This window comes from Pleurodeles waltl, chromosome 8, assembly GCF_031143425.1.
Source record: "Pleurodeles waltl isolate 20211129_DDA chromosome 8, aPleWal1.hap1.20221129, whole genome shotgun sequence".
In the NCBI taxonomy this organism is placed as follows: Eukaryota; Metazoa; Chordata; class Amphibia; order Caudata; family Salamandridae; genus Pleurodeles; species Pleurodeles waltl.
In genome coordinates, this window is record NC_090447.1 from 723652205 (window position 1) to 723796383 (window position 144179).

Below are 144179 nucleotides of genomic sequence, written 5' to 3' on the forward strand. Positions count from 1 at the left end.
ATCATATGTGGCAGAAATGCAAAATGGCCACCATCCAATGTGTCGCAGCGGGATTTGGTGCTGCTAGCGTATGTTGTGCGTTTTTTAAATGTATCTGTTATCAAAATAAAGGCACGGGTCCCAATTCGTACATTTCTTTTTTTATTTGTCGAAAAGGAAATATCTACTGCCAAGGTCCATGCTGTGCTCTGCTTTTAAGTAACAGAAGGGTTTAACTCTGGCTCTGGTGATGCGATTGGGCATTATCGTATTATTATTGTAAACCTCGGAGTAAACATTGTTCTATTTCAGAGAATTTCTTTCTATGATCAACATTTAGCAATTTCAGGTTCCTAAAGATCAGAATGAAGAATATAATCCATACATAGCTGATGTGTGTCAATGTCAGCGAAGGGTACTTTACACATGCAGCAAATTTGGCTTTGGCTCAGGGGCCATACGTTTCCTGATCGGCTTTGCTGGTACAGAGCCCAGCGCCTGTTCTATGTACCTGCAGTGCCTGCATTGACTTCACATAAACCTTATATTTCTCTGAGTTCAGCTTTATTTTCAGGCAACACAGCTCAGACACAGAAAGAAGAAACCTTGCTCACTATTTGCGAGCTGTACTACTGAGAGAGCCTATTTGATATTACATATTATAGACGTGAAATGCTTATGATTAACAATGCTGCATTAAATAAAATATTAATTGAAACATATACATTAACATAAATGATTTTATGTGTGTAAACTAATGTCAACTATAAGAGATAATCGTTCAAACTGTGCCTATTAAAACGTATAAAACTGCATTCATTAGAACTCGTATATCTTAAGTTAGCATGAGCCAAGCAAAGCTGTGTAGCTCTCATATTAAAGCATATTTTTCTGTCTCTTCAGTGTGCGGACTTGCAAACGACCATGACCCAGCTATTGTTCTTTCTGTATTTCGTTAGTAACATGAAGGAATTTTCTCATCCGCATGCTAGCATCTTTTAGTATAAAATGATGTGCTTCGAAACATTTATGGACACTTCCAAGGACAATGAGACGAGGGAAAGAGAACTTTTAACCTGAGACGTGTGCCAAGATGGTGAAGTAACCCCGGATATGCCACCTACGAAATGCCGATTATGAAGACCAATCAAAAGACAAGTTAATATCCAGAAATGACAAATGCATTACTTAATGTATAATTTGATAGGTTAACAATGGTGGGGTGTATTGACTGACCAATAGAATTTTGTTGGAACGAATCAAGAGAAAGGGATAAAAACCCATGACACAGGGAACAGACGGCCCATTAGGTAGGGAATGATATCGATTGCATCCCGAAACTCTGTCACACTATTTTGTGACTTGAGACTTAGACAAACCATCCTTGCCCATAGACTGCCCCTTACACTTTTCTCCTTATGAGGAGAGTGTCTTGCCTTTAACTTAGATAGACTGATGGCGATCTAACTGATGGCCTGAAGACGAAGACTGATCCTGAATGCTGACTTAGTCAGAAGAGGGTAATTATAAAATTGCTAATGAAAATTCATTTATTTGCCTTTTCTTTCTAGGTACCAACTGCTGTATGTTTTTATTAGAGACCTTAGTTAGATGTTTTCCAAATTGGTGTTCAAAATTGTTTTGCATGACACCCAACATGCTAATGCTAATTAGAGGTTAGACGAGGTATTCATTCTGACTGACAAACTGACGTGACTGACGTGGTGCTATGCTGAACTAGTATCTTAGAAAGTTCGATGTGTTACAATCTGCTTATATCTATCTGATTGTCTATGCTACTGATCTTTGCATTATTGAAAGCTTATTATGGTTGTCATCTTGTGACTGTGCTTATATGCTTCCTGGCTTTGAGATTGATGCATTTGCTACTAGATTGTAATCAATAGGGAATAAAACTCATAAAACTTCATTAAAGTGTGGTTATTCGTGACTGAAAGGTCATGGTTGCGCCGAATGTTTATTAATGTCTAAAGTAAGACATATTTTGGTGTTAACTATTGACAATGTTATTGACGTATTGATTGATATTTTGATCAGTTATCTCGTCCTACGGTGTCTCACCACTGGGCCCAAAGATTCATCGTCCTAAAACGAGTCCTGATGTGTATAAATTGACATAGACGGACGCGTTAACAGTTCTGGTAGCAGAGTACGGTTTGGCCCTTGGGGGCCCTAGGACGGAGTTTTCATTGTTTAATTGTTTTCTTGTGATAATGCAATCTGGAAAGATGATGAGTTGCTAGATTTGCCATGGGCTTTCCCGGGATCTCGGAGCCTGCCTAAATGAGTTGGGAATGTTCTCGGCGCCATAGTATGTGTGGTTAGGGTCTCTTGCGCTTATTAAATCTTATGCACTTTGCAGGTGATTGTGAATATTTGAGTGCGATTAGGCCAAATTAAGTGTTGTTTAGAAGGAGTGGGCGTACTCCACAGCATGAGAGTAGGGAAGTCGGCGTACTTCATGTGAATGCAGCGCTTGTTGCTCAAAAATTATCCACGTGGTTGGTTGTTGTATACGGGCCTATTGAGGTCTAAGACTCCGGAGTATGATGTTAAAATGGTTCATGTTGTAATCTGTGTGGTTTAGTAGGTCAATCGGGCGTGGTTGACAAGTCAAGTTTCGAGTTATGATGCATGTGTGAAAACCTTCGATGGAGATTTGACAAGTTCTAAAGTGCACTAGAAGGAGTCATTAATAAGTCGAGAGTAGAATTTGCAGGTCGAATTCTGCTTGCGTATGAGGGAACTGAGAAGGAGAGAGTAGCGGCCGAGGCTTCAAGTGAAATCTCTGTAAAGTTCTGAAGCAAATGTGTTACCCTTCCTGTAGTAAACCGGCAGATTTGTGTTGTCATTGAAGTGCTAGCAATAATTCGCATTAGTTTGTATGAGTTGTGAGGAGTTAGCAAGGTGTGGACAAGCCGCAAGACTTTGTCAGCTGCAGTGTGTGTGAGTGTGACGTCAGTGGTGCCGCGCTGGGATAGGTCAGATGTCGAGAGGGGTCGCGCACGGATTGGTTACTGTTCGTGAGAGACAATAGGTTGAGCAAAGGGTAGGTGAAGAGTGTCCTGGGAACTAAGCCGTTTTCTGAGTAAATATAAAATAAAATGAATTTTGTTAAGGCATTCAAAAGCGCTTTGAAGGGAGATGTGTATATCGTTGCAACTGATGGGGAACCTACACCACCTGAAGGTACACCAGCTTACACGGTTATGGAGGAAAAGGGTGTTGCACCGTGTTTATGGATAAAACAATGGCGCAAACTAACAGAGAAAGAAGGGTGTCTAGCGTTTCCAGAACATGGAACATTTAATCAAAAGGTGTTAGAAAATTTGAGGTGGATGTTAAGTACGCAGAAACCACCTCCTCGACCGGCACAATATGAGGCTTTGGCAATTTGGGACCTGATGGCTCTTAAACATAGACAAGAAAGATTTCACAGAAGATTGACAAGGGCAGAAAAATCCTATGCAGAGGCTAGGTGGGATAATGAGAACAAAATGTGGAGACGAGGAATAGTGGATGGGTTAAAGCTGTTTCCGGCAATAACCCAGGGAGAGGAAACACAGGGAAAGAAAGCTTCTTGCAAAACTGACAAAGTACCAGGCAAACCCAAAGAGAATAAAAGATCTTGGGAAGAAGAGGACGATTCTGATGATGAGGCGTTTATGGATAGATTGTTACATGATCGTCCGCCACCATATGCGGTGAATGACAGTGCACCAAGTACTAGCTTGGATCCTGGGAACCAGACGAAAGAGAAGGGTGTTACTGATACAGTGCAGACTAGCGATACAGCTTTGATACAGAATGGTGTCAGTGTACCCACTGCACCAGACTCGCCGATACAGTTACAGCCTCCACCACAGATAAAAATAATTTATCCCGATGTTCCAGTACTCGAGACTACTACGAACTTGGTGGTACAACCAGACCCGATATATACAAAGCCAAGGTTAATGCAGATTGAGTCAACTCCACAGTTAGTGTCACAACCGCCACAACTGATACCTGGGTATAACCCAGTAGCGGGTCCTTTAAAAGAACCTGCACCAGGATTATTAGAGCAGACTTATGGTGTTGAAGCTCCAAGAAGCTTGGGAGCAGGCCAGACACCTGCCGCTATATCACTACCCATTACGGTTGGTCCCCCGGTGCCGTTATATGCACAGGAGAAAACAAGGACGTGTGAACAGGGAGTCATAACTCATGAAACGATAAGAGGAGGGCCTATTATAACTCCACAAATAATGGCCCAGAGAGGACAGGTTTGTGAACAATCAAGACCCTTAATGGACCTTAGTCCAATAGGGGCACCTCTTGAGGCAATGCGACAAGCAGGATTGGGAGTCCTGACTCCCCAAACTATGAGTACAAATACCTCATACACTCCAATGATACATGCAGGGAACATTTCACTGCAGGGTTTCACAGTACAACAGTTAAATGAGTGGTTAGAGAAAACTTGCACATCACAAAAGACTACAGAGACTACAATCGAACCTGAGAAAGAAAAACACAATGAATACCTAAATATAGTACGACTAGGAGCAGAAGCTGCTGAATTGGTGGATGGAACAATGGGAGTAAATAGGTTAGAGTCTTACACTGAGGCAGAATTAAGGTACTTATGCCCTAAAATCAGAGGTAGGTAGGCAAAGAACACCAGAAATTAACGAATTTGGCAGACAAATACAATATCGACATTGGAAACACGAAACATTTGAAACGGAGTTACAGATTAGATTTTGACACAAAGGATTTTGAACACATGAGATCTGCAGGCATGAAGACACATTTGAAAGAGTTGCTGCAAAGCGCACAAATTTGGGGTGCACTAGAGAAATGGGAAGGCCGATGGGTAAAGAAGAGAGATAAGGGAACAAGAGATAGTCCAGGATCTAATGAAACAACAGTCCCACCAAATTTAGAGACGGTGAAAATCCTACCTATGAGAGAAACAGCTGGTGGTGTTTTGGTGCATGTGCCTTGGTCCAGGGGAGACATTTTGTCCTTTACGAATGATTATCCTAGGTTAAGAGAAAAACCGATTGAGTGGTATCAACAGACAGATAGATTCGTGAAGCTTGCGAAATGTCTCTGGGAAGACTTAAATACCTTGTTTGAGATTATTGTTCCGCCAGACTTGTGGCTCGAGTGTAAGAGAGGGGTAGATTGGCCCACAAAGGAACCAGCAAGGGATAAAGTGACTGGAGCACCTTCTGAAGAAGTGATGAAATATTATCATAAAGTAATTGAGTTTTTGAAACAAAAGGTGTCGCCGAAGGTGACCGATTGGCAGAAAATCGACTGGACCTCTCAAGAGGTTAAAGAGTCAATACATGCATATTATGAAAGGTTGTTAAAGGCATTCAAACATTACAGTGGTACTGAAACAATTGAGCCGAAGGACATGAATCATCCTGTGTTCAGATTCGTCGAAGGGCTGAGACCGGAGGTCAGCCAAATGATTAAAAATCATTTGATTTGTTGGCAAGCTAAACCGATTGATGAAGTATTACAGTACGCAAAATACTGTAGTGACAAAATTGAGTTAAAGCAGAAAAAGTTGAAGGAGAAGGTGATGGTGATGCAGATAAGGGCTGCACAAGCTGGAATACAGGGAAATGGTGTTCAGCAAATGATACAGCAACAACCGCATTTGAATGGTGTGTTTCAGGCACAGCCAAGAGGTAGAGGTCGAGGGTTTGTGAACCGTGGTTCGGACATGAATAATGTTGTTGTTCAAGGTGATGGTCAAGGAGTGAAAAAGATGTCACCATGCCATGCGTGCGGGGGCGTGGGACATTGGAAACGGGATTGTCCAAATATAATGCAGGATGGTACAGTTCAGCAGAGTATTAATGCCGGTACACTGCAAAATTCACGAGGTCCAAGAATGAGACACCAGAATCAAAACTCTCAAAATAATTTGGTGCAAATGTCAGGGCTGCAACCTATGCAGCAAATGCAAATGCCGCGTTTCCAAACAGTGTCAGTACAACCAATACAACAGCAGATCCCTATGGTGCCTAGACAGCAAATGCAGTTACCCCTGGCTCCGATGGGACAGCAACAGGTGACGTTTCCTCAACAGGTCACAGGTCAGGTAACAAATCAAAACAACACTGTACAACAATTCCCATTACGAGGTGAAAATGAGATGAATGAGGATTGGTCAGATGATAGCTCAGACAGTGAAGAGTGCAGACTCGCTGCATCCTTAGAGGTAGACCAGAGAGGCCCATATGTAGAGGGAAAAGTAATGGGCTACAAAGTCTCATTTTTAGTCGACACAGGAGCTACACGCTCTACGGTTCGCAGTGCAGAGGTACCAAGATTACCTCTCTCGGGGCGCACCATACGAGTGGTTGGTGTGGCTAACCAGTACCTGACTAATCCAATCACTGACCCAGTGCAGGTTGAAATCGGAAATTTCCAGGGCCTGCATAGATTTGTTGTATGCGACTCAAGCCCAGTATCCTTATTAGGAAGAGACTTATTATGCAAAACCAAATGTTCGATTACCTGTTTCAATGGTGGAATAGAAGTACAGACAAACAGTGATGATGAGGGAGATGAGGGTCAACTCATAGAAGAAGGAGGAGAGATGAATGAAGATTACCCTCTAATTACCCTTTTCCCAGTGTTTACCTTGATCGATCTACCTGCTGATCTGCAAGGATCGGTAACAGAGAAGGTGTGGGATTTGACTGGAAAGGAGGTTGGATTAATAAAGGGAGTAGGTCCAGTCAAGGTGCAGATAAAGCCGAATGCAGTGTTCCCACAAGTGTCACAATATCACATGACTCAGGATGTCCTTATTGAAGTGACACAGATAATTGCAGATTTTCTCAGACAGGGAGTTTTGAAAGAGGTCCTGAGCAGTCTGTGTAACTCTCCAATTATGGGTTTGAGAAAGCCCTGTGGGAAAGTTCGAATTGTGCAGGATTTGAGAAAAATAAACGAAATTGTGATAAAATGCTGCCCTGTGGTTCCCAACCCAGCGGTAATAATGTACCAGGTTCCTTGTGATGCTGAATGGTTTACCGTAGTAGACCTATCACAAGCGTTTTTCTCGATACCACTTCACGAAGACAGCCAGTTTTTGTTCAGTTTCAAATTCCTGTATAAGGTATACAGTTGGTGCAAAATTCCTCAGGGGTTTTCTGAGTCACCATCCATCTTCAATCAGATATTGAAGAAGGATTTGGAACCTCTTGTGCTGCCTTACAATTCGACTCTTGTACAGTACATTGATGATTTGTTGATTGCATCCAAAACCAAAGACAGCTGCAAATATGATACCATTGCCTTATTGAATCATTTAGGGAAAAACGGACATAAGGTGTCACCTAAAAAGTTGCAGTACTGTCAAAAAGAAGTGAAGTATTTGGGGCATCTGATTGAAAAAGGGTCCCGAAGAATATCAAAAGAGAGAATAACAGTTGTTTTACAAATGAATCCCCCAACAACAAAGAGAGATGGCAGGATGTTCTTGGGAATGGTGGGCTACTGTCGCCAGTGGATACCCAACTTCTCGATCATTTCAAAACCATTAACAAAACTGACAGGAAAGGAAGTTAAGGATGAACCATACACAATCACATTGACAAAAGAAGAGCTTGAGTCATTTCTAGAGCTGAAAGAATGCATGTGCAGGGCTCCAGCATTAGGAATGCCTGATTATGAGAAACCATTTTTGTTGTTCTGTCATGAACGTGATGCTTGTTCTTTGTCTGTTTTAACACAGGTCCATGGAGATGCAAATCACCCTGTAGCATATTTTTCAGCTATTTTGGACCCTGTCGCAGCAGCCTTACCGGGTTGTTTGCGAGCAGTCGCAGCAGTTGGTCAAAGCCTTTCACAATGTGAGGGCATAGTCATGGGATACCCTTTGACAGTATTGGTTCCACATTCTGTTGAAATTCTGCTGACACGAACTAAGACACAACACATGACAAATGCACGACTTACCAAATATGAGACAATTATTCTGGGGTCACCTAATGTCACATTGAAAAGATGCACTGTGCTGAACCCGGCAACTCTACTTCCCATTGAGAATACAGAAATAAAGGATGGGGAAGAGTTTGAGCATGATTGTCTGGAGGTGACTGAGCTCAGTACCAAACCTCGCTCAGATATAAAAGATACCCAGTTAGAGGAAAACGATTACATTATGTTCGTTGATGGATCCTGTCTAAGAGATTCAACAGGAACCTTGAGAGCTGGTTATGCAGTATGTACCATATCTGGTATAGTCGAGGCCTCCTGGCTCGAGAAAGTGTTTTCTGCACAAGTGGCAGAATTGATAGCTCTCACAAAAGCCTGCCATGCTGCTGTAAATCTGAAAGTCACAATCTATACAGACAGCAGATACGGATTTGGAATTGTACATGATTTTGGTCAACTCTGGTCACAGAGAGGGTTCATGACATCCTCTGGTTCACCAGTGAAAAATGGAAAACAAATAAGAGATTTGTTAATGCGATTCAGTTGCCTCTCGAAATTGCCGTGGTGAAGTGCAGTGCTCACACCAGATCACAAGATTTTGTGTCAATGGGGAATGGTTATGCAGACCAAGTTGCCAGATTTTGTGCATTGAACTGTATATCTTTTAAAGAGCAGTGGGAACTGTTACCACAACCTGAGAATGACACAACCTTAAGTCTAGCATTACGAGTGGTTGGTACTTTAGACGAATTAAAGACATTACAAAGCCACGTTGGTAGGGAAGAAAAACGTTCCTGGCAGAAAATGCAGTGTGTACAAAGAGCAGACGATATTTGGGTATCAGGAGAGGGAAAACTAGTTTTGCCAAACAGTCTTCTGTCACAATTTGCCCGATTGTATCATGGGCAGGCACATTTAGGAAGAGATGCCATGATCAGATCATTTAAGATTGATTGGTTCAATCCAAAATTCAAACATGCCGCAGAAATTACTTGTCACAGGTGCGTCATTTGTCAACAGATGAACGCTGGAAAAGGAACTGTGGTAACTTTGAGCCACATTGGGAGAGCTGGTGGTCCATTTAATAAGATACAAATGGATTTCATTGAAATGCCTGTTTGCGGAGGTTTGAGATACGTGTTGGTGATTGTGTGTATTTTTAGCCATTGGATTGAGGCATATACCACACGTAGGAATGACAGTCTTACAGTTGCAAAACTACTACTCAGAGAATTAATACCCAGGTTCGGGTTTCCAGTTTCTATAGAATCAGATAGGGGAAGACACTTCAACAATGAGGTGATTAAACTTCTGTGTGCCGCACTCAACATTGAACAAAAGCTGCATTGTAGCTTTCGCCCTGAAGCCTCAGGACTAGTCGAGCAGATGAATGGTACTTTGAAATCAAGAATAGCAAAAATGTGTGCAGCAACAAACATGAAGTGGCCAGATGCATTACCTCTAGTGCTGATGTCTATGAGAAACACGCCAGATAAGAAAACAGGATTGTCCCCACATGAAATCCTCATGGGCAGAGCAATGAGGTTACCGGCGGTACCTGCAAATGCACTAGTGAATATTACAGATGATATGGTGTTGGATTACTGCAAAAGTTTGGCTGACGTGATTCGCTCTTTCTCTCACCAGGTGGAAGCTAACACGTTACCACCAATCGGCGAACCAGGACACTCTCTGCAAGCTGGAGATTGGGTGGTTGTCAAGAAGCACGTAAGAAAATCGTGTCTTGAGCCGTGTTGGAAAGGGCCATATCAAGTGATATTGACGACCACTACTGTTGTGAAGTGTGCCGGGGTTCCCAACTGGATACATGCCAGCCATACAAAAAGGGTAGCGTGTCCTGTTGAAGAGGAACTTGAAAATTCCAGTACAGCAACTTCAAGAGGAGAAGTCTCAGAGTCAGAGATCAGTCAAGAAAGATCTGAGACTACAGGAGAGCCTGCTGAGAACAGCCGTGTCCCTCAAACTATCAGTGAGTTCAAGAGAGGTGACGAAGTGCCAATCTCAGTGGAGGCAGCAGGAGAATAAAGGCAAGGAGAGGTTCTCCCAGAAGCAAACAAATACAATTCAGAATCTGAATACAGTATTGAACAAGGAGAGAGAGACGAAGAAGTGGCAAATTTAAATCAGAATGAATCAGAATCTCCTGAACAAGTTTCAAGCCTATCAGGAGAAAACACCATATTACAAGAGGAGGGTGCTGTCCAAGGTACTGAAGGGAAACGCCGAAGTAAGACGAACAGAGGTGACAATTGGCCAGACAAATCACACTTTAGAATAAGAGAAATAGCAAACGAAACAATAATAGAGATAAGCGATACCTCACGAGCACACGATCTGAGTGAAGGAGAACAGCAAGGAGAACGAAAATTAAAAAGAAAAAGAATAGCAAACAGAAGATATACTGGTCCTGAATGGGCATATGCTACAACCTCTGAATGGCAACAAGAATTCTTAACATTCTGTTTTGATCGAGAAATACCAGGCCAGTACTACAGTACCTGAAGAATATACAACAAGAAAACTGAAGATAAAAGATCGAAATTGTGAAAGCTGAAAAATAATAATCAAGAATCTTAGAGAAAAAAAAACTACCGGAAAGTGACATTAAACCTGGATTTGACTTATAGAAACCTGATTACGACAAGCTGCTAACCTGAATTGACGAAAAGGGTCCTGGAGTGAGTGAAGACGCTGTAAATTACGCAGAAAGAGTTTGCTGCCCAGAGTTGATTGTGGTTCTGCTATTCTGATTCTATACAACATGGCTTATAGTAACAAAGGAAGTAAAGTGTGTGGTTGGTTAGGATTTATGATAGGTGTTGTATGCGCAATAATGATTGTGGGAGTGATTGTGGGAATGCCATGGAGAGAGAGTGAAACTATTAATGCAACTTCAAAACCTGAGACTACTACTACAACTAATAAACTATCACCATGGGAGAAATTTGAGCAAGACACAAGACATCTGCATGAGGGAACTAATGCAAAAGGGGAGCTTTCTACTAATGTTTTCTATCGCTTACTAAATGAGTATGTGGAAACTATGAATGTGAAAGACTGTTATGTATGCACTAAAATTCCTTCATCTGTGCAGGAGGGAGTTACTTATCATAGCCTCCCTCTTACGTATGGGATCAGCTGTAGCTTGCTACTAACAAGATTTTATGATCAAGAGCATGTGCAATATTTTTATTCAAATTTAGACGTTGTGTTTTCTTTTGTGCCTGTTATTGAATTCTTAAATAAGCTAGCTAAAGAGCATGATATAAAATTAGTTAGAGGATTCTTTGAACCAACACTAACATTTGGAACAGCTTATGCACATCGCAATAACTTAACATGCTTACTGTCTCCTGTAGAGAAAAGCTTTTTAGATCATACAGATGATAGACGCAAAGCATTAAAAGAAAGATTAGAAAAAGGTTTAGAAAAACGCACTTATGCAAATGATTATGCTTATACTGAAATTAAAACACAAGGCAAGTTAGCTATAGATGCATTACACATAGGTAGACTCTGCATATATAGACCAAAATCTGATCAAGATAATTTGTTTGTGGGAACGAGTGAATGTAGGCATGTGTTTTTGTTTCAGAGCAAATGGACCTTTATGTTAAATGGACAAGACCCAATCGATTCCCGGAATCTTTTACATCTGTGGGTTAAATGCATATTACCGTCTCCCTAAGGGATGGTATGGGACATGTTATTTGGGAATAATATTCCCAAAGATTTACCAGATTGATGACTTAAAACAACTACCTAAAACGTCTGAATTACAACATGCCAGACAAAAACGAGAATCAGTGGCGGCTGTCATTGGTGACATATTTGGAGCTATAATCCCTTCAGTGGGGGTTATCCTAAATTCTATGAAAATTCAAAAGTTGTCTACTATTGTGGATAACATGCTGACAAACTTTGCAGGAGCTATACTTCTGATGGATACTGAACTTGCTGCGGAAAGAGCTATGACTCTTCAAAACTGGCTTGCTTCAGACATTCTTTTAGCAAAGAGTGGAGGTGTGTGCAAAATGCTTAATGAACGTCATTGCTGCTCATATATACCTGATAACAGTAAGAAAATTAGAAGCATGCTTACTAACCTGACTAGAGATAGTACAGATTTAAAGGGTCTAAAAGAACTTGGTGTTTGGGAGAAATTTGGAAAAGGAATTGCCCGAGTGGGAAGCTGGTTTACCAACATTTGGAATGGGGTACTTGCAAAAATCATGATGGGACTACTAATTGTTCTGATTTGTTTATTGGGATTTTGGGGAATATGCAAAATTAATGATAAAGTGAAAAGAAATTGGACTAAAAGAACAAAAAGAAACGAAGAAAGTGAAAGAGAGAAAATGTTTAATGAAATATGGGAAAGCTCACATAAATGGCAGGATTTTGAAATGCGTATTATGCGCAAAGTGAAAAATTAAGACCAAAAAGATTTGTGATGACGAGCGTCATCAGAGGAGGGACTGAGAGAGCGTATTTGATATTACATATTATAGACGTGAAATGCTTATGATTAACAATGCTGCATTAAATAAAATATTCATTGAAACATATACATTAACATAAATGATTTTATGTGTGTAAACTAATGTCAACTATAAGAGATAATCGTTCAAACTGTGCCTATTAAAACGTATAAAACTGCATTCATTAGAACTCGTATATCTTAAGTTAGCATGAGCCAAGCAAAGCTGTGTAGCTCTCATATTAAAGCGTATTTTTCTGTCTCTTCAGTGTGCGGACTTGCAAATGACCATGACCCAGCTATTGTTCTTTCTGTATTTCGTTAGTAACATGAAGGAATTTTCTCATCCGCATGCTAGCATCTTTTAGTATAAAATGATGTGCTTCGAAACATTTATGGACACTTTCAAGGACAATGAGATGAGGGAAAGAGAACTTTTAACCTGAGACATGTGCCAAGATGGTGAAGTAACCCCGGATATGCCACCTACCAAATGCCGATTATGAAGACCAATCAAAAGACAAGTTAATATCAAGAAATGACAAATGCATTACTTAATGTATAATTTGATAGGTTAACAATGGTGGGGTGTATTGACTGACCAATAGAATTTTGTTGGAACGAATCAAGAGAAAGGGATAAAAACCCATGACACAGGGAACAGACGGCCCATTAGGTAGGGAATGATATCGATTGCATCCCGAAACTCTGTCACACTATTTTGTGACTTGAGACTTAGACAAACCATCCTTGCCCATAGACTGCCCCTTACACTTTTCTCCTTATGAGGAGAGTGTCTTGCCTTTAACTTAGATAGACTGACGGCGATCTAACTGATGTCCTGAAGACGAAGACTGATCCTGAATGCTGACTTAGTCAGAGGAGGGTAATTATAAAATTGCTAATGAAAATTCATTTATTTGCCTTTTCTTTCTAGGTACCAACTGCTGTATGTTTTTATTAGAGACCTTAGTTAGATGTTTTCCAAATTGGTGTTCAAAATTGTTTTGCATGACAGCCAACATGCTAATGCTAATTAGAGGTTAGACGAGGTATTCATTCTGACTGACAAACTGACGTGACTGACGTGGTGCTATGCTGAACTAGTATCTTAGAAAGTTCGATGTGTTACAATCTGCTTATATCTATCTGATTGTCTATGCTACTGATCTTTGCATTATTGAAAGCTTATTATGGTTGTCATCTTGTGACTGTGCTTATATGCTTCCTGGCTTTGAGATTGATGCATTTGCTACTAGATTGTAATCAATAGGGAATAAAACTCATAAAACTTCATTAAGGTGTGGTTATTCGTGACTGAAAGGTCATGGTTGCGCCGAATGTTTATTAATGTCTAAAGTAAGACATATTTTGGCGTTAACTATTGACAATGTTATTGACGTATTGATTGATATTTTGATCAGTTATCTCGTCCTATGGTGTCTCACCACTGGGCCCAAAGATTCATCGTCCTAAAACGAGTCCTGATGTGTATAAATTGACATAGACGGACGCGTTAACACTACTATTTGTCCTCTCGAGAAATGGCACGCTATGAAATGATTTATTGCTATAAACTGCGCAAATGCTCAGGGGAGCCTCGGCGCTTAACAACTGTGTGGAAAGGGATCCACACTGACCCACTATTGATTGGAAAGCAGGCAAGTTTTAGTGCCTTCCTGAAGTGTAGCAGGATAGACAAAGATTTTATTTGTAAAGGAAGGCTATTCCATAGCTTGGCAGTGGGGCAGATAAAACTTCTGCCGCCCCAGGATGTTGGTGAAGGTAGAAAGAATCTTCCTGATGGGAGTGTACCACTTGAAGCTACACTTCAGGTGCTCAATCAATCAATCAGTGATTTTTTATATGATGGCTAATCACCCATAGGGTCTCATGGCACTGTTTGTGGGCGTGCTGCTCAAACGAAGAGCCAGGCCTTGTAGTTCTTCCTGAACTGCTAAAGTGATGAGATCTGCCTGAGCTGAGAGGCAGCGTGTTCCATGGCCACGCTGCGAGGTAGAAGGATCTTCCTCCTGCTGTGCTTTGCTGGATCTTGGGAACGGCTGCAAGGAAAAGCTGGGAAGAACGGAAATGTCTGTTGGGTACGTAGAAGGCTAGGCGGTGGTTGAGGTATGTCAGTCTTATGTCAGTCTTATGTTGTGTAGTGCCACAAAGCTCGGCTGACACTCGGACTGTTATTAAAGATTTGCAAGTCTTTATCAGTACATATGCAGTTGCGGCTTTCCACGAGGACCAGGGCCCGGCTCTCTCCTCACAGGCATTCACGGATGCCATGGCTTTATTAGGGGTCCAACTCCATTACTCACCTCGATTTCATCCTGAGGGAAATAGTGTTGTGGAGTGACAAAACCATTATTTAAAGCAGCCCTTAATAGCCAGAGGGCCTGATTACAACTTTGGAGGAGGTGTTAATCCGTCCCAAAAGTGACGGTAAAGTGAGGGATATACCACCAGCCGTATTACGAATCCATTATATCCTATGGAACTCGTAATACGGCTGGTGGTATATCCGTCACATTTGGGACGGATTAACACCTCCTCCAAAGTTGTAATCAGGCCCAGAGTCTTAGGTACGGGTCGTAGTTGGCTTAACCACCTGTATGGAATCCAGAGAGCACTTAACAATCTGCCTAGAAGGTCCCTGGGTGGTCATACTTAAAATGAGTGCCTATTCAGACCTCGAGTTTATGTTCCAGATCTTGATGGTCCTGGCTTGGAGGTGGCAGAAACACCCCTTGACATAAATGAATATGTCACTGTTTTGCAGGAATTACAACAGTTCAGTGACGACAACGCTTCTGCCAGTGCTGCCTCCACTGGAATTAAGGATGTACCAATAACACCTACCTGCTCGATCCCTAAAGTTGGGGACCTAGTAAGTGAAAAAGTTGTTGTGAAAAAGGAGTTTGGGCCTTCTTTTCTAGCACCGGTCCCAGCCTTGGGAATACATGGTACCGGAACTGTCATTGTACCACCGTTGGCTGGTGCTAAAGAAAATCATTTTGTATCTATCGACAATGTCAAGTTACACCATGTGGCCGATCCTGCACAGCAGACCATGAGGAGCAGCCAGTAGTTACTGAATCCCTCACCACTACTGGTCAAGAAGTCCCTCTACAAGTTTTGAGCAGCAACGCTGACACCTCTCCGAGCCAGGGGAGGGTGGAAAATGATCTTGCATTAGTTCCACTACCATCTGTTGCAACAAACAATATTGAAAGTACTGATCGATTTGACACAACTTCAACACAGACAGATTGCGTCATTTACTATGAACCACCGTAGGAGATCCCTACCAGTTCATCTCCCACAAATGCAGCTCCAGCTTTTGCATGAACTGCTTCTGGGTACTTTGCCAATGTCAACAACACTTTCTCTGAATCATTGGCCTCTTCTACATCTGAACTGGCAAAAACACGTAAGCTGAAAATTGGCTTAAAACAAATTACTTTGTTTTCCCATGGAACTATCTGTGGCTTTCTTTGACTGCATTAGCTTTCCTCCTATGGATTGGCTTTGTCATAACATTCTTTTTATTAATACATGGTCATTTTCTTTCCTGAAAGATCAACAGTTGAACTGGTGGATGAGGACCTACAACCCCATTTTTCTTTTCACGTGGTCCGCAGAGACTTGTCTTTCGTGAACATTTCTGCTATACTAATTCCTGATGGGATTGTTTGGGATAAAGTCACATTCAATATATACGGCCTTCGGAGGTCATTCAAATACCATATGTGTTTAAACTTTCAATGAACGATCTAATAATACCCGGAGTTGTTCCTGATGACTGGGATTTGAAAACTGTTGACTCTATGATGACTGAATTGCAGTATTTTACTGTATTTGAAAGTGAAGATGTTCATCAATCTAAAGAGAATTATGGTTATATGTTTTGCTATAATTATTATGGGCACCATTTCATTCACAGAGCAAGTACCCCAAAGACTATTTTTAATTATTCACAATGGGAACTTTGCCCAACTCCATCACAAGGGAGTTCTAAAAGGTAGTCTAAAATGTTTGCATATTTTTCTGGGCACGATGTTATAAAATGCTCAGTCATATTATTTTAAATTGCCATCAATGGAAAATGTACATATATTACTGACAGATACGAAATTCATTTATTCAGATTCCTTTGTTTCCCGTTTGGCTATAGAAGGCTGTGAATATTGGCTGAAGTCGATTGACTTAAAAAGTGTTTGGGGAACTAGAAATTGGCAAATAAGGGGGAAGGAAGCTTTATTTATAGCATGTCTGGTACCTGTTCAGATGATATTCTTAAATTAAACTGTACAACAAACAAGTTACTTAGGCTTAGCAAAAATTAAGGATTTGAATGTGCCCAGTATTCCTGCCCCAGTAAAATGTTACAAATAGCAAAAATATATAAATGCAACTGAAGATCAGCTCGATGAATGGGTCCAGAATGGCATGTTTAATGCTTCACTGTCACGTCCTGGTGGGTGGTTATTGTGGCCAGTAGATACCAATGGGTGTCATAAATGTTTTATAAACTCCAGAGGGTTTTTTAGAGCTAGTAGGCCGGACCCTCGCTGTGTCATCCGAACATGCGGTTATAGTAACAACACACAGTGCAGGGAAACTATGCCAGCAATTTTTGAGGGGTTCGGCACTAGATGCTGCTAGAGAACACCTTAGTCTCCTGTCTCATAACCCTGATTTACAGGACTTCCTGTTAGGCCCCAGAAAACAACGCAGAAAATGCTTCTTATACGCAGTAGATAATGAAATTTGGAAGCTTTCCAAACAAGAAGCTGCTGCCCGGTTAAGGCAAATAGACCAGGAAAGCCTACAGAAGGCATTAGCTGCTGTAGATAATGAGATTAATACCCTCTCTGATCGGATGTACACCTTAAACAACAACATCTCTTCTGCAATAGACATAATAGAAAGTGATATGTCTTTGTTACACCATGGACAGAGTCAACTAATAACCAATACTACTGGAATCACACATTTCTTTAAGGCTTTTGGTTCTGGTTTTATTTACACCTCCTCATCTATATTCGGTTTAATACCATCAGCCATCCACTCAATATTCTCCAGTTTTTTTGGGCGATTTGTGATAACTTTGGCTATAATAGGTGGCATTCTGCTATTGCTACTTTTTCTGCACAATGGCTGTCCTGCCGCAACAAGGAGGACTGAAACCGCAGCTGTGTCATGAACGCATGATGCAGTACTTTGGAGCAACACTCTTGGAGCAATTGAAGTGTGACTGGTCTCTGTCATTCAAACCGGTTTTGCATTGTGTGCAGCCTGTGTTTCGGTGCCTCTGGTGCTCGTTCAAACATGCACTGAAAGTTTGTCTTTCTACGCAGCACTTGCTTTCATTGGACACTGATTTGTTGATGTTCTCGCTGAGGGCTCATTACCAGACATGCTCGTTGAGGGTGCATTTGAAACATAAAGCTGCTTATGAGTTGCCCTTCATGGAGGATGCAGCTCTGAACTCATTATTGGGCACGCCAGGGAATGCTGCTGCCTTGGCTGACATTCATGCTTTGGAACACGAATGCTCCTTGGTTTTCCTTGGAAATGAGTTTATCACTTTCCCACCTGCAGAAGTGGAAGATTTCCTCTCTTCAATTATCCCAGATTCGATTGGCAACTCCCAAAATGACTCTGACTCTTGAGAGTTTTAAATTGTCCTTTTATATGAGCTCAAGTGTCTTTTTAACATGTTATTATTGACATTGTAATATATATCTTAGGTTGAATTTTAGTAGCTTTATATGTAATTAGGCTTTGAACCACCTTTGAACCGGCAAGGGGAGAGTTTTGTGTAGCCATTTTAGTTATAGCTCCATGCACTTTATTTTAGCACACTATGCCTGCCGCTGTGCACTTTAACCTAGATATCTTTTATTCAGCTTTGTTTATTATTTTAGCAATGACCACATTTGCAGTCTTGTTTTATTTCTCTCTATCTAGCTGTTCTTTGCCTAGGCCAGCACTGCATTCTTGAACAAGACATTTTTTCTCAAGTCTGCAGTAAGATAGGTTGCCGGTAAATGTGGTAACCCTTTATCTCTGGTATTCATTGAAACATACACATCCTTAAGTAGGGACATTTTCTTAGAACATCAGCTGTTTTATTATAAAACACTTCACTGTCCCATATACATTAGAGGGAGATTCCAGCCAGATGACCACGACTATATGCTGATTGCTGAATGCTTTGCTACAGCTGCTTGTACAGACTTCAGGCCTCTTGCCAAGGTATGAGGGATGATGTCTTCCCGGGGGAACCTGAAGGGCAGAACTGGAGCTCAACATGCTGTGCTCTAATATAGCCTAGGAGGGAATTAGTCCAATGATTCTCGTGACAAGTTATTTTTATGCTTTACTCTCCTTGTCACAATTTTAATTCTGTCATGCTTCATCGTCCTGGTTATTGCAGTACCTGCTTTATTATCTAAGAGGCAGTTACTTCATTAATACCTTATTGAAACATATACTGCCTCTGATTGTCTTTGAATATGTGAGACTAATGTAACTGAGAGAAACGGATGCGATCTGAGTGACCACGATTTCCATGAGGAGTCATTTGTGTCAAGCGCTTGGCTGCCCAATCATCCCTACTCTAAGGTGGAGATGAGGCAATGCTAGTTAGCCAGAGCAAAACCCAGATTAGGCTCGCAGATGTAACCTGTAGTAGGTTAGACTCAGTCTCCCACCCTGCAGGCAATTCTGCCGCTCAAATCCAGTAGTCTCATTAGAATAATGAGAGCCTACGTGACAATGCCTTCCATCCAGGCAGTGACTGCTCTCATCCCCTTGTGGAAAGTTCTCTTGGCTTTTGCAGAGTCATTGGACAGGGAGAGGATCTGCTGGGTATGTTTGGCGTAGGAGACTATGTTTAGCCCATATTGTTTGAAGATCTTGGCTAGCGGGGCCATGAAGGTACTGAAAAGCGCTGGGCTGAGTGATGATCCTTGGGGCACTCCGTAGCGTGTGTCTTTGGGTTCAAACGTGAACAGCAGTAATCTGACACTCTGTGTTCTTTCGCTGAGGAAGGACCTGATCCAATCCAGTACCTTATCCCAGATGCTGGCATCGTTTAGTCTGTCCCCTAAGTTGGAGTGGGAGATGGTGTCAAATCAGCAAAGAGGTCGAGGAGTATTAGTGCAGCAGCGCCTCTGTGGTCTAATATGATTCTAATATTGTGGGTGGCTGCTAGGAGTGCTGTTTCAGTGCTGTGGTTGCTTCTGAATCTGGATTGGGATGGGTCTACTATTTGGTGTGACTTGAGGAATTTGGTGAGTTGCTGGTTGACAGCCTTTTCTGTTACTTTGGCTGGGAAAGGCAGCAGAAAGATAGGTCTGTAGTTTTTCAGCTCCCTTGGGTCGGCGGTGTGTTTCTTGAGCAGCAAGTTGATTTTGGTGTGCTTCCAGTCTGATGGGAAGGTGGCGGTCTCAAATGATCAGTTGATAGTTCGACAGAGCTCAGGTGCTATGGTGGCGTTGGCCCGGTTGAAGATGTGATGAGGACCCTGATCAGGGGGTGCTCATGAGTGGATGGAGCTAATGAGTCTTTGGGTGTCCTCTTTGGTGATGGGGGTCCAGGACTTCAGGATCTGGTGTTGTGCTGGGTCCATGGTGGTGTTAGTGGATGGTGCGGGAGGGTTTTAGTTCCTGAAGCCTTTGTAAATGTCCTGGATTTTTTGGTGAAAAAAGATGGCAAGGTTGCTGCAGAGGTCTTGGGAGGGAGGGATGAATGAGGTGTCTGTCCCGGGATTCGTGAACTCTTTGATGATGGCAAAGATCTCTTTGCTGTTGTGAGCACTGGCGCTGAGGTGTTCTTAAATGGTGGATTTTTGGTGGCTCAGATGTCCTCGTGGTGCATGGTGACTGCATTCTTGTAGGCTGTGTGATCTTCGGTTGATTTCCTGTTCCTCCATTTCTGTTCAAGTCATCTTCAGGAGAGTTTGGATTCTTGTAGGTCTGCCCTAAACTATTGAGTTGTTTTGCTATGTTGGCTTCCTGAAGGTTTCTTTAAGGGGGCTACGTTGTTGGCGCATTCCGATAACCAGTGGTGTAGATTGTATGCAGCTTCATTAGCGTCTGCTGCGTCCGGTAGGGGGAGTGGTGGACAACGTTGGTGAGTTATGCTTCTGTAACATTTCCCCAGCGTCTGCCGAGGGGGTGGGGAGCATAGTGGTGTGTAGTGTTCTTTGTGAAGATAAAGTACACACACTTGTGGTTGGTACAATGGTGTTCAGAGGTGCTGAGATGAGGGGTTTGAGAATATGTCTGGCTCTGTGGGTGGGGACATTGACAAGTTGTTTGAGGCCGAGTGTTGTGAAGTTGTCCAGGAGGTTTGTGTGTTGGGGTCATTTTGGGTATCAAGGTGGAAGTTGAGGTCGCTGAGTAGGATGTAGTCGGAGGACATGAGTGCCGGGGGGGTGACAAAGTCAGCAATGTTTTAGCAGAATTGGGGTCGGGCTCCAGGTGGCCTGTAGATGAGTGAGCCATGGAGGGAGGAGTTGGGGTTGGTCTGAATCTAGAAGTGTAGGTGTTCATGGGTTGGCTTAGACTATGACTTATCGGTGGTTGTCAGGTGGAGTGTGTTCTTGCAGACTTTGGCAATAGTTCCCCCAGGCAGGTGTGCTCTGTCCTTGTGGATGATTTTGTAGTTGTCCGGAATGGCCATGTCAATGCCAGAGGTGGTGGTGATCCACATCTCCGTGAAGAAGGCGACATCCGGGGCGCTCGTGTCGAGGAGGTCCCAGAGTTCTACTGCATGCTTGACGAGGGAGTGTGTGTTTAGGAGTATGCACTTGATGGTGGTTGTCTGTGGTTGGTAAGGGATCATGAGGTGGTCATTGGAGGGTACAGGAGCATGCATGGCATGAAAAAGGTCCATGAGTGTTCCTGAGGGTGGGCTAGGTGGCAGGCTGAGGATCTTCCCAGGTTGAGGGAGCATAGAGTGTTGGCATCGAACTGGTGGATGAAGCGAGGACCAAGGTCTGTGGCGCTGGGCGCAGACCAGACATGGATGGGTGCAGATGAGCTTGCCTTTGGCATGTCTTGGGTCTGCCACCAGTTGCACAGCGGCCACCATTAAGAAGGGGGAGAGGTGTGTGGCCAGGTCAGCTAGGAGGCGGAAGGGTGGTAAAAGCGCTTCACATGGGGAAGGGGTACAGGGTCGCAGGGGCAGCAGTGGCACGGGGAAAAAGCGGGGAGAGTAAAAGGGGAGAAAAGGAGACAAGAGGGAAAAAGATGGAATAAAAGACAGAAAATAAAAACAGAAATTAAAAACAGAAGTAAAGAGAAACAGAAGATGCTTGCAGATGGCCACTATGAATGACGTGCAGACGGGAGCCTACGGGTCGAGGTGGGCCTCGAACTGAAAGTCAGGCAGACTCTCAGTTCTTTCAAGGCAGAGGCACCAGCAACAGGTGGAGCTGCACAGGGGAGGGCTAATGACACTGACCAGGAGGTCAGAGGATTAGCTCCCCTGGGTCAGCCTTGTTAAGTGAAAAGGGAACACACATTTAAAAAAAAACAAGTTTCTTCCAGCATTACTTGAGCATTTTTTTAGACTTTTTGCACATTACACAGGCACAATCCTAAGGCCCTCCTCACAAGATTGCCGCCTGCCAAACTCGTACGGCCACAAGGCCACCTGTGCGGCCACATCACCGCCAGCCCTATTAGGAGTTCCCGCAGGGCCGGCGGGCAGAAACAGCGTTTCTGCCCGCCGGCCCTGCAGTGAGCAAGGCCTTAACATTGATGCTGGCTTGTAATAAAGCCAATGTGGGGTGTGGCGGGTGCAGCAGCACCCGTCGTCATGCTTTCCACTGCCCAAAATTTGGGCAGTGGAAAGCGTGACAGGGCTGTCCATGGGGGTCCCTGCACCTACCATGCCAAGTGCAACTAAAGTAATGCACAGGCTGGTGGAAAGGGGACTCATGAACCCAAGGGCAGAGCTGCAAACAGCGCTGCCCTGGTGAATTACAACCGCAGAGACCTCCAGGCTGTCGGCTGGTGGCAACCTGGCAGTGCTAGCGGTCCGACCATGGCGAAAGCACCATGATCGTAATGTCGCAGTCGACCTGCCACCTTGGCGGTGATCGGACTGAGACCCTGGCGGTTTGGTGACCGTCAGGGTCATAATGAGGCCCAAAATGTCTATATGAAGTGTATTCCAAAAAAAACTGAAATCTCAAAAGATCTTAGTTGTACATCTGTGCCCACAAAGATGCCCATTATTTACGTGAACCGCTCTCAAAGTAGGTGCTTGAAACATCAATCTGTGGAAGTCAAAAAGAGCAAGCCATAAGACCCTGATTTTCAGGTCTGTGATAAATCTTAAGTGGCAAAGCAGAACTGTTCAATTCTTCTGCCACATGAAGACATTCATACTGGATATACTGTATCAAAAAAGTACACTGTTGCACAAAAAAGGACCATGTGTCCAAACAGCACTTCTATAAATAGAAGCTAGAGCCCTCACACATCCACTGGATGTAATGCTTCATCATAGGGCCTGCTTCACGTGGGGTTGGCGCTGCAATGTCCGACGGGCACCACGCAGGGGGCTCTTTGCCAGAGATCTTTGGAAGTGCGTGCTGTAGTGACGTGTAGGAATAGATTCAAGCCTACAAAAATAGGAGCTGGAGAAGAAGAGTTAAAATTGGCTCGAGAACCTCACAGCAGTATTTTTATTATACGTGAAGTGTCTTGGTCAAGGTTAAAAACAGTGGGGAGTGGAACACAAATAATGTTCCTCCACTCTACCAAAAGGAAGGTGGGGCAAAGGAAAAAATCTTCCTTCAGCCCTAGATTTAGGTCAACGTGTTTCACACCTTAGTTGTCACCACTTTGTGCCACTTTTCATTGCTAAACCCCGCCGCCATTTATATGCCTTTATTTCTCCTTTAAAGATATGATGGTAGGGGTTTCGACTTCCTTAAAGCCCCTAGGCATTATATATATGTTAAAGAAGTAGCCCTCTATGAAACTCAAAGGCATTTGTATGTTCAACACACCCTGATTCTAGGACCTAGTTCCACACAAAAATCCAAAGCATAATTTTTTTTTTACCATAAACCCCAATAGTCACACAAATCGAATACAGTAATCATCTGCATGAACTGTTTGCAACATATGTAACCTGTGCTATCATTTTCAAATAATTGCTCTACAACTATTCTAAAAAGTGATTTGTTTTAGAGTATGGCAAATCAACATATATGCTTAGTAACATCGATATACCTTGAAATTGGACATACAAAAATTGATATAGGAGAGTAAATAAGTAATTGAAGTTATAAAACCACACAGACATAGAAAAAGCCCCCCAAAATTATAAAACTTCAATGCAAACTCATCTATCAAGCAATCAGAGGATTACAGCATTCGATCGATTTGAAAAACATTTTTAGTAGTCCTTTGATGATCTGTCTTCCTCCCAATAAATGGTGTCTCAGATAAGAGTGTGTTGATGTGTCTAGGTTCCCCAAAGTTCTGTAATTATGTTGTCCTTTTTGTTAGGCAGTGGGAGAATTCCCTAAGATACTGTGCCACTCTTCGACTCTCAGTAGATATCATTGACGCATCTGAAACTCCAGTGTGATGTACTTTATAGGTGAGATCATCCTAAGGATGCTAAACTTACTATGATGATAGGACAAAAATGCAGTTTCTTTATCTCATGAAGAGATAATGTAAAATCATGTGGTGTTTGTTCTGGTGGTAAGTGATGTTCCTTGCTTTCCAGATACGAGATAGTTCGAGCCATGAAAATGTATCCAGGGGAGAGAAGGAATTCATCTAGAAGTTCCACAGCAGTGGCAGCATGAGGGATCGGGCTTCATCTGCTTGCTGCGCTGTGTAACGGGTAGGGTAAATGAATTAGGACCTGATTTAGATCTTGGCGGTCACACCACCAAGCCATGCTGGCAGTGGACTCGAGAAGACCGTCAAGTCGATGGTAATCTGCCCATCCTATTTAGATGTTAGAGTCCTGCAGGTAGTGTACTAGAGGCGGTTCGCTGATGGAGGGAAGACATCGCAGGACACAATGGACAGTGCACAATGGCGGTGGCAATTGAAAAGAGGTAAGTCTCACACACACACACTCTGCACTTTTGTCATAACTGTCGCCCTGCATTACAACACGCCACAGACACACCCAAAGCCATTGCCATTCCACTGCAACACAAAACGCACATGCTGCAAATACACATTGCCATTCATCCATGAAACAATATACACACCATTGACACTGCACCCACACACAACACAACCACAACAACCAGCACAACTACACACTCATCCAAACAAACACACTCACAAACCAGCACAACTACTCACATTGCAACAATGACTTCCAAACAACACTACTCACCTGACTGTTGCACACAGCAACAAAACATACAATACAACATACACAACAACATCCATTCCATATGCAAGTGGCACACGTACTGACTTTACCACAGCACTCACTCCAGCTCCCTCACCCAGCCAGTCACATCGCATACACACATAAACATACTGACTCACACACAACTCGAACCACAACATGACAAGTACAGGTCCGCCGGCAATGTGCACACATACACACAGTTGACAGATGTGAACGTACCATAATTGTGGTCCCAGCATTCATTTGCCAATGAATGCTGGTACCATAATGACAGTTGTGTAAGTGTTTGATATGTGTTGTGTAGCAGCGTCTCCCCACCCATGTCTGATCCACTCATGCCTCTGACATATACCTGTCACAGTAGGTTCAAAAATTACTGTGACATGCATATGCCTGCAGTGGTCATGTGCTCATGTGCAGTGACCCCCAATGTACACAGCCAATGTGGGTTGCCTACGTTTGTGTCCAGCGACAGGTAGGGGGGTCATGTTTTCTCTGTGGTCACGTGGCAATAGCAAGGGAGGGTCCTGTCCAGTCATATCCAGCTGGAAACAGAAGTTGAATCAGGAAAAAATGCAAGTTTTCACCTCTTTCCCTCCCCTAATCAGCCAGTTCAGACTTGGAGGTCGGACCTTCACTTTTTGCTTGGTGGTAGGGCACATCCAAATCTGCATGACAGTAAGGGTGACTGGGGTCCCACCATCAGCCACTCTTTCCTATTGTGCCATGGCGGCAGATGAGAATCCTTTACGGAGTAGGCAGGTGTTGGGTGGTCTCTCTCCTATGGGACCATCAACATCTAAATTTGGGGGTGGACTGGAAAGACGGCAGGCAGATTTCCATTTAGAAAACCGATGTTACCCCCAACATCTAAATCAGGCCATTATTGTCTTAGGAGCAATAAAATCGCAATCTGCAGTTTGGGAATTATTTATGAGAGGCTTGCATTGGCGCAGCGTCACTTTTTGTGATGCTCCGGTGGCACAAACCTCTCAACCATATATGTGAGGCCATGCAAAGCCACTTTGTGTGGCTTTGAAGGGCATCATAGATGTTGAGTACGGCAAAGCAACCCAAGTAACTACTTTGCTTGACTCTGCACCAGGGAGGCGTTCCATGGGCTTTGCGGTATGTTTTCCCATGCAACACCCATGGATTTTGATGCTGCCCTAGATTTTCCTAATCACGTAAACCTGGGGAAGTGCCCAAAATTTACACCTCCTGAGATGAGGCGTAACAAGGAGAAATATTTTAAATTCTTCTTGTTTTTCCCATGTCTCAGGATTGTTTTTGTGGAGGACGGTGCCCCTTCCTGCACAAAAACAGTCCTGCATGCAATGCAGGCACCCTTTCCCCATGGTGCAAGGGTGCCTGCATTGGCGCTCGGCTTCACAAATGGCGCCAGCTCAGGGGGAAAGGACAGGAATGCACCTCATTGCAAATTCCTGCCCTTTCACTTTGGCTTAGATGACTTGCGGCGCTGCCCTACACAAAAGCCCATAAATAAGGGCTTTACTTTGGTTTTGGGCATGCACTGATGAACCTCCTATCTCTGTATATCTATGTTATTAAGAATATATGCTGATCTACAGTGCTCTAACATAAATCAACTTTTGGAACAATTATAGAGCAAATATTTGCACAATTAATTGTATCTTTGTGTTTTTAATCAAAATGATGATACATCAGTGGTTTATTAGGGGTCTTCAATTTTCAGGTTTGTCATTGATCTTTCCTCCTAGAGCCTTACCAGGACTACACCCCCTTCTTTGTTCACAATATATAATATGTACAGCATCATAACTTTCCAAGCAGTTGTGATGTCTTCGGGAAACATTTATAGGGTTTTTCTACTTGGCTGCTGTGAAAAGGCAATTACATCACTCTTTTCTTATAATAATTTATTAAAGCATTTGACTCAGTGGATTAGGTCTATTTGGGATGTGAACTACAGCAGGCTGGGTTTAGGCATCATTTTTGTGGGCTCCTCCAGGCACTATACACTAATCCCACAGCGCATGTCCAGGTGAAAGGAGTGCTCTCTGATGCATTTCCTATTAGGAGGGGGACTTGACAGGGTTGACCCCTGTCTCCTCTCCTCTGTGCACTGGTGATCAAACTGCTGCTGCGTCCTATCCAATGAGACGCTCAAATGCATGGCTGGAGCTGTAGTGAGGGGCATGAAGACCGCATAGTATTATATGCAGACAATGTCCTCCTTTACCTCATGGATCACATGGTGAGTGGACCCACCTTTTTGGAGTGGTTTTGGGTCTTTAAGTGAATCCAACAAGTCTGTCTTGATGCCGATGGCTCCGGGGCGAGACTGCTTCGACTGGCAAGATGTTATCCCGATACACCATCTTAGCTTTTGATATTTGGGTATCTGAGTGGTGCTTCACCAGGAGCTCACTAGGTATGTCAACCTGGGGCCCGTGACACAGAGAGCCAAAGATGTTCTCGATAAATGGCAGTCTCGTCTGCTAGATGTGATGGGCCGAATAGCCCTGTAAAAAATAGTGATTTGGCTAAGATTCCCTTGCATTTTTCAGAACTCTCTTGATGCCCATACAGCAAACTTGGTTCCGTGCTCTGGAAAGAGTTGGGGTTTCCTTCCTCGGGCATAAGTTCAGGCCTCGCCTGGCCTTGGTTTATTGTCAGCATGCCTCATTTGATGGAAGCCTGAAAATGGCCAACCTTTATGTATATTATCTTGCCTCTCAACTGCTGGTGGTTAATGAATGGTTTAATGGGGGATAGTCAGAACCAGCCTATGGGCTGGGTGTGATGGCCCTGGGGTTTTCTTAGATCAAGGCGGTACTTTATGGTGCTATGATCCCAACACTCACTCCACTAGTGACCAGAGTGGTCTTCCTTGCCTGGAGGGCTGCCCTCAGCCACACTCACTGGGAAAAAAAGTCACACAGCAAACTCCCCTTCGGCATGGCACCTAGCTACAGGAGGTGGCAGCATTAAGTGGGATTTCATAGGTACTGCGTTAAAAGGTGATGTATGACTCGGACCCACTAGACCTTCAAACTACATACACTCTGGTGTACACACAATGTAATAAATACCTACAGCTATGAAATACACATCACACCCATGTACCCCAGGATGCCCCTCCCCCTGAATTCAGTCCTTTGGAGGCCAATATGCTCATGGGGCCATTTAGTAGGGAGGTATCTCTCAAATATATCACACACTAATAATCAACTCTCCCGGCACACTAGAACACCTTTGGTCCTGCTGGAATGGTTGGCTTGGTCCTCTTGAGAATACTGACTGGTGGGGCGCACTGATGGCGCCCTGGGGTTATCGCCATTTCCTCTAGGCTATGCCTGATTTAGACATATTGGGGGTTATTCTAACTTTGGAGGAGGTGTTAATCCGTCCCAAAAGTGACGGAAAAGTGACGGATTTACCGCCAGCCGTATTACGAGTCCATTATATCCTATGGAACTCGTAATACGGCTGGTGGTATATCCGTCACTTTACCGTCACTTTTGGGACGGATTAACACTCCTCCAAAGTTAGAATAACCCCCATTATCTTTACTGTGTCTATCTCACTCGGGCCCAGTTGCACCGGGATGGCCACATTTTTGCACCATTCTGCCCTTGTTGCACTTATGCCCTGTTTCACATGGTGTGGTTGTGCCCTACGATCCAAGAATTCTGGACAACCCTTGTAGCAGAACTGACTGACGTGTTGAGATGGAAGGTGGACCTTTCACCTGTTATGTTCCTCCTCGGGGTCGTGGAGGGCTCTGCAGGCTCAAGGGTAGACCGGGCATTTCTGAGTACCTCTCTCATGGTAGCCAAGAGAGACATAGCTGCCTACTGGAAAAATACTGCCTCTCCCACCCTATTGAAGTAGAGACGGGGTCGACTGGTGTGCACATCATGAATGGCCACTGTTCGAAACCAGGGGTTGTCCCTTCAAACATAGCCGGGTGTGGGGGCAATGGCTGTGACAGCTGGACTGAGTCTGAACGCCATTGTATTTTCACTATTGTCTGACCACTGGATAAACATTCCATTATATTCATTTGGCCTGTATTCCGCCTACCTGCTGTGACTACTGTTGTTGTACTATTTGAATGCCATGAAGTGCACTTTTGTGTGACAAATTCAATAAAAAGTGTTTACCAAAAAATAATTTATTAAAATCAGCTACTGAGGCTATCCTACCCTATCCTTCAAAGGGGGGCAGAGCCAATGACCATCTTCGCTCATACACTTTGAGATGAAATGGGACAAAACAACCCAAATACACAGTGAGTTGAAGAAGGAAGGAAAAATTAGAAACTCCACCGTTTTCTGCCACTTACAAATACGTTCAGATGTTAACACCCAGTCTCACTCACATAGTTTTATGGAAGTGAGGAGATCATCTGCTGCCTTGGTACTAGGAAGTGCCTTTGCTTGTGAGACCGCCCTGCCTTTGCTTGTGAGACCGCCCATCCAATGAAGACTCCTGCCTCACATGAACAACATAAAGCAGATGCACACAGAGGAGAAGGAAGCAATGAGATTGTTTTGAACATATTAAAAAAATTGAAAGAGTCACTTTTAAAAGGCAGGAATCCCTTCCCAAATTTGTTATTTCTATTTTATAAAATGGTGGGTTGGGTTGATGAAAAAAGCTGTTCTTTAAATCCACCCAATTACTATTTTGAAAATAAACCTACTTTGTACTCTGGCCAAGGTAAAATAAGTCTGCTTGGGAACTTTAGTTCTATTTCTGAAGAAAGGTTCCATGTCAAAAGTAAGCGGTCTTGGTGTTTAGCTAGAAAACGTTTTGGGTATGGAAGTTTGGATTTAGCATTTTAAATCTGGGCTAAATAATATCAGAAGGCAAAACACCTATTCTCTCATTGGCCACATCAAACAAGGGCAAGCCTTTGTTTTTAATCAACATTTAGAATACATTGGCCCTCATTATGACATTGATGGTAAATCCCGCTTACCACCACGCTGACGGCCACCAACTCACCACCGCGCTGGGGAATATCCGTTCACCATATTATGACACACACACACCAATCCGACAGAATACAGCCACATACACAAATCCGCCAGACCAAAGGTCAGTGCTAAAGTGGCGGTCCAAAAACCCATACTGTTACGCTAACCGAACAACCCCCATCACATTGTTACCCACGAGTCACCACGCGGACATTCAATGGTGGTAAACCATTGGTGGTACACACCGCCACGCTCAGAATGGACACCCAAATACAAAACAATACTACATTGGACGATACCAACTACACACACCTGACACCCATACACACACCACACCCACACCACTATAAAACACACACCCACATTACCCACAACCCCTTACATACAATTGCCACAAGGAGACTGAGAAGAAGAGCACAGAGACAACTAGACACACACACCACTTACACCCGCACGCCACATCACACACCCCACCACATTACCACATTACCCAACACACCTTCACCAATACACATCACAAAACACCCATGGCACCACAAAGGCACCCCTGTTTCACTGAGGAGGAGTTAAGGGTCATGGTTGAGGAAATCGTCAGGGTAGAGCCACAGCTCTTTGGACCACAGGTGCAGCAAATGTCTATGGCAAGGAAGATGGAGCTATGGTGGAGAATCATGGATAGGGTCAACGCCACGGGACAGCACCCAAGAACAAGGGACGACATCAGGAGGAGGTGGAACGACCTACGGGTGAAGGTACGTTCCATTGCAGCAAGACAACAGCTCGCCATAGAGAGGACTGGCGGTGGACCTCCACCTCCTCCCCTGCAGCTGACAGCATGGGAGGAGTAGGTACTAGCAATACTGCATCCTGAGGGACTCGCTAGAGTTGGCGGAGGGCTGGACACGGGTAAGTCAACATTTAACAATTATCACCCCCATACCTGCATGCCATCACACACCCACACCCTCACTCCCATCACTCCACAACATCCCACACACCCACCAACACATCTCACTAATCCCAATGCCAGGCCCTGCATGATGTACCAATGCATGGACATCCCTCTCAGCCCTGCATGGATACTCATCACTAAAGCATACACAGCATAGGGAAACTAACAATCCCAAAATACACCAACATACACAAGCAAATGCAGGCAGGGTAACACCAACCATAGAGGGGAAGCACTTGAAGCATAATACATCATTTACATCCCCACAGGTACCCCAGCCAATGTCAGTGGAGAGGAGGTGCCAGCACTATCCAGTCCCCCAACAGAAGAGACCCTGAGTAATGACAGTCACTCTGGACATCTGGATGACCTACCTGGCCCATCAGGGATCACTGCACAGCCGGTCACCCAAGGCCACTCACAGACTACCACAGAGCCTCCCTCATCAGGAACCAACACCACAGCACCCACCCAGCATACCCACACCTCTGTCCCCAGGTCACGTCAATCATCAGTGTGCCCACCTGTACAGGGACCCCAGGGCACACCTCGTCCCCAAGACAATCAGAGACCTGGGGTCAGTGGCATTGGACAAACTGTCCAGGGGACAGAGGCACAGTCCAACAGGGACACTGGGAGGACTGCTGAGTACCAGGGGTAGGACAGACCCAGGGAACCAACTCTCCAGGAGGCACTCTCCAAGATCCTGGGAGCCTAACAACATTCTCAGGACACGATGAGCCAGATCGTTGACAACGTGCAGGAGAACAGACGGCTGCAGGAGGGACAGTATCAGGGGATCAGGGAGGACTTGCAGGCCATCAACACCACCCTGATCTCCATAGCAGGGGTCCTGGCAGACATGGCCAACATCATGAGGGAGGCAACAGCATACCAGCGGGCCCCTATCACTAGCCAGTCATCTGAACAGCCCTCCACTTCTGCTGCCGCTAGTGGCCAGGAGGTCCCACACAGGACCCACGGGCCACCAGCATCACTCCCTCTGCAGAAGGTGAGACACCCTGCAAATGTTCTCTGTGAAACAGTCAGAAGCCAGAGACACTTGCCAAGACCACCACCAGGAAATGAGACTCTCCTGACTGTCTCCCTTGTGTCCCACTCAGTCACCTTGTCCACCTTGAACTACAATTGTTCCCCTTCCTATGTCCCCATGGACACTGCACCTGTGCTACAAACAGACTGGAACAATACCCAGGAATTTCCTCCATCATCATCCCATTCCATTGCACTGTTCCATTTATATTTTAGCACAACAATAAACACCCTTGGATAAAACTTGACTACTAGTATTTCAGGTATTGCTAATTTGTATTGATTGAAACAGCTACAACCATTGCAAATAAACTGTGCATAGTATGGACATAGAATTAATGACCTGCTGCTGGCTGTTGTGATCATATCAGGACATTTTGGTCATATCACCAACATCTGTAAAATGAATATCCTTAGGTAATATTAAGTAGGGGGAAGAAGTGGGTAATGTCAGCATGCCAATGCCACACAGACTACACCAATAGTCACAGAAATGTCTCACCTGTGTGTCATTGGAAGTACTGACGTATCACCAATGTTCTGTTGTCTGCATCCTCATCCTCTGCCTCCTCATCCTCACTGTCATCAGGGTCCACTGCTGCACAGAGGCATCTCCAGTCTCCTCCTCCTGCTGAAAGGGTACATGGCGTCTGAGGGCCAGATTGTGCAATATGCAGCATGCCACTACTATCTGGCAGACCTTCTTGGGTGAGTAGCACAGGGATCCACCTGTCAGATGGAGGCACCTGAACCTGACCTTCAGGAGGCCGGAGGTCCTCTCAATGATCCTTCTGGTTCACCCATGTGCCTCATTATAACATTCTTCTGCCCTTGTCCTGACATTCCTTACAGGGTTCAGCAGCCACAATAAGTTTGGGTAACCAGAGTCACCTGAAAATATTGAGGGACAAAATTTAGCCACACACAATCCTATATGGCCAACAGCATAGGCATACACCAACATATACTAAATGGGGACCAAGGCGCTCCTATTAGCCATACCCTGTGTCTCCGTAGTTGGAACATCACATTTGGGATGCTACTATTCATTAGGACAAAGGCATCATGCACCAACCAAGGATACTTAGCATTGACGTGGGAGATGTACTGGTCCGCCGGGCACATCTTCTGCACATTCATGGAGTGGAAGCTCTTACGATTCCTGTGCACCTGTTCATTTTGCCGGGGGGGGAACAAACGCATTATCTGTTCTGTCAATCGCCCCAATTATATTGGGGATATGTCCCATTGCATAAAACCCGGCCTTCACAGTGGCCAAATCATCCACCTGGGGGAAAGCAATGTAGGTGCACATGTGTTTTATCAGGGTAGACAAGACTCTTGCCAGCACTGTTGAGAACATTGGCTGTGACATTCCTTCTGCCAAGCCCACTGTCACTTGGAAAGAACCAGTTGCCAGGAAATGGAGCACTGATAGAACTTTCACAAGAGGGGGGATCCCAGTCGGATGATGGATGACTGAGATCAGGTCAGGTTCCAACTGGACACACAGCTCTGTGATTTTGCCTTGTCCAGTCTGTAGGTGAGTATCATGTGCCTGTCCTCCAGTGTAGCCAAGTCCACCAGGGGTCTGTACATGGGTGTATGTCTCCATCTCCTATTCATCCTCAGCGGTAGGCATCTAAGGGACACAAGAGTGAGTAGGCTGTCTCAATTTGAACAACTATACCACAGCAGCAGTCCACATTGTGCAATCATGTTTTGGGACAGTGTAATTTAAAAGTATGTGGCTATATATCCTGTGACGCACAAATAATCGATAGGCCTGTTCACCCCCCCTGAAATGGTGACCGCCTGTCCTGTGTGGAGGGACAGGTGGAAGTAGGTAATGCCGCCAACTTTGTTTGCCGTGGCAGTAGGCGGTCGTGAACCGCCGTGCAATTCCTCACTGGTTTATATTGGGCAACTATGGGGTACATTGGCCATAGGGGATCTACACCGGTGGTGACGGTATGCACTGTCGGGGATGTGACTGTCATTTTATTTCACATTCCTCACTTGTTTCCTGACCTTCCATAGGCGAGGACCTACACTGCATGTGCTGCTGTGACCTGTGCCTGGAACCTACCATGGCCCGTTTGACCGGGGAAAAGGCCCCAGCCTTCAATTCGGAGGAGTTGGAGCGACTGGTAAATGGGGATCTACCCCAGTATGGACTGCTGTATGGGCCTCCAGGTGAGTACACTCTGGGCACAATGCATGTGGCATCGTGTAAAGGCGGGATGGATTTCCTCTTGGTGGTGTACATGGTGTGCGCTGGGCTATGTGTGTGCCAATGGTAATGCAAATGGGTATGGTGGGTCATTTGTGTGACAGGCTGGACTGTGTGTCTAATATTGTTCTCCTGTCTCCTGTCTGTATTGCCTCTGCAGGTCAGCACCCATCAAAAGAAGGAAATATGTTGTGCCATCACCAAGGACGTGCGGACCCTGGGGGTCTATGGCAGGCGAAGCACCCACTTTCGGAAACGGTGGGAGGACCTGAGATGCTGGGCACAGAAGACCGCGGAGGCCCAGCTGGAGATTGCCTCCCAACGAGGAAGGGGTGCCCATCGGACCCTGACCCCCCTGATGGCCCACATACTGGTTGGTGGCCTACCCTGAGCTGGATTGGCACATGAGGGCATCACAGCAGCCACAAGGGGGTGAGTACAGTGGCTATCATTACAACTTATGGCTGTTGGGGTGGTATCCAGGTGGTGGTTGTGTGTTAGTGGGTGCCCCTAGGCCAGGCCTGACATAGCAACATAGGTCCTCTGGTGGCTAAGGGTTGAATGGAAAATACTGGTTATCTAGCTTGTTAGTATTCACTTCTAGGCAGGGCTGCGTAGGTCCCAGGTGTGCTGCAGTTGGTGGTAAGTGCCCCTCCTCATGCCTTGGTGACTAGCCATTTCACTGGTAGTGCAATGCATAGTGTGTAGGTCTGTTCCCTGTGTGGGAGGATGTTGTGTACGCCAACAGTGGTGTTGGTGCAGTCACTGACCCAGTGTATCCTTTGTCTCTTTCCCACCCTTTCTTGTTTTGTCATCCTGTCCTTATGTGCATTAGCATCATCTGGCGGAGAAGCAGAGGCACCGGCGACAGAGGGAGCTGCATCCCACAGGACCCTGGCGGCAGAGTCCACCAACACCGAGGGAACCAAGGGGACAGAGGGCGAGGAGAGCACCACAGCGGAGACTGGAGTGGACAACACAGACTCTGATACCTCCTCCCATGGGAGCTCCCTGGTGGTGGCGGACACCTCTGTGACCACCCCAGCTGCAGGTACAGCCGCCACTCCGTACCAGCACTGCCCTCCCAGTAGCCCCTCAGCGAGTTGCCCATGCCCACTCACCTAGGAGGGTGGGCATCTACTTCGCCCCAGGCACCTCAGGCCTTGCCCCAGTGAGCCCTGCTGCCCTGATTGAGGAGGCTATTGACCTCCTGACATCAATCTCTGTAGGGCAATCAACCATTGTGAATGCCATCCAGAGGCTGGCATCCCAGATGTAGCAATGCATTCCTGGAGGGCATTCACAGTGGATTGGTTTTCCAACAGAGATCAATTCAGGCTCTGGCCTCCTCTCTGATGGCTGCCATTGTCCTTGTTTCAACCATCTCCCCTCCAGCTACCACATCCCAGTCCCATTTTCCTCAACCCCAGCCCATCCCAAGCACACAGGCAGACAAGCATGCACACAAGACAACACCCAAGAGTGACACATGCAAACACAAGCACCACACTTCATCCCACAGGCACTCACACAAACACCACACAGTTGCAGACACGATAACATCCACTGACTCCACTGTCTCCCCCTCCTTCTCCACCTCCCACCCAGTTACGTCCACACTTGCATGCACTACATCACTATCCACTACCAGCATCATCACCACACCAAGCAGAGCACACATCTCACTGGCAGACACTTCTACAACATCTATGCACGTGTCCCCTGTGTCCTCTCCCACCGTGTCTGTCCCCCCTCCTAATGGACACAAACACAAGCACTCAGACACCCAACAGCCGTCCACCTCACAACAGCATACAGCGCATGCACCTGCACCCAAATCAAGTAGACATACACCTCTGACAAACACTCCCTCATCCTCCACTCCCATTACTCCTCCCTCCTCCCACCCCAACATCCCTAAAAAGCTTCTCCCTTCCCAGGTTGACCTCTTCCTTCCCCTCCACCCCATCCTGCACATATGGGCAGGATACCATGAACACAGCCCAGCACGGGGACAATGGTAGCTCCACCTAATCGCGGTGGTAGGGATACTAGACCAGCAACACTGAAGGGTAAGGAGCCAGCACAACCTGGGTGAAAGGGAAGAGTCCGGCACCAGCTGTGAGGAAGGGGAAGGATCCTGCACCACCTGGGATGAAAGGGAAGAGTCCGGCACCAGCTGAGAGGAAGGGAAAGTAGCCTGCATCACCTGGGATGAAAGGGAAGAGTCCGGCACCAGCTGTGAGGAAGGGGAAGGAGCCTGCACCAGCTGTGAAGAAGGGGAAAGAGCCTGCACAAGCTGTTAGGAAGGGGAAGGAGCCTGCACCCCTGCCAGGAAGGGTAAAGGAACCCCAACCCATGACCAGGAGGAGAAGAGGCACTTTACACCAGCTGAAGCTGTCAGGCAAACACCGCCACCACCAGCAACTGTCATGGGCACCCACCACCAGCCGTGGATGTACAGCCATCAGTGAGTGCAGGGGCTGCCCAGGAGCCTCCCCCAACCACCACCAACATGCAGCCATCAGTGAGTGCAGGGGCTGCCCAGGAGCCTCCCCCAACCACCACCAACAGGAAGCCATCAGTGAGTGAATGGGCTGCCCAGGAGCCCCCCATCCACCACCAGCATGCAGCCATCACCGCCAGCGGACGCCATGTAGTCCACCCTCCAGGGGCTACTGTGCAGGCTTCCCCCTCCAGAACCAGTGGGCAAGTTGCCCACTCGAGAGACTGTGGCCTTGCACTCCCCAGGACAGAGCAATGGGTATGTTGTCCCTTCCAGAACAAGTGGAAAGACACCCACTCCAGAGACTTTGGCCTTGCACTCCCCAGGACAGAGCAAAGGGCAGGTTGCCCCCTCCAGAACCAGTGTGGAAGACGCCCACTCCAGAGACTGTGGCCTTGCACTCCCCAGGACAGAGCAATGGGCATGTTGCCCCCTCCAGAACAAGTGGGGTATTCACCCACCTGAGAGACTGTGGCCTTGCACTCCCCAGGACCAATAGCAATGGGCATGTTGACCCCTCCAGAACCAATGGGGTATTCACCCACCTGAAAGACTGTGGCCTTGCACTCCCCAGGTCAATGAGCAATGGGCGTGTTGCTCCCTCCAGAACCAGTAGGCTTGTTCCCGCATCCAGCTGAGGTGCCCTCCTCCCCCTGAGGTTCCTGCCTATTTGCAAACTGCAGTGTTCTATCCAGATGTGGTCAGGATTCGAGTTAGGCATTCGACTGTGCCTTGTGGCCATGTGGGCCCCTTGAACTTTGGACTGGGCAGTGTCCCTTTTTTATACAAGTGTATATATCTGTTTCATTGCCAAATCGGATTACAATCACTTTAGTCAATTCCTGTTGTCCTTGCGTATTTCTGCCGAATTTTGGGGTCAAATTGTTTTTGTACTGCAGCTGTTTGTGTGTATGGTGTATGTGTGAATGTTGTGTGTGGTGCGTGTGTGTGTCACCCTCGTTTTCCTCCCAACCTCCCTTGTGTGAAAGGCGTCTGTACTCACCATCGTCGTCTTCGTCAGTGTTGGTGTTCGTAGTGGAGCATGACGTGGAAGATGATCGGGGAAACTTGTAGTTCGGATTCCATAGCGGCGTTGTTCTTCCCTGTGTCTCTAATGGTGAGTCTTTTCACTTCTGTACTCTGTTTCTGCCAGGCTTTTGTTGTTGTTGGTACTGCCCAAAAAAAGGTAGTGGTTTGTAGGGTCTTAATATGGTGGGCAGATCTTTGACTTCCGCCTGGCTGTTGCCGGCTACCGCCATGGTGGCTGTTGTTTCCACTCTGGCAGTTGGTGTGGTACATTGGCTGTCTATCAGAGATATCACCGCCATGGCCATAGTTTGGCGGTACTTACCACCAACCTGTTGGTGGTATTACCGCCACATTATCACCCACCGCCAGGGTCGTAATGAGGGCCATTGTCTCCTAAAATGTATGGTTCAATTAAATTTGACAAAGCCTTTCTCCATCAGCCTTTGGGACTAGCTTTTTTTCCATCTACTAGTTTTTGGCAATTTCAATATTGTTGAATTTATTTTGAAATGACAATGCTTTTCTTCTTGTTTCTTGTTCAGGTTGTAGTTTCATCAAGACAAGCGTCTGCCTTCTGTGTACTTCATAATCAGTTCCCGAATAATTGTGTGACTTTCAGTATTGTAATTATTAAATCAGAACCACCTGTTTCTCATCTATGTTTTAATCATAGTAGAGGCATATGTTTTTATAAAAACAAATTCAGTGCTCATACCACTTTGCAGCCATTTTAAAGTGCTGCACAAGGGTAGAGATAGTGTGCTTGTATTCTGTAAACCACTATGAAGATTGAATGCCCCAGTTACTTACTGGTAATCTTCATTACTCGAGTCGAAGTCTTGCTCGCCACTGTCATTACTATGAGAGATTTAGCTCCTAAGTACAGAACATTTTTAAAGCTAAAATGGTGTTCTACATACTCCCATCCCTATCTTTCTTTTTCCATTAAAAAACATGTACAAAGAAGTCCCACCTCCTCATCCTGTAACTACAAAAGCCTCAAAATTAAGACACCCGCTGAAAAGGATGGCAACAATGGGAAACCTCGAATGTGACGAAGAAGACTTGGACCCTTGTTTTGCTTTCATTAAATGACCGAGCTGAAAACAATCTCTAAAATGCACTTCTTAGTTAAAGAAGACATTTATTATTATTACTTCACAGGGAGGTTCCTGAGAGAAGAGATTAGTTGGTTGGAGGCACACGTTTAAAAGTAGTCACAGCAATGAAAGGAAAATATATCAAAGTACTTCTCAATTTCAATGTACACAGCAAATATATGTGATTATATTATAGCATAACTTCAAAGTAAAGAATAAAAGTCAAAATTCATCACCGTAGGGCCTATCACTGCTCTTCATCTTTCTTATGCCTGCAAGTTGATGACTCCTGTTCAACTGCGAGAAAGAGATTTTCCACCCATACGGGAGGTCAAGCAGCTGACGTCCACTCCTGACTGAAGTCTTGGACTATTCTCCCTCGCTGCTGCCCAGGGACACCGTTTATAATGAAAAAGCCTGCTAATAGGCTTTTTCCTCTAATAGTCAAAACATGCTGGCCACTGTACATCAGAGTTGGAAAAGAACAAGCTGGAGGTTGTCCAAGTCTCCTAAAGCCTGTTCCTTCCCAAGGCTGGGTAGAGAGGAAAAAAACAAAATACACGCTCCCTTATCAAGCTAGGGTTCGGTGAGAAAAAAAAATGAAAAACACAGCTTGGTCTACCATGTGGAAAACACAGCTCATCTGCAAAGTCTGAACTGCAATGTCTAACTCCATGACAAAGCCAATAGGCAGCTAAACTGAATACAAAATGTGATGTCTAATGCCACGTTAAAGCCAATAGGCAGCTAAACTGAATACAGAATGTAATGTCTAATGCCACTTTAAAGCCAAAAGGCAGCTAAACTGAATACAAAAGGTAATGTGCTACTGGTGAACATTGAACAACTAATATGTGCAGTGGTGAAACACAAAGTCAGTGGTCAAACACAATTAATGGCATAACAACCCTGAGTAATGACGATTACTTGTAAATAACCAGACACTACCTCCTCATTCATCTTCCTCGCCACAGCCATTACTATGTGAGTTAATACCAAAGCATAAATTGGCTTCATGATACCTCTATTGATTATCAGAAGCCATGATATTCATAAGGAATGATAAAAAAAACTTTTAATCAAACAACAGTGAAGAACATATATAGTTCTTATGTTAAAGTCACATATTACAGCATAAGAAAAATTATTTGACTGTTTTAGCCATATTTTACAAACGTTATTTTAGCAAACTAGGCCTGCTGTTATGCACTTTAGTTTAGATACATTTTATTCAGCATTGTTTTATTTTTCTAGCATCAGCCACATTTGCAATGTTGTTTTATTTTGTCTATCTTTTTGTTCCTTTGCATAGGAATTCATGACGTTCTTAGCATTTCACTTTGTGCCTTTCTAAAGGCTGTAGTCAGATAGGGTTGCCGGCAAAAGTGGTACATTGTGTCTCCAACATTCACAGATACATACATATCCTACGTGGGGACCTTTTCTTAGAATATCAACTGTTTTATTACAAAGTTTAAACACGTTAGAAGGAGATTCCATCCAGATGACCACAACTGCATGCTGATTGTTGATTACCTTTGCTACAGCTGCTTACTTAGACTACTGAATCCCTGGCCTACATGGTGACGGTGTCTCTTTAGACAACAGGCTTCCTTGCTCAGGTATGGAGGAATATGTCTTCCTAGGGGGGAAACTGGAGGGGTGGATTAGGCTTATTATGCTGTGCTCTAACATAGTTTAGGTAGGAAAGATATATATCACTTCTAGTGACGGTATTGTGGGACTGTTTTTGTGTTTCACACTCCTTGTCACCCTTTGCTTTTAGTGTGTTTTATCATCCTTGCTATTGTAATACATGCCATTTTATCTAAGATGCAGTGACTTCAATAAACTCTTATTGAATTATATTCTGCCTCTGTTTGTCTTTGCCTTTGTTAGACTAATGTAACTGAGAGAAAGGAGTGAGATCTGATTGACCACAATTCCCCATAGGAGTCTTTCTTGTCATGCGCCCTGTGCCACAATCATCCCTGTTCTTGGGCAGAGATGAGGTGCTGCTAGTTAGCCGGAAAACCCGTATTAAGCTGACAGGTGACACATGCTGTGGAACTGTACTCAGTACACCACAATTCAGGTGATTCTGCTGCCCAAATCTAGTAGCCTCTTTGGATAATGAGAAGCTACACAACACTACATTGGCTATTTCCTCAATTGAAACTCTATTAAACACTGCCCATGAGTTAGAAACCCCCTTGTGGATCTTCCTTGAACCCTGTTACTCAATTGTTCAGCCTGAGATTCATAAGCTAGTACAATTGCATGCTTTATCCACCTACTCAGGGTATTATTAGATGGTCATAATCCATTGCCTATTAGTTCAGAGGTTACAAATAGATTCTCAGCCATCCTGAATGCCTCAATTTTATTGAGATAGACCAGAACTGGTCTTCTCACATTTAGAAGATGTAACAAAACATCCTCCTGGGACTGAGGCTCCAGAAAAAAAATCATGGAGAATTATCTCACTTGGGGCCAGATGTATAATTATTCCTAATAGCGATTATCTAATTGCAATCTTCTGCTAATCGCAATTAGGTAATTGTTATTTGAATGTATGAAACTCTAGGAGTTTCATTTAGCGATTCCCAATGGCTCGCAACTCAACCTACCTCATTAATATTCATGATGTAGGTTGATATTTGCGACCGATTGTGAATGGCTACAATCATAGGAATGGTGGCCTGCTGGGCTCAGCAGATCACCATGTTTGTGACTGTGTTTAAATAAAGCATTTTTTTTTAAAAAAGAAAATGGGTTGCGTTTAAAAAAGAAAAATGAAAAGTTTTCTTTTCATTTTTTAAGAGTAGGCAGTGGTCTGTGGGACCACTGCCTGCTATTAAAAATTGTTTTCACATGCATTCACAAAGGGAATGGGGTCCCTTGTCAACCCCTTCCAGTTTGCGAATAGGTTACCACCAACTTGAAGTAGGTGGCAAAATGCGAATGTTTTGCAACCGCATTTTGGTCACAAAACATTCCTACATACCGCTGAGATTCGGTATTAGGAAGGGACGCCTTTGACAAGCCCCTTCCTAATACCGAATCAGTATAGTCACAATTCCAATTTGCGATTCGGTAACATGATACCGAATCGCAAATTGGGATTAATACAAAGCAAAATGCATTTTTGCGATCGATCTCTTTCTAATAAATGGAATCTTAGGTAAAAACTTTGGGTTTGGCTGTAACACAATCTTGTCCGGGGATATTCTTAAGAAGAGCTTTGATATTAACTAAACCAAATGTAATATGAAAAACTGGGGTTTTGGCTCCACTACTTATACCTCTTTGTTCCTTTGAAGTTGGCAAACTTCTAAGGAAAGTCCCTGTTATTCACAAGATCTTGCCTTGCCCAGGCCTGGCCCCAGACACACACCAGGGGGTTGGAGACTGCATTGTGTGAGGGCAGGCACAACCCTTTCAGGTGTAAGTGACCACTCCCCCCTAAACCCCAACTCCCTTTGTGTCACTGTCTAGTGGAGATTCACAAGCGGCCCAACTGTCAGTCTGACCCAGACAGGGAATATACATGCAGGAAGAGTCACAGAATGGTTTAAGCAAGAAAATGCTCACTTTCTAAAAGTGGCATTTTCAAATTGACAATAGCTCTTTCTGCTCCCAAGGGGAAACAGCACTTAAAAGATATTTAAAGGCAGCCCCCATGTTAACCTATGAGAGAGATAGGCCTTGCAACAGTGAAAAACAAATTTTGCAGTATTTCACGGTCAGGACATGTAAAACACATCAGTACGTGTCCTACCTTTAACATACACTGCACCCTGCCCATTGGGCTCACTAGGGCCTGCCTTAGAGGTGCCATACATGGATGAAAAGGGAAGGTTTGGGCCTGGCAATTGGATACACTTGGCAGGTCGAACTGGCAGTTTAAAATTGCACAAACACACACTACAGTAGCAGATCTGAGCCATTTTTACAGGGCTACTCATGTGGGTGACACAATCAGTGATGCAGGCTCACTAGTGGCATCTGATTTACAGGCCCATGGCACCTTTAGTGCACTTAATTAGGGACTTACTAGTAAACCAAAATATGGCAATCATGGAAAAGCCAATTATCAATTCAATTACACAGAGAGCATATGCACTTTAGCACTGGTTTGCAGTGGTAAAGTGCCCAGAGTCCTAAAGCCAACACAAACTGGTGAGACAAAGTAGGAGGAAGGAGGCAAAACGTTTGGGGATGACCCTGCACTTTAAAAAGGGCCAGGTCCAACAGAAGGTTAAAAGGGATGATGAGTGAAAAGATTCATTGATGGGTGAAATGATGGATGAAGGGTGAATTAGTGAGTGGGTGAAATGATGTGTGTGGGGAGAAAGAATGGGAGAAAAGGAATGGTGAAAGGATGCATTTGTGGGTGAAAGCATAGGTGAAATGGTGGATGGGTGAAAGGAAGCATGAATGGGTAAAAGGATGCATGGGTGGGTGAAAGGGTTCATTGGTGAGTGAAAGAATGCTAAGGTGAGTGAAAGGATGGATACGAGAGTGAATGGGTGAAAGGATGGGTGACAGGGTGAATGGGTAAAAGGATGTATGGGTGGGTGAAATGATGGGTGGATGAAAGGATGAATGGGTGGATGCAGGATTGGGGAAAGGGTGGATGGGTGAAAGGATGAATGAGTGAGTGAAAGGATGGGTGAAAGGGTGATTGGGTGAAAGGATGCATGTGTGAAATGATGGGCAAAAGGGTAGATCGGTGAAAGGGTAGATGCATGAAAGGATGTGTGGGTGGGTGAATGAGTGAAAGGGTGAGTGGGTAAGAGGGTTAGTGTAATGATGGATGGGTGAAAAGATGCATGGGTGGATGAAAGAATGAAAGGGTGCATGGGAAGTGGGTGGATGTATGAATGGATGAGTGAAAGAATGGATGGGTGAGAGTGTAGATGGATGATTGGATGGAATGGTGAAAGACTGAATGACGGATGAAAGAATGAAGGGATTTCAGAATGTAAAGGAGAAATAGTGGATATCTGCAGGTAGATGGAAGGGTGAAAGGATGCATGGATAGATATTTAGATGGAAGAGTAAGGAAGCTCTTCTAGGGATGTTTGAACTTGTCAGAGTAGGGAACTTCAATAGCTAGAGGATTAATGTAACCAGAAACATGAAGTTTCCACACTCTACTGGGCTCAAGAAGTGGGACCTTAGAAGTGAGAAGATTGGTTAGAACTGCAATTCAATCAACAGGCTGTCAACATTTTTTAATTATCATTCAGTTTGGTAGGAGTAAGCAATGAGATTTTTGGTATAGTTTCAAACTTTTAATTTACATTTCTTTAGTACTTACATCCTTTCTTAGCATATCATACGTTTTAATTTCAATTACAGAACAACGAATGAAACACATCCCATCTAATTATCCTTATTCTAAGCTGGATAAAAAGAAATAGAATATCAGCAGAACTCATAAAGATTTCACTGTTGAGTGTTGGAAGCAAAGAAGCTATAATAGAACTTTCCATGAAGAAAGGTTCAAGAAACTCAGTAGAGTCCCAGAACACTATAAATTTAAAAGTAAAATCAAAAGTATGTCCTAGAATGAATCTGAAAGAAATCAATAAAGAGTCTGTGTAAGTCAAAGTGCTCTCAAGAAAGTCTGCAAAGGGGACTCTTAAGCGGTCTAGGAAAAGCCTTCTCTCGCTAGTCTGGGAAAAGGCATTTAAACAAGAAAACGCATCAGGAAAATGCAACATTCTGTAAAGTTTTATGAAGGTAGTGGTGCATCTGGACTGAAATGTTGAAAATGTCTTCATGGGAACAGGACAGCTTCTCTCAATTAGCAAGTTTAACAAAGAACATTTTAAACACAAAATACATTTAACTATATCTTGTAACACAATTACCAATTTGGTTTCATGCTTTGAGCACTTCCTTCTATAAAACAAAACAAGTCAAGGTAAGTACAGCACATATGAGATCACTACTGTTTTTATACACTTTTATTGACAAACCCTATTCATAAAGAAACAACTTTTAAGATTAAACAAATCATTTCAATACAATATTATTTTTTACATAGGTCAAATGGGAAAGTAGGCTAAATCTCAACACAATCCCCATTCATAATGCTGTTTCAAGAAAGCATTTGCATTCTGAAAAGATTGTCTTGTGTCCTAGAACATAGCAGGATATCAATCCAAACTTGATGATGAGGGTTGGTTTAATTTCATCTTGGGCTTTGATATAGTGATATATCAGGAAACATTGTCACGGGGACATAACATGGGATGGTTTTGTTAGTTTCTCCAACCTTGCTGTGGAGGTTGATTGGCAGAGAGCTAGGGGAGGCCTAGTGGCTTTAATTGCCAAAGCCATACAAGTGGAGTGAAGGCAGCAGGGGATCCTAATTGTATGGGTAGTTTGAGACTTCTTTGTAATTCATTTTTATAATGCGGTCTGTGATTCAGGTTGCCAGATTGGGGCACTAATCTCTATTATTGAAATTCTTAAAAAAAGATCTTGTGGCATACTCAATTATTTTCAAGCTCTAGTAGGTGGGGACGTTAATGCTAAATTAGGTCCTCGTTCAACTCTTTTTTACAGAGGGATAACTAATCTTCTGTTTTAATGGGGGACAGTGGTGGGGGAGACTGTGTGAAGGGGTTATCAGTCTGGGATTGTTTAACATAACGGAAAAGGTTATCATCTTACTCACCTAGAATCACACGTTTGGAGGTTGGGGAAAAGGGACTGTGATTGACTACATTTTCATTATTAAGGATCAGCGTCAGCTTGCTTTGTTTGGGGACGTACTAGAGAATGCACATAGTGATCACAACCCCTCACTGTTGGCCTTGGATATTCCAGTCCATATACATTGAAGCAGGCTGACTGACCCAAAGGGTTTAGCTGTGAAAAACTAAGGGCTAAGGTAAGCTGGGTGCAGGGTAAATACTCTTTCCCTCTTGTTCTTGTTAATAAGATTTAATCATGGACCATTCAGGGATACCTTAGTGGCAGATTGTGCCTCAGCTTTAAACATTCTACCTGCATTTGACACTCTTAATAAATCGGTAAAGGACCTGATTACTCACTCAGGGAAACTCGCAAATTGCTCATACCCAGGGAGGTTTGACAGTACCTGCTTGGCTCAGAAAAATAAACTTTGTGCATCTCAGAGGCAGGAGCCTAGAGGTAAACAGCTAGTGATAGCAGCCAGGCAAACCTATACATGAGCTATTAAAATGAGGAAGCGGGAGGTTAAGAGAGAGACCTGGGAGTACTTGTTACAGGACTGTAAGCGCAAAGATGCCTCATGTTTTAGGAGCATCATAAACAGAACAAGTCTACTTGTAGCACCCACTGAAGACGTGGTGTCAAATATTCCCCTGTTTTGATGGCTCAATCACTTCAAGAACATTTAGGCCCTCATTCTGACCCTGGCGGATTGAATCCGCCAGGGCCGAGGGCAGCGAATGCACCGCCAACAGGCTGGCGGTGCATTCATGGGCATTCTGACCGCGGCGGTAACGCCGCGGTCAGAAACGGGAAACCAGCGGTCTCCCGCCGGTTTCCCGCTGCCCATGGGAATCCTCCATGGCACCCCCTTCCCGCCAGCCTGGTTCTGGTGGTTTACACCGCCAGAACCTGGCTGGCGGGAACGGGTGTCGTGGGGCCCCTGGGGGCCCCTGCAGTGCCCATGCCAATGGCATGGGCACTGCAGGGGCCCCCTAACAGGGCCCCACATTGCTTTTCAGTGTCTGCTTAGCAGACACTGAAAAGCGCGACGGGTGCCACAGCACCCGTCGCACACCTTCCACTCCGCCGGCTCCATTCGGAGCCGGCATCCTCGTGGAAGGCGCTTTCCCGCTGGGCCGGCGGGCGATCTTTTGCAGATCGCCCGCCGGCCCAGCGGGAAAGTTGAAATGCCCCCCGCGGTCTTCTGACCGCGGGGCGGTGTTTGGGCGGTTTCCGCCCGGCGGGCGGCATCCGCCGCCCGTCCGGGTCGGAATGAGGCCCTTAGTCCTACAATAACAGCTTAATGGGTGGGGGGTGATTATAACTCTAGCTTACTGCTGGAAATTATTTTTTCCCTAGAAGTAGAGACAGCCATTGTAGAAAGTCCTACGAGGGAGGACCCAGGTCCAGATGGGGTGCTGATGCATTAGTTTAAAGAGAATATCCATCTGTGGGACCCTATGATCACCAATGTCCTTAATGCTGCTGCCAGAGAGGGCATAGCTGCCTCCTGGCAATCGACTTGTATTGTCCCTGTTTTCAGAAAAGGCAACAAAAAGGATCCCAGATGCTATAGGCCGATATCCTTATTGGATTCGTTTACGATTCTAGGTTGAGTTTTACTTTACAGAATCAAACAAATTGGGCCCTAGATAATGATATACTTAGCTTTACACAATATGGTTTCTGGGGGGGGGGGGCATGGGAACCCAAGAGCAATGCTTACATTTAAATCTTATTATTGGGAAACATACTACTGCTTAGCAGGGAACATTTTACTTGGCATTTATGGACCTTATCAGGGCCTTTGATCAGGTGAAATGTTCTCCACATTTACATATACTTTCATCTCTGGGGTAGCTGACTGCCTTGCATCTTTAGGAGATGCCAATGTTTTAATGCTTAAGTGGAAGAGGTTTTTAGAACTAGCCTCTAGACTGGGAAACAAACCAATGAAGTCCTCACTGAAAGTTTTCAAACTCAAACACCTCCCTGTCTTTATCTTTGAGCTCCCATCTGGGGTTTCTGAGATTATCAGAACTTGCAGAAGTCTGTTTGGGTTGGGACCAGGTGGCCCTAGTTTTTTCTCCGTTAAGAATTTGGCCTAGGTTATGTGAGTGATGGCATTAAGCTAGCACCTCAATTATTGTGGCTGGTTGTATGGGAGAGCATGCATACTAAATTGAACAGGGATGTGATCTCTGACTGTCTGTCTTGTGACTTTGGCCATAAGATTCCCTGGCTCAGTTATATTAAGGCAACTGCAGAGTGGTTAGGTAGGCCATAGTTGATTACCTGAACACATAGGCTGCAGAAGGAGGAGACCAGATGGGCTAAAAAATAATTGTTGAGGTTAATGTCTGGAGCCAGAGAGGCGAGGGAATTAAGCAGGCCCACTGTGAGACACTACATTATGTACAAGACCTGTTCTGGCATTGAACCATATCTCCAGCAGGATGACAATGTTTTGGAGAGAAGTCTTTTAACTAAGTTTAGATTGGGTTCTATTAGGTCTAACCTCTGTTTCCATCTAGGACAGTTTGATATGAGTGGCATTTGGTATACTCAATGGATGATTCCTCTCTACAAACCTTAGTAAACTTTGCACTTTTCTGCAAATATTATGCACTCTTCAGATGTTGATACCTCCTACCTCTTCTTAAAACTTTTGGGCTCCGGCAATGTAGGCCTGCTTTATATTATTTGTGTATCATTGCTGGGACTGATGTGTGGTTTGCTGTTGAGGTTTTTTAAAAGATGCTCTACGTTGGTGGGAAATGTAGAATTTGAAATTTATGTATTGTATATATTGTTTTTACTTAATGTATATTGTGTTTGATCTTTTATGATTATTTTCAATAATCGAATAACGATTTGTTATGGTATGAAAAGATATACACTTCTGACACAGGTCAGAGCTAAGTAAGGTAGATAGGAAAGAAAGAGAAAAAATGCATTTGTCAGTGTTTTAAGCTGAATAAATGTTTTCATGCAAAAAGACACATTTTACAAAGCAGTTGACATACAGTAAAAATGCTTTTACAATCTCCCCATCTGATGATTTGTATGCATCACAAATTTTCATTTGTGGATGCATTCAGAGTTCACTCTCATCTTCAGTTGAGCTTTTTCTCTTTCTTTTCAAGTTTTCCCTTTCTTTTAGTCTATGATATTCCATATTAATGTGGTCACTTAATTATTGATCTTTCTTCATTCTTTTATTCATGTCTCTGTTTGTCGCCTTCATAGCTTTAGAGACTGCTAATGTAGACAGGAACAAACTACTGCTATTAATACAAGTACTAATATGGCTTTGAGGATTCCTCCTTCTGCTGTTTTAATCCAGTTGCCTATTACAGAAGCTCCTTTAGCGAAATGTTGAGCTATACTAGTGATTTCTTAAGGTTCTAGATCAAGTTTTAAATCAGAAATATTCTTTGCATACTCTATGATCTTCTTACTCCCACCAGGGATGTAAGTAGAACAATTCTATATTTGAAGCATTTTGCTGACTGTGCCCTTTTCTGTGAGGAAAATGCCTACATCATATCTATTCTGCAAAACCATTGATCTAATTGCTATTACCTCTGTGTGGTCGGCTAATAAGGCTCCAGATGAACTGCTTGCCAGCGTATCCACTACTATCGAAAGCTTTCTAATCATTTCATCATTTAGTATCACTCCTACTGCCGGTATGATACCACCAAATACGTCTCCCACTAATTGTGCTCCTTCATTTACATAGCATAAGTATATGTGTGCAGTTGTTACTTTCAGTGCACCTAAACTTTGGATATAGTATATTTTCAGAAAAAGTAAACCTAAATAGCAGATTCTCTCCCAGTCAGCAGGTAGCCTGAAATAAGCATTCTCTCCACAGATAAACTAGACTCCAGGTGCAGCAAGGTCATCTTCTTGCAAAATTTTCAATGTTCCCCCTGATAATTCAAAAGGGAAAAGCATTAACAATGTTATCTTTACCACTCAATACCTTTACCATGCATCCATCACAAGACATGTCTTTACCATGCAAATATTTACCAAACACATACCATTCCCACACATGACTTTACAACGAAAAGGTTGCCAGTAGATAGTTATATTAGGATCTAGTTTCCATTGAAAAAGTGTTTTAGACTCAGCTATATCTTTGGCGCAGTCTTCACGAAACCTTCCAAAGAAAGTGTGCCCAAGGGTTTCTCATGCATGGAAAGTTTCGGGGTAATCCATCAAGCAGGGGCCAAGAAAAAGGGGGGTGGTCAATAAAAGTGTGTTTCCCATGTTAATTCCTATGAACTCTATAGACATGATTGTAGCTAGAGCCACTAGATGGAATTACACCAAATTTGTCAAAAAAGGCAGCTTTTGGTCCACTGATCACCCTTTGTAAATCCGTTCAATAGTTTAAGAGAAATTAAAGGAAATCCAAATTTGTATATCTGGGGTCACATCAAATTTGCAAATACTGCCGATCTTGTGCAGAGATCAGATTGGCTGCCATAACTTCAACCAGGAAATGCTGCCAGCCATTTTGAGACTATGCTTTAGCAAAGTCTCAAAAACAACTGAAAAAAAGAACAGGGGTCGGGGTACATTTACCCTAACCCCCTAGCCTTGGTGCAGGGGTACCCCTGGTACCACACCAGGACAAAAAAACATTTTTTTAAAATTCACAGCAAAGGGTGAGAATAGAACACAATATGATACTAAATGCAAGTGCAACATGAAGATAAAAGAGAGCATAACCTGCAACAAAGAACAGGGGGTAGGGTACATTTACCCTAACCCCCTAGCCTTGGTGCAGGGGTACCTCGGGTACCTTGCCAGGACAAAAAAGCATTTATTTTGTAATTTACAGCAAAGGGTCAGAGTAGAACACAGTATGATACTAAATGCAAGCGTAACATAAATATGAAAGAGAGCATAACCTGCAAAATCTGTTTTGTCGTGTATATGCTAATATGTCCCTGCGAAAAGAAATATATGGAGCACAAGTCTACTTTTGCATAAAAGGATATACCAAGAGTTATGTGCAATCAAAAAATGTTGAATCCTTATAACCAGTAGCCAAACATCCAAAATACATGGTGGCGATGATAGCCTGCTAAAATTTAATGGTTTAATTTACATACCAAAATCCACCAGAGGTGGAGATAGAGAAGAAATACTGTGTAGATCAGAAGCCAAAATAAGTTTGGAGATGGATGGCATAGAACCGTATCCATTGAATACGAATGAGGAATTACATGTCTCTTTATAGATTCTAGGTCCTTTTACAATGCTGGATTTGATATTAAGCTCTTTTATTCCCTCACTGTGTAGTTATGTTTTCAAATTTAAGGTTTTTAACTTCACTAAATATTTTTTTTTAGATTGGGTATGGGAAAAGGGCATGGAGCATCACCCACTTGGGACATATGAAATAGAAATTATGATTGAAGATGATATGAACCTTGAGAACCTGGATATGTGTGTTTTGGAGAGGAATTTAAATTATTTAGAACTGATTGACGGTATAATGTATGTTATCCCACTAAGAGGCTGGACATTATTGACAATGATTAGATGATGTAATATGATAAGGGAAATGTATTTGGTACTGAGAAATATGAATTACACTTAACATTCTGCTATTTCAACAAGTTGATGAATATTGGAATGGATTGGTTAAATTCTGATTGAATTAATAATGTCTGTACTATTTGTAAAAATTAGTCAGATTGAATAATATAGATATTGAGGTATTTAAAGATTGCTAGTTATTCTAGATGCTACTTTGGTGGTCACTACAGCCCTGGCGGACGGTGTTAAAGCGGCGGTAAGACCGCCTACAGGCCGGCGGTAATAAAATTGCAATTACGACTGTGGCGGAAACCGCCAACAAAGACAGCCACTTTAACACTCAGAGAGCCACGGCGGTACAAACAAACAGCGCAGCGGTCACTGCCAACAGACAGGCGGGAGACAATGTACCGCCCACAGTATCACAACCTACCAATCCGCCACCTTTTTCCGGGGCGGATTCACCGTGGATAAAAACACGGCGGAAACAGGAATTTCGAAGGGAAAACGCTCACCTCTACACACTCCACGAGGAACGAGGACACCATGGAACCGGAACTCCAAATTCTCCCTGCAATAGTCTTCCTGCTCCTCTACCAGGAGCACGAACGCCGGCTGCGAAGACCACTGTGAGTACAGCACCTACGACACAGGGGAGGGGGGAGGCAAAAAACAGGGACACACACACGCAACACCCCAACCCTCATCCACCACAACACACACACTAATGCATATCAATACATCACAGTTACACCCCCCAAGCTCCTCCCCCGGAAGAATGAAAAGACCAAAGAAAATGAGTGTAACCATCGGAATATATTAAAAACAAGTAGGCAGAAATATATATATATATACACAATGCACAAAATAAATACCAGGCATAGTAGTCCAGGTACTGCACAAAGTAAGTCCGTGGAACACTGGGACCACACGGTATGAATGAGGCCCACACAAGATCCCCGACCATGATGGAGAGAACACTGCAGGGGCATCAGAGAGCAAGAAAACAGGCACCTCAGGGGGAGGGAAAGGGGGGCACCTTAGCCGGTTGAGTGCACAACGCCAAATCCACGAGGGGGCCACATGCCCACTGTTCAATCCTGGGGAGTGCAAAGCCACAGTCTCTCAAGTCTCTAGCGTGGGTGGGTTGCCCACTGTTCAATCCTGGGGAGTGCAAAGCCACAGTCTCTCAAGTCTCTACAGTGGTTGGGTTGCCCACTGTTCAATCCTGGGGAGTGCAAATCCACAGTCTCAAGTCTCTATAGTGGATGGGTTGCCCACTGTTCAATCCTGGGGAGTGCAAAGCCACAGTCTCTCAAGTGGATGACAGTCTCCACTGGTTCTGGAGGGGGACTGGTGCCCAGAGTGCTTCATCCTGTTAAGGACAGAGGTAGTGGATGGATCTCTCCACTGGCTCTGGAGGGGGACTGGTGCCCAGAGTGCATCATTCACCCCGTGACGGACCCAGTTGCGTCAGTGCCCCTGACGCTCATGGGCTGGCGGTGCTTGAGATGGCGGTGCCCTGTGCAGCGGTGCTTGAGATGGCGGTGCCCTGTTCAGCGGCGCTTGAGATGGCGGTGCCCTGTTCAGCGGTGCTTCAGATGGCAGTGCCCTGTTCAGCGAAGCTTCAGATGGTGGTCTACATTACAGGGTCTCAGCTGCTGGCGGTCCTTCATGGCCCGATGGGCCTTTTGCTGGCGGTCCTTCATGGCCCAGCTGGGCTGGTACTGGCGGTGGACTCCTGGGCAGCAGGGCTGGGGCTGGCGGTGGCCTCCTGGGCAGCTGGGCTGGTGGTGGCCTCCTGGGCAGCTGGGCTGGGGCTGGCGGTGGCCTCCTGGGCAGCGGGGATGATGGCGGTCTTCTCCGCCGTGCTGCTCTTCCCAGACTTGCCGGGTTTCTTGTGGCCCTTCCCCACCTTGGAACGTGTCACAGGTGACTCCACACTCCCAACGGGACCCCTGGGAGCAGCTTTGGTGGCTGGAGTCTTCACCCTCTCCCGCCGGGCACTGGCCAACTTCTGATGCTTCACAGGTGGGGGACTGTCTGTGCTGTGGCTCCGTGCCACACTGGCTGTCCTGGTGGCCGTGCACTCCACATTCCGGTGACTACAGGCACCACTGGTCCCGGAGATGTTGTGGCTGAGGTGCTACTTCGGGACCTATGAGATGGATGGGGTGGGGGAGGTGTGGGAAAGTGGTCAAGGGTGGACAGGAAAAGTTTTTTGGACTCACTGGGATGGGTAGCTGGAGGGGGTTTGGGAGTGGAGGAAGAGGCGGTGGCTGTAGGAGGTGTACGTTTGGTGACTTTGGGTGAAGGTGCATGCGCTGGAGGCTGTCGTGAGGTGGATGGCTGTTGGGTGGGTGTGTGCCTGCGTTTGTGTATCTTGGGAGGGGACGTCACAGACACACTGGGAGAGGACACAGGGGACGTGTGAATGGTAGTGGGAGTGGTGACTACACGTGAGCGGGGTGTGGTGGTGGGTGTGCTGGAGAGGGACGTAGTGGCTGTAGAGGTAGTGCATGCAGGTGTGAGTGTAGACGAGACTGGGAGGGAGGAGGGAGACGAGGAGGAGGGGGACACAGTGGAGGCAGTGGATGTTGGTGTGTCTGCATGTGTGTGTTGCTTGTGTGAGTGCCTGTGGGATGTGTGGTGCTTATGTTTGCCTGAGCTTCCCTTGTGTGTTGACGTGTGTGCAGGCTGGTCTGATGGTGTGCTTGGGATAGGCAGAGGTACAGGGGATTGGGTCGGGGTTAAGGAAGTTGGATGGGGGAGGCTAGAGACGGGGACACTGGCTGCCATCAGTGCTGAGGCCAGAGTCTGAAAAGCTCGGTGAAGGGCTGCCTGACTAGAATGAATGCCCTCCAGGAATGCTTTGGTTTGTTGCAACTGCCTCTCTACACCCTGGATGGCATTCAAAATGGTAGACTGCCCAACAGTGAGGGACCTGAGGAGGTCAATGGCCTCCTCACTGAGGGCAGCAGGGGTGACAGGGGCAGGGCCTGAGGTGCCTGGGGCGAAGGTGATTCCCACCCTCCTGGGTGAGCGGGCACGGGGCAAAGGCTGAGGGGCTGCTGGGAGTGCGCTGCTGGTAGGGGGGGTGGCGGCTGTACCTGTAGATGCGGGGGCACAGATGTTGCCACCACCACAAGGGAGCTCCCATCTGAGGACGAGTCTGTGTCGGTGGTCTCAGCTCCTGTCCCCGCCGTGGAGCTCCCCTCGCCCTCCGTCCCACTGGTGAATTCAGACTCCGTAGTGTCGCCCTCCAGGGCCATGTGAGATGCAGCTCCCTCGTGCTCCGGTGCCACTGCTCCTCCGCCTGATGATGCTAATGCACACAAGAACAGGGAGACCACAAAAAGGGGGGGGGAAACAGAAGAAAGACATGTTGAGTGCATGCATTACTGCTACCGTTGGCGGACACGACAGACACAGAAGCCCCCTGCACTACGCCGTGTTCCTGGGCTCCACTGTTCAATTCCTGGGAAATGGCCTACAAGGCTATGGACGACATCTGCACACATAGATGACACAGGGGCATGAATAGCTGTACTTGGCACTCTACAGAGGTGGGGTGGGGTGCCACATGGCCTGCCTTACAGAGGGGCCTTGCCTACAGAACTCTCCCTGGCCTAGGGAAACCCACAGCCCACATCCCCCACCCAGACACCTCGTAATGCATGCAAAGTCAGCTGAATGAGAGTGTACTCACCCCCTTGAGTCTGTTGTGGTGCCCTCAAGCGCCCATCCAACTCCAGGTAGGCTACCGCCAGGAACCTGAACATCAGGGGGGTCATGGTGCGACAGGCACCCCTCCCACGTTGGGAGGCCATCCCCAGCTGAGCCTCCGCCGTCTTCTTGCTCCAGCGGCGAATGTCCTCCAATCTTTTACGGCAGTGGGTGCTCCATCTGTGGCAGACCCCCAGGGTCTGGACTTCCTTGGCGATGGCACGCCAAATATGTTTCTTCTGGTGGGTGCTGACCTACATGAAATGTACAGGTGAAAAAGAGAAGTCATTACCAACTGCACCATCAGAGTGATTGGCCCCCATCCCTACCCTTGCCATGTGTGGCACATGCATTCAATGTCTTTCATGCACGCAGCACTCTGCCCCATTCCTTCTTACATCCAGCCCTCTCCACACAGGCATAGCCCATACAACATGCTCCCTGTGTACTTACCTGTTTGTCTGGAGGACCGTAGAGTAGCTTGTAATGGGGGAGGACCCCATCAACGAGTTTCTCCAAGTCCTCCGATGTGAAGGCAGGGGTCCTTTCCCCAGACACTCAAGCCATTCTCTCTTCCAGACCGAGGTCACAGCAGCACTTGTAGTGTAGGTCCTCTCCTGTCGAAAATCAGGTATAGAGTGATTGAACAGATAGAAAATGGCAGTCACGTCCACTGCGGTGCGTACAGTCACCACCGGCGTACATCGTCATTGGCTCCTGGGACCCATAGGATCCAATGTTAACCAATGCAGCATTGCAGCATTGCGCCGCGGTCTTCGGCTGCCTACCGCGACGGTGTACAACGCCAGCGCAGTTACCTCACATCCCATTGTCCCACTTTAGAGGTCAGGCAGCCGTCATTTCAGGGGCCCACATGGCTTCATTTTCAACTGCGTCACACAGACCTAGGCCTAGACTCAACACACATACAGGCCACCTTTTGTGTATGAATGGTGTTCTGTGTAAACTGTGGGTACGTACCTCTGAGTTGGTTGACTCTGTGCTCGCTGTTGTCCTTCATAGGCACCGTCCGCTGGGACATTTGAGGAGATGGCGACATCCTCCGGTGTACCGACCGTTGGTGGACCTGTCGACAATGGACGAGCGACATTTGATTATCACCTACAGGCTTGACCGTGCCACAATCCAGGAACTGTGTAACCAGTTGGAGCCAGACCTGATGTCAGCAATCCGCCATCCCACAGGAATCCCCCCTCAAGTGCAGGTGCCGTCAGTGCTCCATTTCCTTGTAAGTGGCTCATTTCAAACAACTGTGGCCATGGCATCAGGGATATCCCAGCCTATGTTTTCCAACGTATTGTCCAGAGCTTTGTCTTCCCTTCTGAAACACATGTGGAGCTACATCGTTTTCCCTCAGGTGGAGGATTTGCCTACAGTGAAAGGTGACTTCTATGCCCTGGGACATATCCCCAACATCATAGGTGCCATTGATGGGACACATGTGGCTTTGGTCCCCCCCCCACAGGAGTGAACAGGTGTACAGAAACCGGAAGAGTTATCATTCGATGAATGTACAGATGGTATGTTTGGCAGACCAGTACATCTCCCATGTGAATGCCATGTTCCCTGGCTCAGTGCATGACGCCTACATCCTGCGGAATAGCAGCATCCCTTATGTGATGGGTCAACTCCAGAGGCACCGTGTGTTGCTATTAGGTGAGCACATGGAAGAAAGTCATTGGGAATGGTTGTCTGGGTCTGGGGTTATCCCTACAGGTTAGTGTTGTCCCTCGCCATTTGCAGGTGACTCTGGTTACCCCAACCTGTCATGGCTACTGACTCCAGTGAGGAATCCCAGGACAAGGGCAGAGGAACGCTACAATGAGGCCCATGGGTGAACTAGGAGGTTTATCGAGCGGACCTTCGGGCTCCTGAGGGCCAGGTTCAGGTGCCTCCATATGACAGGTGGATCCCTATTCTACTCACCAAAGAAGGTGTGCCAGATCATCGTGGCCTGCTGTATGCTTCACAACTTGGCTTTGCGACGACAGGTGCCTTTTCTGCAGGAGGATGGTCCAGATGGTGGTGTTGTGGCAGCTGTGGAGCCTGTGGACAGTGAAGAGGAGGAAGCAGAGGAAGAAGACATGCACAACAGGGACTCAGTGATCATGCAATATTTCCAGAGACACAGATAAGAATACAAACCTGTCTACTACATGTACTTTAACACTACTACCTCTCTACTGCCTGTCATTTTCACCCAGTGTATGGTCACTGAGTTGTCACTTTCCCTTACGATTTCACAGATGTGGGTCCCACTGTGTGACATCTGCTTAGATTCCTCATGGACTAGAGCTGTGTGACATAGGTATGTTGACATTACTATTTAAAAAGCATGTTGTCACTGTAATTGCTAATACACTATTTCAAAATCACAGACAGACTCCAGATCGTTTTGTGCTTTAGGTGTGTTTATTTAAGTGCTCAATATTGGAGGGGGTAGTGAAATGGTGAGGGGTGATGGTGAAGGAGTGTCCATGGCAGAGTCCAGTCTATTAGTCTCACAGGTGCATTGCCCATATGGGCATAGGAAGTGGAGCTGTGTCAGTTTAAGTATGGACAGGGTGACAAAGTGGGACAGTAGGATGACAATCACCGTGGTCTCATTTCTTGGCGGGGGTCTTGGCATCGTGCTCTGTCTTTGTCCTGGATCTCAGGGACCATTTGCGGAGTGGTTCTCCCTCTGCAGGGGGTGGGGTGCTGGTGTGGTGGTCCTGTGGCAGGGCGTCCTGTCCACTAGCGCCGGCGGAGGTGGTGGGCAGTTCATCGTCGATGCTCGTATCAGGGGCCCCTTGTAGTGCCACAGTGTCCCTCCTGGTGTTAAGTATTTCCTTCAGCACCCCTACGATGGTGCCCAGGGCGGAGCTGATGGTTCTGAGTTCCTCCCTGAACCCCAAATACTGTTCCTCCTGCATGCGTTGGGTCTCCTGAAACTTGGCCTGTACCGTTGCCATCGTCTCCTGGGAGTGGTGGTATGCTCCCATGATGGAGGAGAGGGCCTCGTGGAGAGTGGGTTCCCTAGGCCTGTCCACCCCCTGTCGCACAGCAGCCCTCCCAGTTCCCCTGTGTTCCTGGGCCTCCGACCCCTGGACCGTGTGCCCACTACCACTGCCCCCAGGTCCCTGTTGTTGTTGGGGTGGTGGGTTATCCTGGGTTCCCTGTAGTGGTGGGCACACAGCTGATTGACGTGTCCTGGGGACGGAGGTATGGGCCCGCTGGGTGGGTGCTGTGCTGGTGTTACCAGAGGGTGGAAGTTCTGTGGTGGCCTGTGACTGGGTGTGGGGAACCGACTGTCCCGAGGCCCACGATGGTCCGGGCTGGTCATCTGGATCCAGTTGGAAAGAGGTGCTGTCATCACTGTGGGCCTCTTTATTGGGTGGGGTGGAGATGTCTGGACCCTTCTGTCTGGTGACGTTGGGTAGTGGTCCTGCAGGGGTGTAAAAGCATGATTATTGCATCTGTGTGTGTCATGGTGTGCAATGGGTGGGTGACCGTGTACCCCAGTGCTAGCATTCCTGTGTGGTGGCTTGTGTGATGATGGTTGAGGGGGTTGTTATGGGTATGCGCAGTGGCCATGCTTTGGTGATGGGAGTCCATGCGTTGTTGTTGCATGCAGTGCTTGGTGTTAGGATGTGTGGTTTGTGATGTTGGGACATTAGTGAGGAGTTGGAGGGATGGGGGTGAGGGTGAGGGTGGGGGTATGTGATAGCATGCAAGTAGGGTGGGGGATATAATAGTTAAGAATTGACTTACCAGAGTCCATTTCTCCACCGACTCCTGCGAGGCCCTCAGGATGCAGAATCTCCAAGACCTTCTCCTCCCATGTTGTTAGTTGTGGGGGAGGAGGTGGGGTTCCGCCGCCAGTCCGCTGTACCGCGATGTGGTGTCTTAAGACCACGGAACGCACCTTCCCACGTAGGTCGTTCCACCTCTTCCTGATGTCATCCCGATTTCTTGGGTGCTGTCCCACTGCGTTGACCCTGTCCACGACTCTTCTCCATAGCTCCATCTTCCTTGCAGTTGAGGTGTGCTGCACCTGTACTCCAAATAGCTGTGGCTCTACCCAGACGATTTCCTCCACCATGACCCTGAGCTCCTCCTCAGAGAACCTGGGGTGTCTTTGCCGTGCCATGGGGTGGTGTAGGTGATGTGTGGGGTGGTGTATGTGGTGATAAGTGTGGTGATGTGTAGTGGTGTGTGGTGTTTTGTGCGTGGAAGTAGTGTGGGTGATGGTGTTGAGTGCCTGTGGCTGCTAGTTTGTGGATGGTGGTGTCTCTCTCTGGCCTTCTGTCTGTAATGGTGGTCGTAGGAGTTTGTGGGTGATGTGGGTGTGTGTTTTATATTGTAACAGGTGTGTGGGAATGGTGTGTGTATGTGTATCAGGTGTGTGTATTTTGAATTGTCCAATGTGGCTGTGTTTTGGAAATGTGTGTGTATTTTGAGCGCAGCGGTGTGTACCTCCAATGGAACACCGCAGTTGAAAGACCGCCAAGTGGATTCGTGTGTCGTGACAGTGTGGGCGTATTTCTGTTGGCGTGATGGTGTCGGTTTTGTTTTCGCCAGTTTATCACTGACCTTTGGTGTGGCGGACTTGTGTTGGTGTCTGAATTTCGGTGGATTCCGAAATGTGGGTCATAATAGCTGTGGCGGAATTCTGCGGCTGCGGCTGTGTGTTGGGGGTCTTCTGCACGCGGTAAGCGGCTTTTACCGCCAGTGTTGTAATGACCGCCTTTGTCTGTTTTCCATGTTAGTCACTTGTTGATTGGAGTGTTGCACATAGCGTGGGGTGGAGCACATTTAAAAATGAAATTGCCAATATGGTGATACTAATGTTATCAAGGCTCACACCAAAGCTCGTTGTTAGCTTCTCTGCAATAAAACACTTTTTATATAACTGCCGCTGGAAAGCCATTTCCTTCCTTAATGGAGAAGGTTGTTGGAATGTGACGTGTGTTGGCGGACATGCTTGCAAACAACGCCAATGTTCATGTGTGCACGGGAACTGCAGAGAAAGGATATATATATGTATATACACACACACATATATATATATATATATATATATATATATATATACTGCTTACTAGAATGTTTTCAGGGTGATCTGCCAAACAGGGGCTGAGAACAAAAAAGGGGGAGGGGGTCCTAAAACACTTTTCATCCATTCCATGTCAATGGGATTTTTCAAAATTTTGAACATAACTACAGCCGGAACCAATTAATGGAACTATACTAAGGGGCATATTTAAGAGCCCCTAGCTTTTCTAACACCACGTTAGCATCATTTGTTTTACACTAATGTGGGGTTAGAAGGCCAAAAACGCAGCGCCGTATTTACAAAGTGGTGCAATGTATGAATTGTGCCACTTTGTAATACTTTGCGCTACATTATGCCTGCACCAGGCATAATGTATGCAAAGGGGGCATTCCCCCATGGGGGGGGGGGGCAAAAGAATGGTGCAAAGTAATCTAAGAGATTTTTTTCAGCACTTTTAACGCCTGCTCAGATTAGGTGTTAAAAGGAGGCTTCCATTGGTTACAAAAGGCCTCTGGGTGCTTTGCAGGATTTTTGATGCAAATCCTGCAAAGCGTTGGACTTGCATAAAAAATTGTGATGCTAGTCCTCTTACTACCACCATGGTGTGGTGTATTTTCAATATGGCGCACACATGGTGGCATTAAGGGGTCACTAAGGAGTGCAAGAAAAGTGGTGCTGCAGTGTGTAAAGCTCCACATTTCTTAAATATGCCCCTAAAGTCGATCTACTGTAATATGTGAAGTCATAACCAGTAAATTACAGGGGCAAGTTATAGTTAACCAAGGTAACTATACCTGCTGAATTTCACTAGTCTTGTACGTGTGAAATGTGAGCCTAACTATAACGTCTATATATATATATATATATATATATATATATATATAAAAAAAAAACAATAGATACAGGAAAATTATAGTTAGGTTCAGATTTTGCATGGACAAGGCCATATATGTTAAGCTGTTATAGTTAAAGTTTTTTCAAGTAACTACAACTGATGCCCTAAGGTAACTGTAACTCGGGACCTCGCGATCAATCAGTCTTTTACTGCAAATGTTACAGTTATATTAGCAATGATGTCATAGAAGATGTCAAGAGTGATGCAAAATCTGGGATAATTAGCAGTATATGGCGAGGGCCCGTGTTGTAGTTACCTCAGGGCATGAATTATAGTTACTTGAAATAACTCTAACAGCTGGATTTCTATGGTCTTATGTCTGTAAAACCTGAACCTAACTATAACTTCCCTGTAACCTTGGTTTTTTAAGTATTTTTTTTACTCTACTTGCTAATTTTACTATGCCTGTAACCTTTGAATTTTCAGTGAAATTCTAGGTTTTTTAAAAAGTTAAATAAAAGCCCATTGCACTGCATGGTGGGGTTGGACTAAGGGCCTGTCCTGGCATTGTGATGCCCAATCTTGCTTCTCCTGCCCCCCTCCTTGCCATCCATTGTCCCAGTCCAGGACCCTGCTTCCTCATTACAGCCCTGTGTGGCTGCTGTTCTGCACTGCCCTTCCAGCCTGCCTTGATTTAGCTTGCTGTCCCATCCACCTACTCCCTACCCTCTGTTGTCTGAATCCATGCACCAGCACCCCCTCCTGCTCTTCATGGTCTGATATGCTGACTCTGCCCCCTCCCTCCTGCCCTTCATGGTCCGTTATGCTGCATCTCTCCCTCCTGTCTGTCCAGTATGGTCAGCTTGCTGCTCTTGCCTTCTTCCTCCCTGCTCTGTGTTGTTCATATGCATGGCCCTGTCTCCTCCTGATTGCTTTCCATGGTCTCTTGTGCTGCACTGCTGTCTCACTTACCCTGAATGGTGTATTGTGCTTCGGCAACCCCTGATACTTGCCCTGTATGGTCAGTTTGGTGCCTCACAGCTAAAATAAAGCCCTTTTGAGCCTAAAAACATTGTGAGTCTCCTGCCTGAATAGGGTCTGTTGGTATGCATGGTTGTATTGCCACAACCCCTTTTTTTCTGCCCTAAATGGTCTGTTATATTGCCACGGCTTCTCTTGCCTGCCCTGCATGGTTGGTTTGTTGCCCTCTGTTTCCCCTGCCCCAGTGGTGTAGCAAAGGCCCCCAAATCCCCTGCGGTGCAGGGCGGCCTCCAAGCTCCCGGAGGCCCCCTCAGCACAGTACACTATGCAGGTGCAGAAGGCCCCTGACTGGGTCCAGAGGGGATGGGCCCCCCTACAGGGACTTTGCAGAAAGGGCCACCTCAAGTTTCATTATGCCACTGCCCTGTCCTCCATGGTTCATTATACTGCCACTACCTGTCCTGCCCAGCCAGAGTGGTCAACTTGTTACCTCTAAAAACTCCTCTCTACCATAAATTATCTGAAACTGTGCCCCTGACCTCTGCATTCCTAGAGTATTCTAATGAACAACTAGATTGCTATCATTATATATTTATTACAAAACTGCAGCATGCCTGACTTCATATCGATGTAATCAAAACTGTACTGTAATACCTAAAGCATTTCCTTTAGAAAATATTAAAAAGAGAGGGTATTATTCCCACAAACCTTATGGTTAGTGCTCTAAAAGCTAAAGCGAAGACATATTTTCTGAGTTCTCAAATAGCAACAAATCACTTTTAAATGATTTGCTATCTTTATGTACCAAAATGAATGTGTCCTTGTGTAATGTAACTGATGCTCATGTAAAGTGCACCAATACATTAGGGCCAAGTCTGTGTTATATAAAACTGCAGAACAACTAAAAAATGAAGTGTTTCATGCACTTCTGCCACTGGGCTACACTTGGGTTACATTTGGGTGATATGTGTACTACATTTGGGCACTTTTTCCCTCTGGTGGCCATCTTGGGAGACTTGTTTGTTATGAAGCTCCCTAATTTCCTTATTTACTGCAGTATTCTCAGTTTTCCATTTCAATTCCATCAAGTTGGCGTACAGAGGTTCTAAATTTTTTGCATTAATTCAGAATGTTAGCACTCTAGCTCCTCTTTAGAACACTGTAAGGCGCTGATAACCAGGGAGTTAACTGACAGTCTGCTGCTGGTGTTAAAAGTGCATGTTTCAATCTGAATTTCAGAATGTTTTAATGAAATAGAAGAGAAAGATATCTGAGAACTCACTTAAAACATGTCCTAATTTTTCTTTCTACAACACTAACCACAATTTGTAAGACAAAATGAATTTCCTCATTTTGTTCCTTAAATTAAATGCTTTACGTTTTATCAGTTTGATTCAATCAAGATGGCTTTATGTGTGCCACACCTTTGTCATGAGTAAGACTGTTTACTCTCTATTTGTTCTATAGAGTGCTCTAGGAGGCTGTTGTAGAACAAAAAGGAATGAACTGACAAGCTGCTCCTGTTGGAAGTACATGTTTTACTGAGAGTATTAGACTTAATTTTCATATGGCTGAGAAAGATAGTGTGAATTTACAGAAAATATGCTCTCATTTTAGCTTCTGGAGCACCTTCCATCACCCATATGGGAAAACATGAGAAAACTGTTTTCTCTCAAACATGATTCATGAAATCCCAGTAGGGTAAAATCACCTTAGAAAGCTCTACAATTCCTGAAATTAGCATGGTATCATATACAAGTGATTTAAATTGCAACTCATTTTCGTTATCACATTTTATAGATTCTCCTTTTTGTGACCCTCAAAACCTGCCATTCACTACAATGCATTTCAATGAGGTGCTATCATGTATATTGGTCCCAACAATGAGACCTGTACTTAGGCTCCGCCCAGATGTACACATTTGGGTTCCCTTTATTTTTTCTGAAACTACTAAACAGATTTACACCAAATCCTGTGATCTCCTGCCAAAAGCTATTTTTAGGCCAAATTTAGTGTAATTCTGTCCAGCGGTTCGGGCTGCAGGTGTGTCTAAAGACTCTACGGGGATTAACATGGGAAATGCACTTTTTTGACCTCCCCCTTTTTCTCTCCCCCGCTGGACGCATCACCCCAAAACTTTCCATGCACAACAATATCCAACTAGACACTTTGGCCCTCATTACAACCCTGCCGGTCGGTGATAAAGCGGCGGTAATACCGGCAACAGGCTGGCGGTAAAAAAATTTGAATCATGACCACAGCGGAAATCGCCAACTCAAACAGACACTTTACCACTCCGACCGCCACGGCGGTAGCAACAAACACCGCAGCGGTAACCGCCAACAGCCAGGCGGAAGACAATGTACTGCCCACTGCAATACAACACGCCTATCCGCCAGATTTTCAGGGGCCGTACCAATGCCATCAAAAGCACAGTGGAAATAGAACACAGAAGGGAAATGACTCACCTCTCAACACTCAATGAAGAACAAGGACGCCATGGAGCACGAACTGCAGGTGTTCCCCATGCTGGTGTACCTTCTCATACAGCAGGAACATGAACACCGGTGAGACGACCACGGTGAGTACTGCACCTAGCACACAGGGGGGGGGGAGAGTGACACACACAAGCAAAACACGCAACACCCTCACCCCCAACACCATACACACAAGCACATGCAACATTACATATACATCCCGTAACCCTCTTGAATAACGCAAGGAAAAAAGGAATAGAGTAAAATGAGTGTAATATTCGTAATTTTGAGAAATACGTTCTTAAAGCAGAAACAGTATGTACAATATATACAATATATACAAAAGGAGGGACAATGCCCACTCCAAAATGTCTGTGGCCCACTGGGCCAAAGCACAAAGGCCAAGGCCACACTTGACTCCTGCCTCAATATGGAAAGAACACTCCAGGGGCATCAGGTCGAAAACACACAGGCACCTCAGTGGGACAGGGAATGGGGGGGCACCTCAGCCGGAAGATGGTATAACGCCACTGGCCTGGAGGGGGCTCCATGACCACTGCTTGGTCCTGAGAAGTGCAAGGCCACAGTCTCTCAAGTGGGTGGTTTGCCCACTGCTTGGTCCTGGGGAGTGCAAGGCCACAGTCTCTCAAGTGGGTGGTTTACCCACATGCTCTGGAGGGGGCAACATGCCCTGTGCTTGGTCTTGGGGAGTGCAAGGCCCCAGTCTCTCAAGTGGGTGGTTTGCCCACTGCTTAGTCCTGGGGAGTGCAAGGCCACAGTCTCTCAAGTGGGTGGTTAACCCACATGCTCTGGAGGGAGCAATATGCCCTGTGCTTGGTCCTGGGGAGTGCAAGGCCACAGTCTCTCAAGTGGATGGCTTCTTCCACTGGTTCTGGAGGGGGCCTTGTGTCCAGTGTGCTTCATCCTGGCAAGGTGGGGGTGAGTGGATGGCTTCTTCCACTGGTTCTGGAGAGGGCCTTGTGCCCAATGTGCTTCATCCTGGCAAGGAGGGGCTGAGTGCATGCCTTCTTCCACTGGTTCTGGAGGGTGCCTTGTGCCCAGTGTGCTTCATCCTGGCAAGGAGGGGGTGAGTGGATGCCTTCTTCCACTGGTTCTGGAGGGGGCCTTGTGCCCAGTGTGCTTCATCCTGGATGGGGCAAGGTAACAGTCTCTCACCTGTGTGTCACACTGACAGGTGTTGCAGGGTCCAGGATGCACTGCAGCCCATGTAGTCACCATGACACACTCTCCGGTGGTGACAGCTGCTCAGTGGATGCCAGTTGCGCTGCAGGTGGCGGTGCAGGCAGTGGTGGTGGTAGCCTCCAGGCCTTCAGCCTCGGATGGCTGCCCACTGGGGCTGCTGCTGCTGGCAGTGGTGCTGCTGGTGGTGGGGCAGGTTGCGGTGCTGGCTGCGGTGCAGGTGGCAGTGCTGGCCACGGTACAGGTGGTGGTGCTGGCCGCGGTGCAGGTGGCGGTGCAGGCAGTGGTGGTGGTAGCCTCCAGGCCATCACCTGTAGCCTCGGACGGCTGCCCACTGGGGCGGCTGCTGCTGCTGGCAGTGCTGCTGCTGGCGGCAGGGCAGGTGGTGGTGCTGGCCGCGGTGCAGGTGGCGATGTTGGCAGTGGTGATGGTAGCCTCCAGACCTTCACCTGCAGCCCTGGATGGCTGAAATGCCATGGCTGGTGTTCTGTGTCCCTTCCTGCCCTTGGCAGATGGTGGTGCCTTCTTGCTTCTGCCAGCTGCACTCTTTGTCTTGCCCTTGCTGCCTGGTTGTGCCTCCTTCCCCTTGCTGGTTGATGACCCCTTCTTGCCCTTGCTAGGTGGCGGACCCTTCTTGGCAGGTGTTGCTGGCACACTGGCTGGGCTGATGGGGGCTTCCTTGGAACCTCTCACATCTGCAGTATCTGCAGAAACCACAGTGGCCATGGACTGGGTGACTGAGGTGCTGGGCTGGGTTCTGGCCACCCTGGCCCGAGGTGAAGGGCGGGGGAGGGGTAGGGAATAGGTCAGTTTTGGCAAGGAAAAGCTTCTTAGGGACACTGGGGAGGGAAGAGGGTGAAGGTTTGGGAGTGGAGGAAGAGGGAGTGGTTGTAGGAGGTGTCAGTCTGCTGTGTTTGGTTGCAGGTGCATGGGCTGGATGCTGTTGTGAAGTGGATGGTTGTTGGGTGTGGGTGTGCTTGCGTTTGTGTACGTTGGGAGGAGGGGTCACAGACACAGTGGGAGAGGACACAGCGGACATGTCCATGGATGTGGGGGTGGTGACTGCCAGTGAGGGGCGTGTAGTGATAGGCGTGATGGTGATGGAGGTAGTGAATGAGGATGTAGTGCATGCAGGTGTTAGTGGAGACGCTACTGGGAGGGAGGTGGACGAGGAGGAGGAGAGGGACACAGTGGAGGCAGGGGATGTTGGTGTGTCTGTATGTGGATGGTGTTTATGTGAGTGCCTGTGGAATGAAGTGTGGTCCTTGTGTTTGCCTGAACCACTTCTGTGTGTTGATTTGGGTGAGGGCTGGTCTGAAGGTGTGCTTGGGATAGGCTGGGGTTGAGGGGATTGGGACTGGGTAGAGGAAGTTGGAGGGGGAAGGCTGGAGACAGAGACAATGGTTGCCATCAGTGAGTTGGCCAAAGCCTGGAATGCTCTCTGTTGGGCCGCCACGCCAGAGTGAATGCCCTCCAGGTATGCATTTGTTTGTTGCAAATGCCCTGCTGCACCCTGGATGGCATTCAGTATGGTTGACTGCCCAACAGAGAGGGATCTCAGGAGGTCAATAGCTTCCTCACTGAGGGCAGCAGGGCTGACTGCGGTAGGGCCTGAGGTGCCTTGGGCAAAGGAGATGCCCACCATCCTGGGTGTATGGGCACAGGAAACATGCTGAGGGGCTACTGGTAGGGCAGTGCTGATATGGGGGTGGCGCTGTACCTGTTGTTGGGGTGGGCACAGAGGTGTCTGCCACTGCCAGGGAGCTTCCATCGGAGGAGGAGTCGCTGTGGTAGTGTCCCCTCCTGTCTCTGTCATGGTGCTCCCCTCGCCCTCCGTCCCACTGGTGCCCTCACCGTTGGCGAATTCGGCCTCCAGGCCCATGTGGGATGCAGCTCCCTCCGTCGCTGGTGCTTCTGCTCCTCGGCCAAATGATGCTAATGCACACAAGGACAGGGTGACAAAACAAAAAGGGGGTGAGAGACAGAGGATACACTTGGTCAATGCTAGCAACAACACTGCTGTTGGCATACACAACACACAGGGAACGGCCCTATGCACTAGGCCATGCACTACCAGTTACCGCTCTAGTCACCAGCCCATGGGGTACAATGCCTAATGCCAATAGCTGCACACCTGAAACCCACAGGACCCTGCCCAGTAGTAGATGCCCACTAACACTATTGGGGTTGGAGTGCATCTGATCTTGCCCATCATTGAACATACCCTGCCATGCTCGCCCTGGCCTAGGGGCACCCACAGCCCACATCCCCCACCCTGGTAATAACTTAATGCGTGCAAAGTCATGATTCTGAATCTGTACTCACCCCTTTGTGGCTGCTGTGATGCCTTCAATCTCCCATCCAACTACAGATAGGCCACCACCAGGATGCAGAACATAAGGGGGTTAGGGTACTACAGGCACCCCTTCCTCATTGGAAGGCCAGCCCCCAGCTGGGCCTCCACCGTCTTCCTTTCCCAGGGGTGCAGGTCCTTCCACTGTTTGTGGCAATGGGTGCTCCGCCTGTCAAAGACCCCCAGGGTCCACACCCCCTTGGCGATGGCACACCAAATCCCCTTTTTCTGATGGGTGCTGATCTGCAGAAAAAATACAGCAGAAAAGGGATTAGTCATACCATTTGAACTGTCATACTCATGGCCCACCAAATCCCCCATCCACTTACGCACATACATTGCCCACCATATATGCAGCACTCTGCCCAGGACCCCTCAGACCCCCCCCTACATGGGGCTTACACACACAGCAATCCCTACATTCATGGCCCAAGCATCATGCTCATGGTGTACTCACCTGTTTGTCTGGAGGACCATAGAGTAATGTGTACTGGGGTAGGACCCCATCCACTAGTCTCTCCAACTCCTCAAAAGTGAAGGCAGGGGCCCTTTCCCCAGACACTCAAGCCATTGTCACTTCCAGACACAGGTCACAGCAGCACCTGCATTGTAGCTCCTCTCCTGTTGAAGGTCAGGTAGCAAGTGAGTGCACAGATAGAAAATGTCAGTCACGTCCACGGCAGTGCGTACCGTCACCGCCGGCGTACATCGCCATTGGCTCCTGGAACCCATAGGGCCCAATGATAACCAATGCGATGTTGCACGGCGGTCATCTACTGCCTACCGCAATGGGGCACAACGTCAGTGGAATTACCTCATTTCCACTTGTCTCTCCTCACAGGTCAGGCAGCCTCCATTTCAGGGGGGCATAGGCCATGGCACCTAGAGTTCAACCGCTTAGGATGAATAGGAGATGGAGACATTCCCAGGTGTACAGACCCCTGGTGGACCTGGCGACAATGGAGGACAGGCACATTATCCTGACCAACAGACTTGATAGGGCCACAATCCAAGAACTGTGTGCCCAATTGGAGTCAGACCTGATTTCAGATAGCTGCCACCCCACAATTATCCCCCCTCTAGTGCAGGTCTTGTCAGTGATCCATTTCCTGGCAAGTCGTTCTTTTCAAGCGTCTGTGGCCATGGCATCAGGGATGTCACAGCCTATTTTCTCAAATGTGCTGACCAGAGTGTTGTCTGCCCTGCTGAAACACATGTGCAGCTACATCGTATTCCCCCAGGTGGAGGATTTGGCCATAGTGAAGGCTGACTTCTATTTAATGGGACATACCCCCAACATTATTGGTGCCTTTGAAGGTACACATATTGCCTTTGCTCCCCCCCCCGGAGAAATGAACAAGTGTTCAGAAATAGGAAAAACTTTCACTCTCTGAATGTGCAGATGGTGTGTTTGGCGGACCAGTAGATCTCCCATGTCAATGCCAAGTATCCTGGCTCTATGCATGATGCTTTTATATTGAGGAATAGCAGCATCCCATATGTGATGGCTCAACTCCAGAGTCACCGGTTGTGGCTAATAGGTGAGTCCATGGTCCCCACCCAGTTGATGTAGGTATTTGGTTGTGGGGTTGGCCCTAAGGGTGAGTGTGTGGCTAACAATTATCCCTCGAATATTTGCAGGTGACTCTGGTTACCCCAACCTCTCATGGCTACTGACCCCAGTGAGGAATGCCAGGACAAGGGCAGAGGAACGTTACAATGAGGCACATGGGCGAACAATGACGATCATTGAGAGCACCTTTGGCATCCTGAAGGCCAGATTCCGGTGCCTCCATCTGACAGGTGGATCCCTGTACTACTCACCCAAGAAAGTGAGCCAGATCATCGGTGCATGTTGCATGTTGCACAACCTGGCCTTGAGATGCCGGGTGCCTTTTCTGCAGGAGGATGAGCCTGAGGATGGTCGTGTGGCAGCGGTGGAGCCTGTGGACAGTGACGAACAGGAGGCAGAGGAAGAAGATGTGGACAACGGAAGTACACTAAGTCAACTGTACTTCCAGTGACACACAGGTAAGACACTGTAATTTCACCTTCCATTGCAGTTTAGTGTTTGACATGGACCAAGGCAGCCTGATTTCCAAATTTCTATGGCCACTTACTGTACCATTTGGCATCTTTATTTTGAGATCTCTGTGCCCCACTCTGGCTCCTGGTGTGTTTACTGCTGCCCACTACAGGTCATACCTATATAAATATTACAGTACATTTGAATTGCAATGTTCACAGTTTGTGAAACTAATACATTTGTCAAAGAAATCACAGACTCCATACTTGAATTTGTTTCCAGGGTGTTTATTTAGGTGCTAATAAGTGTAGGGGGTATTGCAATGGGCTGGGTTGATGATGGAAGAAAGTCCAAGGTAGAGTCCAGTCTATTTGTATCACAGGTGCATTGTCCAAAGGGGCATAGGAAGTGGAGCAATGGCAGTTCAAGGTGGAGAGGGTGACAGAGTGGGACAGAAGGTTGACAATCAAGAGAGTCTTATTTCCTGGCGGGGTCTTGGCAATGTTCTCTGGCTTCTCCCTGGATCGCAGGGACTGTTTGCGGGGTGGTTCTCCTTCTGCAGGGGGTGGGGTGCTGGTGGCCTGTTGGTCCTGTGGCGGGGCCTTCTGTCCACTAGCGCCGGCAGAGGTGAAGGGCTGTTCATCAGTGTAGCTAGTGTCAGGGGCCCCTTGGTGACCCCTGCCTCCCTCATGGTGTTGGCCATGTCTGCCAGCACCCCTGCAATTGTGACCAAGGTGGTTTGTATGTCCCTCATGTCCTCCCTGATCCCCAGGCACTGTCCCTCCGGTAGCCGCTGGGTCTCCTGCAGCTTGGCCAGTATCTGGCTCATGGTCTCCTGGGAATGGTGGTATGCTCCCAGGATGTTGGTGAGTGCCTCGTGGAGTCGGTTCCCTGGGCCTGTCCTCCCCCTGTTGCACAGCAGTCCTCCCAGCTTCCCTGTTGTCCTGTGCCTCTGTCCCCTGAACCGTGTGCCCACTGCCACTGACCCCAGGTCCCTGATCGTCCTGGGTTTGTGGGGTTGCCTGGGGTCCCTGTAGTGGTGGACACACTGCTGATTGACGTGTCCTGGGGACAGAGGGATGGGCCTGCTGGGTGGGTGCTATGATGGTGTTTCCTGAGGGGGGAGGCTCTGTGGTGGGTTGGGATTGTGGCTGGGTCACCGACTGTCCAGAGGTCCCTGATGGGCCAGGTTGGTCATCGTGATCCAGGTGTGCAGAGCTGCTATCATCACTGTGGGCCTCTTCGGGGGGGACTGGATGTGGCTGGCACCTCCGCTCCGGTGATGTTGAATAGGGATCCTGTGGGGATGTAAATGCAGTAATATTGTATCTGCGTGTGCCATCTTGAGCATGTATTTGTTTCCCTCTATGGTTGTTATTAGCAAGGCAGCTTTGGCTTGTGTCAGTTGTGCTTGGTTTGGCTAAGTGATTGTCACTAGTGTGCATGCTGTGGTGATGGGTGTCCATGCAGATCTGTGATGGGGGTCCATGCATTGGTGTTGCATGCAGGGCTTGGTATTGGGACCATTGGGTTGTGATGGTGGGGTATATGTGAGGTGGTGGGGGTGAGGATAGGGTTGTTGTTTGTGATGGCATGCAGGTAGGGTGGGGGTTAAAGTAGTAAAGATTTGACTTACCAGAGTCCAGTCCTCCTGCTACTCCTGCGAGGCCCTCAGGATGCATGATCGCCAAAACTTGCTCCTCCCATGTTGTTAGTTGTAGGGGAGGAGATGGGGGTCCACCGCCAGTCCTCTGTACAGCTACGTGGTGTCTTGCTACTACAGAACGCACCTTCCCCCGTAGGTCGTTCCACCTCTTCCTGATGTCATCCCTTGTTCTTGTGAGCTGTCCCACGGTGTTGACCCGGTCCACGACTCTCCGCCATAGCTCCATCTTCTTTCCAATAGATGTCTGCTGCACCTGTAGTCCAAATAGCTGTGGCTCTACCCAGATGATTTCATCCACCATGACCCTTAGCTCCTCCTCTGAGAACCTGGGGTGTCTTTGTGGTGCCATGGGTGTAGTGTGAGTGGTATGTGTGAGGGTGTGTGGGGGATGTGTTGGGGTGTGTGCTGTGAGGTGTGTGGATGGTATATGGGTGATGTTGTTTTGTGGCTCAGATTGAGTGGGTGCTCCTGGCTTGTCTCTCTCTCACTTGCCAAACTGTTTGGGTCCTAAAGGGTTGTGGGTATTGTGGGTGTGTGTTTTATACTGTTGCAGGTGTGTGGGTGTGGTGTGTGTATGTGTGACAGGTGTGTGTATTTTTAAGTGTCCAATGTGGTGTAGTTTTGTTAGTGTGTGTGTATTTTGAGCACGACGGTCTGTACCGCCAATGGTTTACCGTGGTTGAATGTCCGCCACGGTGATTCGTGTGTTATGATGCTGTGGGCATATTTCTGTTGGCGTAACAGTGTGGGTTTTGCTACCGCCAGTTTATCACTGACCTTTGGGCTGGTGGACTTGTGTGGGTGTCTGTATAGTGGCGGATTTCTATGTGTGGGTCATAATACCCGTAGGGGTATACTGCCGCTGTCACGGTATGATGGCGGCAGTCAGCATGGTGGTAAGCGGCACTTACCGCCAATGTTGTAATGAGGGCCTTTATATGGTAAATTGTCTGACAGTTTGTCAAACGGTGCCAAATATATACGCAAGACAAATCTATCTATCTGTCTATCTATCTATCTATCTATCTATCTATCTATCTATCTATCTATCTATCTATCTATCTATCTAACTATCTATCTATATATGATACAAGATGTTCGCTCCACAAATGACCCTTCTTTTCCACTCATGTTCCATGTGAAAGAACGGCCATGGCAGCTCCATGTCTTTGCAAAGTAAAGTTTATTGTTAAAGACAGCAAAAATCCCAATGCAATTTGGAAATCCTTGTTTCCTTGATCATGGGTCAGAACAAGACCTTAACACCCACTATTATTAAACCACAGTGAATTCATCACAAATAATCAAAGATGGACTACAAAACCAATTGAAACAAAAGCTTTTACATTGACCATATTGGAGTGGTGTTCACTGTAACAAAGTTTGCCTCACTTCATGCTATATCACATTTCAATTGTAGACTAAGGGTCCCATAACGGGCCACCAATGCAGCAGTCCGAGCGCCATATTTTAACTCCAATATGGCCGATCTGTCAATGTGTGAGCTTTTGTTTTGATTGGTTTTGTAGTCTGTCTTTGATAATTTGTGATGAATGCTCTATGGTTTAAAAATGATGGGTGTTATGGTATTGTTCTGACCTGTAATCAAGGAAACAAGGATTTCCGAAACACATTAGGATTTTTGCTGTCTTTACCAATACATTTTACTTTGTAAAGATGTTAAGTGGCCTTTGCCGTTCTTACACATGGGACCAGAGTGGAAAAGGAGGGTCGGTTGTGGAGTGAGCATATTTTAAATATCTATATATATATATATATATATGTATATATATATATATATATATATATATATATATACATATATATATATATATATATATATATATATATATATATATATATATATATATATATATATATAAAATAAGAAATGTTCGCTCCACAAATGACCCTTCTTTCCCACTCTGGTCCTATATATATATTTATATAAAGCATGTTTATTTATATAAAGAATCTTCACAAAATTTTCAGAAGTAAGTGTCCCTGTGATTCTTGTTGCCCATTAAAAGTTTGATGGTGAACCATCAAGCGGGGCCAACAAGCAAGAGAGGGTCAAAAAAGTTGTGTTTTCCATGTTGATTCTCATAGGATCTTTAGTCACGACTACAGCCAAAACCACTGGATGGAATTACACTGAATTTGGCAGAAAGATGGCTTTCAGTGTGCAGATTACGCTTTCAGTACTTTTTGAGCTATGAAAGGGAATTCAAATTTGTATATCTGTGATTGTGAATATTCAAAAATGTTTGCAAATGCACGCACCAATAGGAACACTATAATTGGCTGTCCACGTCGTAAATAGAAAGTTGTGGCTGCCATTTTAGGTAACTGGACATGGTCCCTGGGGCTGAAAAACTAAATGAAAAATAGCATAAGGGGTCAGGGTGGAGATACCCTGACCCCAGGAGCGTAATACAGGGGTGCTTGAGGGTCAAATTATGGGTTTAAAACTATTTTTCTTTACCATGTGCGATATTCATGAATAATCAAGATTAATTGAAATTAATTGAGAATAATCAAGAATAAGAATTTAAATCGCAAACTCATTCATACACTAATGCATTCACTCATACATGCACTTTCAAACCTACTCAGACCCTCAAGTACCTATCACAGACTCACTTAGACACTGATGTACCCACTCACAGACCCACTAAGACACTGATGCACCCACTCACAGACCCACTCAGATACTCATTTATGCACTCACTAACACACGCAGACCCTCATGTAGCCACTCACAGACCCACTCGGACACTGACCCACCCAGTCACAGACCCACTCAGACCCTCACACACCCATTCTCAGACCCACTCAGACCCTCATGCACCCACCTACAAACCCACTCAGTCCCTCATGCAACCACTCACAGACGCACTCAGACACTGATGTAGACACTCACAGACCAACTCAGACAGTGAGGCACCCACTAACAGATCCACTCAGACCCTCATGCGCCAAGTCACAGACTCGCTCAGACACTGAGACACCCACTCACAGACCCACTCAGACACTGAACCATCGATTCATAGACCCATTCAGACACTGACGCATCCACTCACAGAACCACTCTGACACTGTTACACCCACTCAAAGACCCACTCAAACCTCATGCACTCACAAACCACTCAGACCCTCACACACACACACTTTCACACCCAAACACTCACACCAAGATTCCCTCTCAAACCTATTCTCAAATGAAGAGAGACAGACTGTTCGGCTGTGCGCAGCATGTGGCTGGGTGGGTATAGGGTTGGCCTGCTCGGGCCTGGCCACAGGCCAGACCCTGCAGCTAACTCTTGATACGCATGGTCAAAGGCGGTGAGCAGTGTGGGTTTGGGTTGTGATAGGGGTTCACCACAGGTCCTGCAGCCAACTCCTGCAGCCCTAGGCCAAAGGCTGTGCGCCGCGGTGGTTGGATTAACATATAGGCCCTCATTATGACTTCGGCGGTCTTTCAGAAGACCGCCGAAGCCACGGGCGCCAGAAGACCTTCTGACCACCATATTACAAGTACTGAACGAGTTCCGCCACAATATGGGTGGAAATCCTCCAGTATTCATGGTGGCAGTCGGAGGCGAGTGGGTGGCTCCATCACCGGCCCGCTCCGCCAAAAGGACTCCACCAGCTGCATTACGACCTCTAATATGGCCTGGTGGTGTCCTGATGGTGGGGTGCTACTGGCGGTGGAAGCGCCTGTTCCCTGCCGAACGACCTCCTCGCCGGACAAGGTAAGTCAATCGTCTGACAGGGGAAGGGGGTGGTAGGGTGGGAGAGTGTTGTGTATGCATGTGTGAATGGGTGTTGTCTGTGTGGTTGAATGTAAATGTGTATGCGTGTGGGTATGTGTGTGTATATGAGTGTTTGAATGTGTGTTTGAATGCGTGTGTGCATGGGTGTTTGAATGCCTGTATGATTGTTGAAGTAAGTGTGTGTTGGAATGTTTGTGTGAAAGTGAGTATGGATGCGTGTGAGTGAATGCGAGAATGGATGCATGTGAGCGAATGCAAATATGCATGCATATGAGGGAATGCGTGTATGTAGGTGTTGGAGAATGAGTGGGGTGCGTGTGGGTGTGTGTGTGCGTGCATGCACGGAGTGGGAGGTGGGGAGAGGGGGTGCTGTACTGGAATGTGGTGGGAGTGCTGTTCTGGAAGTGGGGTGGTGGGTTCTGGTATGGTAGTGAGGGTGGGGAGCATTGTGATTACAGGTGGTTTGGGGGAGTCATCTGCCGGTGAAAGGAAATAAATTTCCTGTCACCGGTAGCCTTTCCACCAGGGTTTTCGTGGTGGTCCTACTGCACGGAAACCCTGATGAAAAGCCGACTCGTGATGCCACTGGTGGTCTTCAGTGGACCGCTGGGTCGGGAATGCTCATCTCTGGCGGTGTAAGTGGAGATGTGGTGGGTTAGCAGAGGCCAACCCTCCACACTCATAATGTGGCGGTCATCACCACTGGCCCCTCAGTGGTGAGACCGCCAGGTCATAATGAGGGCCTTAGTAATGAAAATTACTTTATGTTAAAAAAATACATGAAAATTCACTGAAAAAAAACAAAGGTGCCATGGACTTTATAGTTAGGAAAAATAATTTAAAAACCTTAGACATTCACTTTAACCAAAGGTTAAAGGGAAGTTATAGTTAGTTTCTGAATTTACTCCAACAAAACATAGAAATTCAGCAGACTTAGTTAGAGTTCTTTCAAGTTACTATAACTCGTGTCCTAAGGTAACTATAACTGACGCCCTCGTCATGCACTGCTAATTAACCAACAAAATACAGCACTCATGACATCTTTGATAACATCGTTGATAGTGTCAGTATAACATCTGAAGTAAAATTATCGATCAGATAACTGTGTATGGCAGGGGCGTGAGTTATAATGACCTTACGTTGTGAGTTATAGTTACTTGAAAGAACAGGGAACAGAGATGAAAGGTCTCCTTGGTTGCTGAAGCAATGGGACCATGAGCGAGGCCTTGAGGTTTCCCCTGAAGTCCCAGATAGCCCGTAAAGGGCAAATGATAAGTTTGAAAAAAATATGTAGGTACCGCGGTGGAGCCCCTCCCCACCCCCGCTGTCCCAGATAGCCCATAGAGGGATAAAAAAACATTGTTTAAAAAAAATAATAGCTCAATGTGAAGGTCATAGACCTTCGCACTGAGCATTGAGGGTTTATGTCCAGCTGGACTTGTTTCCCTCTTTTAAAAAAAAATGTAAGTACAAATGTTTTAGGGGAAAATGGAAGGTGATTTTACTTTTTTCAAATGACAAATACATTTTTCTTTTTAAATTGTACAGAAGTGTCTCATTCTAAATCTATCATACATCAAAGCCTTAAAAAAAATCTTTAGTTCTCTCCCTCTATTTGTTTCTCTCTCACTTTCAAATCTCTTTCTCTCACTCACACACCCACTCAGACACTTACTCACCAACTCATAAACCCACTCAGAAACTCATGCATCTACTCACAGACCCCCTGAGACCCTTGTGCAGCACCTCACAGCTCCAATCAGACCCCCATGCAACCACTCACAGACTCACTCAGACAGTTATGCACCCACTCACAGACCCACTGACACCCTCATGCACCCACTCATAGCCCCACGCACACAATGATGCACCCACTAAAACACTGATGTATGCATTCTTACACCCATACACTCCTACAGCAACTTTCACCCCTAGATACTCTCTGTCACACCTATTCTGGCACCCAGAGAGGTTGAAGGTAACTATAATTCACACCTCCACCATGCACAGTTTTTTATGAATAATTTTACAGCAAATTTTCCAGTGATATTATCAAAGATGTTCTAAAAGATGTCATGAGTGCTGTAATAACTGGGGTAATTAGCTTTGCATGGCGAGGGCGCGCGGTATAGTTACCTTAGGCCACAAGTTATAGTTACCTGAAATAACTCTAATTATAACAGGTGAATTTCAATGGTGTTGTTACGTTTAAATTGTGAGCCTAACTATAACATCCCTGTAACCTTTGTTTTTTTTTACGTGAATGTCTATGTGTTTTTTTTTTATTCTATTTCCTAACTATAACATTCCTATGGTTTTTAAATGAAATGATTTTTTAATTTTATTTCCTACCTATGTCCCTTTAACCTTCAGTTTTTTCAGTGAATGTCTATGTTTATTTTTAACATAATGTAATTTTAATTACTGTACGTTAATTCAACCATCACCTCGCACATCCTTCAGCTGTGTACAGTGGGGATTGCCTGCAGGGCCCGTGCACTTTGGGAGATAGCAGGAGCCTGCCCTAGGGGGTGGCAGTCCCCAACATCATCTAAGGCTCCATGAGGGGACCACGTGGCCCTAGTCCAGCATTTCATTTTAGCCCCTGGTGGGGGGTGGTCCCCGGTGCTGAAGGTCTGTGGTGGACCCCCTTCATTAACTTCTTTGAGCCCCAGAGAGGTGGTGATCCCTGGGTTGAGGGGGGTGACGCAGCCCCAATACATTATCTTGATTGCCCCATAGAGGTGGCAGTCCATGAGGGGACATGCAGTCACCCATTTACTCTACTGATTGTTCCTTGGTGGTGATTCCTGGGGTGCAGGGGCAGTGCGGCCATTCATTCAGTATATTCATTGCTCTGGGGAGGTCACAGACTCATGGATGTGGGGCTCACAGCCCCCGATACATTAGAATCCTTGCCCCGGGAGGTGGCAGTCACTGGGGCTGCTAGGGGCCATGCAGCCCGTATATTTCCAAATTATAGCCCCAGGGAGGTGGTGGTCTCCAAGGTACAAGGTGGTACATGGGACTCCCCCCCCCCATTATATTACTCCAGGGCGTTGTTGGTCTCGGGTGCGGGGCCGCGTGCCCCCCTACACATTGATACAGGGAGGTGGTGGTCCCCGGGGCTTCTATAAGCCACAGGAGGGGGAACCGGTGTGCTTCCTCCAACTTTTCTCACAATGCCCTGGGCCTGGCACACCCCGGGGTAATATTAAAAGCAAGCATGGGAGACCACGCTTGCTTTTGTATAAACATTTCACCGTGAAATTAGCTGATATTTGTGAAATTTGTTGTGAATTTAAAGGCTAAGCATACCCACCCATTTTTCTTTTTTTTTGTTTTGTTTTGAGACTGCTAAAGCCGAGCCTCAAAATGGCTGCCAACACTACGTCTTTAAAATGTTGACCCCCAAACAGATCTCTGCATGAGACCAGGAGGATTTGCAAAGCCATTTCTCCTCTAGATATACAAATTTGTTTTTTTTCTTTAATTTCTCTAAAACTACTCAATGGATTTACAACAAATAACAAAAACCATAATTTGCCTACTGAAAGACACCTTTTTGCCAAATTTGGTCTAATTCCATTTAGTGGTTTGGCTGTAGTCATGATCAAAACTCCTATGGGAATTAACATGGGAAGTACACTTTTTTTAACTCCCTTTTTCTCAGCCCCTACTTGATGGATCACCTTGAAACTTACCATGCACAGCAAAAATCTTTGGCACACTTTGTTTGGAAAATTTCGTGAATATTCATCAAATGGTGCCAAAAATACAGGTAAGTAAAAAACTCTTTTCCTTTTTATTTGAAGTCCTAGGTGTGTGTGTATGTATATATATATATACATATATATGTACACACACATACATATATATACATATAGATGTATAGGTAGATAGATAGATAGATAGATAGATAGATAGATAGATAGATAGATAGATAGATAGATAGATAGATAGATAGATAGATAGATTCACTGAAAACAACAAAGGTTACAGTGACATTATAGGAAGGTACAGATTTCACATGTACAGAACTATAGACATTTGGCAGATATAGTTACCTGAGTTAACCATAACTTACTCTTCCGCAATGGACTTCTTATGACCTCACATATTGCATCACTCATGACATTGTCAGTGAAATCACAGATTAGATCACTGATCATATCTCAAATTGCATCACTGATGTCATCATCCACTAACGTAAACTTCAACATATTTTATAAAACACCATTTTAAAAAAAAATAATGAAAGGAGAGGGATGACAGTCATACAGCACAGGGCTCGCTGTACACTTAAAAACTACTACACTAAGGGCCAGATGTAGCAATTTCCGAATTTGTGATTCGGAAATTGTGAGTCGGTGCGACTAGCAATTTCCGAATCGTAAATTCGGATGCAGAACGGTGTCTCAGACACCGTGTGCGAATCGCTATGGGGTCGCGAAGACCCACCTCATTAATATTAACGAGGTGGGTCGCATTTTGCGACCCCATAGCTATTCCCTGCACTCACAGGGATGGTGGCCTGCTGGAGACAGCAGACCTCCATGTCTGTGACTGCTTTTTAAATAAAGCAGTTTTTTTTTTTGTATTGCAGCCCGTTTTCCTTAAAGGAAAACAAGTTGCAATACAAAAAAAATAATGAAACCATTTGTTTTTGTTTTTTCAGAGTAGGCAGTGGTCCATTGGACAGCTGCCTGCTCTGGAAAAACATTTTTGGCAACATTCACAAAGGGGAAGGGGTCCCATGGGGACCCCTTCCCTTTTGCGAATGGGTTACCACCAGTGTGACACTGGTGGTAACTGCGAATTGCTTTGCGACCGCGTTCGCGGTCACAAAGCAATTTAGCATCGTGGCGTGAGTCGCAAATAGGAATGGTACACCTCTTCCTATTTGTGAGTCGCATTCACATTTTGCGAGTCGGTACGTGAATGAGCATTGGGATGCGCATTTTGCATGGCGCAAACTGCGATTTTCGCAGTTTGCACCATGCAAAATGCTTCCTACATCTGGCCCTAAGTTATTACCCAGGAGAGAGTTGTTTTTGGACAGCCTTGCCTCTTTAAATTCATTGTTCTAATAACTAATCAACAAAGTAACAAATCAGGCCATGGAGGTTGCTCTATCACAAACCAAAACTCTACTGTTTGTCAACATGGAAAGAGGTTTCAGTGGATATATCAATTCTACATATAGCACTACAATACACACCCAGTACAGAGGCCTTAGTAGACAAGGCACTATGGGGGTTATTCCAACTTTGGAGGAGGTGGTAATCCGTCCCAAATGTGACGGATTTACCACCAGCCGTATTACGAGTTCCATAGGATATAATGGACTCGTAATACGGCTGGTGGTATATCCGTCACTTTACCGTCACTTTTGGGACGGATTACCACTTCCTCCAAAGTTGGAATAACCCCCTATGTCACAAAACACTAGTAAAATCATTTGTGATCCTAGAGAAAGGTATGAGCACAGAGGTAGGACTGTTGCAGGAGTCTACTACACTGAACCACCACCCTACAGAAAGGTCCTAGAAAAAAATGTATTTATAATAAACAAAAAGTACAGGTGGTCATCACAAAAGAAACAGTTCTAAGGAAACTGGTCAGTATGGCAAAAAAGAACTATACTTAGCCACCACTAAAGAGTGGAAGTCTTCATGAACAGTTTAGACTATTGCAACATACTACCACAGACATAGATCACCAGGGGACCCCTGTAAGTGTACAGACTAGTCCACCGATAAATAGTACACCCACTTTTAAAGCAGTTATACTTAATATACTATGGCCCTCATTCTGACCCTGGCGGTCTTTTCGCAAGACCGCCGAGTTACCGCCGCGGTGAAGACCGCCGACCGCGGCGGTATGCCGCTGTGCGCATTCTGACCGCTGGGAGCGTTCCGCCGGAAAACCGCCAGCAGCCACACTGGCGGTCGGCGGGAAAGTGGAGACTGGTCAACCTCCACCGCCACGCCAGCAGAACACCGCCCACAGAATTACGACCCACATTTCTGTGTGGCGGTCTTCTGTTGGCGGTCTTCTGTTGGCGGTCACCTCCCCATGGCTCCCGTCGCCTCCCGGAGGACCAACGCACAAGGTAAGTTGATCGTCCGTGAGGGGAGGGGGTGGGGGGGTGTTGTGTGATGTGGGCGTGCATGGGGGTGTGCTTGTGAGTGTGTAGAGGGGGTGTGTGAGTGCGTGTATGCGGGCGGGGGGTGCTGCTGTGTCTATGGGTAATGTGTGCTGTTCAGCAGGTGCGCATGTCTGCATGTATGTGTGCGGGTATGTGTCCCCGTTGTGTATGTGTGTGTAGGGGGTGTGTATATGTGCATGTTGGGGGTGTGTGCATGTCGGGGTGCATGTATGTGCATGTCGGGCTGGGGGTGGGGAGGGGGTTCGTACCACCTCTGGGGGGTGGCAGGGGGGTGGAGGGTGTGGGGGGAGGACTCGGGTGGGTAGTGGGGGGTGGGGGAGACCCCTATCAGTGCCAGGGAAGGAATTCCCTGGCCCCGATAGTGCTTACCGCCATGGTTCGCACGGCGGTTCCCGCCCGCAAGAAACCGCGGCGGTAGGCAGGGTCATAATACCCTTGGCGGTCTTGGGACGACCGCCGGGCCGGAGTGCGCAAACTCCAGCCCGGCGGTCATGACCGCCGTGGCGGTCGGAGTGGAGAAGTGGCGGTCGGTCGCGGCGGGGACCGCCGCGGTCAGAATGCCATTTTTAATACCGCCGGTCTGTTCGCGGTCCGACCGCCGTCTCTCCGCCGACCGCCAGGGTCAGAATGAGGGCCTATATGTCAAGAATACTAAAACCCGTTATTACTACACAAAAAATATGAATTTAATTGTGCAAAACTTCAGTGCGTGTTAGTGTGAAAAATGTCTTACAAAACACTGACACTCAGTGGATGATGTCATCAGTGATGTCATTTGAGATGTCATTATTGATGTCATCAGTAATGTCACTGACCATGTCTTGAGCAAATTAATATGTGAGGTCATAAGCATTACATTGATGGGGTGTAAGTTATATTTAGCTCAGGCAACTATAACTACTGAATTTTTTATGGTTTTGTCATGTGAAATCTGTACCTAACTATAACATCCCAATAATCGTTTTTTTATCTCTGAATTTCTCAGGTTTTTTTAAATTCTATTTCCTAACTTTAGTGTCCCTGTAACCTTTTTTCAGGGAATTTCTAGTTTTTTTGCAATTAATTCCTAACTTTAAGGTTCCTGTAACCTTTAGTGTTTTCACTGAATGTATATATACATACACACACACACACACATGCAAACACACACACACACACACACACACACACAAGCTCGCACATATGTACATTTGTTTGTGTGTATGGAAGATGTGGAGATACATACACACCATACATAGAATTATGTCTTTTTTACAGTTCATGATTATAATTCATTTACAAACAAGCACTGATTCCAAAATATCTGCGTGACAATGCAAATGGTAGTAAGAGCTATATAAACGTGCCTAAAATTTCATGATACACTCTATAAATAAAGTATTGATTCACTCTAATAACATTATTAATGCACTTAGGCCCATATTTATACTTTTTGGCATAAACCCGCGCTAACGCAGGTTTCCGCCCAAACGTATAGCGCCGGCTAGCACCATTCCTAGACGCCGGCCGAGCGCCATATTTATGGAATGGCGCTAGCTGGCGCTAAGGCCTTGTTAGCGTACTTTGAAAGGACGTAGGGGGAACTGGGGCTTGTGTGCCAAATTATGGTTCTACACTGTTTAGAGGCTAAAAAATTGTCTCTAGGCAATGTAGTGCCATTTCTGGTGCACAAGCCCCATGGACATGGCTCCTGTCTTAGTAAAGACAGGAGCCATGCCCACCACCCCAATGGCCATGCCTAGGGGACAGATGTCCCCTGGGCATGGCCATTCGGGCCAGAGCTGTGTAGGGGGCCCCAAGTTAGGGTCCCCCGAACATCATTGGATGGAAAGAAAAACATATACCCACCTGTACTTACCTTGGATGGGTCCCCCATCCGTAGGTGACCACCTAGTGTGGGTAGGGGTGAGTGGGGGTGTCCCTGGGGACAGGGAAGGGCACCTGTGGGCTATTTCCATGGTCTCTGACCATGGAAATCTGCCTAGAGGTCCCCTTACGCCTGCCCAGATCCAGGCGTTAAGTAACGGCGCTAAGCCCCCCCGCGGCCTGGTAGCGGCGGCCGGGACGGCGGCTTGACCGGGGGAGACCGGGGCACCCAACTTGTGTCGCGGGCGCCCCTCGGTACGCGGGCAAGGCGGGGCTGGGACTCGCGAGTCCGCGCCGGGTGTGGCGCAGAGCGGGAGGAGCTGCGGCGCGGGCCCCGGTCGCGCTCTCGCCGGGCGCGGCCGCCTCCCGCTTACACGCCTGCTCGTGGCCGGGAGGGCTGAAGAGACGTGTCCAAAAGCGGACCGCACGGTTGATTTCACTGGGCACCCCGGGACTCGTGAAGCCGGCTCGAGGAACTGGGGCGCCATCTTGAATTTTGCCGCGGCAGCAGCCGCGTGTGTAAGGTGCTGAGGGACAAAGAAGAGGCCCAGCAGCAGCCGTGTGTGTAAGCTGCTGAGGAACAAAGAAGAGGCCCAGCAAAGAAGACGCGCAGTGGCGGCGGGCCAGCAGGCTGCGGCGGTCCCCGGTGCAGAATTTTTTTTTTAAAAACGAGGTGAGGAGGGCACCTGCGAGGGGGGGGGGATCACCAAAACTAAGCTGAGGGGAAAACCCTTGGAACGACAAGCACCCCCCCCTCCACCCCACTTCTCCATTTACGCAAAAGGGCAAGATGGATGTGGATCGCGTGCTCCTGGGAGCTCGGACTACTCAACCAACGCAGAGTGGACGGCTGGGTTGGACTGCAGGCGAGTGGCCTGCCCTGGACTCCCCTGCAATGGGTCCCTGCCGCGACTGTCCTTAGCTGCACAAAGTTAATTTGCGGCGCCCTGCGATCGCCCTGACTCGCGATTTCTCCCGCGTGTCGACGCCTCTCCCGGCTGCCCAGCACTTCTCCCCTCTATCTGAGGGAGCCTCTGGCACCAAGCCCTCCCGCCACACAAGAAGAAACGAGGGTACTCCCCCAGCGTTTACACCCTCCGCATATTCCGGTGGGCCCGGAAGACAGCCCCACAAGAACTCATAGCTGGAACATTGAATCCATTAATGACTGCAGCATTTGTCATTGCATATCCAGGCCATAATAAGTCAGAATAAGACTAAATGTCCCCTTGCTTTGCCGCCTAAATCTCACGCCCTCAATACCGGATGTGCGCTCCATGCCCAGGCAACTCAGTTAAAGTTTATAACATCGAATCAGGAAGATTAAAAGTGCGTAATCTCTGCAGATTGGGAGGTAATCTCAGAACAGCCAAAATGGCCGGCAGAGCCAAGTCAACCAAGAACCCAGACCGAACTACCCAAGCGATAACGCCTACTGACCAACAATCTGGCCCATCCCTACAGTCACTGGAAAGCACACTTCTAGCACATTCTGCTCAGTTCGAGAAAGTATTGCAGGCAATATTGGACACTAAGGGGGTGATTCTAACTTCGGCGGGCGGCGGAGGCCGCCCGCCGAAGTTCCCCCACCAAAATACCGCTCCGCGGTCGAAAGACCGCTGAGGGTATTTTGGGATTTGCCCTGGGCTGGCGGGCGGCCGCCAAAAGGCCGCCCGCCAGCCCAGGGCAAATCAACCTTCCTACTAAGATGCCGGCTCAGAATTGAGCCGGCGGAGTGGGAAGGTGCGACGGGTGCAGTTGCACCCGTCGCGTATTCCAGTGTCTGCTAGGCAGACACTGAAATACTTTGTGGGGCCCCCAGGGGCCCCGCGGCACCCCCTACCGCCATCCTGTTCCTGGCGGGCGAACCGCCAGGAACAGGATGGCGGTAGGGGGTGTCAGAATCCCCCATGGTGGCGCAGCAAGCTGCGCCGCCATGGGGGATTCTAAGGGCAGCGGTAAACCGGCGGGAGACCGCCGGTTTACCCTTTCTGACCGCGGCCAAACCGCCGCGGTCAGAATGCCCTGCAGGGCACCGCCGGTCTGTCGGCGGTGCTCCCGCCGACCCTGGCCCCGGCGGTCTGAGACCGCCGGGGTTAGAATGAGGGCCTAAGTCATCCTTGGAAGGCAGAATTGATGCAGTCGCGCAAGACTTGAATCTTTTACGAGTGGATCATCGAAGCCTAGCTGAAAAAGTGAAAACAACTGAAGCTGAAATAGCTGATCTAACTCCAATAGCGCAAGGGAACCAAAAACAGATTCAACGCATGGACAAGGAGCTGAAGATACTTTGGAGAAGATCGGAGGAAATGGAGAGTAGGGCGCGCCGAAATAACGTGAGATTCCGGGGATTTCTGGAAAGTATGCGTCAACCGGAATCGGAAATCTCCCTAGAGCAGTGGCTAATCAATGAGGTGTTAAATGGGGCTCCATCCAAGTTTTTCTCAGTTGAAAGGGCTTACAGAATCCCGGGCAGACCTCCGGCCCCCGGCCAGTCCCCCAGGCCATTGATTGCCAGGTTCTTGAACTATAGAGACCGAGACGCAATATTGCAACAATTCCGCAATAAGGGCCCGTTCAAGTATGAAGACTCGAATATCAACGCTTACCCAGACTTTACGCAAGAGGTGCAGAACCAACGCAATTCTTTGGTTAAAATCAAGCAACGCTTACAAGAACAGAATATAAAATATGCCCTGCTCTTCCCAGCCAAGCTAAGGGTAGTGATGGAGGACCGTACCCATATATTCACCAACCCCGAGGATGCCTGGACATGGCTCCACGCCAAGGGCCTTGCACACCCCCGGGAGGACGAAGAGGGGGACGAGAAATGGCAAAAACCTGCTGCAAGGAAGAGATCCAAACGGCGCACCAGAGGTCAGCCCAATGTCTGGCAAGCAGCAGAGGAAAGAGCAAAAGTGCTAAAAGAGACGCCGTTACACATGCAAAGCCGCAATACAATTGCCAGTGGTCTAGAGGAGCTGGGATCGGACTCAGACACAGCCAGCTCCGCATCCACGGTAACAGTAGAACTAGGTGGGCCGAAGGTCACCCCAAGAACTGCCGACGATCTATAAACTATTCGTTCAGGCCCAGAGAGACTACCAGGGACGATGCTTGAAACTTGAAAATCTACAGAGACTCTGCGACACTGCCGAGACGTGGGGATAAAGTGCCTTCAACAATATGCATCTTTGATATAAACACTAAGCTAAGTGATTGGGGGCATAAGTAGGTGGTACATGGCGGATGGGCGGGGCCAGAGGGAACGGATTTATGCCAAGGGGGGGCGCCTGTCGATATTGGCAGACTAAGGGCCTGATTCTAACTTTGGAGGACGGTGTTAAACCATCCCAAAAGTGGCGGATATACCACCTACCGTATTACGAGTTCCATAGGATATAATCGACTCGTAATACGGTAGGTGGTATATCCGCCACTTTTGGGACGGTTTAACACCGTCCTCCAAAGTTAGAATCAGGCCCTAAGTCTGCGGCACGATGTGAGCCCCTTACAAGAGCCACATCTGCACGATATGAGAATCCCACTATGCAAATCCAACCGGATAAGAGTTATTTCACACACTTTTAAGTTTTGTAGTTTCACTGTAGTTGTAAGTAGTATAGGGGGTTTAATTAGGGGGGTGGGGACTAACAGTTTAGCAGCAATGCAAGAATCGGAATTACTCAATGCACAAAACATAGACCTGCACCCGCTATATTTAAATATCAGCAACAGAAAGGCAGAGACCAGGCGGGCCAACACCAAAGCCCAGACCCACAACACAGCAACACATCCCCAGTACCCCATATGATGTCTTCCCGAAATAATACGAAAAACCAGTATATTATATTAACATGGAATATCAGGGGCCTTGGGATGCTGAGCAAACGGGCTAGAGTGCACGCTCGACTTAAAAGATTGGGAGTGCATATCGCTATTCTGCAAGAGACACATATGCTAGAGGGGGACCTACGCGCCCTACGCACGAAGTGGGGAGGCCAGTTGATAGGCACAACGTACTCGGCTTTTGCGAGAGGGGTGTTGATCTGGATAGCGGCGGGAGTTCCATTTCTCATGTCAGCACACAAGATAGACCAGGGAGGGAGGTACGTAGTAGTAGAGGGCAGACTAGACGGCAGACAAATGGCTGTGATCGGGGTATACGCCCCCAACAGTGGCATCTCGGGCTTTCTTACCACTCTCACCCCAACGTTGCTGTCCCACCCCATGCCCCTAGCCATCTGGGGCGGTGATTTTAACAGTACCCCATCAGCAGCATTGGACAGAACCAGTGCCCACTCGAGCACACCAACTAGTAGGAAGCCCGTAAGTCCTCTGCAAGAATGGGCAAATGTTATGGGTCTTTATGATGTATGGCGATTAGGCCATCCAGAGCAAAAAGAATATTCATTTTACTCGGTCCCACATAACACCCACACAAGAATAGACATAGTATGGGGCACCCGCGAAATAGGGGCGCTGATCACTGAATCTGAATACTTGGCAAAGACAGTCTCGGACCATGCGCCTCTGAGAGTAACACTGAACTGGGGCAGGGCACGTCAGGCAATTCCCACTTGGAGATTCCAGGCGGAAGCTCTACAAGATCAAGCATTCGCCACAACATTGGGGAAATCTATAGGCCAATATTGGGAAACAAACGCTATGTCTGCAACAACCCGGGCGATAGAATGGGATGCCACAAGGTAGTAGCACGCGGAGTATGCATGTCCAATACGTGGGGAGTGAGACGTTCTTTACAGGTGGAAATTAGTAAACTAGAGAAGGAGCTAAGGATTGTGGAAAAAGCGGTAGCACGGGGGGAAATCGCTAGCACTGTCCTCAAAGAAAAGCGCTCAAAATATAATGAGGCAGATAGCAGGCTCCGATGCCACGACTACAACTATTACTTAACCAGGTTGCAAACGGAAGGAGACAGATCAAGTAGAATGTTAGCGTGGCTACTCCGCGAGGATAGACAGCAAGCTCCGATAGGTGCCATCCGGGTGGGCGCGCATGAGATGGCTACTACACAAGTAGAAATAAACGAGACGTTTAGGAACTACTATTCAAACTTATACACTAAACGTACCTCGTGCAAAGATACACAACTTGAGGCTTTCCTGGCGGACTCCTTCCTACCCCAACTACCACAAACAGATAGAGATGGAAATGAAACCCCCATAACAACAGAAGAGATAGAACTAGCCCTTGCACAGCTTCCTAGGAACAAAGCCCCGGGGGCAGACGGCCTCCCCTCGGAGTACTATAAAGCCTATTTACCCAGCCTAAAATCCCATCTGCTAGGAGTGTTCCAGGAGGCGTGGACTAAAGAAAGCTTACCTATATCTCAAAGGGAAGCTATGATAGTGGTACTCCCTAAACAGGGTCGAGACCACACAGATGTTAAATCTTATAGACCACTATCGCTGTTAAACACAGACTGCAAAATATTAGGCAAAATATTGGCTAATAGGTTAGCCCCCCTCATGCAATTATTGATTCATGCAGATCAAAATGGCTTCATTCCAAAGCGTAACACCTCCCTAAATATTTGCAGATTGCTGAGTATAATAGGAGACACCCCCAAGACTGCACAGGAGGAAATGGTGCTCTCACTAGACATAGAAAAGGCCTTTGATAAGCAGGAATGGGACTTCCTGATGGCTACGATGGCTCGTATGGGAATAGGCCCTAATTACATTCGTTGGGTCCGTACATTATATTCTAATCCAAGCGCGAGGGTGAAGTCAGGCGGGGTGATTTCTGATAGCTTCCCGATTTCCAGGGGGACACAGCAGGGATGTCCCTTATCCCCGCTACTGTTTGCCATAGCAATGGAGCCGTTAGCGGCAAAAGTACGCCTTATGGAGCACGAATGGGGAGTTATTAGGAATGGGTTACATCACACGATTTCATTATATGCAGATGATGCTTTGATATATATCAGGAACGGTTGTGCAGCTATCCCACCTGTAATGTCTTTATTGGCTGAATTTGGAGGCCTGTCTGGCCTTGTGGTAAACTGGGAGAAGTCCTGTGTGTTCCCCCTGGCAAAAAGGGCCCCCAACAACCAAGACCCCCCAGAGGTAGGGCATCTAAAGTGGTGCCCGACAACATTTAAATATCTTGGGATAAACATATATCATGCCACAGAAGACTTAAGAGACGGGAACCTGGGGAAGGCGCTAACTTCCATAAAAGGCTCCCTACAATTTTGGAACAAGCTTCCGCTCTCGCCACCCGGTAAGGTGGCGATTGCTAACATGTTGATTCTACCTAGGCTCCTATATTATTTTGCGGCCCTGCCGATAACCATTCCCAAAAGTTTCTTCAGCAATTTAAACACAGCATTACTGCAGCTCATTTGGGGAGGTGGTAGAGCGCGAGTGGCGCTATCCACATTGCAATGCCCGTTGGATAACGGTGGCCTGGGAACTCCGAATTTTGAAAGATACTATGCTGCCGCACAACTTCAGTGGGTCCAATATTGGATCCACAGACCAGAGCAAGCGGAACCCAAGAGCCTAGAGCCTCGGCGGAACGGGACCCCACTTTTAAATTGGCTGACGTCAAAGCCCCCCAAAGTGAGGCATGGTTAACCCTTTGCTTGCAGCCACGCATGCGTGCTGGGTTAAATATGTGCAAAGAGGAGCGGATAAGCTTCCTTACTCTCCATACATACCGCTAAATTATCTATTGGCGGGGACTGCAGCTGGAATGCGAGCCGTAAAGCTGTGGAATGAAGCAGGAATACAGACAGTAGGGGATTGCTTTGAAGATGGCAAATTAATGACGTTCGAGGCTCTCCAGGCCCTCACAGAGATAAATTCGGGTCAGTTCCTGACATATCATACCGTATGTCATGAAATCAGAAGAATATGAGGAATAGGCACTTCGGAACCAGAGACCTCCCCAGTGCTCCACCAGCTTCTACAATACAGTGATCAAACAAAAATAATATCCAATCTATATAGAATCCTCAACAAGACTCCTGAAGCACAGGCAGGGAAAGCATGGAGTAGATGGAATGCAGTACTCCCCACTCTGATCTCATTGGAAGACTGGCCCAAGGCCTTGTCTCACATCAGAGGCGTGTCAAGGAATCCCAGATTTAGATATACCCAATTCAATTACACGCATCAAACATATCTTTCCCCAGCAAGAATAAAGCGCATGTTCCCTGATTCAGTACCAACATGCCCCAGATGCAGAATACCGTCAGCACCCTTCTACCACATGGTATGGGATTGCCCTAATATACAAACGGCTTGGGCGGAGGTGGTAGGGGAGGTATCTGGGCTAACGGGACTTGCACTGTTAGCAGACCCTGGGTCCTGCCTCCTGGGACTGAGGAAGAGACCAAAAAAACAGAGACACCTGCACAAATTTATAGACTTGGCCTTTTTAATGTACAAAAGATTAATAGCAATGCATTGGAAAGCCCCTAAGGCACCCGATCTGAAATCCTGGTACTCTCTAATAATACGCTGGGCTCGCACTGAATACCAGGTACTAAAAAGAATGGTGCGCAAAGGGCGACAACACACAGGATGCTCCACTTGGGAGGATTTGGTAACAAAATTGGAGGCTAAAAACTATGAGAAGTCTCCTTGAATTGGGGCACACACAATCGCGATAATCACGTCATAAATTCCCCTGCATCCCCCATTACGGAAACAAATTCATAGGGCACCCAGGTATCATAGCGCACACACATAATTTCCTCACATCTCTCTAGTACTAATTGTTCATCAAATTTTCGTCACCACAGTCCCAGCGACACATGAGGAGCAGAAAACCAGGGTAGCCATCTGCATACACTAATCCAGATGGTGCCCCCCTCAGGCAGCCAGAGAACTCATTCATGCAAAATAAGGCCCACACTGGTCACGAGCGAATGCCTATATAAAATAAACAATAAAGGATAAACCCATGGAGGGTGCAGCCAGAAATGATACTGTAAAACTTGAAGTGTTCCGTGAAGTGCATATTGGGGGGGGGTGTGATTGTTAAATGACCTAGATATTAGTTATTGTATTGGTTTATCCTGTGGTTGCAAATTGAATAATTTGTATTATATTTTGAAATATAAAATCAATAAAAATATATATTTTTTAAAGTAACGGTGCTAAGGAAGCTTAGTGCCATTGTTTTAGGCCCCCATCCCCCCATGCTGGATTTTAACATTGGGTGATAAATATGACGCAAAGGCCATATCATCCTTTTCTGGATGGGAACACCTACCTTGCAGCTCATTGACACAAGGTAGGTTTTCCCAACCAGAAAACGACGTACACTCCATAACTTTGGCGCTAGACATGTCTAGCGCCAAAGTATAAATATGGAGTTCGGTTTGCGCTGGATTAGCATAAAAAAAGATTACGTTAATTCAGCACAAACTGAGTATAAATATGGGCCTTGCTAACAACAGAGCCACCAATGCCTCTAGAATCCCCAAGTTTGTTATTATCTTCGACCGAGGGTGCTTTGCCCTTGTTGCAATTAAGGCGCTTTGTGGCCTGGCAGCCATTCATGCTGCGAAACAGCAGAGCATTGTTTTCCAGGTCGATAAACACTATGGCGATGTCACCTCTCTGCATTAAAGAGAAAAAAACACAAGTTGCGCATTGTGCAAACCTAAGGCTTAATTGGGATTTCTCAACTGATTTCCTAGCAGCACTAGCACGTGTTATTAATATTAACAATATAAAACGGTCTTCCCTTTTAAATATTGTATTTTTATAACAAATGTTTGCCTTAAGCAGGCATATATGGGCATTTTTATAACTCCTCCACCAGCTCACAAGCACCCCCACAAACTCTGGTCTAAATAAAAAATGCGATGTTGTCGAAATACGACAAAATCGCGGATGACCAAACTTCAAATGTTGCAGGAAGGGTGTGACCAGCGCTTTAAATGCCTGCTACTGTCCGGTACTGAGTACCGGCACTTTTTTATTTTTGAGAAGAAGAGTACATGTACTTCTCAAGAAAAACGTAATACTTTTAATTGAAGGTTACCGGCACTTCTCAGAAACAAACCAACACGTCTATTTTTCCATTTCAAGCAAGTGGGTGTGACCATCCCTCACGCAGCTTATGAATAGAAGCTGAGGCACAAATGCAAAAGGCTAATACAAAAATACAAAAAAGCGATTAACTTGATGGTTTACTTGATAGAATACAGATTAATTACGTTGCTGTAATAGGCAGAAGCTGGTGTTTGCGTTCAGGTAGGTTAAAAAAGCAAATTGAAAATGCCTGATAGCTAAACAGTCCGACAGGAACGCCACCTTCGGGTTTGTTTTTCTCCCCCTCTCTCACCTCTTTTTGCACAATCCAGCGTTTATGTTTTCATGGACAGATCTGCCACTTGTTCCCCTAACGTATGCCAGGGTTAAGCCTAAAAAAATACATTTGTGACCAACTGCTCTGCAGGCTTTTCAAAGATAGTTTTTGGACTGGCGGGGGCAATAGAGAAGGGGGGTAATGTCATTCTTGCCTTGTCATACGCCAATTGTCCCGAAACAAGGAACGATATCCCCAGTTTAAATAGCAAGTAAATCGTTTTGATACACAAATACGGAGGAAATCACAAATGAGAATGATATGCTCAAAACATCGTGAAAAACGGTTGCTGGACCCTAAAATGAATGCATTTTAGCCCACAGAGCAAAAGCATGCAACAGTATTGCCAAAGAGATGTGCGTGAACGCCGGGTTATAAAATAAACATGAAACGGTTCCTTTTTAGGAAGAAGAAAAGACTCCTGGCGGCACACAAAGAGAAAGGTCCCTAAGATCGTGCAGTGCGACAGCACCACTGAGCAGCACACAGTCTTGGGCTGATGCTATATTGAGGTTAATGCACAGTTCCAATCTGAGAGGGGTCAAGGGACCACATTGATTATCCTTTATGAAACTCAGTGAGCTAGACTGACTAAGGAGGCCCGGCCCTATGTAAAGGGCCCATGTGACTTAACTAGGGATGTCAGGCCCCAGGATCGTGAATTAGGAGGCCAGGCCGCTGTATGCTCATTTCAGTAGTCTTTCATGTGCCGGTTAGGTTTCTGACAATGAATGCTGGGTTGCCAAGCAGTCTTCCTACTGCACTAACCAACAGATCCTCACACTAATGCCCTCGCGGTTGCCCCACATTAAACCTGGATCTGTTTCATCATTAATGATGGGGCATTTCTAGAATGCCGTAAACGAGGTCGTCAGGTCTTTTCTTCCTAGTGAGGGGTGAGAAAATGTCTATGGATCACTATGGATTTAGAGCAGAGGTCTTCAAACTGGGGGGCTTCAAGTGATCCAGGGGTGGGGGGGTGCCAGACTCTAGCCAAAAGAAGCATTATACAGATAACAGGCCTTAGTTTTAAGCAGAACATGTTATTGCATTTTTAAAAAGGTAACAGTACTTAACTGCAATGTTTAAATAGGTTTAGACATATTTAAACATTGCAATCTTTGTAAAATAAATGTGAACAATTCTGAGGGCGGGCTCAATGATTTTTATTTTTCAACTGGGGAGGGGCGCAGCATTAAAAAGTTTGAAGACCACTGATTTAGAGTCACAGTATGACAAATATGGCCACACAAGGAAAACCTTAGTCTACATCAAAGTTAAAGGGTTTTATCACAATCTCAGACTTAGGTTAATGTATACAATTCTCAAAACAAGACTATAAAGATACAAGATTACCATTGCCTGTTCCAAGCGTTGAAACAATGGAACCTTAACTAACATCAAGCAGATTAAGGGCCTCATTCTGAGGCCTGCGGGCGGCGGGAGCCACCCGCCTGGCGGGAACCGCCATATGGCCGCTCCGCGGTCGAAAGACCGCAGAGGCCATTCTGGCTTTCCCGCTGGGCTGGCGGGCGACCGCCAGAAGGACGCCCGCCAGCCCAGCGGGAAACCCCTTCCCACGAGGAAGCCGGCTCCGAATGGATCCGGCGGAGTGGGAAGGTGCGACGGGTGCAGTTGCACCCGTCGCGAATTTCAGTGTCTGCTAAGCAGACACTGAAATTCTTTGTGGGGCCCTCTTACGGGGGCCCCTGCAGTGCCCATGCCATTGGCATGGGCACTGCAGGGGCCCCCAGGGGCCCCACGACACCCCATACCGCCATCCTGTTCCTGGCGGGCGAACAGACAGGAACAGGATGGCGGTATGGGGTGTCGGAATCCCCATGGCGGCGCAGCAAGCTGCGCCGCCATGGAGGATTCCTGAGGGCAGCAGAAAACTGGCGGGAGACCGCCGGTTTTCCCTTTCTGACCGCGGCCAAACCGCCGCGGTCAGAATGCCCTTGAGAGCACCGCCAGCCTGTTGGCGGTGCTCTCGTGGTCGTTGACCCTGGCGGTCAATGACCGCCAGGGTCAGAATGACCCCCTAAATACTGAACAAGTGTCACTTGGTGATCAGAGAACTAACAATGATAATTTCTTCTAAGCATTCCCAGTAGTTTTTCTACCGATGGGGATCCCTTAAAGGTACAAATGTAAATTTACTGGTGTTGGGCTACAACACATGGGGACAAAAGGTAAAAAGAAAATATTGGTCAAAAATAATTTGGAAAAATGACATCTGGGCAGGATGAGGCTAACTAAAGTTGGCAGAAAGTAGGTAAAAAGAGAATGTGTCAGCATTTCAGAAGCTTGGTCAAGATTTTTCTCGTGGGCCTGGGGAAAAATCTGATAGCCTGATTTAGAGTTTGGTGGATGAGTTACTCCATCACAAACCTGACGGATATCCCACCTGCTGTATTACAATCTCCGTAGGCTATTATGGGATCATAATAAGGCAGATAGGATATCCATCACATTTGTGACAAAGTAACCTCCTCTGCCAAACTCCAAACAGGCCCTAAGTCTTCTCAGTTAAGCATTGGGCACTTTCACTAGTTCAGACAAAAATTGTGTCAGTTGTGGCTTTCCTAATGAAAATTCATAATTTCCCTTGGTGTTGCCAATCTAAAGCTAATGCTGTCACGTTCCCTACTAATCTATGTTCACTATCACCCATAACCCATTGTGGCACTCTTCTAATATTTCTTGATTTAGCCAATAAATCCTGTCTTCTGTCTTCTACTGAATCTATGAACTTCTTTTCTACATCTGTCAAACTGGAGGTCAAATGATGGCGATGTGCATATGCAATTTCTAATATCGTGGTGGGCCTAAAGAAATGCCCTACTATCCAGCTCCTTTGAATCGGGTTGTCTGTTTAAGTATTTCATCAAAGGAATTTCTGAGAAAACTAAGTCCTAATTTGATAGTAATGTTCTTTCCCATAAAATAAACTCAGCAACAAAGTACAAGTAACTCCATAAGCCAACGGCAAATGATGATATTTTAATCCCTCTTCAAACTGATGCAGGCAATTGCATGCAAACATAGCAATCCCTAGCATCGATGGTGTCAACATAGTCAAATCAGCTTAGAATATACATTCAACGGACAATCTCCTCAGAAGCATTTATGTGCAAATTTCTCTCATCTATGTCTGATAAACTATCATCACTCAAAGATGGTGTTCCTTGGGCAACTGTCAGTCTAACATCATCCACTCCAGTAGGTGTAGGTAAACTTAATTCAATAAGCAGTAGGATGATCATTATGACTAATGCAACTAACTCCTTCGCATAGGTACTAGCATCCACCACTCTTGCTTCTAAGCTACATAAATGCTCTAATTTCAGAACAAAAATCAAACTGTAAATGTTAGACTTTTTATTCTTGGCGTGGTCTCCCTTTACCGTTTGCCTCTGTTTCCCAGGTTGTTGATGTTTTTGCTGTTTTTGTTCCTCTGTGCACTTTACCACTGCTAACCAGTGCTAAAGTGCAAGTGTTCATATACAAAGTGTGTATGTAATTGGTTCATCCATGATTGGCATATTTGATTTACTAGTAAGTCCCTAGTACAGTGCACTAGAGGTGCCCAGGGCTGGCAAATCAAATGCTGCTAATGGGCCTGCAGCACTGGTTGTGCCACCCACATTAGTAGCTCTGTAAACATGGCTCAGACCTGCCACTGCAGTGTCTGTGTGTGCAATCTTAAACTGTAAATTCGATTTGGCAAGTGTACCCACTTGCCAGGCCTAAACCTTGCCTTTTCTTACATGTAAGGCTACCCTAAGGTAGGCCCTCGGTAGCCCCCAGGGCAGGGTGCAGTGTATGGTTAAGGTAGGACATATAATAATGTGTTTTATATGTCCTGACAGTGAAATACTGCTAAATGTGTGTTTTATTTTTTTCAAGGCATGTCCCTATTATAGGTTAACATGGGGGCTACCTTTAAGTATGATTAAAGTGTTTATTCCCTTTGGGAGCAGATAGACATCTGGAGTTTGGGGTCTCTGAGCTCACAATTTAAAAATACATCTTTTAGTAAAGTTGATTTTAAGATGGTGTGTTTGAAAATGACACTTTTAGAAAGTGAGCATTTTCTTGCTTAAACCATTCCTGTGACTCTGCCTGTTCGTGGATTCCCTGACTGAGTCAGTTTGACGGTTGGGCTGGTTGCACCTCTTACTAGACAGTGACACAAAGGGAGCTGGGGTGTAGTCTGCATTTCCTGATGAGCCATCTGTGCTAGGAAGGAGTGGTCACTCACACTTAAAAGGGCTGTGCCTGGCCTCACAATGCAGTCTCCAATCCCCTGGTGTGTGTCCGTGGCCTTGCCTGGGCAAGGTAGGATTTCACAATCAAGAGAGACTTTCCTTCAAAGTAAGCCTACTTCAAAGGGTAAAATGGGTATAAGAAGAGCAGCCAAAACCACAGACTTTAGAACACTTCTGGAAACCAAGAGGAACCTCTGCATGGAGAAGAGCTAAAGAGCTGAGGAAGAAGAGCTGCCCTCCTGTGACTGTGCTTTGTGGAGCTATCCTGCAGTTGCTGCTTCTGCCTGTGCCAAGAGGACAAAGACTGGACTTTGTGTTGACTTCCTTCTTGTGAAGATCTCCAAGGGATTGATTTAGAACTTGCCTCCTGTTGTTTGAAGTCTCTGGGACAGCAAAGACTTCTCTATGCCAGCACGTGGAGCCTATGGAGAGACTCCTACTCTGCCAAGTGGTGTCCAAACAGTTCCTGGGACCCTGAGAAGAGAAGCTGGCAGCCCAAGAGTGACAAATCCCCGCACAGACCGCCGTGCGGGGAAAAGATTGACCCAACTCCAATCTGCGGCTGAAAAATTGACACGCTGCCGGCTTCGCGGCTGAAAATAGACGCTCGCCAGCAACGCGACCGGAAGATCGACGCCCGTGGCTGGAGAAACAACACACAGCATCGCTGACAGAGGCTGGTGAGATCGCAACTGGGGCTGCGTGGTTTTCTGACCATCGCGTGGCTGCATTTCTGATGCAAACACTGCTGGGCTTGTAAAAATGACACAAGGCCTGCATCAACGCATTGCTCTCCTGAGGAGAGAAGAAACGACGCACGCCAACCCGACTAAAGGATTATTGACTCAAGGTCTTGCTCGTGAGTAAAATCGACGCATTGCAAGCCCTTTTTGATGCACACTTGCCCGTGCTGGGTTATTTTTGACGCGCCCAAGGTACATTTTCATGCTAACAGCATTAGGGTTGTGTTTAAAATTACATGAAGACTCTTCTTGCATTTTTAGTGATAACTTGACTTGTGTATTGTGGATTTTTGTCATTTTGGTCTTGTTTTGTTTAGATAAATATTTTCAATTTTTCTAAACCTGTGTTGTATCATTTTGCAGTGTTTTCATTAAAAGTACTCTGTGTGTTGGTACAAGTACTTTACACCTATCTCTCTGAAGTTAAGCCTATTGCTCGTGCCAAGCTACCAAGGGGATAAGCGGTGGTTAGCTGGGAGTGATTCTCTTTTACTCCGACTAGAGTGAGGGTCCTTGCTTGGACAGGGGGTAACCTGACTGCCAACCAAAGACCCCATTTCTAATAGTAAAAGTGTATAAAATACAAATGGCAGCACCAAAACCGGCAACTGTCTGTTTCAGTCCTTTTGTTTTGAGCAAAGTAAGTAGCAAGAAAAATAAAAACTCTTTTTTTATCTCAAAGTTCAGGTGTTAATTTGCAAAAATCTTCTTTTAATTGCTACCAGGTCCATCAAATACCTTAAATAAAAGTTCAAATGTCTGTAACAAATGTGCTGTTCAAAATCAGTAATAATCACATCCAGAATATAGGGGGTCATTTCAACTTCAGCGGTCTTTTCACAAGACCGCCAAGGGACCGCCGTGCTGAAGACTGCCAGTGCTGGTGGTTTTGCACTCTGCGAATTATGACTGCTGGCAGCCCTCCGTCCTTTGCCGGACAGAGAGCCGCCAGCAGCCATACTGGCGGTCGGCGGGGAAGTGGAGGTTGCTCCACCTCCACCGCCCCGTCAACAGAACACCGCCCACCGAATCACGTTACGTGATTCTGCGTGGCAGTGTTCTGTTGACGGGGTGCTGGCGGCGGAGCAGCCCCCATGGATCCCGTCCCCTTCCGGAGGATCAACAGACCAGGTAAGTTGATCATCCGTTAGGGGAGGGGGGTTGGGGGGATGTTGTATGTTGTGTGCATGCATGGGGGTGTGCGTGTAAGTATGTAGAGGGGGTGTGTGAGTGCGTGTATGCATGCGGGGGTGTTGTGTGTTTGGAAATGTGTGCGTGTCTGTCTGTATGTATATCTGTATGGATGTGTGCGTGTATGTCTGAATGTGGGTGTGCGTGTATGACTGTGTGTGTGGCTGTTGGCATGTTTGTTGGTGTGTGTGCGGGTATGTGTGTTGATGGTGTCTGCGTGCGTGTCGGGTGTGAGTCTGTATAGTGATGTTGGGGGTGGGGGTGGGAAGGGGGGTCCTGTCACCTTAGGGGGGGTGGCAGGGGGGTGGGGGGTGCCGGGGAAGGACTCGGGGGTGGGGGTGAGGGGGTGGGGGAGACCCCTATCAGTGCCAGGGAAGGAATTCCCTGGCACTGATAACGCTTACCGCCATGGATTTCATGGCGGTTCCCATCCCCATGAAATCCATGGCGGTCAGCAGGGTCTTGATACCGCCGGCGGTCTTGTGACGGCCGCCAGGCTGGAGACCCAAGTCTCCAGCCCAGCAGTCGTCACCACCCTGGAGGTCGGTTCGGAGAAATGGCGGATGACCATGGCGGAAACGCCCATGGTCATGATTCCATTTTTTTTACCGCCAGCCTGTTGGAAGTAAGACCGCTGCTTCTCTGCCAACAGCCGGGGTTGTAATGAGGGCCATAATGTCTCAGTCTATCAAGTGGCAGTGAAATTTGAAATTTCAGCTCAGCCACAAGGTCAAATTCAAAGAGTCTAAACTGGATATGTATTGTTAGAACAAAGGGTTGCAAACTCCCCCCATTAATGTCCTGCAAAATGTGTACATTCATGTGCTGTGTATTTTTGACAAGATATTCTCCTTCGTTTTGATCTCCGAGCTGCTGATCTTTCTGTATCACTGTCACTTTGACCAGACCCTTCAGCTTATTCTCGAATAGTTGGGGTCACTTGCACTACTGGCACAGTTTGTTCACTTTGCCACCTATTTCTAGGAACAACTCTTTTTGCTACAGCATTATGTCCTTCGTCAGCATCTGAATTTTGCATGGTCAACTGTCTTTGTCTCGACCCTTCTGTGCAATTGCTGCTGTTGACTCACTCAGACCGTAACTGTGCTGTTCCAGTTGCTTGCTTATCACCAACAGCTTGACTAACGTTCTTCCTTTGTCTCACTGTATCCAGCCCTTCAGGGACAGGTGCTGTTTCATTAAGGGGACCGGAAACTTTGCGAGTATATGTTGCATGCATCTAGTTTGGGGGACTTCACAGTTGTCGATGTCATCAGTACTACTTGGAAAGATCCCTTCCAGGGCTTTTCTAAGCAGGACTTCCTTACATGTTTCTTGACCATAACGTAGTCACCTGTACACAGGTCATGACATAACACCTATTGCGGCTGGACTGTAGCTTCTCCAATCTCATGAGACACAGAATGGACCACATCAGCCAGTCCTCTGCAGTAATCGAGTACTATTTTATCAGTAATGTTCACAAGCCAATTTGCAGGCACAGCGGTTTACCTTATGGCCAGCTCATGATGATCTCATGAGGCGATAAGCCCATTTTCGTGTCTGGAGTTGTGTGCAAACTCATCAACACAAGAGGTAATGCATCAGGCCATTTCAAGGAGGTGAAAACACAAACATTTGTCAGCCCCAACTTCAGAGTTCCATTTACTTGTTCCACCAATCCAGATGCTTCCGGTCTATAACTGCAATGTAATCATTATTTAATGTGTAATGCTGGACACAGCAATTTCGAAGCCTCACTATTGAAGCCAGTCCCTTGGTCAGACTCTGGAGAAGTCGGAAAGTCGAACCTTGGTATTAGCTCCCTAAGTAACAGCTTGCTACCGTGAGACTCTTGTTTCTCCTGGTCGGGTAAGCTTCAACCCAACAAAAGAAAATGCTTGCAATAACCAATGCGTATCTCAGGCCATTGCATACGGGTATCTCACTAAAACTGAGCTGCATTCTATTGAAAGGTACTCCTGATCTTCCTATGTGGCTTAATGTAAATGCACTTTGTTTGCCTACATTCATTTGCTGACATGTGACACTCCTGTGACAAAGAGCCTCTGCCATCAATCTGAATCTGGGGTTAAACTTCATCTGCTGAAAAGTTCTCACCATAGCATCACCACCAACATGAACTGGACCATGATAATGCCTTGCCATTGATGGTAACAAACTATTAGGCATCACAACTCTTTCATCACTTGAAATCCAAACATCATCTTCATCTCTTTTGACACAACCTGCTCTAATCCAACTGTACTGTTCTTCCCCTGACACTTCTTCTAATGATCTTTTAACTTCCTCCATTTTGTCAGTAGCCATTAGCAAGAGATTGTAAACAGTCTCATCATTACCTTTATTTGTATATTCTTCACTAAAGGCATTACACGTCAAGGCACAGTATTTAGCCACCTCATCGGCATAGCTATTGTTGAGAGTAACATAATCAGTGTTTTTACGATGAGTGAAACACTTCACAACCTGGGCAGGCAACTGTAATGCAGTCAACAAGTTATGGACTTTTTCTCCCTTGCATATCGGTGATCCAGAAAAGGTCATAAAACCTGTCTGGAACTATAAGTGTCCAAAGTCATGCACAAACCCAAAGCCAAACTGACTAGTGGTACAAATGATCACCTTCATCTTTTCAGAAACACAGCATGTTCTTGTAAAGGCACCTAATTTAGCTACTTGGGCAGAAAAGACTCCTTGAAGCCAGGAGGCTTTGACCACACCTGAGACAGTAGAAACTGCATAATCAGCTCAGTATCTTCATTGTCTCTTAAATAGGAGCCATCAACAAACATCACATAATCAGATTCGGGAAGTGGAATTTCTTGAATATTAGGTCTTGGCTTGGTGAATAGTTCAGTGACATCCAGACAGTCATGCTCAATTTCATCAACATCATTTACAATTTAATCATTAATAGGCAATGGGAGTAGCGTTGCTAGATTCAAAGTAAAACATCTCTTCAGTGCAATATTTGGAGCAACCAGAATGGTCTTCTCATAGCGAGTAAGTCTTGCATGTGACAGGCGTTGTGTCTTGGTATGGGTTAACAAAATTTCCACTGAGTGGGGCACAAAAACATTCAAAGGATGAATCATGGCAATGCTTTCGCACAGCTCTATGCTGAAACTAGCAGACTTGAGACAGCCGGGTATCACTGAAGCCACAGGATCACAAGTGGCAGAAAAATAAACCACTGGTCTGTTTGCATTTCCATGCTGCTGAGTCAAAACTGAAAGAGCTCATCTCTCCCTCTCACAACAGTACATTAGGAGATAAAATTGTTTGTGGATTGTACACAGTTGTGTCCTAGGTCCCTGGGCCAACATGCAAAGCACATCAGTATAGAACAAATGACATGACCCCACAATCAGTCATCTACTGTTTTACACATGGCTCATCCCTAATCATCAGGGTGAGATGTCAGAATGTAACACATTCACTTGGCAATGTGATAGCCAGGAATATGCCCCGTACTCCCCCTTTTGTGGCTGCTGTGCTGCCGTCAAACACCCATCATGGTCTGGGTAGGCCACAGCCAGAATGCAGGCCATTATGGTTGTCATGGTCTGATGGGCAACCCGCCCACACTGGGGGGACATCCCCAGCTGGACCTCTGTGTTCTTTCGGGCCCAGTGTCTCAGGTCCTACCACCTCTTCTGACAGTGGGCACTCTGCCAGCTGTGGAACCCCAGGGTTCGCACCTTCTTGGTGATGGCTCTCCATAGTTTATTTTTCTGATGGGTGTCGGCCTGCATGGTTGCAAAAGACAAATCAAGAGATTACAATCACAAGTTTTGTCACAAATGGTTGAGTCATTTACATGTCAGAAACATCAAGCTCAAACCTTTCTATTTGTTAACGCTCCCCAAGTGTGAAACACTCAAGCCAATAGGTACAGGGACCTGACTACCAACATATGTATTTGCATCTGCAGACAAACCCACTACCCTACTTGTGGCCTACAATTACTAAGCAAGCTTACGGACATCAGGTAGCCCATGCTCTTCAAACCTGTACTGTGATGTGAACCACAATAAAACACTACACACTCTGTGAGAATGATTCACTGCATGCAGTCCCTACAAGCAACTGCCAGAGTACAAACTTCAACATTACACATGAGTAACAATCAAGGGACTGGCAGGGTGGGTACAGAAAGTGGCTTCCTTGTCCATGTGTGGACATGTGGAATAATAAGTGCAAACTCATGACACTTCAGGGGCTGGGTTCTGTGGTATGTACCTGTAGGAGAACACTCCTTTGGACATGTATCTGTCCTACAGAGATGGCATCTAACAAACAAAGGCATACAATGTACAGTTTCTGCTATGTGATCAAGCTACTGAGTCACATATCATGCCCTCGCATGAATCAACACACTGTCTGCACTGTGGGACTGTCATTTGTGCAATAGGCCTGTGCAGGACAAGTATGACCTATATGCAGATGACACCAGAGCTGTGGGAGTAAGGGAAGTATTACGAGTCTAGGACACACATTGACAATGATGGTAAATGCACATGGTGGTCACGCCCTCCCCGTACACTATCGTCATCACGGCAGACACAGGCCTGAGAACACCACTGGCAACAATGTTAGCTTAGGCTGTGTCCACTGTAGTTACAACCTCCTACCACCATGACGACTTCTGCTCTGACGGTCACAGGCGGCTCCTAATGTCCAGTGGAGCAGGACAGCCATCCGCCATTTTGGTGGCCTGAAGTGCTGTATTGGGCTTTATAAAGTGCATCACACCTACAAAAACCATTTTTGTACCTCACAAACATCTTTATTCTACGTTGTCATGTAGGTCCTACTACTCAACCACCTTTGTAGTATGTTGCAGGGCACAGATGGCATTTAACAGTGCAGCACAGTGCACCACTGCTGATGGTCGTTTTGGCGGTCGGAATATTCAGTCACATTTTGAGGGGCAATTGTGTTGCACATCTTTGATTTTGGTCCAAATCCAGGTTGTGGCCACATGTGTTGAAAACCATGGGGGTCACATGTGACCTTTGTGTTATTTGCAGCTGTGATGTGCACTGGATGGCATGTCTACTCAATAATAAATGCTTTGTCACATGATATCATTGACATGCATCATGTATGATGCTGTGGACACACTGACTAATGTTAGAAAACATGTCTTGTCATACATAGATACCCAGGAAGAGGGAGGATGCAACAATCTCCTGTCTACCATCCACTGCCAGACTTTCAGGCCATGGAGCAACACCACATAATAATATATTGCCACCTGGATAGGTGGACATATGTGGTCAGTCGGAGCCAGATCTGATCCCAGCTATTAGGTATTGAACCAGCATACCACCCATTTAACAAGTCATGTCAGTATTGCACCTCCTAGCCACAGGGTCCTTCCAACATATAGTGGCCCTATCTGTTGGTATGTCCCAACCTATGTTCAGTCTGGTGTTGAAGGATATCCTCTCAGCAATGGGAAAACACTTTGACAGCTATATCCGTTTTAACCAATGTGAGGATTTAGCCCATGCGAAGGCGGATTTTTATGGCTTTGAATGCATTCCATATGTGATGGGGCCCATTGATGGCACACATGTTGGCTTGGTCCCATCGCAGGCCAATAAACAAGTATAATGTAACAGAAATAACTTCCATTCCATCACTGTGCAAGTTGTCTTTTTGGTGGATCTCTAAATTTCATGTGTGTGCCTGTTATCTAGTTTCAGCCCATGATTCCTTCATCGGGCAGAACAGCACCTTACCCCAGCTGATGTCACAACTGTACCCAGAGATGTCCTGGCTGGTTGGTAAGTCACATCTCTCCTGATTGAGTGTATGTGTGAAATGCCAGGTGCTACAGTCATGAAGTGAGTGACTCACATATGTCCCATTTCATAACAGGAGACTCCCCATATCTGAACTGTCCTCAGTCCTTGACTCCACTAAGGAATCCAACTATACCAGGGGAAGTCTGCTTTAATGAGGCTCATGGAAGAACACGTCGGGTAGTAGAGCAGGCTTTTAGGTCCCTGAAGGCCAGATTTAGGTGTCTGGACAGGACTGGTGGAACCCTCCTCTACTCACCAGGAAAAGTATGTAGGATCACTGTGGCACGCTGCATGCTCCACAACATTGCCCTGCAGAGGAATTTCCTGTACATCCCAGAGGAAGAGGAGCCTGCAGTGCCACCGGTTGAGAATTCTGAAATGCCAAGTAAGGATGACAGTGGTGAAGAGGAAGCAGCTGACTTGCAGAATGATCTCATCAACAGCTCTTTTCTTTAGTGAAAGAATGCCGTATGATGTGATGACTATGACTGTACAATGAACTGTAGTTGTGAGAATGTGTTGAGTTGTGTGTTTTAGAAATAACTAGGGAGCTGATACTCTGCAATATTCAGCCAAAGGCTGCTTGAAGAGTTAGCTTTTAGATATTCCCACCTTGATGATGTTGCTTTGTTTGTGTCAATTTCCTTGCAATGTAATTACATTTCCAGTTGATTGCTATTTGATTTGTGTAATATGTATGTTTTCAAGCCTATACTCCTTGTTTGTCCTTTGTACAGATACCTTCACCATGACCTGTGCCAAGACAGCTTGCACAGTGTTTGGGTGGAAGGTCAGAACTGCAATTTAAACTTGTTTCATGTGCTGTGTTGGGCTGACGTCATCATGTGGGCATGAAATATGTAGTCACAGATTGCGATCAAGTCATTTTTCCTTCACATTGGCTAAACACTCTTTTTGTATGACCTGTATGTAGCTGTGGATGTTTATCATCATTGCAGATCACAGTGCCTATGCCACAACATTGACATATGTTTGTGTCATACCATCAAATGCATGGTCATTGGATTATGATGGACATGTGATCAGGGACTGTTAAACTGCCATCTATCTGTATCTTGGTGTAGGAAAGTACCATCTTGCCTGGCATGTTACCCCCATTTTTCACTGTATATATGTTGTTTTAGTTGTATGTGTCACTGGGACCCTGGTAACCCAGGGCCCCAGTGCTCATAAGTGTGCCTGAATGTGTTACCTGTGTAGTGACTAACTGTCTCACTGAGGCTCTGCTAATCAGAACCTCAGTGGTTATGCTCTCTCATTTCTTTCCAAATTGTCACTGACAGGCTAGTGACCATTTTTACCAATTTACATTGGCTTACTGGAACACCCTTATAATTCCCTAGTATATGGTACTGAGGTACCCAGGGTATTGGGGTTCCAGGAGATCCCTATGGGCTGCAGCATTTCTTTTGCCGCCCAGAGGGAGCTCTGACAATTCTTACACAGGCCTGCCACTGCAGCCTGAGTGAAATAACGTCCACGTTATTTCACAGCCATTTTACACTGCACTTAAGTAACTTATAAGTCACCTATATGTCTAACCTTTACCTGGTAAAGGTTAGGTGCAAAGTTACTTAGTGTGTGGGCACCCTGGCACTAGCCAAGGTGCCCCCACATTGTTCAGAGCCAATTCACTGAACTTTGTGAGTGCGGGGACACCATTACACGCGTGCACTACATATAGGTCACTACCTATATGTAGCTTCACAATGGTAACTCCGAATATGGCCATGTAACATGTCTATGATCATGGAATTGCCCCCTCTATGCCATCCTGGCATAGTTGGCACAATCCCATGATCCCAGTGGTCTGTAGCACAGACCCTGGTACTGCCAAACTGCCCTTCCTGGGGTTTCACTGCAGTTGCTGCTGCTGCCAACCCCTCAGACAGGCAGCTGCCCTCCTGGGGTCCAGCCAGGCCTGGCCCAGGATGGCAGAACAAAGAACTACCTCTGAGAGAGGGTGTGACACCCTCTCCCTTTGGAAAATGGTGTGAAGGCAGGGGAGGAGTAGCCTCCCCCAGCCTCTGGAAATGCTTTGTTGGGCACAGAGGTGCCCAATTCTGCATAAGCCAGTCTACACCGGTTCAGGGACCCCTTAGCCCCTGCTCTGGTGCGAAACTGGACAAAGGAAAGGGGAGTGACCACTCCCCTGACCTGCACCTCCCCTGGGAGGTGTCCAGAGCTCCTCCAGTGTGCTCCAGACCTCTGCCATCTTGGAAACAGAGGTGCTGCTGGCACACTGGACTGTTCTGAGTGGCCAGTGCCACCAGGTGACGTCAGAGACTCCTGCTGATAGGCTCCTTCAGGTGTTAGTAGCCTATCCTCTCTCCTAGGTAGCCAAACCCTCTTTTCTGGCTATTTAGGGTCTCTGTCTCTGGGGAAACTTTAGATAACGAATGCAAGAGCTCATCCGAGCTCCTCTGCATCTCTCTCTTCACCTTCTGATAAGGAAACGACCGCTGACCGCGCTGGAAGCCTGCAAACCTGCAACATAGTAGCAAAGACGACTACTGCAACTCTGTAACGCTGATCCTGCCGCCTTCTCGACTGTTTTCCTGCTTGTGCATGGTGTGGGGGTAGCCTGCCTCCTCTCTGCACCAGAAGCTCCGAAGAAATCTCCCGTGGGTCGACGGAATCTTCCCCCTGCAACCGCAGGCACCAAAAAGCTGCATTACCGGTCCCTTGGGTCTCCTCTCAACACGACGAGCGAGGTCCCTCGAATCCAGCGACTCTGTCCAAGTGACCCCCACAGTCCAGTGACTCTTCAGCCCAAGTTTGGTGGAGGTAAGTCCTTGCCTCACCTCGCTGGGCTGCATTGCTGGGAACCGCGACTTTGCAGCTACTCCGGCCCCTGTGCACTTCCGGCAGAAATCCTTTGTGCACAGCCAAGCCTGGGTCCACGGCACTCTAACCTGCATTGCACGACTTTCTAAGTTGGTCTCCGGCGACGTGGGACTCCTTTGTGCAACTTCGGCGAGAACCGTTTCACGCATCCTCGTAGTGCCTGTTTCTGGCACTTCTCTGGGTGCTACCTGCTTCAGTGAGGGCTCTTTGTCTTGCTCGACGTCCCCTCTCTCTTCAGGTCCAATTTGCGACCTCCTGGTCTCTCCTGGGCCCCAGCAGCATCCAAAAACGCCAAACGCACGATTTGCAGCTAGCAAGGTTTGTTGGCGTTTTTTCGGCGGGAAAACACTTCTGCACGACTCTCCACGGCGAGAGAGATCCGTCCACCAAAGGGGAAGTCTCTAGCCCTTTTCGTTCCTGCAGAAACCTCAGCTTCTTCTGTCCAGTAGAAGCTTCTTTGCACCCACAGCTGGCATTTCCTGGGCAGCTGCCCATCTCCGACTTGCTTGTGACTTTTGGACTTGGTCCCCTTGTTCCACAGGTACCCTAGATTGGAAATCCACAGTTGTTGCATTGCTGGTTTGTGTCTTTCCTGCATTATTCCTCTAACACGACTACTTTGTCCTTAGGGGAACTTTAGTGCACTTTGCACTCACTTTTCAGGGTCTTGGGGAGGGTTATTTTTCTAACTCTCACTATTTTCTAATAGTCCCAGCGACCCTCTACAAGGTCACATAGGTTTGGGGTCCATTCGTGGTTCGCATTCCACTTTTGGAGTATATGGTTTGTGTTGCCCCTATCCCTATGTTTCCCCATTTCATCCTATTGTAACTATACATTGTTTGCACTGTTTTCTAAGACTATACTGCATATTTTTGCTATTGTGTATATATATCTTGTGTATATTTCCTATCCTCTCACTGAGGGTACACTCTAAGATACTTTGGCATATTGTCATAAAAATAAAGTACCTTTATTTTTAGTATAACTGTGTATTGTGTTTTCTTATGATATTGTGCATATGACACTAAGTGGTACTGTAGTAGCTTCACACGTCTCCTAGTTCAGCCTAAGCTGCTTTGCTAAGCTACCATTATCTATCAGCCTAAGCTGCTAGACACCCTATACACTAATAAGGGATAACTGGGCCTGGTGCAAGGTGCAAGTACCCCTTGGTACTCACTACAAGCCAGTCCAGCCTCCTACACTTGGCTTATGTGATGTTGGATTACTTTGGTGTGGTATGTGACAAGGCTCAAGTTGGTGACATTATCCACTTTAATGTTTGCCTATTCTACAGGACAATGTCTGACTAATCCCTTACTTCTGTGCTCGGGCAGGCTGTACCTTGGAATTTCTACTTTGACTCAGCATGAGTCATACATTCTTGTTTCAAAAAGTTCAGACATATGGACAGCCTATGTGCTGTATACTGGAATATATTTTTTTTGTGTGACCAGACACTGGAACATATGCGTTTGTGTGTAGTGGTTGTAATCCTGTGCGGGACACTGTGTACCTGTAAAATTTCCAGCCTTCCACAAGTAAGTTATGTCTCCATCATATGGTTCACATGGTCTTACATCTCTAAGTAGCACAAGTTTGAAATTAAACAAGCAGACCATGAGTTTGTGATGGGTGAATTTAGTACAAGGCTGAAGCTGAAAATAAATAGTAAATAAGAAAAAGATAAAGTGAAGGAATCAGTCATGGTGAATGAAATCTTTGGAGTAGAGGCCACACCATTGGGCGTTCAAAGTGCAGAGTACTCCTCCCACTGTCCGACTGGAATTGATAGGTGATTGAGGATCATCAACAGAGTGAATATGTGGCACACAAAGGAGTTCCGTTAGGAAGAAGTCACTTGCTGGTAGTGGTGGGTGTCTTGCCATCCACATCTACCTGATTCTTTGCTTGGGGGGGGTCTGCTGCTACAGATGCAGGGGTGTCTAGGGCAGGTTCTTCTACTGGCAGAGTCTCCCTTCCAATGGCTGATACTGATGTAGATGTGCCTGGTGCTGATGAGCCAAAGGAAGGGGAAGATTAGTTTTGAAAAGCACTGCTCAGGACTGTGTGTGTGTGACCCTCATCACCCCTATTAGGCAGGCCATGTTGGTATTGTGGGCCTCCATCTGTTCTCGCATGTCCCTATGCATGTCCCTCTGTAGCTGCTTGATTTCTCGGATTTCGGTCAAGACCTGGCCCATCATGCCGTGGGACTCCTGATAGACCCCCAAGATGTGGATGATAGTGTCCTGGCCAAGAGCAGCCCCAGAGGCCCCACCCCACTGGCCCACAGCATCCCTCCCATGCTCCCTACCCCCACGGCTCTGTGCTCTTGCCACACGGTGCCCTCTCCCACTGGTTCCTTGACACTCATTGTCTGAAGTGTTACACTGCAACTCAGGCTCCAGGTCTGGGAGCACACGATGTTAGACATTGTGCTCATACACAGGTTGAGGGGTGAATGGTTACCTATGATATTGAGGCAACCGAGTTGGGAGGTATTGATGTGGCCAAAGTGAGACTCATTGTTGGTGTCTGACCAGGTTTCCCAGATGGGACAGAACCATCCTCTGTGTCCAGACGTCCAGAAGTGTCTTCTTCACTGAGGGCTTCATCCAGGGGGTAGTGGCAGTCTCTTCTGTAGACTTTGTGTGCCCAATGGCAGCTCAACCTGTTGTGAAAGATACAATGTTACTGTTGTATTGTGACATCTACTTTCAACAGTTTAGTGTTACAGTAAGCATAGACCTTGTGTAAAGTTAATTTGTAGTTATTTCTATTACGGCAAGTACCCATGGTATTGGTTGTATTGACATAACATTTGTGAAGTATGCCAATTCTATTTAAGTCAAGCAGCAGCTGAAATGTACAGGTCATTAGCACCTGGGAGGATGGCCTGAGTTTGCCATTTTGCCACCAGTGCAGGCAAAACAGTGGCTAGGCAAGACATGTCTTTGGCTATTTTGAGGCCTAGTTGATTGTGATACAGGTAGAACCAGGAGTGTGTTGTATATGCGACTGGAGTCATCATGTGGTCAGTGCAGTGTGACTGTGTCTGTTGCTAATACCATTCTGGTGATGCATCTTGAGGCCTTTGGGATCATTGTTTTGCACACTGGGTAAGCTGTCCTTCCTGTCCTCAATAGTTTCATTGTGGGTTAGAAGGTCAAGATGGAGCTAGGTAGCCAGACACATCTCAAAGTTGAGCATGATCTGTATCTCGGTCACTCTCAGGTGAGTAAACTTCATTTTGGAGTTCACGAATAGATGGATTTGATGTGACCACTGGTCTGGTATTTGTAGTGACAGAAACAGTGCCTGCTGGGAGTTGCAGTCATGTTAGTCCCTGTACTACACACACCATACAGATGTTATCCCCCAGGTGAGTAAACCTTCATTTGGGAGTTGACACAAAAGGGTCTTTGGACAAGGGAACACTGGGTTGTTATTTGGGGTTGTATAAGCAGTGCATCATGTGAGTTGCAGTCATATCAGTCCCTGTACTACATAGAATATACAGATTTTATCACAGCAGGTCAGAACACATCATATATGTGTTCCCAAACAGGTGTCTTTGGAGAAGAGGACACTGCGCTGGTGAGTGAAGTAACAGTGAGAAAGCCTCCTGGGCTTAGCAGACATGCCACTCCCTCTACTCCCTCTACTTCATACACTTGATAAATGTTATCCTCCCAGGTGAGTACACTTCATTAGAGAGTTGACAAACAGGTGTGTTGAGGCATGTGACCACTAGTCTAGGTTTTGTAGTAACAGACACAGGGCTCGCTGGGAGTTGCAGTCATGTCAGTCCCTGTACTACACACACTACACAAATATTATCCCCCAGGTTAGTACACTTCATTTGTTCACCAAACAGGATTCTTTGGAGAAGAGGACACTGGGCTGGTGAGTGAGGGGACAGTGAGAGAGCCTCATGGTCTTAACAGTCATGTCACTCTCTCAACTTCACACACTATACAAATGGTGTCCTCCCAGCAGAGTTAACTTACATTGAGAGTTGTCAATCAGGGGTCTTCCGAAGAATGCATCATATGAATGCTGTGCGATGGTTTGTAGTTACAGGACTAGTGCCTGCTGGGAGTGGTAGTCATGTCAGTGCCTGTACTACACACACTTGACAAATGTTATCTCCCCAGGTGCTTACCCTTAAATTGATAGTTAAAAAACAGTGGTATTTGGACAAGTGACTATTGGTCTGGTGTTTGGAGTTATGGAAACAGTGCCTGCTGGGAGTTTGAATCATGTCAGTCCCTGTACTACACACACTATTCAAATGTCATCTCCCTAGGTGAGTACACTTAATTGTGAGTTGCCAAAAAGAGGTCTTTGGACAGGTGAACACTGGGCTGGTGAGTGGAGTGACAGTAAATGAGACAAAACGTGAGCTGTGAACATAAACAGCATTGCATTTTGGTGAAGGTTTTATATTGTTGTGACTTACCAGACTCCACTCCCCCAAGTATTCCTGTCAAGCCCTCAGGATGCAGGCTGGCCAAGACCTTTTCCTTCCAGGGAAAGAGATGTAATGGGGCACTTGGAGGGTCAGCACCAGTCTTCTTGGTCTGCAGCTGGTGCCTGTAGACCAGGGAATGGACCTTGCCCGAGGTCGTGCCACCTCTTCCTAATGTCCTTTGTGTGCAGGGTGGTGCCTTCAGCATTCACTCTGTCATCTATCCTGTCCCACATTTCCATTTTCCTACTGAGAGGAGTGTGTTGGAATTGCGCTCCAAACAATTGTGGCTCTACTCTTATGATTTCATTTACCGTGACTCTTAACTCATCTTTAGAAAAACAGGGATTTTCGGAATGTGACAAGGTGGAACAAAAATCAAAACGGTTGAGAGTGTCTTACTTAACTGGGGAAGTGCAATACAGTTTGGATGGACTTAAGTGTGTGCATGGTTTTCAATGGGGTGCCTAATCTATGTACTCTACAAAAAAAAGGTGCTCAGGGTTGGGTGTTATTTTTATTTATCATTTCATTGATTTTTCACATTTTGCAAAGGAAAATTGTTGCACAGCTCAGTACCTTTTGTACATGCTTGTAACATTTCCAATATTATTTTATTATGTGGCCCAATTTTCCAATGGGCCATCTAGTCATTAGGCCACTACTAGTAATAATCAGTGTATGAACTACATTTTTCAGTGGTCTATGTTTTTAAAACTTAATTTAGGCCACGGACGGAATTGGATTAAATTAAAAGTGTTGGCTATTGTTTGCATTTCATTTTTTTGCAAACATTGTATATGTTTTAGGTAATATTTGATTGCATAAGAGTATGTGTGATGTTGTGAACTTTTAATACCTAAGTTAATTTTCGTGTTTGCATTGCTGAATGTTTGTGTTTTGTTACCATTATGCCTCCTTATGGCCAGTGCAGGTGTGTGTGTGTGTTTATCATTGTCCAACATTTGTATTTGTTATCCATGCCATGTGGCCAGGGGCCATTTTGTGTAGTCTGTGTCCATAGGCTTGCATGTGGTATTTGTTCACCATGCCTCCTTGTTCGCAGTTGTTGTTTGACGATGTGGCTCGCAGCGATATTGTGCATCCAGCCAGTGTTTCTTTGCCATAGGCTTGCATGTGTTCTTTGTTCCCCATGTCTTCTTGAATTGTTGTTGTTGTTTGACCATGTAGCTGGCAGCCATTTGTGCATCCAGAAAGTGTTCCTTTGCCATAGGCTTGATATGCTCTTTGTTTGCATTGCCTCCTTGCTCTTTGTTGTTGCTTGACCATGTGGCTGGCAGTCAGCTGGCAGTCATTTTGTGCATTCAGCCAGTGTGCCTTTGTTATAGGCTTGATGTGTTCTTGGTCCCCCATGCCTCTTTGTTCCATGTTGTTTGACCATGTGACTGGTAACCATTTTGTGCATCTACCCAGTGCCTCTTTGCCATAGGCTTGCATGTGTTCTTTGTTTCCCATGCATCCTTGCTCTTTGTTGTTGTTTAACCATGTGGATGGTGGCCATTCCCGGCAACCAGCCGTTGTCTCTTTGCCTTAGCCATAGCCTTGCATGTGTTCTTTGTTTGCCATGGCTCCTTGCTCACTCTTCTTGTTGTTTGACCATGTGGCTGAGAGCCATTTTGTGCACGCAGCCAGTGAATTTGCTACAGACTTGCGTATAATCATCGGCAATTATTGATATTGTTTTTATTTTAACTTTATATTTTAATGTTTAATTTTAATTTTCTATTTCAATATTTTATTTTATTTTTGTATTCTTTTTTTTATTTGTTTTTCAAGGTTTTTTATTTTTTATAATTTTTCTTCAAATTTTTTATTTCAGTTTTCTCCAATTTCTTGCTTTTTATTTTAAATATTTTAATTTTTTTATTTTTTTTTACTTTTTTATTTTTAATCAAATTTAATTTAATTGTGCATTTTGCCTTAATCCATCCATCTGTGCATCCATTCCTCCATCCATCCATTCCTCCATCCGTCCACCAAAGGCGCACAGCTGCTTTACAGCATTCAGATTTCTTTAAGTGGATAATGATTCCATTTCCTCCTTGACACCCTGGCTTTGGTGCACTTCAGACTCATCAGCAGCATAATTCATTTTTAATGATCATTCAATTTCCCCTAGACCACCTTGCTGCTACAGGTGTATTAAGGATTATTCAATTTACCCATGCACCGTCCTCTGACTACCACAGGTATCTCGTTTAAAACAGATGGAGATAAAGCGTAGAGCTATATCTGCATTTTGTGCTGCCTGATTTAAAATGGAATTTTATGGTGTGGTGGTGTGGTTTGACTTTACAGTGTTTGATTAAACTGGTATTTATTACATAAGTACCCAACCGCACTAATATTGCATTTGTCTGTAATATTTCAACCTACAACAATGCCATGTTTCACTACTACATTTTTTTCTTGCTTGGTTGCTTTTATGTGCACAAGAGAAAAGACATCACATCACCCGCTGTACTGGCAAAGAGAAGGCCTGTACAGTTATTTCAGTCCTTCAGTCTCTTCCACGTGTGCAGCTTAGTGCCACTGTCAACTGAGAGCTTTAAGATGGCCTCAAAGAAAGTTGCTCCCAAGAAAGTGGTCAATGAGAAGAAGCAGCTTTCCACTTGTGGCAACAGCAAATTCTTTCCAGATATGTATCCCTGCCACACCGGCTTCTTGGGAGAAACCTGGAATCAGCACTCTTGCATCAACAGCACCACCCAAACCTAAGCCCAAAATCATGTCTCTCAGTGAGGCAGCCACTGCAATCATGGCAACACTGATGAGCCGTGACGTTGAATTGGATTTGTTCCTTTCGCAAAGTAGTAAGCAATTGATTCAGGAAACAGAGAAAAGCAGACAGCAGCTGCAGTCAGCAATAATAGATTTTCCTGAGTTTGGACCAGAACAAGAGGTCAAACTTCCTGCCAAGCAAGAACCTCCACTTTTAAAATCATTGGCTCCCAGATCACCAGCAAGGAAAAAGAAGAGTACTACTCCACTATCTTCTCAAAGTACCACTTCTGATGACGATGATAGGGACATGGAGTGGACCACAGCAGAGTCTGGGAGACGATAGGAGAGGCAAGGGAAAAGTAATGCTCCAGAAAGCCTTCGAATGATGAAAGGACATGATTATGAGGAGGATGGTGATGATGAGCCAGTTCTTTTGGAAGCTGGCGCAGAGGAGTCTGACATTACTATCCAACGTACTCCAAGGGGTGTGTCACAGGCAGCCCCCTCAGCTCCCATATTTGCAAAGCTCCAGCAGAGACCTTCGCCAACCTCTACCTCAGTAGAAGTATGTACTGCAGAGAGCTAATCAACATAATCCCCTACCTCCAGTTCTTCTTCAGGCATTGGCTGTGGCCCAGTAAGAAAGTACTCTTCCCCAGGTTGGGACTTTTTTGACAATTAGCAAACACGAGGACAAAATTGCAATATGATCCATTTGCCTCACAAGTGTTCATCGAGTTAAGCCTATTTCACATGGTACTGGAGATCAGACGACTCATATGAAAAAACATCATGCAAGTGCAGTAGGAGAAGTACCTTGAAAACATTTCTGAACATGGTCACTGTGATAAAGGTGAGAAGAGCTGGGAAACATCAGCTACAACTGGGCAAATCACAGTGGAAGGTGAGGAAGAAGAGGGTGACATCCTCACGCAAAGTTTCCCTGTCCACAGCAGTGCACCAGAATCATCCGCCTCCGCAACCTCACAATGACACAGGAAGGCTCAGAGTCAGATGGAGACACCACAGCATGCAATGCCTGCACCATGACACACATTAAGTCTACCACCACCTACTTCTCAAAAGTTGCCTGTGTCAGTGACCTCACAAAAGAAGAAAACCTAGCCTACTATTACGGGGATGTAAAGGCAGGAGAGGCCCAATGGCATTTTTTTTCAATGGAAAGCTGGCAAAATGTTATCACTGGACCTCCTCCCTTTTCCTTTTGTGGAAGGAGTGGGATTCTTAGAGTTTTGGCACCCATCTGCCCAAAATGGACAGGGTCCAAGTCGGACCTATTTTGCCAGAGTTGCTGTTCCAGCACTGCATCACAATGTGCTGCAATTGATTGGACATGCTTTGCAGCAAAGTGTTGTCAACACTATATAGCTGACGATAGACATATGGACCAGTTGTCATGCTGCCAATTACATGTGCATCACTGCACACTGGATTGCTTTTGCATGGATAAAGCAAAAGCTATCTATGGGTCTTGTCCCTGAAAAAAACTTTAAGAGCATTTGGTGGCATACAACAGTAGCCATGTTTGCCGTGGGGAAATCACATACAGCTGCACACATTTTGGATGGATTTAATAGCAGAGTGTCTGAATGGCCATGACCCAGAGTTCTCCAAATTGGATTTGTTGCCATGGACAATGGCAGTAACATGTTTAAGGCCACAGCAGTCAGTGGCTATTTCAGGATCCTGTGTTTGGCGCACTGCATCAACCTGGTTGTGCAAGAGTTTCTAAAAAAAGAAGACTTAGCAACATACTGACCACCTGCAGACAAATCCAGACATTCTTTTAAAGCTCAGAAACAGTTCTGTATTATTCAACATGGTAACAGAGTACCAGTTAAAGCTCTGATACAGGAGGTGCCAATACGTTGGAACTCAACCTATTATATGTTGCAATGTCTGAGCAGGCTAGACAGATCAATGACTATGTCATTCTTAGAGGAGGTAATGCAATTGGGAAAGCTATGACCATAGATGTGGACAAAAGGGACCTAGTCAAATACCTGACACAGATGCTGCTCTCCTTTGAGTTTTTTACAGTGAAAGTTAGCAAGGAGGATTGTACGATGGGCCAAGCTATCCCGTTGCTGCATCTGCTACAGGAGCAGCTACTGAAGGTGTCTGAGAGGTTTGCATTTGGAGGTGTAAACGAAAACTCAGAAGTGCAATTCTTAGTTCAGAGCTTAATCCTTGTTTGGCTTGTAATGCAGGGCTGCAAAATGACATTGTCTCCTCCAAAGGGTATATCTGTGCCACTCCACTTGATCCATGCTACAAAAAATCTTCCCACTTTCACCCCTTTTTCTAAAGGGGATGTTTCAAAATACAAGAGGTGGATTGTAGAGAAAGCCGAAAGAACTGAAAGAAGAATGGCTGGAACTTAGTCTCACTCCCCAGTTCTGGGGTGATGCCTTCAATGTACAGGGAGGGCAGTCTTGTCTCACAGCAGCCAACACCAGCAACAAGAACACTGGCAACAACAGCATCAGAAGAATCGGACCCAGCATCTGCATTGGCTTAGTTTCAAGTGGCAGGTGCAGAGGCCAAGGCAAACGAGATCAAGCAAGTGGCAGCAACAATGGCACTTCAGAGGATATTCTAGGAGTATCTGGATGACCTAAAGGAGGTGCATGTGGATCAAAACCCATTGCTGTGCTGATATGGGAACATGTGTCAATGTCCAGAGCTCAGCAGGCTGGCAATTAAGTATCTGGCTTGTCTTATAGCCAGTGTGTCTGCGAACATGTCTGCGAACAGTGAGAAGGGCCCATCTCTTGCCTCAAAAAGTGGAGAGATTAATCATGATCAAAATTAACCAGCATTTTATATCACCTAATTACACTGTTCCGGACACACCACAGGAAGAAGAAGAGGATTATTGGTCAGAATCAAGTGTGTTTGCTGACCAACTTCTGGGTGAAGTACCTGAGTTTGAGCACAAACTCTACTTCCCGGACTGAGTATGTTAGTGTCACCATAGAACTTTTTAATAATGTCTCATTCAGCTTCTTTCTTTGCAAAAACAAAATAGCCAGGGGAACATTGTTTGTGTCAGATCTATGCTTCCCCGCCATTCTTTTAGTCACATGACTGGCCTGATTGGAGTTGGACTGTGTGCAGAAATCCCACATACCGGCCAGGATATTGGAGACAATGCCTGCCTGTCTCACATGCTATTGCCTATCCTTTTTTGACATCATCTAGCAGGGCTGCCCCAGAAGATCATTAATTAAAAGATTTTTAGTACCAATGCCGAATTCCACCAAAGAAGAGATAATAGTTTGCATCAATCACCATGCTTGGACTGGAAGAGGTACCTACAAACTATAGCAACAATGAGTGGTGCTATATTGATTGATTGTGAGTGATGATTGGTGATGTATGTGGTGGCTGACAGTGAGGGAGGGGGTTCAACAAATATGTAAACTTGATTTCAATGAATTGCAATGTTTGGAGGCTGATGGGTGTTCATTTTTTCCTGAAAGTGATTGGCCTTTCAAATTTAGTGAAATTTCCGTGCAGGGTCTACTCTTTTTTCTGGTTCCTCAGAGACCAGACCAGTCACTTTAGTTACCAAAAACAAATCTACACAAAGGGCCATATTTATACTTTTTGACGCCATTCCAAAGCGCCATGCGGGCGCCTTATTTATGGAATGACGTTAGCCGGCGCTGCGGACTGGTGTGCGTCAAAAAAAAAGACCCACACCAGGCAGCGCCGGCGTAGGGGAAAATGGAGCTTGGGTGTCAAAAAATGGGGCTAGTCAGGTCTGAGGCAAAATATTGGCCTCAACCCGATTTGCGCCATTTCTTTTGACTTCCAACCCCCATTGAAATGACTCCTGTCTTAGCAAAGACAGGAGTCATGCCCCCTTGCCCAATGTCCATGCCCAGGGGAATTATGTCCCCTGGGCATGGTCATTGGGCATAGTGGCATGTAGGGGGGCACAAATCAGGCCCCCATATGCCACAAAAAAAATAAATAATACTTACCTGAACTTACCTTAAGTTCCCTGGGATGGGTCCCTCCATCCTTGGGCGTCCTCCTGGGGTGGGCAGGGGGGCAGGGGGTGTCCCTGGGGTCATGGGAGGGCACCTCTGGGCTCCTTCCGAGCCCACAGGTCCCTTAACGCCTGCCCTGACCAGGCGTTAAAAAACGACGCAAAAGCGGCTGGACGTCATTTTTTCTGACCCGCCCACTCCCGTGCGTCATTTTTGCACGGGAGTTTAAATAAGGCGCACATGCCTTGGAGTCATTTTTTAGAAGGGAACGCCTACCTTGCATATCATTAACGCAAGGTAGGTGTCCACGCTAAAAAATGACGCAAACTCCAAGATCTTTGGCGCTAGACGGGTCTAACGCCAAAGTATAAATATGGAGTTAGCTTTGCGTCGGATTTGCGTAAAAAAAAAGACGCAATTCCGGCGCAAACAGAGTATAAATATGCCCCAAAATATTTCAATCTGTTTCTCTATTTCCTGTTCAATAGCTGTGCACTACACAGGTCTCCCTCACTCAGTTAAGCACTTGGAAGTTACTCAAAATCAGGAGGAGGTGGATAGAAGGACGCAGGACAAGGCTACCCCAATAACTAGAAGGAGAAAGATATTGACTTCAAAAAGAAATTATGATGATGGCGAAGACTTGTAGGCCTAGTAATCACTCAGCACTGTGGACTGGGGAGAGGTACGTTGATTTGGGAAATGCTGCTGAGTGTCTGTATGCTGGCTTGCTGGCTCAAACGTGAAACTCCTGTTTATGTTCTTTCTCTGCCTCCAAGCCTTCTTGGTATACCCCTGATTCCTCATGAAGGTTGCCTTGCTCCCTTTTGACCTTCTCCTTTACCCTGTAACACAGTTACTGTTTTTCAGTACGCAGGCCCTCTCCTCGCCCTCTCCTGCATGAACAAAACTTGGTGAAAGCTAAACACTCCAGCTTGCCTACCAGAAGAGTTCAGTCAGGCACCTAAGAGTGACAGACATTTTAAAAAGAATGGAGATGCACCACTCAATTGGCAATACAGTATCATTTTGCTTTTTACAATCATCATTTTTAGAACTGGGTGGATTAACCTCTATCCTCCATAATGTGTATTTTTCAAATCTGAAATACATAACTTTTAAAGATATACTATATTAGGTTCTCTGGGGCAGAAGGTGTGTTTTCAATACATTTAGCAGAGCTGTGTCATACGTATCTCTTCATTGTTCCCTTCCACAACAGATTGATGATGGTGTGCTGCTCAGAACCCCAATAAATACTGTTGCATTTTTTTGTGTTTTTGTGTAGTGTTGGTCTCTGTCACACGTTTCCCCAAGTCCCCTTTCCCATCCATTCATCGAGCCCCTAACTCTCTTCCCCGAGCTGTGTGATTTATTGAGGTGTGACTAAATTTTATACCATAAATGGATCACATGTTTGCTGGGGTCGATTTGGTGAAAGCGACACCAACTCACTGCACAACCTTCTATTACCTGAGCAATTTTCCACACCGGCCCCATCAACATCATCATTAAGGCCCTTTGTTGTGTGTTGCATAAACACTTAGGCCCGTATTTATACTCCGTTTGAGCCGAATTAGCGTCGTTTTTTTCGACGCAAATTCGGCGCAAAACTAACGGCATATTTATACTTTGCCGTTAGACGCGTCTAGCGCCAAAGTATGGGCAAATAGCGTCATTTTTTTGCGTGAACGCCTTCCTTGCGTTAATGAGATGCAAGGAAGGCGTTCCCCTCTAAAAAAATGACGGCGACGCAAATGCGTCGTATTTATACTCCCGGGCAAAAATCACGCCCGGGAGGTGGCGGGTCAAAAAACCCCGCATTTGCGCCACTATTTAACGCCTGGGTCAGGGTAGGCGTTAAGGGGCCTGTGGGCTCAAAATGAGCCCACAGGTGCCCTCCCCTGCCCCCAGGGACCCCCCCTGCCACCCTTGCCCACCCCAGGAGGACACCCAAGGATGGAGGGACCCACCCCAGGGACATTCAGGTAAGTTCAGGTAAGTAAAATTTTTTATATTTTTAATTTTTTTTTGGGTGGCATGGGGGGCCTTCTTTGTGCCCCCCTACATGCCACTATGCCCAATGACCATGCCCAGGGGACATAAGTCCCCTGGGCATGGCCATTGGGCAAGGGGGCATGACTCCTGTCTTTACTAAGACAGGAGTCATTTAAATGGCGTCTGGGCGTCGAAAATAATGGCGCAAATCGGGTTGAGGCGATTTTTTTGCCTCAACCTGACTTGCCCCATTTTAAGACGCCCTAACGCCATTTTCCCCCTACGCCGGCGCTGCCTGGTCTACGTGTTTTTTTTCCACGCACACCAGGCAGCGCCGGTCTGCTAGCGCCGGCTAACGCCATTCCATAAATACGGCGCCCGCATGGCGCTTCAGAATGGCGTTAGACGGCGCTAAATTTTTTGACGCTAAACTGCGTTAGCGCAGTTTAGCGTCAAAAAGTATAAATATGGGCCTTAACCTTGTCCAACCACTCCTTACTCTGAGCCCACTTCTCCTGACTCAATGATTTCATTTCCTAAGTTTAGTTTTTAAATACTAGCTCCGCTTTGCTCAGAAGAAGTTGATATTGCTAGTTTTTATTACCATATTAGGTCTTCTTTGTTGTGTGTCAAATACTGTCATTGTGGTAGTCTGGTCTCAGTCTTTCTAAAGGTATGATATTTGACTCACTGACTCTCTGTTTTCTTTCAATCAAGTTGACAGTGAGAGATAACACTTTGATTAATCTTGTAACTGAGTGCGCATAGGTGGGAGTGACACCTTGCGTCTTCCCTGTTAGCATGCTAGCCTGCTACTACTACTACCACCCCCTTAAGTTAAGGTAAGATGCCACATTAGTAAATCCCTGCAGTATGAAGACTGAGGTATCAGCCTCTGCTTCATCCATCCACAAAAGCTCGATCTGGTGGCTTAGTGGACTACTGCATCCACTGTAGAGGCCTGTGTTCAACCTGACAGTCACAGGTTGAAGTCCTGGTGGGTCTGCTCATCCTTCTGAGGTCAATAAAATAAGTACGTTTGGGTAACAATAATCATCTGTTATGCAACACCAAGTTACCCTTCTGGGTGAATGCACGCTTTACAAACATGCATTTATTTAGGAGAAGAACTATGGATTGAAGTGAGCTTGCTTAATTAGTAAATAACCTGCAGAAAAATATTTTTGTTTGTGTGTATCTAGGTTTTTGTAGGCAAAATGCGCAATGCAATCATCCTCTGGTGGTCAATATAGGTACAGAGAGCAGTAGAGAAAGTGTATTATGTAATGACATACACTTTTTTTTAGCAGATATAACAAAAAAGCTACACTAAAAGACAGCAGTGCAAACTAAAGCACCAAAATAAACATTTGAGGCATAAATTAAGTAAATCAAATTATCCCCTTTTATTTTTCACAAGTAAAAAAAGTCCCACTAAAGTCCAAAGTGAAAAACCAGGTCCCAATTGCCTTCCCACCCTCTTCACCCACAAGTCCATCTCATCAAAACAGAAAGTTTTAAAAAGGATTCAGAATAGGGCATTCTCTATATAGGTCTGGAGATTGTCCAGGCTCTGATCCATCCTGCCGGGCTGGCTCTCCATTCTGTCCATTCGGGGCAGGGTGAGTTCAAGCAATGCCCTGTCAGAGCAGGAGGGGTCAGCAGCAGTTCGTGTCAGAGCCCCTGACACCTGGCAGTGACACCAGTGATGTAATGGGTGGGAGGCTGGGGTTGGTATGCTGAACTGGGGCAAAGGTCAGAGGGCCATGTCAGAGGTCTGTCTCTTCCTCCTCCCGGACCACTAGCCACCGTTATTCTGCCTGGATGATCTCCAGCCTCTGGTACCGCAGAAGTACCTCTATCTCCTGCCTGGTGGCTAGTGCTGGTGGACCAGCAGGAGTAGCTATATAGAGAAAAACAAAAAGAAAAAAGACAAGTTGTAAACAATGCTCTGTACGAACCCTTGTTCAAAATGACGTAGTGGGTGGCACAGTAGCAGTACATTGCTGATCCCCTAGGAAGGTTGGATTTTGATGTGATAATGAGTTGCAGAGCCAATTTGATTTTTACCTACACATGCCTCACAAGTACTGACTGTCTGGCAGAAAAGAATTAACGCAGAGTAAAATCTGATTGAAAAAAACAGTCATTTGAATTTTTGTTAAAGCTTTTCTGTTACCTACACTTTGAGTGGAAAAAATAAATAAATGACCATTCATTTATGAGTAAGGCATTATGCACTATGGAGTACAAGTTGTTGTACTAAATTAATAGAGGCATTCTTTCCAGCGATTTGGGCATTTTGCTACTTTATGCCGCTGTAGCAGCTGTAGTTGACAATTATCTATCTTTAATTCCAATGGTCCTGCTCTTCTCCAAATGCCTTTCACTTTCTACCCTGACTCCAAAGAGGCAGATGAATAATAAATAAGATACTATGCCACACATGTCACGTATAAAATGTGGATATCATTATCCTGTCTGCCATAAGTAGACGGTGGGGAAACGATGCATTGCACTACAGAGGAAGGAACAGGCTATATTAATTGTATTTGGCATGCCCAACACAGAGTATCTGTCACGCCAAACTTGAAATCAAATCAGGCACTTAGTACCACGTTAGTAACTGGCCTTGCCCACCACCACTAATTATTTCCAACAAATTAATTTGCTGGGCAGTAAGGAAAGGAAACTTGACTTACTCTACTGCAGGGTGAGGTAGCGGGATTAGGCGGGTAGGTAGAGCATTTCCTATAGGAAAGAGGGGTGTCACTGATCATTGATTCATCATGTGCCTAAGCTTTGGATAATTCAGTCACTGTAATAGACAAAAGTCTAAAGGGAAAAATCTGAACAGGTCTAAAATAAATCTGTTATGGGAAACCATGAAATACATTTAAAGTAGCGCCCTGCTTGCGGCAGCAATGACATCTCCTGCAGGACGTGGGGAGCTGGCTAGGACCATAGATGCCTTAAGGCCCTCCCTGCGGTCCTGTCACTTTGTCTCTCTTGCTCTCTTCCATCCCATATTGGGATAGATGAGAGAGAGAGAGACATTGTTATAGCAATGGCCTCTCCATACAAAGACTTTACAGTATCACACTTAGCAAGATGTTTGGATGGAATGTTATAGTGACATTTTGATGCACAGCTGAAAAGAGTTACCTCTGGCCTACTAGTAAAGCTCTTGGACTGACACTAAGTAGGCTGAAGGTTCAAATCCGAATATCTCACGGCAGTGTGTCTATTTATTTACTTGTGTTTCGAATGTTAAAAATTGGCTGTGATGGAACATTTCTATATTTTCCTTATCACCATCTTTAGCTTCAATGTCGTAGAGATGTCTGGCCAGTGTAGAGGAAGGAATCACCTGTGGCCTAGTGGTTAAGTTCTCAGACTTTCACACAGAAAGTTGAGTGTTCCAGTATAGGTCTGTCAGTTGTTATTTCTCAGCTTTAAATTCTTTTCAACTTCAAAGATTTAAGTTACATACAGAAAAGTGATCTCTCTCTTTTTACATGTCAAATATTTTTTTTTCTATTTTTCAGAATATTTCTCATTGTAAGTGGCGCAGGGTTGGGTGATTGACAGGGGTTGGCCACAGAGCATGTGGCCAATCCTCTGCCATGCATGGCTGAAGGCCGTACATGATGCAGGGTTGGGTGGTTACAGGGGTTTAGCTGCAGGGCCTGGCCATACGCCAGGTCCACGGCCAAACTCTGCCGTGCACGGCCAAAGGGCCTGCATGGTGGTGGTTGAAATAACATCTACTTAACAAAACATAGACCTCCACGAAAAAAAACAAAGGTTATGGGAACTTAAAGTTAGGAAATAGATTTTTAAAAAACATAGAAATTCAGCAGTTATAGTTTGAGTTGTTTCAAGTAACTATAACACATGTCATAATGTAACTATAACTTATGGCCTCACCATGCACTGCTAATTACTAATTGATAATATCAATGTAATAGTTGCAATAAAATTATTGATGAGAAGACTGTGCTTCGGCTGTGTGTGGCAGAGGTTGGCTGCAGGCACGGCTTTTGGCCATTTGTGGCAGAGGTTGGCTACAGCGCCTGCCCACAGGTCAGGCCCTGCAGCCAGTCCCCTAAAATCCTCCAACTCTGCGCCACACATGGCCTTACAACCACCCAACGATATGCACTGCCTTTGTCCACGCATGGCCTTTAACCTCATACGACCTTTGGCCATGCTCGGTGGGGGTTGGCCCCAGGACATACTATAATCACATCAACCTCACGCCACACACAGCATTTGGCCATGTGTGGTGGGGGTTGGCCACACGGCCTGTCCTGTGGTCAGGCTCTATAACCTACCCATGGCACTCATGAAGTGCTTCTTTGTTTGTTGGAGATGTGATCATATTCCTATTTCAAAATCGATGGGAAATGTGCCTTTTCTTATAGTAAGCTGTCCATCTTCCTTGGAAAAGGGACAACATGATATCTGATCTCAGCATCAGATAACAAGAAAGAACCCACTCATCACAGTAACTACATGAGATATTGTGCTAACAAAAACACAATGCCAACACTTCTTTCAAAGTTTACTGATGACATTTCATGGTGGAAATGCAGAGCAAACACACTTGTTTTGCCTTGGTTATGGCACTAAGTTAGAATGATTAATACTTACAGAAGTGGAACTTCAACTTGGGCATCTGCTTTGTTTATACTTGCAATGCTTCCCTTGAGATTTATTTCCTATGAAACAAGCACCATGCCAGAATGAATTCTGCACTGCATATTTATCCAAGAAGAGGCCAGCGTTTTCTGCAGAATGTCCACCCAACTGGAGTGCTTTCTACTGGCTAATTAATAAGCGCTATCTTGTTGGGTAAATGCATAGTGCATCTCTTACACTAATGCTGCGTAAAGGACTCCTAGGTAATGTCTTCGGTTTCCTTGTGTGTCTATAACTTTTGTTCTTCGAGCATCTCCATCAGATAACCCATCAAGGTGGAACTGCAGAGAAAACACATTTGAACGAATTGACTTTACAAAAGTCAACAATCAATCAGTACTTCTTCAGCACCGCTTATAACCCATGGGTTCTCAAGGCACTGTTTGCGAGTGTGCTGCCCAGTCGAATAGCTAGGTCTTGAGGTCCTTCCTGAAGTGAGTGCTTCTTTGTATGGTGGTGATGGAAGGGACTGAGTGGGGAAGCCTCAAGGCCCCCGCCATTCCAGTCGGCTCACCACCTCTTGCTGGAGTCAGTATTGCTTACATATTCAGGTGTGCGGGAGCAATCTGTCAAAGCTCCCACCAAACAAAAGCAAACAGCTGTCTCTCAAGGGTGGGCATCTTGGGAGGTAGTAGGAGCTGGCCCTGGGTGTGGCATTCCGTAAGGCCATTTCTGGCTCCTGGAAGGGGGCACTGGGGCTCCCCTCCTTTTTCTGCATAGTTTGCCCTTTGGGAGGTGGTGGTCCCCGGTGCCATATATGGCCTGGGAGGAGGGCTGTGCAGTCCCCTCCATGATTTAAAAAATGTCTATGGCCCCCGGGAGGTGGTGGTCCCAGGGGCCATATGTGGCTCCTGGAGGGGGGGTGGTGTGGCTGACCTCCTTTCTTGTATGGCCTGCACCGTATATGACCCAGATGTGTGGCAAAGCAGCCCCCTCCATGATTTGAAGAATGTTTATGGCCCTAGGGAGGTGTTGGCCCCCAGGGCCCAGAGGGGGTTTGCACAGCCCCCTTTGATTTTTAAAATGTAGCCCTAAGGAAGTGGTGGTCCCTGATGCCTTAAGGGGGCCAGCGTGGCTCCCCTAATAATTTTAATTTGTTGCCATGGGGAGGTGGTGGTCCCCGGGGCATGGGAGGTTCCGCGCAACCCCCTGTTTATTTATTGATTATAGCCCCAAGGAGGGGTTGTCCACAGGGTCCCAGGGCCCAAAGCTCTATGGCCCATGTGCCCTCTTCCTTTTCAATTACATTGGTTGTGGTTGGACATCCCAGGGCAAAGTTATTTATAAGCTCAGGAAAACGAGTAAAAAAAAAAAAGAGAATTCCATAGATCATCCCGCTGATTTTTCCAAAATAAAAAAAACTAAAAACTTTTTAGTCTTGGTGTGGTCCGAGAAGGACCCCAGGACCCTGCACTCTTTTCCTTTTTTCGTGTTTTTTTGGGGATTCAGCTGAAGCTGAGTTCCAAAATGGCTACCAACACTTACTGGTTGAAGTGTTGGCAGCCAATCAGGTATCAACAGGGGGTGCTGTTGGATCAGCGGAAGATCCACGCCCCTAGATCTTTTTTTTTTGTAACCTTTACTATCTATAATAGTACAGAACAGATTTTCTGTAAATTTTCTTTCATATAATCTACAAATGATGCTTTTAATTTATAATCTATCTCAGGTTTAGATGTTGTGTTAGTGAATGTAAATTTCTCTGTCTGTGATGTAAAGTGTATCAATAATAATATCCCTATAGCTAATAAAACTATCAGTAAAAATATAACACCTAGCATAAGCTTCCATCTATTTCTGGTTAGAAGAGTAGTGGTCTTCAAACTTTTTAATGCTGCTCCCCCTTTAGTGGAAAAAAAAATCACGGGGCCTCCTCCAAATTTTTTACTATTATTCTATTAAATTGACACTGTTTAAATATGTCTATACTTATTTGAACATTGCAGTTACGTTCTGATACTGTTTATAAAATTCAATCATGTGCCAAACAGACTATTCTGGTCAGGCAGGCCTTACTATCATGTAAAAGTATCCACAGTGTGATTATTAGAAGTGAGGATGGGGGTTTTCAAGATCATTTGGAGTCCCTTTCTTTTTGGCATAGATTCCCAGCTTGGACTTAAATGATAAAACATGTTAGTGATGGCACATTGCTGAGATTACTGCTGCTCATTTTTTTCAGCTTAAAACAAAGCCCTGCTATCAGCATGATGCTTGTATTGGCACCCTCCTGAGATCACTTGAGGCCCCTAGGGGGGCCCACCGCCCAGTTTGAAGACCCCCTGATCTAGAGTCAGATTTTTCAAAACTGCTGAGTGGAACAACAACATCAATGTCTTTATTTCTATATGCAACAATTCTTGATTATCTTCATTTCTTCTTCCAATTTGTGTTAGTCTCTAGCTGCTTTATTTACAACAATTTTCATATAGTCTTCCTTAACACTACTCCGTGTTCTTCTAAAATGTTACCCTTACTCTTCTTCTGCTGCCTCAGGCCTAGGTACTCTTCTTAATTCTTGTGAATAAATCTGATGGCCTGTTTTGCTTTCCTTTATCTTATGACCCAGCTGACAAAACTTCTCTGGAATGCACTTCTTAGTTTAAAGAAGACATTTATTATTACTTCACCACGAGGTTCCTGAGAGACAAGATTAGTAGGTTGGAAGCACACGTTTAAAAGTAGTCACAGCAATAAAAGGAAAATATATCAAAGTACTTCTCAATTGTAATTTACACAGCAAATATATGTGATTATATTTTAGCATAACTTCAAAGCAAAGAATAAAAGTCAAAATTAATCACCGTAGGGCCTATCACTGCTCGTCATCTTTCTCATGCCTGCAAGTTGATGACTCCTGTTCAACTGTGAGAAAGAGACTTTCCACCCAAACGGGAGGTCAGGCAGCTGACGTCCGCTCCTGACTGAAGTCTTGGAAAATTCCCCCTTGCTGCTGCCCAGGGACACCGTTTTATAATGAAAAAGCCTGCCAACAGGCCCCTTCCTCTAATAGTCAAAACATGCAGAGTTGGGAAGAAAACAAGCCATTAGAGATTGGCCAGATCTCCTAAACCTGGCTCCTTCCCAAGGCTGAGTAGAGAGGAAAACACAAAGTATACACTCTCTTATCACGCTAGGGTTCGGTGTGAACTCAAAATACAAAACAAAAAAGCACAGCTTGGTCTACCATGTGGAAAAACACAGCTCATCTGCAATGTCTCAACTGCAATGTCGAACTCCACGATAAAGCCAATAGGCAGCTTAACTGAATACAGAATGTAATGTCAAATGCCACTTTAAAGCCAATAGGCAGCTAACCTAAATACACAATGTAATGTCTAATGCCACGTTAAAGCCAATAGGCAGCCAAACTGAATACAACATGTAATGTGCTACTGGTGAAAATTGAACAACTAATATGCGCAGTGGTGAAACACAAAGTCAGTGGTCAAACACAATTAATGGCATAACAGGGCTTGACTTAGAACTTGTCAGACAACCTTAAGGTGGTTCAGGTAAATATTTACTCCAGTTAAATAAATCTACTATTGGAATGATTACCACTTGGCTCGCATAATAAGTCCATTCAGATGCTAAATTTGTCTGACAAGGTAGTGCTCTAGCACAGAGAAACTCTAGCTATTACCTTAGACCAAAATAGTGGATCTTGCGCCTTAGGCCGATGAACCGACACAACATTGATTTGAGGGGATGTCAATGGTGCATGTTATAATCATTCGCAATAAGCATAAATACACAAGAATTCAATAATCTTATTACACTGCAATGTACACACCAGTTCATTAAGAAGGATTATAAATGTATTTCCCTATATTAACAATGCTAAGGTCACGAAAATAATTCTCAAACACAAATGATATACATACAGGATCATTAATGGCTGATTAGAACTCCTTATATATCTGAGTTTAATCAAAGCAAGTAAACACATTAATTAAAGTATTATAACACAACTTAATAACACCAATATCTGCGTCAGTGAGATAAAATAAATTGAAGCAATAGATCAAAGAACGTCAATATGAATCATAAGCATGTAAGGACAAATTCCCTCACTAACCACTAATTAGCATTAACAACGTGGGCTTCATGTAAAAGTTTTAGAAACACAAATTTAGCAAAACACACTAACCTGGGTTAAACCAAAAATAATATTATTATCGGGCAGCAATTAATTCAGGAGTTGCAGCTGGTACATGTAAAACAAAAGATACACATAACAATTCACAATTTATACATTATCCACAAGATAACAACAGGAAGATCACTTTAGTAAGGGGACACCATCAGTAGGAATGTTCTATAGATCCCAAGAGTCTACATTACTGCAAAACTCCCCATTAATCTAACTCTGTAAATATCTCTGGAAAATCTCTCTCTCTCTAACACACCCACAAATAAGTGACAGAACATTATATTAACTTTCACAAAACTCATGATTGGTCAGGACATGGGGTGTTGTACATTTAGCCAATAAAACTAAGGTTAGATAAATAAAAGTTACACTTTCATAGTACACTGAATTCTCATTTGACAATTTCTCATTGACGAAATCATTAGCTAAACTCAATTTATAACAATTTCTTCTCCTCTTCTGTCTCGTCTGTGGCTCCATTGTTCCAACTCGTCAGAATCTCAGGTTCAGGAGGAAATGTCTAACATTGTTGTATCTACTTCCATTCTCCAGAAAGAAACCACACATTAGTGAAATTTTCTAAACAATAGGATAGTCAAACTCTAGCAATGACCTAATAAATCAGACCTTGTAAGACATACCACAAAAATCCCACTAGAGGTAGCTGTCTACACGTTTATAAACTATTAAACACACTCTTTTAAGTAAGCATTGAGAAAATGAATAATCACTCTATTACCACTAAAGTTAGCCTAAGTAGAAAACAAAATGGATTATGTTGGCTATTTACAAAAGTCACCCATTTTTACACACTAGTTCATCAATGATCAGTACATTATCAATTATAAATTTCCTCAGTAAGATCTCTGCTCCTGCAATCCCTCCTCTGATGACTAATTATGTCATCACACAAAGCCCAATAAATGTATTTATTTTCTCTTCAAAATTTAAAATCTTGTTTCTCTCATCTTTCCATGAATTTTCTTTCTTCATTTACTTTTCTCATTAAATGTATTCATTTGAACATCAAATCTTTTCTGATTCTTTTCAAACCTTTTCTTTTTCACCCATTTAAATAAGTTATATGATCCCCAAATGCCTTTTTTAAATATAATTCCTTTCCCAAGGTTGCCGAACCAATTTCCCACAGTTGCAATTCCCTTGCCAGCTTTCTCCCAGATAGTTTTCAGTTAGTTCCTTTAAATCTTCTTTGTTATTTCTTACATTATTAATCAAACCTCTAACTTCCTTAGAATTACCTGGAATATACGTGGCACAATGACTCAAACCGAGTAATTTGCAAACTCCTCCCTCTTTCGCCAAAAGAATGTCTAATGCAAGGCGGTTCTGAAGAGCCATAGCTCTTGTAGCAGCTAATTCAGTATCTAGAAGAATAATAGCTCCAGAATAACTCTTCAACATGTTATCCACTATTGTAGATAACTTCAGTATCTTGATCGAATTTAGAACTACTCCCACCGAGGGAATTATAGCTCCAAAAATGTCTCCCACAATGCTAGAAATTGATTCCCACGTGTGTCTCATTTGAATTCACGTCAGTTTAGGAAATTTACTCAAGTCTTTCAGCTGGCATATTTTTGGAAAAAACTATTCCCAAATAACATGTGCCATACCATCCTGTAGGAAGATGGTAATAAACATTTCTTCCACAAATATAGTAAACACCGGGCACTGGTGGGTCTTTTCCATTCATCATAAAATCCCATTTACTTCGAAACATAAACACATGTCTATACATTCACTCGTACAAACAAACACTCTATCCCTATGGCCTTTACAATGAAAACTTTCCCACATGCTCAGCATCCAATGCTAATTTTCCTTGTTTAGTAATGTCAGTATAAGCATAATCAATCCCAGGTCTACGACTAATCATTCCCTTATTTATCTTAGCCTTTATTTTTCTCCTCCTGTCTTCTGTGTTAGTTAAGTGTTAGTAAACAGGTTGGATTATTTCTATGAGCAAAAGCAGTACCAAAGGTTAAAGTAGGCCCAAACAAATCTCTCATAATGACTATGTCATTATCCTTGGCTATTTTAATCAAATAACCAAACACAGGCACAAACGAAAACTTATTGGCTATATTCTTGGTTATAGAAACCCATTAGTAAAAGACTGCAACTTATAGCATAAGTCACAGGTAGACTATGATAAGTAGTTCCTTCTTCCACCGAAGTCGGAATCTGCGTACAAACATAACAATCTTTTGCATCCATCACCTCAACATACTCACGCAATAAGCGATAAAAAACATTAGAACAAAGCTCTTTCTCTTCATATAAGTATTTGACATCTATTCTAAGCTTATATTTTGTTAGTGATGTAGTAGTAGTAGTCGTCTCCAAAGAATTGTCAATCTCTAAAGTATAGTTGGCTCCACTCATCTTATAAAACATCACACCTACAAATATCAATAAGCATATTATTACACTTGCTACTGCCAAACCAATACCTTCACACTTGCAATGGCTGATTCTACTGTTTTGGTTACTAAAGTTTCTCATGGTCTTTGAAGAATCAGAAAAAAATAGAACAAAAAAAAAATCAACATTTTTCAGCAAACAGCAAATCCCTCCTAATTTATTTTTTTCAATGTTCATTCACACAGGATAGTTTCCTTGTCAAATCCGGTATACCGGCTTGTCAAAATCAGTATCAATGTCAAAAATCAGCTATCAATGTATTTTTTAAGCACAACATTTAAATTTTTTCTTTCTATTACAGCTTTTTGCCCAATCATACACTGTTGTTCTTCACCTGCCAAAATGAACATTTTCATTGTCTCTAACAAAACAATAACTCAAAAATTCTTCTTGCCATTCATTAGTAGTTACATATGCCCATTCTGGACCAGAATATCTCCTCCTTGCAACTCTCTTCCTTTCTGGTCTTTTACTAGTTTCATCTTCTTCTCCACTAGTATTTTCTCCTTCATTCACTTCTCTATCCTCCTGAACTGGTGGAACTACATCTATCTTTTCTCCTTTTGAACATTTCTCTGGCCAATTATCACCGTTCAGTGATTTTCTTGTCTGCAACTTTTTCAAAATTTAATTCGAATTCGGACTTTAACTTGAATTATTTTCTTCTGATGTCCCGCAACTGCTTCAGGAAGAGTCGAATCTACTTGGGCGGGATCTGTCTCGATTCCTTTTCCAATGGGGTCAGTCACTTGTTCAGTTTGGTATGTCAAACCACCTGCTGTCAAGGATACCCTCCTCTGAGCAGATTTTTTTCTCACTCGGTTGTCTCTGATGACTCTCTTCTGAGGACACCCTCCTCTGATCAGAACTTCTCTGAACCGGTATTTCTGTCTTCTTGTGCTGATTTTCCCACTACTCCACTCGTACAGGATTTACTCTCCTCCAAACATTCTCTTTTTCATCCGTCATAGTAGTTGGTACATGTTTGCAAACATTCTCAGGAATTTTCTCCAGCTCTTCTCTTCCTTACTCTTGACTTGGAATGTTGTTAGCCGTAGGTAATCTCAACAGCTCCTCTTTTTTTCTGTTGAACTATTCACCTTCCTCCTATGGCTGGCATGCACCCAGTTTGGCAAACCTGCACACTTCACAGCTCTCGTTGTCACGAGGATGATCTGATAGGGCTCCTTCTACCGTGGCTCCAAACACAACTTCCTCACGTGCTTTTGTATGATGACCCAATCTCCAGCTCTCAAGTTGTGACCTTGACCTAGAGATTGTTGAACTGTTGTTGCTTCCACCTGATGAGAAAAAGATCGGACCACATCAGCTAGCCTTTGCAATAATCTAGCACCATGTCATCTGTAATATTTACAAATGCATTTGAGGGAATTGCTGGCAATCTCATTGCTCTCCCCATTAGGATCTTGTGAGGAGACAAGCCAACCTTCTTGTCAGGAGTACTTCTCATTAACAATAGAACCAAAGGCAAAGCATCTGACCATTTCAAATTTGTTGATGCACACACCTTTGCCAGTCAGGACTTTAGAGTTCCATTCATCTGCTCTACAAGTTCTGAAGCTTCTGGGTGGTAACTACAATGTAGCTTCTGCTGAATGTTTAAAGCTGAAAATAGTAACTTTATCACCTCATTGTTGAAGTGGCTTCCTCTATCTGATTCTAAAGAGAGCTGGAAACCGAAACATGGAATCAACTCTCCGAGAAGTAACTTAGCTACTGTAAGGCTATCATTTCTCCTTGTAGGATAAGCTTCAATACAGTGACAAAAAATGCACACAATCACCAACACATATTTCAAACCAGCACACATAGACATCTCAATAAAATCCATTTGCTTCCTGCTGGATGGACCTCCTGCTGTGCCTATGTGTCCCATGTTGACCACAGTTCCTTTACCAACATTCTTCTGCTGGCAGACAATGCATCCATGGCAAACTACTTCAGCAGCTTGTCTAAATTTTGGATTGAACCAAAACTGTTTAAAAATCTTAATCATTGCATCTATCCCCCCCATGTGTGCTTGACCATGATAGTATCTGGCCATCTGTGTCAGCAAACTGTTTGGCAGAACTACCTTTCCTTCCATTGTCGCCCAAATATAATCTTCCCTTTGTATACAATTTTGTTTCACCCAATCTCTGTGTTCTTCTTCTGGAACACTGTTTTGTATAGCTTTTAACTCCTCCAAAGTCTCAACAATTTGCATCGTAAAATTTGTATACACTTTATCATTTTCAGGGAATAGTTCCCACTTTCCCTTGAAAGAGATACTATTTAAGGCACATAATTCTGCAACCTGATCTGCATAAGCATTACCAAAGCCACATAATCCTGTCCTCTTTGATGTGCACTGCATTTAACCACAGCAATTTTCTCAGGTTTCTGAACAGCTTGTAACAATTCATGTATCCTCTCACCATTTCTCACAGGTGAACCTGATGATGTTAGAAAACTTCTCTGTGACCAAATCTGACCAAAATCATGCACAATGCCAAATCCATATTGGCTATCAGTATAGAGTGTCACTTTCATCTGGTCTGAAACTTGGCATGCTCCAGTAAGAGCCACCAATTCTGCAATCTGAGGAAAAAACACTCCTTTAAGCCATGAAGCTTCCAATATGCCAGTAATTGTGCATACTGCATACCCTGCTCTCAGTGTACCCATGTTATCTCTCAAGCAGGAACTATCAACAAAGATAATTTGATCATTGTCTTCTAGGCAAGTGTCTCTAATATCTGCCCTTGGTTTTGTGCACAATTCTGTAAATTCCAAACAATCATGTTCAATGTCATCCATTTTATCTGAGTCAATTCTTTCAACTGGTAATAGAGTTTCTGGGTTAAGCACTATACATCTCTTAATCATTACATTAGGTGCTCCTAAAATCACTGTTTCATAACGTGTCAGTGTTGCATTGGTCAAGTTATGCATCTTTGATCGTGTCAACAGAATTTCTATTGAATGAGGTATCATTACTGTCCGAGAATAACCCATCACAATATTCTCACTTTGAGTTATACTCTGCTCTACTGCTGCAACTGCTCACAAACAACCCGGTAAGGCTGCAGCAACTGGATCTAAAGTAGCTGAAAAATATGCTACTGTTGATTCACACCACCATGTGCCTGTGTCAAAACAAATAACGAACATCCATCTCGTTCATGACAAAACAACAGAAAACTTTTTGTGTAATCAGGCATACCTAAAGCTGGAGCTTGACACAAACTCTCTTTCAACTCAGTAAATGCTTTCATACATTCCTCATCCATCATTATGGGATCTGAACCATCCTTATATGTCATCTTTTGCAAAGGTCTCAAAATAGCTGAAGCATTCAGAATCCACTGATGACAATGTCCTACCATTCCCAGAAACATCCTAATTTCTTTCTGAGTACTCAGTATTTTCATTTTCACAATTGTCGCTACTCTTTTTCTTGAAATTCTCCTGGACCCTTTCTCAAACAAATGACCTAAGTATTTCACTTCCTTTTGACAATACTGCAATTTCATAGGAGACACCTTATGACCATTATCTCCCAAAAAATTCAACAATGCAATGGTATCCTCCTTGCATCCTTCCTTAGTCTTTGATGCAATCAATAGACCATCTATGTACTGCACTAATGTCGATTGGTAAGGCATTACCAATGACTCCAGGTTCTTTTTCACAATTTGATTGAAAATCGATGGTGACTGAAAACCCCTAAGGAATGCTATACCAACAATAGACTCTGGTCAGGAATTTGAAACAAAAGAGATATCTACTGTCCTCATGAAGAGGCACGGAGAAAAATGCTTGACATAAATCTATCAAAGTAAACCATTCAGCATCACACGGAATCTGGAACATAATCACAGCTAGATTTGGCACAACTGGGCAACATTTAACCACAATATCATTTATTTTTCTCAAGTCCTAGACAAGACTAATTTTCCCACTTGGCTTTCTGAAACCCATTATTGGTGAATTACACAGGCTACTCATCACTTCTTTCAGAACTCCTTGTTCCAAAAACGGCACTATCAAAGGTCTTATTCCTTTGATTGCCTCATTTGTTGTCGGATATTGGGCAGTTTGTGTAAATACCACATTCTCTGTCACTGCCACTCTGACTCCTTCAAAACCTTGGATCAAGCCAATGTCTTTTGCTGAAAGGACCCAAATTTTTGACTTAACTCTTTCCTGCAAATCAAGTGGAAGATCTTTTATTTAAAAAAACTGGAAAGAAATTAATCAAATCAACAGAATTATCCTACTCAATTTCCTGTTTCCTCGAAATTAATCAAAGGAAACTCTCTGGACACTCGTTCACTTTCAGCAGTAATAATTAAATCTTCCTCGTCACTGTTTGTCTCAATCTCAATTTCTTTAATTGAACAGGAAATCAAACAGTTTATTTTACACAACAGATCTCTTCCCAGAAGTGACACTGGACTGGAATCGCAAACAACAAATCTATGCAAACCTTTAACATTACCAATTTTAACAATAACTGGTTCTGTAGGAGCATTAGTCAAATGCATATTCGCAACTCCTACAGTCTGAACTGCTCTCTCTGATAAAGGAATATCTGGAACCTCCACAGATCTTACTGTTGAACATGTAGCTCCCGTATCAACCAGAAAACAAACTTCATGACCATGTACTCCGCCCTTTACATAAGGACCCTTCTGATCCACTTCTAATGATGCTGACATCACATACTCCCCCTCATCTGAACCATCTAACGGCCATTCATTGTTTATTTCATCCTCACTGTGTAAAGGAAATTGATCAATTGTTTTTTCACTTTTTTCTCATTTTTGATTCGTGACCACTTGCGAAAACATCACCTGTTGTTGATCCATAGGACCCTGTATCACTTGAAACTGTCTCTGTATATGAATTTGCTGTGCAGGCACCATCTGCACCTGTGGCTGCAATTGTTGTATCTGTGACATTTGTACTTGCTGTACCTGTGGTTGTACATTTTGCATCTGCTGCATCGGCTGCAAAGGTTGAAAACCCTGCATAGTATTTACATAATTCTGGAAATTCTGATTTTGACCTCTAACTCCAGGTCCTTTCATGCTCTGATAAGAATTGACACCATTTGCCTGTTGCATGACACCACCTTGATTTAACAACGGACACTGTCTCTTCCAATGTCCAATTGCCCCACAATTATGACAAGGTGACACTTTTCTCCTTCGCTGCTCATCCTGCATCACCACTGAATACAAAACCGCTTTTTTATTGACAACCGGAAGCATCATTCCACCTTGACCTCTACCTCTGCCTTGACTCTGAAACATGCCATTCCCCTGCGGCTGAAAATGTCCCTGCATTCCTGTCTGTGCAGCCTTAATCTGCATCACTATTGCTTTTTCCTACAGCTTTTTCTGCTTCATTTCAGTCTCATCACTACAGTATTTCACATACTGCAACACCTCATTGATCGGTTTGGCTTGCCAACAGATCAAATGATTCTTAATCATCTGGCTAATCTCTGGTCTCAATCCTTCAATAAACCTAAACACGAAATGGTACATGTCCTGTTTCTCAATTGTCTCTGCACCACTGAAATGTTTAAATTGCTTCAACAACCTTTCATAATATGCATGAATCGATTCTTTCAATCCTGTGCTGTTCTATCTATACCTTGCCAATCAATATTTTTGGGCCAAACTTTTGTTTTCAGAAACTCAACAAATTTATAATAATATTTCATTACTTCTGGAGATGGTGCACCCGTTTTCAAATCTGTTTGCGGCTCACTTGTCGGCCAATCCACACTCCTTTTGCTGGTACCATTCTGCTGGCATCTCTCTCAACCTTGGATAAACATTTGTGAAACTTAAGATATCACTCCTACTCCAAGGTACATGAACAAAATTTCTCCCTGGTGTTTCCCTCAGCGGTAACATTTTCACCGATTCTCCTGTCAGCGCCATGTCTCCTTTCTTTGGCCTTTCTCTTTCCTTGACCCATCTGCCTTCCCATTTGTCTAAGGCTCTCCAAACTTGCATTCTTTCAAGTAATTCCCTAACAGGTGTTTTTTTTCATCCCTGCAGACCTCATGTGTGCAAAATCTTCTTCACGATCTAACCTATAACTTCTCTTCAAGCTTTTCAATTTTGTGAGATCAATGTCATACTCATCTACTACTTTTTGTAACTGCTGGTGTACCTTTCCTGCTCCGTTTGTAATTATCTTACACTAGTATCTCAACTGAGCTCCAGTATAACCCCTAGGATACATGGGACCTAACCGTTACGTCCTTGGCAGCACCGCTCGTGTGCCCAGGACGTAACCATTACGTCCTGCACCCGGCCCTCGGGGGAAGTGCTGGCGCTCCCCCGGGGGCCTCCCTTCCACCTCCCCAGGCGGGGCTGGAAGGGGAAGTGATCCCAACCTCCCTCCCCCATTTAATGGCATCAGCGCGCGATTGCGCACTGACATTATTAGAGGTCGCCCGACGCGCTGGAAGCCATTTGCTTCCAGCGAGTCGTGGGAAGAGGAGGTAAGTTTGGGGGGGGGGGAATTGCTTCAAAAGAGGCACCGGGGGAAAGGAAAGGGTTTTCCTTTTCCTCAATGCCTCTTTTAGCATTCTTGCTGCCCGATCGCGATGAGATCGGGTAGCAGGAATGCCCACTAGGCACCAGGGAATTTGTTTTCTGTGTGTATGTGGTGTGTGTTTTGTGCAGGGAGGGCCCCTTGGGTAAGTCCACTCCCCCATGGGGGCATAATCTTATATGCCATTTCTGCCCCCGTGGGGCAGATCGGCGAATTATTTTTCAGCTGATCTGCTCCCAGGGGGGTAGAAGCCACGATGGCAACAGGGATGTGTTTTTTTTTGTTTGTGTGGGGGCTTCCCCTTGGGCAAGGGTCGCCCCCCTCAAAGGGGGACAAACACTTTTGGGTAGTTCTGCCCCCCTAGGCACCAGGGATTATGTGTGTCTGTGTGTGTGAGTTTTTTGTGTTGGGGTGGCCCCTTGGGCAAGCATAATCTGCTACGCCGTTTAGATCGACTAATTATTTTTCAGCCGATCTGCCCCCAGGGGTGGTAGAAGCCACAATGGCCCCAGGGATGTGGTTTTTTTTTGTTTTTTGTTTTTGTGCAGGGGGCGGCCCCTTGGGCAAGGTTCACCCCCTCAAAGGGGAAGGAACATTTGTAGGCAATTCTGCCCCCGTGGGGGCAGATCATCATTGTTTCTTTGGCCCATATGCCCCCAAGTGGGACAGAATCTACTAGGCACCAGGGATTATGTGTGTGTGTGAGTTTTTTGTGTGGGGGGTGGCCCCTTGGGCAAGGGCCGCTCCCCCAATGGGGCATAATCTTCTACACCATTTGTGCCTCCCCTGGGGGCAGATCGGCTCCACATTTTTCAGCCGATCTGCCCCCAGAGGGGATAGAAACCGATGGCACCAAAGGGGAAGAAACATTTTTAGGCAGTTCTGCCCCCCTTGGGGGTAGATCTTCTTTTATTCTTTTGGCCCATCTGCCCCCAAGTGGGGCAGAATCCACTGGGCACCAGGGATTTTCTTTTTGTGTGTGTGTTTTTTTGGGCAAAGGCCGCTCCCCCAAGGGGACATAGGGGATCATTCCGACCCTGGCGGTCATTGACCGCCAGGGCCGGGGACCGCGGGAGCACCGCCAACAGGCTGGCGGTGCTCCTTTGGGCATTCTGACAACGCGGCGGTACAGCCGCGGCCAGAAACGGAAAGTCGGCGGTCTCCCGCCGGCTTTCAGCTGGCCAGGGGAATCCTCCATGGCGGCGCAGCTTGCTGCGCCGCCATGGGGATTCCGACCGCCATCCTGTTCCTGGCGGTTTCAGCCACCGGGAACAGGATGGCGGTATGGGTGTTGTGGGGCCCCTGGGGGCCCCACTTAGAATTTCAGTGTCTGCTTAGCAGACACTGAAATTCGCGACGGGTGATACTGCACCCGTCGCACCCCTTCCACTCCGCCGGCTCCATTCGGAGCCGGCTTCCTCGTGGAAGGGTGTTTCCCGCTGGGCTGGCGGGCGGCCTTTTGGCGGTCGCCCGCCAGCCCAGTGGGAAACCCAGAATGACCGTCGCGGTCTTTTGACCGCGTTACGGTATTCTGGCAGTTCCCACTTGGCGGCCGGCTCCCGCCGCCAGCCAAGCTCAGAATCACCCCCATAATATTGTATGCCGTTTCTTCCCCCTTAGGGTCCATCTTCCCCGGAGACCACTAGACACCAGGGAAAATTTGTAACTGTTTGGTGGCGGGGTGATTTGTGATTATAACAGTTTATTTCTCTTTTTTGTTCTAGTTCAAAGCTTTTGCTTCTTTTGTTGTGGCTCCTTTTGGCAGTGGTTGACCTGTGGTTTGCATACTTGCATGTTTCAGGTAAGTAAATGTACTCAAAAGGAGTATTGTTGCCATGCATGAATGACATTTTTGTAAGTGGTGTACTAAATGCAGGATTGTGTGTGAAATTGTCTTTAGATTTATACAAAATATTTGTGTTGTCTTATGTTTAATATGCTTTTCTTTTTTCTTTTTAGTGGGATATCATTGGTGATTGCTGAGTCTGTGCAGATTAGTTGCTGGCGAGTCTAGCTTTTTTCAGGCAAGTGAGTGGTATACGTTTTGAGTACATAACTCTTTGTAATAAAGCCACACTCTGTTTATTACTTACTTTAGACAGTGTTGGTTGTTGTTAACACATTTGTCACTTTACACTTCTTAGAAAGGATCATGGCTAGCTGCAGAGTGACCGCTTAGCAGGTTGTTGGCATGCTTTTTAAGTCGTCTTCTGACCATGATTATGAGACGGACTCTGCATCTGAGGCAGAGAAAGAAGAGCGATAATCGGGGAGTGAGTTTTCTGTCTGAGATTAGGACATCGATGTGCCAATGGTGCAGCAGCCAGCGGCTGAAAGTCTTCCCATTGGAAGACCGGACACCTGGGTGGCCCAAAACATGGAGCAGCCACAGTTGCCTGCCTTTTCTAGTCTCCCAAGGTGTAGAGTAAATACAGAAAACTTTTTGCCTGTCAATTTCTTTGAGTTGTTTATGGATGATGTATTTTTTTAAGAGATTGTTGAGCAGACTAATTTGTATGGGGAGCAGTATTTGAGGGGCAACGCTGCCAGACTTAGGCCTCAGTCTAGAGCTACCCATTAGATTCCCACAAATTTGGAAGAGATGACAAATTTCTTGGGTTTTACTTTTTTGATGGAGTTGATAAGGAAGCCGTCATTGGTTTCTCATTGGTCTACTAGTCCCTCGAAGGCAGCGGCTATATTTACTGCAACAATGACTCATAATCGGTATATGCTTCTTCTTCGGATGCTGCATTTCGTAGACAATGCTCTAGCCTTGCAATGAGATCACCCCGATTGAGATTTTAAGATGAGGCCTGTTCTTGATCATTTTGTAGATCGGTTTTCAGAGGTCTATGTGCCAGGCAAAGAAATGAATGTGGACGAGTCTTTCGTCCTGTTCAAAGGTCGTTTGTTTTTTAGGCAATACATCCCCAGCAAGAGGGCACGGTATGGAATTAAATTGTATATGCTGTCAGAAAGTAGTACAGGATATGTTTATAATTTATGGGTCTACACTGGTAGGGATTCAAGTATTGACCCCCCTGGTTGTCCGCCCACTTTTGCAGTTAGAAATAAAATGTGTCTGTTTAACAAAGGTCACCATTTGTATGTAGATAACTTCTACACTGGAGTTCAGTTGTTCAAGGAGTTGTTCAGAGTGGACACTGTTGCTTGTGGCACAATCCCTTCTAACTGGAAAGGCTATCCGAGGGATCTTGTCCGAGGGATCTTGTCTGTAAAAAACTTGAGAGGGGACAGTGCAGTGCCTTGCGGAATCATGAGCTGCTAGCTCTGAAATTTGTAGACAGGAGGGATGTGTACATGCTAACTACCATCCATGATGAGAGTACTTCACCTGTGGCTGTTTGGGGTCAAGTTGCTGAAGTGCGCAAACCTGTGTGCATTTTAGATTGAAAAACGCACATGGGTGGCATTGATAGAGTAGATCAGAGGTTAGAACCATACACTGCTGTTCATAAGTCTTACGTGTGGTACAAAAAGTTGGCAGTTCATTTGTTCAGTCTGGCAACTTTTAATGCTTTTATAGAGTTGAAGGATTGTTCCCCTGAGTCAAGGATAAAATTTGTTAAATTTCAGGAGTCAGTGATAGAGAGCCTTGTTAGGGTGTATCATGCAAGAGTTCATAGAATAGCAGTTGTGGAGGATGTGGCTAGATTGAAAGATTGCCACTTTCCTGATATTGAATATTCATTATGTATTTATGTTGAGATTTGTTTAGAGTGTGTTACATCTTATGTTCGTCTTGATTTGTGTCTGTGTATATTTATGTTGTGTTGTTAATGATTTTTGCACGATTTGTGTCGAATATAAGCGATTTTGTGATTAATTGATTGTAGGATGGTAGGTTTTGCTTGTCTTTAATATAAAAATGTTTTCATTAAAAGTGGTTGTTATATATTTGAGTTGTATTTTATCTGTTTTCATCTTTTGTTTTTGGTATTTTAAGAGGAGAGTGTTTGTTCTTTTGGCCTTGACGCAGCTTTACAGCTCATGTGCTGTGAGTAATTGGTTCAGTTTTTTGGGCTTTCAGTTATTAACAGTGCATTTACCTTTTGTGAAATCTCTTGTTAATAACATTTTATCTACTGAACCATCACTCACCCTCGTGCCAAACCCAACCAGTACGTGTGCTAAAAATGACAAAATCTGCTCCTCTGTAATCAGGTGTTGCAGCACACCCGTGACACGCTAGGTGTCTCGAGTCGGAGCCCCATGATGAAGCATGCCACCAACTTGGTTGGTGGGTGAAGGGTCTTTTTATCATAACCTAAGTGCGTTTCTTTTCACAATTTCAGGGTTTGGAACATCACAGAAGTACATGGACACATCAAAATGATCTATTGCAAAACTATCTGTGTTTGGTGGGGCACCTATGGTTTTGGTCCCGCATGCAGCCTTCATCTAGAGAAACCTACCAAACCCAGACATTTTCTAAAACTAGACACCCCAAGGAGTCCAGGGAAGTGTGGCTTGCCTGGATCTCCCAACATGTTCTTACCCAGACTCCTCTGCAAACCTCAAAACTTGCTTAAAAAAGCATATTTCCTCACTTTTCTATGTAGGATCACCGCTACAGGACAAATGTCCTACCACCCAGTGTTCCCCTCAGTCTCCCAATTAAAATGATACCTCACTTGTGTGGGTCCCCAAAGGAGAGTCAGCCTAAAGATGAATAAAAGAAAAATATGTGCTTATCAACTTGCTGTGCTATCCCCTCAATCTCTACAGTTTTTTGGCCTTTTTTCTGTTGCAGGCACCTGGGTCACCCACACAAGTGAGGGGTCATTTTTATCAGGAGACGTGGAGGAACGCTGGTTGAAGGGAAATGTGTGTCTCCTTTCAGGTTCTAGAACTTTCTGTCACCGAAATGTGAGGAAAAAGTGTTTTTTGGCCAAATTGTTTTCAAAGGATTCTTTGGTAAGAGCACCTGAAGTCCCCCCATCTTGGATTCCCCTAGGTGTCTAGTTTTCAAAATGCACAGGTTTGGTAGGTTTCTCTAGGTGCCGGCTGAGCTAGAGGCCAAAATCCACAGCTAGGCACTTTGCAAAAGACAGCTCTGTTTTGTTTGGGAAAATGTGATGTGTCCACGGGGTGTTTTGGGACATTTCCTGTTGCGGGGACTATGCCTACCCACACAAGTGGGGTACCATTTTTATAGGGAGACTTGGGGGAATGCTGGGTGGAAGGAAATGTGTGGCTCCTCTTAGATTCCAGAACTTTCTGTCACCGAAATGTGAAGAAAAAGTGTTTTTTTGGCCAAATTTTGAGGCTTGCAAAGGATTCTGGGTAACAGAACCTGGTGACAGCCCCTCAAGTCACCCCATCTAGTGTTCCCCTAGGTGCCTAGTTTCCTTAGGTGCCGGCTGAGATAGAGGCCAAAATCCACAGCTACACACTTTGCAAAAAACAGCTCTGTTTTCTTTTGGGAAAATGAGATGTATCCACGCTGTGTTTTGGGGCATTTCCTGTCACCGTCGCTAGGCCTACCCACAAAAGTGAGGTACCATTTTTATTGGGAGACTTGGGGGAACGCTGGGTGGGAGGAAATTTGTGGCTCCTCTCAGATTCCATTACTTTCTGTCACCGAAATGTGAGGAAAAAGTGTTTTTTGGCCAAATAT